The sequence below is a fragment of the Mustela putorius genome, unplaced genomic scaffold (genome assembly GCF_011764305.1).
Source record: "Mustela putorius furo isolate JIRA1106 unplaced genomic scaffold, ASM1176430v1.1 tig00003834_pilon_pilon_pilon, whole genome shotgun sequence".
In the NCBI taxonomy this organism is placed as follows: Eukaryota; Metazoa; Chordata; class Mammalia; order Carnivora; family Mustelidae; genus Mustela; species Mustela putorius.
The window spans coordinates 63,541,953-63,686,131 of NW_025421987.1; the positions used below are offsets into that span (position 1 = coordinate 63,541,953).

Sequence of the window (144,179 nt, forward strand, 5' to 3'; positions counted from 1 at the left end):
CATTGTCCTGGATCTCCTTATGACGAGTAATTTTGCAGTCAAATCCTCTACCACTGAGCTATACCCCCATGACGAGTAATTTTGGATTGTACCTTTGACATTCTACACTTGATCTTAGCCAAAAGGCCGAGAAGCGATGTACCTTTGACATTCTAAATGTATGTAAGGAGACCTGGGCTCATGCCTCAAGCCTATGGGAAATTTTGATATTTTTTTTTTTAGCGGGCAATTGACCTAATTGGGGTCAATCCACAAGTTCCAACCCACCTTCTGTGAGTTGTAGTTCTAACAACAGTTCAGTGTTCAGTGACTTTGCGGGGCTAGTCAGATCTGTACCCTGTGTGTGCCATCCAGTGACCAGTGACAGACAGACCAGCATGGCATCAGTCCACAGATCAGTTCTCACAGTCCAATAATCTGTTTAGGATCACAGAGATTCAAGTCCAGGTGAGCCCAGTAGAGAACTACTGGATGGGGTTGATGTCCTGAACTGTTCTGTCCCCATGATCTTCTTCATACATTTTCATTCCTGGGGGATTCCCTTTTCAGTCTGGGTGTTTAGTTCCACCCTGTGCTGTCTAATTCCCACAACACAGAGTATGTATACCTTCCCAAACACGCAATACGTACCCAGAATGATAAAGCCGATTTAAGTGTTATGACCTCACCCCAGTCCCACGCCTAGACCAGTAACAGTCTGCAGGGAAGGATGCCTTGAGCTGATAGCTCACACAAGTTAGAACGTGACTCGGGGGCTGAGAATGGGCTGGACCTCTGACAAAATCAAGGTGCTGTGAAGAACAGGAACATGCTGTTGGGGTGAGTGAATGAGTAGTGTTTATAAATCACTCTTTCTTCCTTTTCTTCCCTAAACCATTAAATGTTACCATCACCTTCCTAATCACTTAGGCTTTTAAAATCTCCATGTTTTCTTTCCTCTGTGCTTCCCCTCCCCACCCACAAGCCTGTGAATATCCAGACAGGTGCTCAGCCCAAAGATGCCTCTTCAACATCTTCAACAAGTACTCTCTCTTTGCTGTTTTCTGTCTAGCCATTTTTAAAGCCTCCTCTAGCTTCCTTGGCCTCCTCTCCATACTCAGCTTCCTTAGCATTGTGGTCAAGCTTCTCCCACCCCATCTGCCCTCTGCCTTTCCAGAAGTATCTGTTATGCATGGCCCTAGGGTCACCAGACACCCCTCTGCCCCACCTCCACCCCTTCTGCTACATTTGACTGAATGTCAGTCCTCAAACAGACCCTGCAGTTCCTGCCCTTTGTTCCAGCTGTGTCTTCCCAAAAGGCCCTTTTAAACCCATCACATTAGCCAAAGCTCAGTTCCCTGGAGACTCAGAGACCTTACCATGGTAGAACTGGTCTCACTTCCCCTTAGGTTTTGAGGACATTGCTACCGTAGCTTTTGATCACATTTGCCCTGAGGTCCACTGTTGTCTCCTTCACCAGGGCATGAGCTACTTATGATGCAAGACCAACTCTTACTCTCTTTGGTAGCCCCCACTGTGTCTGGCCTAGTACCCCGGATACAGTAGATACTCAAGATATGGTTGTTTCATTAGATTCAATGAAATGGGCTTGAACTTTTAGCCTCCAGTGTAACATTCTTGGAATCAATGCAATCCAGAAAAATTATTCTTCTAATGGACTTCTATGGGTATCTTGCTCAGAAAGGAATGTAATAAGAGAAATTATTCTCTCCCCAGCATAGCCTGGGCACTCACCTCTATGCTATTATAGTTCCCTATAATACTTCTCATTTTATATCAATTATCATTGTTTAATTATTTGGTAGGTATCTATCCCCCTCTAAACTTTGATATCATTCTTTGAAGGCAGAAACCGATCGTTATTCTTCTCCAGTGTGTGACTAACACCTACCACAATTTCAAGTTTGCTGAAAACACTCTCAACTACTTATTCCTTGAATGGAGTTCAATAATTAAGAGCTTCTGAGAAGAAACAGAAGTTTAAGTGTGTTATATAGCACTGTAAATTGCAGTGATAAGAAATAAACTCTGAAGTCTAGAAGTAAATGAACAAAAGAAAATGAGAAACACCATAAAATGTAGTCTGCCTTCATCAATACAATCTCAACTTACCTTCTCCCATTCTCTTTCACTCTCTTTCTTAACTTCCCAAATTCTTTCATTTTTTCTTTTCCTTCTTTGTTCATACATCAGATGGGAGTGCCAATTGTCTCCTTGTTTCCAGCCTCATCTTCTCACATGTGAATAGAGTCTTTAGCTTGTCATATGGCTGCCTAGGTAAAGCTGATATTTCTTTGTTCACCCCTTTGCAGCTTAGAGTAGTCATGTGACTAAATTCTGGGCAGTGGAATGAAAATAGAATGAGGTATGCAATTTTGGCGTTATACCATTGAGGAAAAGAAGTATGCTCTCCCTTTCCACTTATCCCCTTCCCAACACCTGAAATGCAAGTGTGATGGCTGGAGCTACAGCAGCCATGTTGACCCACAAGGTGGAAGCTCCATGTTAAGGTAGACCAAGAAGATAAAAGTAGCCTGGATCCCAAACCCCATGTTGCCACCAAACCCACCTTGGCTACTTCCACCCACATTGTTAATAAAGTGAGCTACAGAAATGCCTAATTTATTTAAGCTGCTGTTACCTTTGTCTTTAAAATAACATCAGTATTTACATCCTTAGTAATACAATGCATGACCATCTTTATGGTCATTTTTCCCAACCAAGATAAGAAGGTGGGGGGCGGGGGAGGATGAAGATACTTTTTGAAAAATCCCACACCTATAGACCAAAATTGTTGGCTAGTTACCTTGAGACAATAATACTTTCCTCTGTAACCTATCTCCGGAGAGAATAATGTGAGCTCTAGGTGCAAGATATCTCATTCTCAAAGGATAATGTATGTTACCACAAGGGAATTAATGCAAGCATAAGGTACTTTGTAAGAAGAAACCCATGTCTATCAATAGATGAATGGATAACACGTGGTACACATACACACACAAACACATACACAATGGATCTGTCAACCACAAAAAAGAATGAGATCTTACCATTCACAACAACATTGATGGATTAAAGAGGGTATTGTGCCAAGTGAAATAAGTCAAACAAACAAACAAAAAAATGCCACATGATTTCACTTACAGATTTAACCTAAAAAACAAAATAGACAAACAAAAAGCAGAAATAGACCCATAAATTCAGAGAACAAACTGATGGTTGACAGAGGGGAAGAGGATTGGGGGATAGGCAAAATGGGTAAAGGGGAGTGGGAGGTACAGCCTTCCAGTTATAGCATGAACAAGCCATGGGAATAAAAGGTATAGCATAGGAAATATAGTCAACAGTACTGTAATAATGTTGTATGGTGACAGACGATAGCTACTCTTGTGGTGAACATAGTATAACATAGAGACTTGTTAAATCACTATATTATATACGTGGAAATAATGTAATATTGTGTGTCAACTATGCTTCAATAAAAAAATACATTAAAATATTGATACCTTTTAAAAAAAAAAGACATTTTTGGGGACACCTGTGTGGCTCAATTGGTTAAGCATCTACCTTCGGCTCGGGTCATGATCCCAATCGAGCCCCTCATCAGGCTCCCTACTCAGCGGGGGGGGTTTGCTTCTCCCTCCCTTTCTGTCCCTCCCCCTTGCTTTTGTGCTCTCTCTCTTTCTCTCAAATAAATAAATAAAATATTTTTAAAAATCATAATAAAAAATAAAATTTTAAAAAGACATTTTATAAAATTTTGTAACATGTTCTATGTCTCAAAAACTTACAGATGCTTGCTATCTTGTGATATTTCTGTTAAAAAATAAAGCTGACCTTTCAGTATTTAAATGAGAAAGGAAAAGTTGTAACAATGTCTACTGAGAATCATTTTTGTTTTAAGTAAAGGGTTAGGAGTCTGTCCCCATTTGGACTTTTGCAACCAGAGGAAAAAAATCCAGCAATAGCATTACCAATTATTATTTAATGTTACCTTGAGTAGATAGCAAAAAGGAGTTCTACTGAAAAGCCTTTTGAATTATGTTTGTCTCTCAGGGTTCTGAATCTTTCATTCACTTCCCCCCAAAAAGAACGAAAGACTTACTTTAAGGCCTGGCAAAGCAAGGGAAATTATTGGCCAAGGATCCCCCTATAACACTTAGGGTGATAACACTTAGGGTGAGTACTGAGATAGTGTGCATCTCATTAATTTAGCTGTTGAGAATTTTGATTGCTTACTAATATTTATGCAACTTCTCAAACTTAATAATGATAATAACTTCATATTTTGTATTTGAAAGAAACAATAGACTCTTAGCATTCTTAGATTTAACCTCCTGGGTTTTTTTATCCATGAAAAATTTGGATGTGTACAATATGACATGATCTTACATTTTGCTGCATTTCACAGAGGAAATCTATGAATGTCAGGATCTCACCTTCAGGATTATGGCTATCCACTCTCTTCAGCAGAAAACTTGCCTGGTTTAAAGGACTTGTTCATCAGAAATCTGGGGGCTTCCCTCTATAGAGGCTAGAGTTTACAGTGCCTGAAAGACCAAGAGAAGAGACCACCTCCTTCCAAAATCCTTTTGTTAGTCCTTAATAATAGAGAAACACAAGTGTTAGTTGCTGATCCTTTTTCTCTACAAATTATTCTCTTGCTAGAAAATATTACTAGTAGATGTGCAGTTGAAAGGAAGACTATCAGTCAAGAGATCTCAGACGAGGGTGGCCCTTCTCAGTAGCTTCCTGCATCAGAAGCCCTGGCGCATTCATTGCTCTAGTCAAGAACCTAGCACAAGAAGGTGCTCAACTAATATTTGTTGAATGAATAAATAGATGCTATGGATAATTCAGGGATGCGTAAGAAATATTCCTGCCCTTAAAGAGTTTACCAGTTATACAGACACAATACATAAATAAAAAGAAACCAATTTTCTAAGAAGCTAAGAATTGATACTGCTTGTAAGTACTGCAGCTTTCCTGGAAGGTAGTTCTTTAAGGCTTAGACGAAAACAAATGAAAAGTGAGAAGAGACTTCAGAGAAGAGTAGGTAGAGAGGAAGGAAATCCAGAGAGAAAGGTAGGCATGAATATGTAAGGTAGAGCCAAACACACTGGGTAGATATAATGGCAGAAGACGGTTGGGTTTGAGGGTGAGGTTAGAAAAAGAAGCAGGGGCTCTGTGTGGAAGGGCTGACCAGCCAGTTGGGAGCTTGAACTTTCCTCTGGGTCACAGGAAGCCATTGTGGTTTGCTCCCCTAGAGGAGAGAGCCGGAAGGGGGCAGGAAGACCTCTTAGAAGGCAACTGCTCTCTGTACATATGTCCAGGCAAGAGTCTAATGTGGCAGGATCAATACAGAAAAGAATGACACCGGGAAACACAGTGCACCACCCCTTTAGGATCTGGGAGATAACCCTGCAACACTTTTCACTGGAATCACAGGAAGTGAGTCTGACTGACGGGGGGGCTACTTTGACCTAAGATGCACTAGCATAAATTCTAAAGTAGAAGAAAATTTCACCTATGAAACAGTTCTGTTAGCTTTGCCTAAAAATGTTTTTCAGAATATTCAAGTTCATTTATTTTTTAAAATACTGAAGAGAATACGGAAACAAGTAAAAATTACCCCAAATCCCACTCCAACCCACCAAGAGTACTGTTATTATTTTGGTGAATACCTTTCCACACATTCTTGTATGCACAGATACATACAAAGTATGATAGAATTTTATTAATTTGTTCCATATGTACTGTTTCAGAATCAATTTTCCTCACCTCATAATATGTTGTAAATATTTTTCCATATTGATAAACATTGACCTACATATCATAATGTCAGTCTGTCTATATCACAATATTCTGTTAATGGATATTTAGATTCTCTCTAATACCATAAACTATCCTGTGATTAACCTTATTATGCATATAATTTCCCATCTGTATAATCATCTCCAAAATACAATCTAAGAGGTTGAATTGGCAAAGTCAAATATGGGGCGCCTGCGTGGCTCAGTCATTAAGTATCTGCCTTCGATTCAGGTCATGATCCCTGAGTCTTGGGATTGAGTCCCCCCTCAGGCTCTCTGCCTGGCAGGAAGCCTGCTTCTCCCTCTCCCAATCTCCCTTGCTTATGTTTCCTCCCTCGCTGTGTCTTTCTATCAAATTAATTAATTAATTAAATCTTTTTTTTTAAGTATATATAATTTTATGTTTTGATACTTACTTCCAAACTGCCCTCCAGAAAAATATATCCCTTCATTTATTTACTCAAGAACTATTTCTGGAATATTGACTATGTACCACGCCCTTTTCTATATAGTCCCTGACCTCAGGGGCTGTACCTTCTAATATAGAATAACAGACAATAAACAAACCACTAACACGTAACATAATGTCAAGTAGGGGTAACTGATAGGAAAGCAAAATAAAATAGTAGTGGGCTGGAGAGTCACAGAGTGCGCGGAGGGGAAAGCGCGTTTTACACGAAGTGGTGAGGGAGCAAGGATAAGGAAGAGCCTTGTGATCGGTCCTGGAAGGTAACCGAGGGTAACAGTGGTACAGGGAGAAGGAACAGGAAGTGCAAAGACTCTGCCATGGGAACCTGCCCAGCAGCAGCGTGCTTCAAGGCCAGAAAGGCAGTGACGCTGGAGAGTCTTTGGAAATGTGGGTGCACACGCAGCCAGATCAGACCTGAGAGCGCACACGAGGAGCAGCGTCCGTGAGGGGCTTCCGTCCATTTGCAGAGCTGTTTGGATTCATTATGATATTGGCCAAGGGGATCTGAGGGTATTAAAAAAGGAGAAAGATGGGACAAGATCTACTTTTGTGTTTTGCCCCTTCTGGGTCTCCTATTCATTAGACACTGTTGAGTGGATGTCTGTTTTCCTCCCCACATTTTCCCGCCATACACCCGGGGGCTGGTGAGGATGGGACACAGGTAATACTACCTGGGAGATATCTGAAGCTTTCCTTAAGTTTATTTTATAAGTCTCATTATGAGGTCTTACTATACCTCCTAACTTTAAGCAAATGTGCAAGCTCCTTCTTCCAGGTTAACTAAACTGAGAAATTCTCTGCTTCCCTGATTGGAGACCTCTATCACCTTTTTTTTGTTGTTGTTTGTTTCCTTAAGATTTATTTATTTATTTGAGAGAGAAAGAGTGTGGAGAGGGAAAGTCTTATGCAGACTCCCTGCTAAGCATGAAGCCTGATGTGGGGCTCGATCTTGTGACCCTGAGATCATGACCTGACGGGAAACCAAGAGTCAAATGCTGAGCTGACTGAGCCACCCACGGGCCTGGGAACCTCTGTCATCTTAATAAAAATTCAGGCAGCAACATGGGCTCATTATAGCTGATTTATAATAATTTTCCCCAAGCCACTTAACAAAGAATCTTTAACACAGAAGGTGGCATAAATATAAATATTTACTGGATAAACAAAAGAATGTATTGACAAATATTCTTTAAAAGCACCTATACTTTGTAAAGTGCTCTTCTATTATTGTGATTAGCATCAATTTCAGAGGATACATTCTGACCCTCTTCTCCAATTCTGAACCTCTTTGATGACAGCTCCCTGAGTCCTGACTTTGGGCATCTTCTTACATCTGTGGGGAAGGTCCAAGGAATTTAAATGTGATAAAAGAGAGCACTGACAGTATTTAGGACACAGGTTTGAGTAAACCCAAAGCTTCATTCTGCCCCAACATACCTTCCTGAGCTCACAATTTCTGCTACAGTGATACTTTAGAAGTCATAGAAAAAAAATAAGACTAAATAAAACCCAAAGAAAGTTTTAAAATATTAACTTCAGGAGAAAAGGTTATTTGCTGACAATAGAAATTGCGATGTTAGTTAATTTACTGTTCTTCAAACAAAATTAATAGTAATGTTTTCTTTGGGTTATAAAAGTAATTCATATGCATTGTAGAAAAATGCTTCAATACTGAAAAGCATAAGGTACACAATAAAAATTACCTAATAATCCATTATCCAGGTACAGCCACTGCTGCAATTTTGTTAGATTTTCTTCCATTTTAAACGTAATTTTGATCCTACTATACACACATAGTCTTACATTTTTCTTTTCCCCTGACAAGTTCTGACTTTTTCCCAATAACACATTTCTTTTTTTAAGATTTATTTATTTATTTGAGAGAGAGAGAGTTGTGGGAGGAACAGAGGGAGAGAATCTAAGTGTACTCCCCACAGAGGGGGCAGCCTGACACAGCTCCATCACACAACCCATCTACCCAAAACTTGAGCTGAAATCAAGAGTCAGATCCCAACTGACTAAGCCACCAGGCGCCCTCAATAACATGTTTTTAATATTCTTAGTAAAAGATATGTAATGCTTTAACTATGCCTCTGTTATAATTTATATTATGTGCCTATTACAGACAATTATTTTCAACCTATATTATAAACTCTCACAGTGTTGCAGTGAAGACTCTTGTACATGATCATTGTCTCTTTTCAATGCCCTGAACCAGAGCCCAGAAGTGTAACTGTTTGGCCAAAATGTATGATATTTTAAAAATCTTTTGTCGGGGCGCCTGGGTGCCTCAGTGGGTCAAAGCCTCTGCCTTCGGCTCAGGTCATGATCCCAGGGTCCTGGGATCGAGCCCCACATCAGGCTCTCTGCTCAGCGGGGAGCCTGCTTCCTCCTCCCTCTCTGCCTGCTTCTCTGCCTATTTGTGATCTCTGTCTGTCAAATAAATAAATAAAATCTTTAAAAAAAAAAATCTTTTGTCAAGTATTTCAAAAGCACTTTCCAAAAAGGTCATATTAATTTACACTCCCTTCCTATACTCTCCACCCTCCCTGTTACCCCATTATATGCTAAGAGACTAACAAAGATAGGCTGGATTCAAATCCCAGCCCCACTCTCCTAGGAAATTTATTTAACCTCATGAAAGCTCAGTTTCCTCATCTGTAAAGTGGGGATAGTAATGGTATCCAGCTCATAGGATGTTATAAAGATTAAATGAAAGGATAATATTGAATCACCCACTACAGTCCCTGGCATATAACACGTAGTCAGTAAGTACTATCAACTGGTATCAGTAACCAGTAAGATCACTCCTCCCGATTCACTCCTAGTCAACGTAATATCTGGGTGCAAAATCCCCTAACACAGTCGGGAAAAGTACCAAGCTTCCCAGTTTAATAAAACTGTTTATAGCTGAAGTCATGCAATAGTTGTATCCACAAACGAAGCCTCAGTATTCTGAAAATAGCAGCCTCCGTAGTTACCACCTGGAAGCAAAGAGGATCTTCTGAAAGGTGTTTTCTGCCCTTTTTACATTATTTTCGTAATGGTATTTTTCTTATTCTTTCAAGGGAAACATATTTACTTCAGGGGCAATGGCTACAGTTTGGAAACTGTTGTTGCACAAGCAGCTGCGTAATTCACCAACAGGCCTCACGGTAGGGACCTACTACATTTTAGCAGTAGCCTCTCAAAAGAAATCAATAGTTTTTGGTTTTTAGTTTGTTGGTTTTTTTTAATCTCCCTGAGCAACTTAACTAAGAATTTCATTCCAATGAATTTGGAAAGTCTGCTGGAACTGGGTGTGGAATTCAATGAGTTTCTCGTTCGGCTGTCCCAGAATTTTTGATTGAGGAGATCCCAAGATAAATGAAACCATTTGTAGAGAGCCTTTTATCAGATGGAGGCCCTAAACCTGGGGCATGAAATCGGTTTAGCTCTACTGAAATCCAAAATAGATCACTTTCAATTGTTTTTGAGAATACATTCACATTTTTTATATAGATACTTATTGAGTGTGGGAACATTAGTCTTCTGCTCTAGAGAGGAACAAAACTGTTCTGTTTGTTGTCTGAAAGGATATTACTACCACTGGAATAAATATACAGAATGTGTTCTAGATTCTTTGAAGTCCCTTGACATCGGGTAAATTTGTGTCATTATTTAGGAGAGAAACACTGGGATATTTCATGCTGTAAAAACAACAGAGGAAATGAAATTGTAGGATATCAGTAAAGGTCCGGGCTGCTGTTTTCACCTGGGGTTTCTTTGGAAATCTTAACTAAATAAAAAGCTTTGGTCTCCTGCCAAAAGGTAGCATTGGGGAACAGAAAACTGATTCAACTCTTCCCTTTCAGAAGTACAAATATGCCCAGTGTTTTCCTGTCCCATTTTCCTTCTCACTCTGAGATCAGTGTTATCAGACCCTATAAATTTCCCATGCAGTGGGTCACCAAATAAACAGAGGTATATGATAACAAACAGTTGAGTTGAATGTCTTCCTGTCTAACTGTATTGGCTAGAAGAGATGGGTCATTCTTCCCGTGAGACGGATTCGGGGAAAATTCTAACTTCGAGTTGTCCAGAACCTGATATACCCAGATTACTTCTAACTCCTCACTGCTACAAAGAATGACTTGCTGGACATTCTCCTATATGTCCCTGTGTGAGCCTGTGTAAGAATCTCTTGGAGATAGACACCCAAGGTAGAACACTGAGTCATCAGGTGTGCACATATTTAATCTGACCGAGCCACATGACTGAACATAGCTGCATCAGTCTACCTGCATTGTATAAATCATTCTACCATCTGACATTTCCCCCCAACACTTGTCAGTATCCAATGTTCTAATTTTTGCCAATCTAATATGTATAAAGTGATCACATTGTTTTTCCACTTGTGTTTTTCTGATTATAATATATCCGAGCATCTCATTATGCTGATTAGCCTCGAGGGTTTCCTCTCTGTAAATCATCTGTTCATTAGCTTTGCCAATTTTTACTGGAGTTTCTGTCTTTTTCTTGTTGACTTGCAGGAGGTCCAGGTCTATTCTCCTATTGGACAGTGCAAAATGTCTTCTCCCCATCAGTCAGCGGTCTGTTAACTGTCCATGATTAACAGGAATTAATACTACAGAAATTCTTCATTTGGGGGCACCTGGGTGGCTCAGTCAGTTAAGTGTCTGTCTACGGCTCAGGTCATGATCCCAGGGTCCTAGGATCCAGCCCCATATAAGGCTCTCTGCTCAGTGGGGACCTGCTTCTCCCTCTCCCTCTGCCCTTCCCTCATGCTTATGCACACATGTGCTCTCTCTCTCTAGCTCTCTCAGATAACTAAAGATCTTTAAAAAAAAATTCTTAGTTTTTCGGTAACCAAATTTATCAGTATTTTCCTTATGGCCTGGGGCTTTGCTGTTTTTGAGAAGTCCTCCCCATTCTTGAGTGACAAAGATAGCCTCCTACATTTTCATCGAGCACTATAACCATTTTACTTTTTCCTATTTTTCCTATTTAGTCCTCCAAGTGGCTTTACTATCTCTGTATGCTGTTTTAGGTTGGAATCCAGTTTTATATTTCACCACATAGTGAACATTTTCTGCTAAACAATCCATGCTTTTCTCATTGACCTGGGTGCCATCTGAATCTTATACTAAATACTCATATGTACAAGTCTGTCTCTAATTTCTCTATTCCATTTCAATGGTTTATTTGGCCATCCTTTTGCTAAACACTATTCTTATTACTATTGCTTTGAATGGCATGTTTGTATCTGGACTAATACCCCTGTTTATGCCTCCTCTACAAGTTTAGCTTGGATATTCACAGACTTTTATTGTTACATATATATTTTTTAGAGTAGGTTTATTATTAAGTTTCTCAGAAAATTATTTGTAATTTGCATTGGGATTGCATTGAATATGTGAATTAATTAGAATAGACTTGAGCTCTTTATGTATTAAGATCTTCCTCCCAAGGGTATGGAATGTGTTTCCATTTAAATTAAATCACTCTATGTTCTTGATTAGATTTTTAAATTTTTTTCCAAAGACTATTCTACACTTACACTAACTCATGTAATAATCACAACCACCATTTAAACTTTTATCACCATAACTTTCCAAATTAAGAAACTGAGCCCAGAGAAATAAGGAACTTGTCCAAGAACTCATAACAAGTAAGTAAAGTAAGTGACAGAGCCTAGCTTCAAACAGTTTATAGTCCATACTCTTAACCACTTGGACTGCCTCTCAATTTACAGGGAGTAACTTTATAGTTTGGCTGTTACTGTGAATGGTATCTTCTTTGTATTGTCATTCATTCATTATTTGGTATATTATTTTTATTATATTTTCTAATTGATTGTTGCAGTTGTAGAGAAATGTAGTTCGGGTTTTTTTTTTTATTTTAATTCCAGTATAGTTAACATGCAGTGTTATATTAGCTTCGAGTGTACAATACAGTGATTCAACAATTCCATACATCACCCAGTGTTCTTTTTTTTAATTCCAGAAATGTAGTTGATTTAAAAAATTTGGTATTTGCATCCAGTGAAGTCGGTGATTTTTCTAAGTAATTCTAATTAGTTCTACATTTTTCTCTTGTTTCTGTTGCCCCCCCCCTTTTTTGGGGATATCTACTGTGTATCCCATTATAAAATAATGACCATTTTGTCTTTTCCTTTCCAATTTTTAAGTCTCTGTGTTCTTATTCTTGCCTTACAGCATTGGCCAAGACTTCCAATAAATGGTAGACTCTCTGTAGTAGTGATCACGGGCAAAGAATTTGTCTAAAAAAGCAGTGTTGTTCCAGAAGAAAGTTTTAATTTTATCTTGGTTGTACTATACACAGCATATCAGAGAACTGTTTCACAGAGCATAGGTTAGAAATTGTGTTTGGGAGGCGCCTGGGTGGCTCAGTGGGTTAAAGCCTCTGCCTTCGGCTCAGGTCATGATTCCAGGGTCCTGGGATCGAGCCCTGCATCAAGCTCTCTGCTCAGCAGGAAGCCTGCTTCCCTTCCTCTCTCTCTGCCTACCTGTGATCTCTGTTTGTCAAATAAATAAAATCTAAAAAAGAAAGAAAGAAAGAAATTGTGTTTGGTGGTCCAAAATCCATTCTAGGCAGACAGGCCCTGTACTTATCTATGCCACAGAAATTACTTTTCCATAGGGGAGAGTCCTTCCAGGGGAGGCATAGTTCAGTTGTGATGAATCTGACTTCATTCTGACTTTAAGTATATTTAATTCCGTCCTAGTGCCCTATAGCAACAACACAGCTCTGCACCTGTCACTTGCTTCACACAATCTGCTAGATGCAATTGTTTCTGACAACACATCGGTCCCTATCCCCATGGGGGAATTCACAGACAGCACCACTGCAAGGAGCCTTAGAGAGCAACCAGTGCTCTCATTTCACACACATCTAAAAGTCCCTATAGTGGGTGCCTCCTCACCCTTGAACAGATGATCCGCCCTGGGAGCCTGATGCTAACAACTGAGAGAGCTTGAATCAGACCAGGGCCTATCATAGCTTTCTTCTAATTGGCTTCTTTGCTCCATCTTCAATGGGTCCTGCTTAGTACTCATGGCGGTGTCTCAAGGTTTACAGGGACTCATCCATCCTGACTTCAGTAGGGACCTAGAGGAGAGAAAGAGGAAGCATCCACTCTTCTTTGTAGCCTCAAGGCTTTTCCCTATTCAAGATGGGCTCATCTGCACAGAAGTGGGTACTGATGGCTCCATTATGCAGTCCTGGGGCCTGAGCACTGTCAGACCCATCCGAAGCTCTGAGTAGGTGACCAAACACACCCCTCCCTTTTACACATACCCAGGGTGACTAACACTTGTGGTAGAGATGAGTGAACTGAAAAGTCCCACAGGAACCTCACCCCCAGTACATCCAAAATGGAACTTCTCACTGTCTCCTCCAAACTCGCTCCCCTCTTACACTAACCCCTGCCTAGGCCCTGGAATAACCCCCATTCCACCATCCTCAACACCTTCCTGGCCATCACACGTAAGGAGTTACCAAGTCTTGGCCCCTCAGCACCCTGAAAGTCTCTCTGGCCCACTCTGTCCTCCCCATTCTGACTGAGGCTTTGGCCATACCTCCCAGCTGCTCCCTGTGCTCTACTCCTGATGCCTGGGATCCACCTTCCATACTATTGCTGAAGGGAATCTTCCCATCATGCCTCTCTAACCATGCCTCCTGCCTAAAACCTGAGAAGGCTCCCCACCACCCTCAGAGCGGATGTTCCTTAGCATGGCATCTACTACCCTCCTAGCACAGCCCCATCGCTCTCTCTGATGTCATACCCTGATGGCAGGGGCCCCAGATCCCCACTTCCCACTACCCTCCCTGACTGTGCTTCAGACCCCTGTTCCCCCGACCTAAAACCTGCATCCCATTTACTGGGCACAGTCTACTGCCCGTAGAAGCATATTGGGGGGCCCTGCTCCGGGGAGCCTTCATTGCCTCCTCACCGCCTTGTCCTGCTGAGGTGTCCTCTCTCTGGGCTTCTCCCACGGCCCCGTGCATCCATCCCACTAAATAATACCCTTCTCTCCCTGTAGGAAACTGGACTCTCCGGAACAACAGTTTATTGCATCGCCAGTCTGGTTTCATCCCTTTTCACATTTAAAATAGGTACGCGAATAAAATACACGGAGTCAGATTTAGTGTGGGAGCGTCCCCCAAGGGACCTGTTCAGCAGTGGGTGTCAAACGCTTAGCAGGGCCCAGCCGGCACCGGCACCGGCGGACCGTCTGAATGAATACACGGCGAGCGGACGACCGACGAAGGCCCTCTCAGGGCCGGGTGGGCGGTCGCGATCAGGGCACATCCCGGACACCGGTGGACAGTGAACGGCACTACTCGGCGCTCCGTGGGAAGGGGGCGCTGCAGGGCGGCGGGGCGAGGGCCGGAGGGCGAGGGCCGGTGGGCGGGCCTCCGAGGCCGGGACCGACGGCGGCCGGCGAGGGGTCGGGCTGGCCCGGGGACCCTGCGCCCTGACTCTGCGCCAATTTCGCTTTCGCTTTGGGCGGGCTGGAGGCGGCGGGGCCGTCCCCAGAAGGCTGCGGCCGGGCACCGGCGGAGTTAATCCGAAAGCGCCGCAAACCCCGCGGGCCCAGCTCCACGTGTCACCGAGAAGCTGATGTAGAGAGAGACAGAGACAGAAAGCAAGCAGGACAGCGGAGTCCCGGGAAAGTCCTGCCGCGCCTCGGGACAATTATAAAAATGTGACCCCCCGGGGCGGCCTCCCACCACCGCCCTCACCTGCTGCGTCCTCAGTCCGCGTCCAGCGCCCGCCCGGGGTCCACGCCGCGCCCGCTCAGCATGTGCCCGCCGCGCGGTGAGTAACCCGCCCGCCGGGAGGCTCGGCGCTCGCTCGGCTGCGGAGGGGGCGGCAGCCCGGGGAGACGCGGCAGCAGCCCGGGACCGGCTCAGCGGAGACCGGAAGGCAGTCCGCAACCTCGTGCAGGGTGACAGAAGGAATGACTGCGTGCTTACCGCGCGCTCAGTAGGACATTGTCTCCTTATCTGGAAGCGGCCTTGTGGGCTATCATCGGGCCCACTTCACAGATTGGAAACTGAGGCCCCTCGCGGTAACTTTCTTTCTCAGGGTCCCTCAGTTATAGCTAGAAGAGGGCAGATCCCAGCCAGCTTCAAAGTGAGGCTGTCACCCCACTGTTTCCAAAACACTTGGCCGAGTCTGGGCTAGTCACTTCACTACCTGGCCTCAGTTTCCCTACTGGTGAAATAGAGGGTGAGCTCTGAATTCAGCCGCCTTGTCCGAGCTCGTTAGGGGGGCCTCACAGGGAGTTGCCTTCTAGCCCTACACCAGAGCACTGCCTTCCAAGAACTTGATTCATTTCTCAGGTGTCTAAGGAAGATTGGAGATGCTGGAGGGGGGGTTGGTGAGGGTAAGATGTGGATGGGTGCAGATGACCGAATGGATGGAAGGTAGCAGTAGGGCAAACCAAGCCGATGAGCTCAGCCTGCTCCTCTTCCTTTCCAGGCCTCTACCTTCTGACCCTCTTGGTCCTCCTAAACCACGTGGACGACCTCAGTTTGGCCAGGAGCCTCCCCACAGCATCCCCAAGCCCAGGAATGTTCCAGTGCCTCAGCCACTCCCAAAACCTGCTGAGAGCTGTCAGCAACACGCTTCAGAAGGTGAGTTTTTCAATATCCTTGTTCCCACTTTGCGGCCTTTCTAGGGAAGGGGTTTCTCTGAACCCCTGATCACCTGAAAAGAACTGCAGAGAAATTGGGGACGTTAATCAGGAGCCGTCAGGATGGGGAGAGGGAACTTTACAAAGGGCCCAACTATTAGCTAAAGAGTCTCAATGAAATTGTGTCTCCAGAGAAGGCAAGAGTGGTAATAAATTATAATGGCACTCATTTTGGCTATGTCTACACAGAGGAAAGTGGATATTTACAATGTTCCCTGTAGCCTGCCAACAGAGATGGAATTGTATCAGGCCCACACTCTTTCTCTGACACACTTATCAATCCAGAAAAGGGTTATTAGGTGCAGCCCCTGTGCTCCAGGGGCTACAAAGATGAATTAGATTTGCCCCGCGCATCACTCACCAGCTTCCAATGTGGTGACACAGTTCTTTGTCTGAGCAACATGTTCCCAGGGGCCTGTGACAGTGGGTGTGTCACGGGTTATCTAATACAATTTACAGCTTCATTCACTTATTTAGGTTTCATATTTTAATGCAAAAACATCCTTTTTTTTTTCCTTTTGAAAGTGCTTCTATACCTACACCTTCTGCTGGAACAGCCAAAGACTGATGTTTTAAAAGCTGTCTTTTGGCTCCCTGTTCTCTGGTAAATCTTTCCTGAATATTTTCTAGCTTGTTGTTTTATGACTCTCTTAAAATATACCCAAGGCCACAAGGCCTTCTTAAAGAATTCTTTCCCCCTTCTAGGCTTTCACAATGCCAATTGCTCCTCACAGTTCAGTCAATCTTAATTAAAAAGGCAGCTCAGCAAATGAAAACTGCAGAGAAAAGTTCTTGGACTCCTGAAGAAAGTTTCAATCTGGATAAAATTTAGGAGCTGCAATTTAAATAGATGCTTTATGTGAAAAAGCTAACCCTTCGACTCCCCAGTGCAGCTCTAAAGGTCAAAAGATTGCAGGACTCAACTTGATAGTTTTTTAAGGCGTTCCTTTGTCAAATTTGCTAGAACAAATCAGCTGGCTTCTTACAGAAGAAAGAGGCGGCAGACGCATGCTGCTCACAGCCCACAGATGTGTGGAGGTTGACCCGGACGTTTTGTCTTTGATTTTGAGTTTGATACCATTGAAAAAAATGGGCCTTTTATATAAGAATCCAAATTTCCAGCTTCTCTTGAAGAGAGAAGGGCCCATATTTCCAAATCCAACTCTTTACCCCCTGCTCAGGACGGCGGCTGCCTGGGTGCGTGTGTGTGTGTGTGTGTGTGTGTGTGTACGTGTGTGTGCGTGTGTGTGTACCTCCAGGAACAGTGTATAGCTCCAGGTTGCTGCTGTAACTAAATACCTCAAAGTTAAGGGGCTTCAAACAACACCAATTTATTATTTTATAACCCTGGAGTTTGAAATCTGAAATACGCTAGAATCCAGATGGGAGCAGAGCTGTGTCCCTTTCTGGAGACCCCAGGGGAGAATCCATTTTCTTGCCTTTTCCTGCTTCTAGAGGCAGCCCACAGTCCCTGGTAAATGGCCCCCTTCCAGCCTCAAAGCCAGCAGTGGCCTGCTTAGCTGCCCACACGCTGCATGACTCTGACGTTGACTCCTGCCGCCTACCATTTATAGCAACCCAGCAATGACATTGGACCTACCCAGATAATCCAAGATAGCTTCCCAATTTAAAGCAAGCTGATTAACAACCTTCATTTCATCAGCAACCGTAATTCCCTCTTGGCCATGTAACCTCTTCTCCAGTTCCAGAGGTTAGGAAGTGGATGGAGGGTGGGGGGATGGGGCATTATTCTGTTTACCCCAGAGATTTTACTACTTGTTTCCAAACATGCTCTGCATCTCAAGCCTTGATTATGGCTCCTGCACTTCCCTTTGCCTGAAATTTCCTCTCCTCTGCCGGTAGGCCTTCTAATCCTCTTAATGCCGATGTCTTCTCTCTGGAGAAGACTTCATACCCTTCTCAGTACTTCTTACATGCTGACATGACTCCTTGTCGTTTGGGCACTTGAACTTAGAATCTGGGAAGGAAGCGGGGGATGACAGTCCTCTTCTTCGTCCTGTTCCTTAGTACCGTGGGTCCTCCCTTCTCCATGGAGGATACTTTCCGAGACCCCCAGTGGGCCTCTGGAACCACAGACAGTACCGAATCCTATATTGTGTTTTTTCCTATACACACATATCTATGATAAAGTTTAATTTCTAAACTAGGCACAGTAAGAGATTGACAATAATAATTGATGATAAAATAGAGCAATTATAAGAATTTAAGTTAAGGGAATGTGGTTTCTACGTATTTTACTGTACCATACTCACCCTTTTTCTTGTGATGATGTGAGATGATCAAATGCCCGTGTGATGACTTGAAGCGAAGTGAGCAGCCACAGGCATTGTGATGTGCTGTTAGGCTACTGGGAAGCTTTTGACTCTGAGCTAGAAGGAAGATCACCTCCTTCCAGACCACGGTTACTGGCATGTAAAGTGAAGGAAAGTGAAGCCACAGATAAGAGTAGGGGGGACTCCTTGGACACCTTAGGCTTGATGAATGGAAAAACGATCTCAGTCTTCAATCAAATTTACTGACTTCTTAGATAAATTTCATAAATCTATTCAACGGTGCTTTCCAACGTGCTTCTAAGATGACATCCGTGTGTGTGGTTGCGTGTGTGTATGTGAACCACTTGTCTTTAGGTTACATGTTTGTTATATCCATCAAGTTGGGACCTTAACAGTTCTGCCTTTAGACATTCTGCTTGAAAAGGATATTCATAAAACCCAGGTGCTTTGACAAAAGGGAAAAAACCTGTTTTCACCGGAAGCAAGTGTCACAGCATGGTGTAGACGCTGATTAGCATAGCCTGTTGAAATGATTTATACTGTTTACATAATGGAAAAGTGGATCATTCAGAGAAATTCGTCCTAGGCAAAGGGAGAGCAGGGAGGGAGAGAGAATGTAAATAACCTGTTTCCTTTTGTCTTAGGAAGATCCCAGATTTCCTACCTGTCAAAGACGTGGATGTCAGAAGCAGCCTGCAGTGTCAGCTTCTTATAGGGCCAGGTGCCTTATTAATATTATAAACTGGGTTACTCTTTATGTTTCTTACAGGCCCAACAAACCCTAGAACTTTACTCCTGCACTTCTGAAGAGATTGATCATGAAGATATCACAAAGGATAAAACCAGCACCGTGGAGGCCTGCTTACCATTGGAATTAACCATGGTATGGATGATTTTTTTCCCCAAGCAAGTAACACAGTTAAGAGCTAGGCATCAAACCTCATCTTCTTCCAAAAATGTGCATCACCAGGAGATTTTAATAGGTTCCACTTCAGAAGCTGAATTTGAAAAAATATGTATATACATACAACAAATATGTGTTTTACAACAATGTGAATATACTTAATACTATTGAACTATAGTATGCTTAAGAGGAATTAAGATAGTAAATTCTATGTTATGTGTTTTTTACTACAATGAAAAAGATGTGTTTGAGAAAAGCCAGGAAAATGTATATGAAGAATTAATATTTTTGATGTGATTTTTTTTTTTCTCTAGAATGAGAGTTGCCTGGCTTCCAGAGAGATCTCTTTGATAACTGTAAGTCAGGAAATTAAAGGTTTCAGCCCCTATGATGAATTCATATCATTGATGTCTCATTATTTTTTCTTCTAGAATGGGAGTTGCCTGGCCTCCAGAAAGGCCTCCTTTATGACGGTAAGACACAAATATTGTCTTTCCTCAGATGCAATGCGGGGGGAAACATTTTCAGCCATCTCAGTGGCTCCTTCCCCATTTTGTCCTATCACTTAGACCCTGTGCCTTAGCAGTATCTATGAGGACTTGAAGATGTACCAGGTGGAGTTCAAGGCCATGAACGCAAAGCTTTTAATGGATCCTAAGAGGCAGATCTTTCTGGATCAAAGCATGCTGACGGCTATTGATGACTTGTTGCAGGTAAGACCTTCATACTACCAGGGAGAGCACGTTCTTCACGCTGAGATGGCTAGTCAGAGTCTGTGATGATTGGGAGAGGCCGGAAATCCCCCTCCTCTGTCCGCTGCAGAGCCTCTCGACAAAGGGCACTCGTGAGTAGGCCTCGGGGAAGACAAGCAGACTCCCGCTTGTTGAGTGTGTGGTACACACTGGGCTCCCTGCAGATGTTTTCACAGATTCTCTCTTACCATCCCTGCAACCACCATGTGGGGTGTGTTCAGAGGAGGAAAGCCAAGCTCAGAGTTAACTGCTTGTCCAAGTGGCTTGTAAGTGGCAGAGCCAGGATTGAAACCCACATCAGAGGGGTTTCACTACTCTTAGCTTCTCACTCACTCTGAACGCTTGCCTCACTCTGAACATTGAGCACTGAGGCGCCATTAGACGTATCTGCAAATACTATGGGAGAAAACAAGTGGGGCCTGATACCTAGGTGTGACCCTTTCTGAACTAAAATGTATATGACATAAAACAATGACCCATCACCTGGGATATCCACAACGTCACTCACAGATAAGAACTGGCTCTGTAATTTTCTGAATCACCCCAGCATGGATGCTAATACAAAACAGAAATAGTCACATAAGAAAGAGCAGGGTGAATACCTTGGTGGCCAACGCATGGATAAAAAGAAGTATGAGTTCTCTTTTTGTGCCGAATTATTGCTGGAAATACAGCAGTGAGTTGCCTGCAATTATCAAAGAATGTTAGCATCTAGAGAGTTATTTCATTTTCACGTCCAAGATTCAGATGATTTGAGTACTGGAATCCATTCTGCCAGGAATCAGCCAACCGTGCCCAAACCATTCAATCCCATTGGGACTCAGGATTTTCCCTTGTAAAATGGCGTGACTTCACCCACCCTACCTTTCTCTTGGGCTTTTTGCAAGGAACAAGTGGACATATTGATCCCTGTGCAAAAAGAAGATCTTGCATTATGTTATCAAATGAAAGGGTAACACTGAGTGCTCCGTGGCCAGGTTTATGTATCTGGCACAAACGAGTGCCTGTAGCAGACAGGTCCGTTACTCTGGGAGTTCCAATCAATAGCGATTCATCACCTCTCTGTTCTAAAAAGGACTTAGCTTCTTAGTATAATATATACAAATTAATTAGATATTGCAGCAGATGTCATCTGAACAGAATTGTTCCTTTTGAAAATGCAACTCCCACTGACGATTTTCTAAATAGCTTTAAGGGTCTTTTCAGAGCTCACTGAAGATACATGTGCTTGGATAATGCGTATTTCTTCTCTCAGGTTCTGCCTGGCCATCTGGCTGAGAGTAGATCTGGGTCGGGTTTAGGAGTTGTAATGAGGAAGTGGGATGCAGACTCTGAGACATGTATTGGCTTCACCCATTTTTACGGATGAATGTTTTAATTGGGAATATCATGTATGTCACCCTTAATATTTATCCTTATAGGCCCTGAATTTCAACAGTGTGACTGTGCCACAGACATCTTCCCTTGAAGAACCAGATTTTTATAAAACTAAAATCAAGCTCTGCATACTTCTTCATGCTTTCAGAATTCGTGCCGTGACCATCGATAGAATGATGAGCTATCTGAACTCTTCCTAAAAAGCTGAGGTCCCTCCAGACCTTAAAGCCATTCTTAAAATAATGTGAATCAAAAATATTTTTCACAGGATGTGGGTTAAGAACCAGAAGGGATTGCCTTGACCTGGTCCTGCCTAAGCTAGTATGATCATGCTTATGCTTGTTTACATTAGTTGCCCCCCAAAATCTGAACAATGTGACTGTTCCATCCCCAGGTTGCCCTTGATCAAGCAGACTTCACATTTTCTACAGATAAGTTGTTTTTAAGTTTTCATGAGCAAATTGCTAAAGAGGGAAACGTCCTCACTCAACATGTTCTTCTTTTCCCTTTACTAGAAGAGCAAGAATTTATAAGCTATTTCTGTACCAGAGTGTTTGTAGAAACAAACACTCAAGCATAATTTATTTTAAAATACTTATTTATATAATTTTGTGTTCATGACGGCATGTGAATTAACTTATATTTATTTATGTCATATTTATTAAAGTATTTATTATCAAATGGATTTGAGAAATACCTTATGTTCTAAAAATAAAATGATTGGATAAAATAAGTCTCATTTTTTCTAATATGATTGGAATACGTTAAGCATTAAAATACACATTGTGGGAAAACTGAAAACACCAATGTGAACAAATTTCCTTGGAAAGAATGTCACAATATTCTTACCCAAGCCCTACTTCCTCTAATCTCTTATTTTAAAAGAGACTTGGAAGACTAGATATGCTTTAATACTAAGGCCATCAAGTGAGTTATGGTATTTGAGAGTATGTTTTGTTTGACATCTACATCTAAAAGTAAAACACATAAAAGTGTTTTTTTCCCCATTAACTGCAGCACCATAACATACTGTGTGCCCTAGACAAATACATAATATCCTTCAACTGGGAAAAACATCATTTAGAGGTCTTCTAGTTAAATTATTCTAATTTTTGTGACCCTTTGGGCCCTTAGGGGGAAGCTGTTTCCCAGTTACAATGAGAAAAATTCTCCATTTGCTTCAAATGATCTAGAACTTCTGCCTAAACCACATGGATAATTGCCACTTTTTAACTTAAGAGATGTGCTCCTAACGACCCAATATTAAATTCCATCTTTTGAATTATCTAAACCATGTGAATTTTAAAAGACTCACCTGGCAAAATACCATGTAATTTAGTGCTCTGATAATCATCTTCCTCCTTCCTCTGAAAAGGCCGTAAGAAAGGAGCTATTTAGGGGGTCCTGCCCCCTACCTCATGTGACTCTTCCCCACCACAGTCCAGCTCATATCCCTGAGGACTGAGAGGGGATGTGTACAGCTACCCCAGGCCCCCTCATCTGTGTGGCAGAATGACTCATCCTGCCCACTGGATACACAGATAGAAGTCATCAGAAACTAGATCCCAACACATACTCCCCTTATCTTGAGGGATTCCTCCACAAACTTGAATGACCTGAGAGCGATTCACAGACAGGAGTTTCTTGCCTTAAGTGTTGGGTTTGGTTTTCAGTGGCTTTGATAATGGAAAGAAGAGCTCAATGGCGTGATGGGCCTGGGGCCTTAGAGTTGATGCCTTCCTTCACTAGGAATGATGAATGGCCTGCTGTCTGTGCCTAGAAACAAGGAGAGGCAAACAGATCATCTGTCTATGGACAGGGCTTGTACAGAGGAACACAGGTGTTACTTTGGTTCTAGAAATCACCATGACCTATGCTTCAGACGCATGACTGACCCGAGAAACCTCTTCTATTCTTTATTATGTGGTTAGTTCTTCTCTTTTTCCATTTAGTCCTGGGCCTACAGTCTACAAGTTGTATAACATGACCAAGTTGTTTTAACCTCTCCTTGTTTCTTCTCCTAAGAAGGGAAGACGATGCTAGAACCTTCCTCAGAGGGTCAGAGGGAGGGTTACGTAGAACAGCTCATGTCGAGCACTAGCACTGTTCCTGACATGTAGTACATGCACTATAAATGTGAGCAATTTTTAAAAATTATTAGTAGTCTTTGGGCTTGGTGACTGGGCCGAATTGGTAAAACCCTCCTTCACTACTATTTTCTTACCTGTGAAATTCAGAAAACTGTAGGTCCCCGCTCAGCATTCAGCACATCAGGGGCTCCCCAGGGGTCTGGTGCAAGCCCCTACCCTCCCAGAATAAAGGATAGCGAGCAAAGGAACATGGTAGGATTGAGATACCTTTCCCCTAAAAATATTCCCCAGTCTTAGCCTGTTAGAGATTCACTTGATTAACAAATTATTTTGGAAAGGAAATAAACAGTGAAAGAATTTCTCAGACCTGAGAATGACTTAATCAGAGAATTAAGATGAAAAATCACAGCTGACAGCTGCCCCCCAGAGGGTGCAGAGCTTTAGGATGAAGGAAACAGTTCTGGATAATGGTCTGGCCAGACATCCAAAGGCAGGGATTGGACAACTGAAGAGATGCCAAAGCACCTGAGACAACCCAATGAGGAAAGAAAACATGGGGACAGAAAGAGAAGAAAATCCAGCTTTGTCTGGGGCCAGCACGGACAGAAACTAGTGAGTCCCCTTGGCAGTATCACCCTGAACCGTTCAGGTGCTGTCCTTGTTTGAAGACCAAATACTTGGTTCTACAGCGGGATCTGGCTTCCTAGTTTAGGGCAGAGTGCTTTACAGTATTGCCACGGACTGAAGGTTTGTGACCCTTAAAATGCCTATCTTGAAGCCCTGACCCCCAAAGCGATGGTACTTAGAAGTGAGGCACTGGGAGGTATGTTAGGTCATAAGCGTGTTCTGATGGTAGATTAAATGCCCTTGTAAGAAGAGAGTGGGAGAAACCCCCCAGCTCCCTGTGGGGACACAGTGACAGGTGGCTGTCTACAAACCACCATGAGAGCCCTCACCACACACCAAATCCTTGGGTACCCTAACCTCGGACTTCCCAGCCCTCAGAACCATGGGGAATGAATGTCTTTCATTTAAGCCACCCAGTCTGTGGTATTTTGTTGTAATAGTCTCAGCTGGCTGAAATAAATAGAAATTTAAACATCTATTTAAATTTCTTTTAAAAGCCACATTTTCAAAAATTGAATTGTATCAATTTTTTGGTTGAAATGTATTTGGTGAGACTAGGTCAAAAATTTCCGTTGTATTTATGTATTTTTTAATATGATATTAAAAATAGGAATAGCTTCTTTCACCTGGCTGGCTCAGTCATAGAGCGCATGAGTCTTGATCTCAGGATCGTGAGTTCAAGCCCTGCGTTGGACATACAGCTTACTTAAAAATATATCTATATGAAGGGGCACCTGAGTGGGTCAGTCTGTTACACGTCTGATTCTTAATTCTGGCTCAGGTTATGCTATCAGGCTCATGGGTTGGAACCCCACACTGGGCTCTGTGTTCAGTGTAGAGTCTGCTTGGGATTCTGTCTTTCCCTCTGCCCCTTCCCTCACTTGCTCTCTCTAAAATAATAAATAAAATCACTTTAAAAACGTAAATGTGATTATGACATCAATTTAACATCAGAAAATATATTCATGTGAACATTTTTAGAAGCAACATTAACTAATGCTAACTTGGTGCTAACTAAATGCTAGGTGTGTTTCTAAGTGTTTACCACAAATGCATATAATCCTCTCAATAGTCCTACGAGGAGAAACCTTCCCCTTTTTATAGATGAGGAAACTCAGGTAAGAAACCATGGATGCTTGCATGACGAGGAAGTGACACACCATGATTCGACCCTGGGGCGGCGTGGCTCGGGCCTGTGCAGCCATAGCAGCCTTTCACCTTTGGTAGTAGGGGCCCAGTAAGTCAAGGGACATTTTCATCACCACCATACAAACACCATCATGGTTATCTATACGTGTCTCCTCCTCGCGACACTAGGAAAACTTCAAGTACAGGAAATGCCATGTTACCCACGTCTGTGTATTCTCAGGCCCTGGCACTGAAAGGTGGTAGAAAGCGAGAGAAGGGCAAATCTTCATGGGCTCCCATGTGTTTCTCATTTCTTTTTCTAATCTGGAAATAAAGAAAGTCTCCAGTCTTTAAAAAATCAAAGTATTCCCAATTACCAAAAAAAATTTTTTAATTGTAAAAAATGCACATGTGTGCTTACTTCAAAACAATTTTTGCGTGCTTATACTGGGAAAAATCCAAAATGCATAAGCCTGTAGATACATATATAGCCCACATGTCTACAGCTTGGCATTATGTGGTCACTGTCCTTCAGAAGCCAACCCCTCTCACTGGTGAACCAAAGTATCGTCCACTTCCCCTTGCACTGGTCTCTCTCGACAGTAGTTCCAAGAGGCCCAGGCGATCACCTCACTGGCCGGTTCCCACACTGCCCGACAGGAGTGGTTCAGAGATCCAGCCGAGCTCCCCAACAACCCCCAATAACCCCTAGTAGTTCCCTACCAGTGAAGCTCCTCTTCTGACAGCTTTACCCATGCAGGTTCCAGATGAGATTTCACAAATAGCCTTTACAGCTAAGGGAAAGTCAAAAACTCACTGAACTAGTCCAAGTTTCTCCAGCAGTTGAGTTTTTATAAGTAAACAAAACCATCTCTTAGACTTCCCAACTTGCTTGAAAATAAAGCAACACTGTAAATGCATACAGCATACCCTCTTCTAAAAATGAAACTCAAGGGGAGCCTGGGTGATACAGTCTGTTAAGTGTCTGTCTTCAGCTTGGGTCTTGGCCGCAGGGTCCTGTGATCCAGCACGGCGTCGGGCTCCCTGCTCTGCGGGAAGCCTGCTTCTCCCTCTCCTTCTCCCCCTGCTTATATTCTCTCTCTCACTGTCTCTCTCTGCTGAATAAATGTATGGAATCTTTTAAAAAAATAAATAATAAAAATTAATAAATAAAAATGAAACTCAAGCCAGAGTTTATAGCAAACAGCACGAATGGACTTCCACAGAATAACGATGGCTGACTAACTCACCAGGAATCCACATCATAAGAGAAACACACTGGATCTAAATTCCACTAGTGGGCTTCAGGGCAGAGCTGCATGTCCTCATTAAGAAACAGGAAAAACCTCAGAACTCCGTGCTCAGAATTCAATCCAGGACCGCAGCTCCAGAGCCGTTACCAGAAATACTCCAACCACAGGGTGTGGGCTAGAAAAGATAAACTCCCAGCAGTTACCCAGTTGGGATCACACCCTTCAGCAGGCCGTGTGCTGCTTTAGCCCCAAGAACTTCCAACAACGGGCAACGGGCAAGGCCAACAGCTGAAAACGACCATCCTCATGAGAACCTCTTGAAAAATCAGCAAATCAATGGCCTCTGCAGAAAATGAGAGTGAAAATGTGCTTCCACATGTCAAAGAACGGGAGGAGAATTTCCCCCTAAAGCAATTCAATAAAATTACAAAATGCGTCCCAAATGTGCAGAAAAGTCCCGTTAGGAAGATGCACAGGTGAGGAACTAATACGAACCCACCTGGTTTTAAGTAGAAACATACCTTCCAATAACGAGGGGGCAGGAGTGTCGCTGTCATTCCTGGAGTGAGGACAGTAGGGGGACAAGGGGACACGCAGGTTATTCTGCATTTCTGCAAACTCCCGGGTGAACCAGCTCACCATGGTTTATGCTGGGTCCCAGTCCAAGAACTGGAGAGCCGGTGACAAAACCAGCTAATGCCCAAACAGCCAAGATAATAGCAATCGAGAAATATGATGCTTTGTAAGTAAACAATAATACAAAGGAGACACATTAGTACTGTACAGATTTATTTTTCTTCCTTTCATCCACAGTATGAAAAAGGTTGAAAATTGTTGGGAAACCAGATACATACAAAGCACCTCTGAAATTATGCTTTTCTTCGGAAAACAACTTATAAAAAAAATCATAAACATTTAAAAATTCAAGTTCTTTAATAAAGTATTTATACTCCTGAATGTTAAAATTCCTTGTTTCCTAAAATATAGGACAATTAAAAAAAAAACTCATAAAGCGACACTGATTTAATTCCACAGGATCCCTGACAATTAAAAATATGTTCTCCCCTATAAAGTGAATCTGTTCTTCACAGGCAAAACAATAGTTTAAGTGTATTTCTCTGATTAATTCATTGAGATTTATTTTATTCTCCAGCTAATGCTTACAGTAGACTGATGGTAATTTATAGTTTCTTCAAATAAGTTAACAAAACATATCCAAAATGTTAATCAACTACATGCATGATTCTGGGAGAGTGACAATGGCTATACGGACCCCAAAAAACCATTTCACCAATTAACAAGAGCCAATGTGGCTCAGTATTCTCTGGGGCAAATCTTCTTCAAGAAGACATGACAGTTTTCCCTTGGTCCTTCTACAGCGATTTCTGAGTGGCATTTGTCCCCCCAGAAAGTAAATGATCCCAGGGTGAAAGTCAAGAAATGTAGTGCTTGGCCTTGTGATTTTGGAAGGTTGATGAAACTTCCAGGGACTCTCTGACCATCCATCCGTCTTCACCGCCTGAGATAAGATCGCCTCTGAGCGTGCACCCCAATGTGTGATGGGGACAGGATTACATTTCTTCTCATCACTCCAGGTCCAGGTAACATGATTGGTTTACCGATTTAACAGACCACTAGCCAGATAGGTTGGTAAAGTGAGCTATGGAAATCATCCCACCTAAGAAGATACATTGTACCTGGGGGGGTGGGGGTTGGTGACAGGCCTGTCACAGTGGGGGCTAAAAGAAAAGGAAATCTCTCTTCATTATTAATATCACAATGAAAAAAAGCTCAACTACATCGGCATGAGTTTAAGCACACTACCACTTAATTGCTTTCATAATTCGCAGACTCCAAAAGGAAAATTACCACATTTCTCACCTGACTGAGTAGAGTCATTTTAAGCACCTTTGTAAGGACAGATAATGGTTGGGGAAGAAGGACAGGATGGTATGAGGAGGTGCAAAAAAAGAGAGAAATAAATAAATGAATCTCGATGTTATAGAGATTTTTTCTGCCTTAAGTTGTCTAAATATTTTACATTTTCTGTGCCCCTGAATAATGTGAGCTGCAGAGTTTCTGCCTGTGTGAAAGGAGCTGCCTTCAGACTGTGCAGTTCAAGGTCTCATCAAGTCCATACCCAATTACCAATTGAAGAGGTCTTTTGCAGATAAAAGTTCCTGAGGCTTCCTTTTTCAGCTCATCTTCCAAACTTCACCTTTCCTGTAAAAAACCTAAAGCAGAGAGAATCAAACAGATTCAGGGATTCACTATTGGGCAGGAAAGGGAGCATGCTTTTATAGACAATCACTTGGAATTTCAAAAACTATCTTCTGTGATAGGTGCATTTTCCTGAGCTGAAGATAAGCCATCGCAAATTCAAGACTGTGGTTACAAGATACTAAAACGTCCTGATAAAAAATGCAAAACTCCACCAATTAACTGGATATTCTGGCCACACACAAAGGCACAAAATATTGGTAAATTTTTTTTTGGTAGTTGTTTTTTTTTTTTTGGATTGTTTGTTTTTAACTCAGAAGAGTTTTGTTGTCCTATGTAATGAGGAAATTGGGCTGATCAGCCAGTTTTACGATCTCTTTCAGCGCTAAAAAAAATTTCACAAACCCCTTTACAGTTCTAATGTATCAATAAGTCAGGTGTCTAGTGAGATCAGGAGCAGAGACAAAAAACAGAATAACAACCCATTATAAAGAGCCTGTGAGAGAGACTTTTCAAGGCTTATTACTTTGATGGAAGAGGCTGTGATTATTTGGTTATGACAACACAGAGGCTATTGTCGGCAACAGGCAGAAACATCTATATGCAAATAAGCAGATTTCCACACATGGGCCTCAGTAATTTACAAAATTTCAACATATCCAGGAATATGAATGGAAAAATTGGTACCAAAACTCAATAGTCTATCTGCTTGCGGCTGCTGCATCCAAAATCTACAGAGGAAACATGATCATGGTATCTCAAAGCATCCTGACAGATCACAGGATGATTTTACCATTCACATAAATTTGTGGAGGCATCTACACATTCTTCACAACCTTTTTGGAATAAAAAGTCCAAACAATTCCAACAAAGCCCTCTCTCTGACTTACTGATGCTGTGGAGAAGTAACACTGCATTCCTCAACTACAGTAACAATAGGTAACAAAGGTTTGAACCAGTTTGACCAACACGCCAAATCAAGCCACACACACAAAAAGAAGTGATTAAAGACAAAGGAAGGAACTGTGTCGTTTTCTGGATTAAGTCTATAAAGTTTAGCCTTAGTCTGGACTCGGCTTTTCCGCTTTTCTCTGCCACTGGAGGCTCACTGGTGCCACCCAGCGGCCTCGCCCAGCACTGCTTCTGCACCACAAGGCCTATGAGGCTGAATGTCTCCAGTACCCTAAGGAAACATCTTTATCCCACCTACCCCCCACCCCACCCCACCCACCCACCTACCAGTCCGCTGCCTTAGCCAGCCTTACTACCTGCCTGGAGCTCTCCATGCATTATCTTTTTTCACTCTCACAATAAACCTAGGACATAGAGTTTTTTGCATCCATTTGCCAGAGGGAAACAGAGAGGCTTACAGTTAGGTTAACAATTTGCTAGTCCCAAGCCAGCCAGCACTTGGAATGGGATTTGAACCATTCCTCTGATCCCGCCCACAAATCATCTTTATTTAGATCTCCACTTACGGCAGTTCACAGGCATACTCGACCTGTCTACCTTTCTCTGAACCCAAGCTCACAAATAAACAAGGAACACATTCTATGGTAGAAACTTGCTATTTGCAAAGACACAGCTTGATTCTAAGTAAACAACGAAGATAATTTTCCGCTCACCTTTCAGCACATCTTGGACTTCAACAGAAACGTTCTTCAGGCACTTGGATAAATTCTCGGCTGTGGCATTACCCTGCTCCTTTTCTTGCCACTTCTTCAGCATCCTGAAGTTACACATGGTAACATCTTCTTCCTTCTCCCGGATATCATCAATATCACTAATTTCCAACTCCAGGTTGGCAATGGCAATTTTTATCCACTCCCTCCCCAGCCTCGCAGCAAGAGTGATCAACTGTGCGTCTGTTAACAGGGTTCTGGTCTTTGCTCCATCTAAAAGCAAACAAGGAAGTCCACCGTTCCTCTCAACATGCCAATCATTTATAGCAATTAATAATGAAAATGTATTCTCCTTCTATAAAAAAGGACGCAATGATTTGTAATATTAACTGCCTTTAAAATATATTTAAGTGTCCAAAACTCCCTGTTTTCTAAACGATTATAAGGACCAAAGAGAATTATTTTGTGCAATAACATTAAACCAGGGTATAATGTTCACAATGGTAATTCAGTCACTCAGAGAAAGAGACTGTTTACAAAGCAGCACAAAGTGGGTTGGAATTAAAAAAAAAAAATCAGCCACCAAAAATCATTTATACAGTCCCAAAAGAAAAATATACAGTTACACCCCTGCCCAGCTCTGTGTCTTTATCCGAATGTAAGTGCCTCACATAGATGCTACCCGAAGGGCCAGTAAAGCAAGCAGCAAGACATCCAAATTGAAATCTCCATTATGCCATTTCCTGGCATTTGGGGGAAAAGCACACCCCACAGAAGAGTCATGAGATGGTATCTGTAACATCTGTTGATCTCTAAGAAACAGCATCATAAGCTTGGAGGGACACGTTTGCCACTGTTAAACCATAGGCCCCATGAAAATTATGAGCCTTATAACTAAGCTAGATTTTCTCTTTTCATGTGTTTCAGTTGGTTGTGCAATAGTGCAGCAAAGTTCACTGGTTGCCTACATTCAGGGAAGGATCGGTAAAGGGATTACATATACTAGAGGTGAAATGAGAAGGGAGTGAGAGGTAGCATACTTTCTGCCCTTCCTCTAGAACCACAATATTTCGGCTCATCTGCCGCTGACAATTTACTAATAGGAATGTAAACTTTGCACTGAGACCTTTTCCCACCTCACAGATCCTTAACCTTCTAGATTGAAGAATGGGGTCTAAGCCATGGCCTGCGCCCTCTAGTGGCTTTTGGAGACATGGTGCATCGCTCCTAGCTCTCCCAACTGCTGCTGCTGCAATGAAAGCTGCACCGGGAATCCAGGAAAAATGCAAGTTCTCAGGACCATCCCCAAATCTACTATTTCTGATTCTGAACCTAAACTTTAACAAGATCTCCAGGTGATTCTACGGAGACTGAGTGCTGACTATATTTAAAAAGCATCAATCACACTGACAGAGTGAGTAAAACCACCAGAATGGGGGTGACTCCGTATCTCAAAGAACATTGTGTAAGTTCCTAAACTAAAGCAAATCCTTACACCAAGTTATTTTGATACCACACTGTCAACTCCAAAAAGGCTGGAAATCCTTACTCCTTCCAGGTACCATTTAATCATTTTAATTCTATTTCTACCTACTTGCTATTGGAGATCATTTTAAATAGCCAAAAGTTAAATGCATATAACAAGAAAAACTTTTCCAATGTATCAGTTTAATATAAAATGGGTCCCAGCTATAAGATGAACACGGTCTGAGGATCTAATGGATAACATAGTGACTAGAGTTAATTCTGTATTATATACTTGTAATTTGAGGAGAGTAGATCTTGTGTATTGTCATCACCAAAAAAAAAAAAAAAAAAGTGAGGTGATAGATGTACTAATTAACTTGACTGGTAAATATTTTACAATGTATATGTATATCAAATCATCACATTGTACGCTTTAAGTATAAACAATTTTATTTGTCAATCATATCTCAATAAGACTAGGAAAAAATATTCCAATTTAGTTAGGTTTTTAAAATAATTCTAGAGTCTCACTTATTTTGATGTTTACTTAACAAAACAACAATAAACATTTCTACAGTGATACACAGTAAAAATTATCCACATGTCATCCTCACAGTCTCCTGTTCTAGAAAGTAGAAAGTATCTTGCTTTACTTTACAGAGAGTTTAACTGCTTTCAGAGATTCATACACCTTACAATAAAAAAAGGTATTTGATGAAGCAGTTAATTTAGGGAGTTACTGGAGGCCCCTATAGCCTTGAGACCTTGAGCGTCACATAATTTGAGTCTGCTTTTAAACTTAAGTTTGTAAATTCTGGCTGGACTTGAATTTTGAGCTACATACTCCATCTTCTGGCTGCTTGGAGTACTGTTGTTAAACATTTTAAATCTCTATCATATTTTCACAACTATCAAGCCTTGGTCTCTGCCATTTAATTGTAAGAAATTGAGACTTGCCTCCAATAATTGAGCTGGAGGCTCTTTACCCCAGAGAGAGCTAGTAACCATGAAGCCAAGGAACGCACACATGGCCATTCAGTGTTTCATTCATTCAGTCGGCGTTCATTATCTTCTACATAAAAGGCTCCATGCTCATTGCTACAGGAAAAGTAAAGATGGATAGTCCCGTGGCCTGTACCCTTATAGACTGTAATGGAGCTCCCCCTGGTGCCCCATTCTATTTAGACTGGATGGAGGGGAGAAGTGGGGACTCAAACTGGAAAAAGGGTGGGGCAGACCAAGCAGGACCCTTCCCCAGGCCTGAGGAGCTGGGACACAGAGAGGGTATCTGGGAGGGCAGGCACAACTGGGATGTGGCCCCAGAAGACTGACCCAACAACAGGGGCTTGAATGAGTATCAATGGGGAAAACCAGGGAAAATAATTCACAACCAGTGATGACTTTTTTACACACCTGAAGAGTCAACCTGCTTCATTCTCTTGTCATAGATGTCCTCATCAGGTAAGCTGCTAGTCATTTTTCGTCGCCTGTTACCTTTAATTTAAAAAAAAAAAGAAAAATCACCAAATTGGCTTTCCCTTGTGTTTCTTATTTTCTACCTACCTTTGACCTGGATTTTTAAAGAAATCATCATTCAGGTGGAAACAAATTGAAAATGAATTCAAAGGTTTTTTAGACGATTAAGAGAATAACAGAATACTTAGCAGACTGTAGCAATATCACATTTGCCCAGCAAAATATAAATTCTAGTGGACAGAAGGAATAAAAGAATAGGTTAAAGGGAGCCTGGGTGGCTCAGTCATTAAGCATCTGCCTTTGGCTCAGGTCATGATCCCAGGACCCTGGGATGGAGCCCTGCATCGGGCTCCCTGCTCGGCGGGAAGCCTGCTTCTCCCTCTCCCATTCTCCCTGCTTGTGTTCCCTCTCTGTGTCTCCCTCTGTCAAATAAATAAATAAAATTTTTAAAAACAAATAAGTAAATAAAAGAATAGGTTAAAACCCACTCAATGTCCAGTTAACTAGCACTTACCATTTGTGCTTCTTTTCGAAATGTTCTGATTCTGATCGTGCTGAACCCAGTCACCTGTTAAAGGATAATAAGCAGCAATGGGCAACAGGCAAAATTTGACTTAAATCAATTTATCAAAGTATATAAAGCTCTAGAGTCTTGGCAATCTCTCTGAAGTTCAAATATGAGTTTGGGATTATAACTTGCTATGTATGCCAACGAGCATATATCTTTGAGTTAAATACTGAGCACTTGTTCCAGCAGGTCCTACAAGGCAATTTCCCAAACTCAAGTCATCTGCATATAATTATTCGGATTCTTACCAAACCCACATGCCAGGTGAAAAGCTATTTATTTACATCTCTAACTACTGTAAACAGAACACTGGTATCACTTGCTATATCGATAAGGAAGTCATAAAGATAAACATTGCTTATTTCCAATTGTACTTACATGTACTCCACCTAAAACAAACTCATATATTATTGTTCTGCACTCTGGAACATTGTACTTGGGGAGTTCTGTCTGAACACATCATTGTGACTCTACACCACCTCCCCCGTGTGAGATGCAGTCGCTGCTCTCTAAGGTGACTATGCCTCACCCAGGCCTTCTGTAGGTCCCTAGAGCGATCTCAACCAACCATTAGGTTAGCCCTTCCTCCCCTACAAAACAGTGGAGCCCAGAAACACCTTACCATGCAGAGTATTATTAAATGTTTTTAAAAACCAAGCATAAGAGGTCTTATAAAGTGGTCTTTAAAATGACCAAGAGACTGGTTCTTAGCCCAGAAAACATGTTACTCAGATTGCTACATATTGAATACCTCTATTAAAGTACCATTAGCTGTGACCAAAAAGTTAACGTCTTTCAAGCTCATTTATTTGAACAAATAACGAAAACCCAAAAAACAACACAATCCACAAGACCCAGCCCCGACGAAGATTATGGGTAAATAACTTTGGCTCAGATAAAAGAGCCTGTTTCAAACTAGCTAATTTAAGAGTATAACACTGAGAATAAGAATCAATCCCATCTACCAAAAAGGCTTATGCTTAAACAAGGACTGAGAATTCCGAAAGGCTTCGATCCCGTTTCTCTGTTAGAGTATAAAGACAGGAGAGGAAATGCAGACCTAACAGGCAGCAGTCTGCACGGCAGGAAGACATACAGGTGTGCCCGGCACACAGCACCCACACCACGTCATCACTAGCAGAGACCTAATTCATCTATCCATGACCCGATGAGTACAAAAGAAACTAGCTGAAAATGGACTCAAATATTGTTCAGATGTTGAAGAGGCTTACAGAATACTTAACAGATCCTTGTTGTTATTACATTTGTATAACAAATAAAAATTCTGGAGGATGAAATGAATAGAAGAGTGGGTTAAAACTCGATATCCTGCTCATGGCACTTACTACTTATGCTGTTTTTTGAAATGATACTGGATTGCGTATGATTACCGGGAAAGAGTTAAGGTATTATAATTCAAAATGCAAACGATGCAAAAATAATTTCTACTACAGACATGTGGCACTGACAGGAGGGAACCCTGTGCCATTTGCAAAGGAAGCTACAACAGCCACAGGCAGGTTCAGAGACCTGCCCACACTCCCACAGAGAGCTGGTCAATTCTAGGGCTGGAACTAGAACCCAGAGGACCTCACTCCCAATCCACTCTTCTGCTTCCCTTTTAGCTCCAAAATGTGCTCACTAGACACATGTCTGTTGTTTTAATAACCTTCTTCAAAGAGAATTGGAGGTCAAGGTCAGACCTGCCTGAGGAGGCAGCCAAGGGCAGCTAGGGGGTGTGCCCCTCCATCTCCATTCTTCCGGAGGCAGTCCACACCAGCGGCAGCCCTCTCCAACTCCTCCCAGGGCAGGAGAGGATATTGAAGAGGTTGTCACCGGAGGACTTCCCAGCACCAAAATCTTAAACGAGGAAAAGCGTTTCCACCGCAGAGCCATAATCACACAGCAGGAGCGACAGTTCACTGATCAGAAGGACAGGGGGACACAAATGAGGCAGGAGATCAGCCACAATGCAGATGTACATCCAGGTCATGGGACAGACTTTGTCAGGATGTCCCTCATTTATATTAAAATGTATGAGATCAAAAAAAAAAAATGTATGAGATCCTCGAGTACAGATCCTTTACCTCTTTGGTTAGGTTTATTCCCATGTATCTTATGGTTCTTGGTGCTATGGTAAATGGAGTCGATTTTCTAATTTCCCTTTTTATATTTTCATTGTTGTGTATAAGAGAGCAACTGATTTCTGTGCATTGATTTTGTATCCTGCCACATTACTGAATTGCTGTATGAGTTCTAGTAGTTTAGGGGTGGAGTCTTTTGGGTTTTCCAAATAAAGTATCATGTCATCTGCAAAGAGAGAGTTTGACTTCTTCTTTGCCAATTTGAATACCTTTTATTTCTCTTTGTTGTCTGGTTGCTTTTGCTAGGTCTTCTAGTACTATGTTGAACAAGAGTGGCAAGAGTGGGCATCCTTGTCTTGTTCCTGATCTCAAAGGGAAGGCTGTCAGCTTTTCCCCATTGAGAATGATATTTGCTGTGGGTTTTTCATAGATGTATTTTATAAAGTTGAAGAATGTTCCCTCTATCCCTATACTTTGAATTGTCATAATCAAGAATGGATGTTGTATCTTGTCAAATGCTTTTTCTGCATCAATCGAGAGGACCATGTGGTTCTTTTCTCTTCTCTTACTGATTTGTTCTATCACATTGATTTGCAAATGTTGAACTGCCCTTGCATCCCAGGGATAAATCCTACCTGGTCAGGGTGTATAATCTTCTTAACGTATTGCTGGATCCTATTAGCTAGGATCTTGCTGAGAATCTTGGCATCCATACTCATCAGGAATATTGGTCTGAAATTCTCCTTTGTGGTGGGGTCTTTACTACAGAACACTCATGAAAGAAATTGAAGAAGACACAAAAATATGGAAGAGCATTCCATGCTCATGAATTGGAAGAATAAACACTGTTAAAATGTCTATACTGCCTAGAGCAATCTATACTTTCAGTGCCATCCTGATCAAAATTCTACCAGAATTTTTCAAAGAGCTGGAACAAACAATCCTAAAATTTGTACAGAACTAGAAGGGATTCCCGAATTGCTAAGGAAATGTTAAAAAAGAAAAACAAAACTGAGGGTATCACATTGCCTGATTTCAAGCTTTACTACAAAGCTGTGATCACCAAGACAACATGGTACTGGCACAAAAAAAAGACACATAGGCCAGTGGAACAGAGTAGAGAGCCCAGATATGGACCCAAAACTCTATGATCAAATAATCTTTTACAAAGCAGGAAAAAATATGCAGTGGGAAAAAGACAGTCTCTTCAATAAATGGTGCTGGGATAATTGGAGAGCTATGTATAGAAGAATGAAACCCGACCATTCTCTTACACCATACACAAAGATAAACTTGAAATGGGTAAAAGGCCTCAACATGAGGCAGAAATCTATCAAAATCCTAGAGGAGAACAAAGGCAGTAACCTCTTCAACATTGACCACAGCAACTTCTTTCAAGACATGTCTCCAAAGGCAAAGGAAACAAAAGCAAAAATGAACTTTTGGGACTTCATCAAGATCAAAAGCTTTTGCACAGCAAAGGAAACAATCAACAAAACAAAGAGACAACCTACAGAATGGGAGAAGATATTTGCAAATGACACTACAGACAAAGGGCTGATATCCAAGATCTATAAAGAACTCCTCAAACTCAACACACACAAAATAATCACGTCAAAAAAATGGGCAGAAGATATGAACAGACATTTCTCCAAAGAAGACAAACAAGTGGCTAACAGACACATGAAAAAATGTTCATCATCATTAGATATCAGGGAGATTCAAATCAAAACCACCTTGAGATATCACCTTACACCAGTTAGAATGTCCAAAATCAACAAGACAGTAAACAAGTGTTGGAGAGGATGTGGGGAAAGGGGAACCCTCTTATACTGTTGGTGGGAATGCCAGTTAATGCAGCCACTTTCGAAAACAGTGTGGAGATTCCTTAAGAAATTAAAAATAGAGCTACCTTATGACCCTGCAATTGCACTACTGGATATTTACCAAAAAGATACAGATGTAGTGAAAAGAAGGGCCACCTGTACCCCAACGTTCATAGCAGCAATGGCCACAGTCGCCAAACTGTGGAAGGAGCCAAGATGCCCTTCAACAGACAAATGGATAAAGAGGATATGGTTCATATATACAATGGAGTATTATGCCTCCACCAGAAAGGGTGAATACCCAACTTTTGTATCAATATGGACGGGACAGGAGGAGATTATGCTGAGTGAAATAAGTCAAGCAGAGACAGTCAATTATCATATGGTTTCACTTACTTGTGGAGCATAACAAATAGCATGGAGGACATTGGGAGTTGGAGAGGAGAAGTGAGTTGGGGGAAATCAGACAGGGAGACAAACCATGAGAGACTGTGGACTCTGAGAAACAAAGGGAGGGTTTTGGGGGCGGTGGTTTGAGGGAATGGGTGAGCCTGGTGGTGGGTATTAAGGAGGGCACGTATTGCATGAAGCACTGGGTGTGGTGCATAAACAATGAATCTTGGAACACTGAAAAAATAAAATTAAATTAAATTTTTAAAAAAGTCTGAAATCCAAACCTCAGAAAGGTAAGAGAGGGAAAAAAATAAAACCCAAACCCTCTATTGGCTAAACCCACCTGCTGCCTGAAGCGTCCAGACCTCACTGAACTACCCAATGACCAAGGGGTCTGGCTGTGGGTGCCTGAGAACCAGAGCCTCGCTGGACTCTTCATCTCTTAATCCGATCTTTAGATGTTATGGTAACGGAACAATCATCCTACTTGTTTTCTTACCCCCACTGCCCCCCAAACCTGAGTTTTCATTCAAGATTCAAAACACTTACATTCTCTCAGTTTTGCTTTCCACACAATTTCCTCAGAATCCATTTCGACTAGAAGTAATTTAAATTCCACTGGTTGCTCCAAATACACTTCAATGTAACTTTTTAATTTTAAAAGTGAACCATCAACAAATTCAATTTCCCTTAAAAAAAAAAAAAAAAGAGTGAATTTTTTTTTTTTTTTTTAATAAAAGCTGCATTAGTTGGCAACATAAAATGTCAAGTAAGGAATGGTAAAGGGGTCAGCGCTGACTGGAATGCTTACTTCGATTCTGATCTCATCCCATAATCACAGATCCTCTGACTCTCCTGCTTCTTCCAGCCCTTCTTTACTCAGACCTGCTTTTCTCCCTCATTGAGGCTTCCAGGACTTTGGCCCGATTTTTTTAAGGTGTAAATTTTCAGCGCTTTCTTGGGTTCAGTGTTTCATGTTCCCAAACTAATCACCCTTTCCTAAGTGTTCTTAAGCTCCCTCACTGGTTTCACTTCAATCATTCCACAACCTGGAAACGATTTAAAGACATTTACAGAACCACACTGTTTATTTTGTCCGCATTCCTCACTGAACACCACCTTGCCCCCACAAACCCTTTCATTGCTATTTTATGGATAAAGATCTCAGAGAAGCTAACGAACTTGGCCAAATCCACATCTAGGAAGTGGGAGATTTGAATTCGCACCTACACACAACCACTACACTTAACCACTACATAGACCGCCCTATGCCTTGGACCTTCTCTCTTCTCCAGACACTAGCAAGTCTACAGGGAGAAATGTACTTTAAAAAAAAAAAAAGAAAGAAAGAAAGATAGAAAAGAAAAGAAAAGAAAAGAAAAATCATTGAACTACACTGGGCATCACCTTTAAAAACCAACATTCCTACCCTGTCCCCTCCCTTTCCATTATAAACCACTAGCATTATCCTCACCATGGATCACCAAGGCCTACAAAGCCAAGAGCTTTCTCTCCCAAAGCCCTCTGCATTCCCATTTCCCATTCCCATTTGTCTGGTGCCTGGAGCCCAGCTGCACATCCCCATCATCTCACTTAGGCACATTCAGTTCCTTCTTCCAGGAAGGTTGTCTATCCTGGTGAATCCCTCTCCCCTCCAACCCAGAACAAATGTCTCCACATAGGAACTCTGCACGGAAACCCACTGCACCCATCTCTATGGTAATACATTACACATAAAAATTATTCTTTACATGACTATAGTATATCTCTCTATATCCTAGCATCTTTTGAAGGAAAAGATCACAACTTACTCATTTTTTAACTTTTAGCTCTTATCCCAGACTGACTTGTAATAGGTACTTTTGATAAATGTCAGTTAAATAAATCACTAATGGTCTAAAATCAGTAAGAACACCTTAGATTTAACAGAGTTTCACAACTCTCAGAGTACCCCAAAACCACTACCTTGCATAATCATTAGGGCAATCCTGGGAGATTAGCCCCATTAGCCCAGAGATTTGGTAAAGAGAGAGCACACAATTGGTGACAGAACTGGACTATTTAAAGCCCTCCCGCCACCACCATCTTGTGTAAGCGACACCTCTAGGGACCACCTCAGTCCCTTCCCAGACAGATGGACCATTCGGTGTGTATTATTCCCTCTCCTAGTGGCTCTCAATCTTGGCAGCAAAGTACAGTCACCCTGGGAACTTTAACAAGCCCAATGCCGAGACCACTCCCAGAGCAATTAAGTCAGCATCTCTGGGGGTAGGACCCAGGCCACAGACTTTTTTCAAAGCTCCCCTGCAAATTCTATTTTGCAACAAAGGCCAAGAATCACACCATCCTAAACAAACCCTTCGAATTTAATCCCACCCCCCAGACAAGACTGCAGCTGGCGTCTCATGATCACCTTGAGGTGGCACCTGCCAGGGCTTGATCAGCTCACAAGGGCTAGGAATCAGCCTCTCAGATCCCAGTGCAAAGATGGTGGCATTAGGGGCCAAGGGCAGAGTGGGCTCAGGGCCAGGCTCATCTGCCACCTGGGTGTGGGACCCAGGCAGCTCGCTAGCCTGCTCTGCACGTTAATGGAGGATGCTCTCTTCAGCCTCAAAGTTGTGAAACTCAAAAAACACCCGGTGGGAAGAAACCCTTTGCAGCTGGAAAGGAAAGTATGGAAGGCTGTCTGCCCAACCTGACCACTTCTACAGGGCCAGAGGCCTCTGCTAATACGATAATGCAACACGGGCCACCCCCATCAGCTCCCTCTTCTTTCATATTTTAATGTAATGGAATCAAAACACATTTTCAATTTTTCACAGATTAAGAAACAAACAAAGGGGTGTACAAAACGAATTTCCACAGAGATGTCTAGTTAGCTAAGCTGCAGCACGCAGTCAGGGCACGTAATGAAAATAAGTTTCAAAAATAACTTTGTCACTTACAGGAAACCGAAATCGCCTACAAATGTCATGGTGTATACAGTGAATAGTTGAAATCTACTGACAATTTGCTCCCATAACTATTTTTCAAATGCCTTCCAATAAGAAAAAGCCGATCACCTTGTTAGCAACTCTTTCCCATTAACCTTCAGTGCTCTGTGACTTAAGATTAAACTGAAGGTTTTTATTCCTTTGAAGCTCACACTGTTTGAAGAATTTAATTTAAAGAACTCAAGAAAACGTAAAACCTTTCTAAAGGAAAAAATATTAAATAGCCTATTTCTGCAATGGTGGCAAATTAATTCTGAAATTCAACGGCATCTTTGGAATAAGCTACAAGTTTAGAAAAACTATGGCTTTCCTGTAAATAAAAATGAAAACAAAATGAATTCTTTTAAAAACCTTCAAAATAACCTTAGCTACAAAATATACATTCCTGCTGCTACTCCAAGTGGTTATTTTTAAGATATATACCTCTGGGGTGATTTCAGCTTCTGGTTCACTGATCAGTCTGTATTTCTTCCCATTCTCCAATAACTTCTGGCAAACAGGAGGCTTGTCAATTTTCATGAATTTCTTAGAGGAGTGCTTTACTGACTTGGAAATATCCTAAAGGCAGAAATAGGTTTAGGCTGTGAAATGCATCAGTAACAACTATAAGAACCGTTAAGTGCCCAGGCAGTGCACGTGCCCCCAGCATTCTCGTCATGTCCCCCCACAAAATGACCGTGATGGAAACACCTTCAGGCACCCTAAAAAGAAACACCGCAGAGGCTAGTAAGTCACCTCAGACCCGCACTGCAAGCTTCTAGGTTTCCAAACCTCTTTCGCTCAAGCACTACAGCCAAAAGCAACCACACACACACCCTGGCTAGCACCAAAAGTTTGCTTCTGAAGGATTTCAGAAAATTAAATGAGTGCCAGCATTACACGTTTGTACTGATTATCTGTCCATTGTGTGAACAGAAAGCAACTACTCTATTGTACACAGTTCCCCTTGACCCAGAGCTTGCTTCTACCCAGCACTATGTGTTTCCAGCCTTGGCCTCACCACTGTCCCAGACGGGTTACTGATTTTATACGCATAGTTCGAATGCCTCACAAAGGCAAATGAGAGACTTTGGCCCAGGCTCCCTTGTGCAGCAGCTGTAGATGTAGCTGAACATGAAATCTGGGTTTCCTGAATGCAAAGTGCAAGGAAATCTTCCAACACAGAAAAAAAAAGTCAATCCCAGAAGGTGTAAAACTACAGCATCAACAGGAAGCCCATCCTGCCCTAACCGTGCCATGCGCCCATTGTTCCAGCGGCAGAATCAGCTCCTCACCCAGCTTCCCAGGAAGGAGAGAGAACACCCTTTTAATTAATTGAATTTACATGGGATTCTTTTGACTCCATTTGAAGACTCGTTTCCCAGCTGAAAGTATTAACTTAAATAAGATTATAGGAAGCATATTTCACCTTCTTAGGAAGAAACTAAAAACCTATTACTTAATAGAGTTCTTAAATTTTAATATATATTGCCAATTACAATCAATATAACTTGTGTTTAAAGCCATCAAAACACTATAACCTGAAAACACTGGAGATAGGCAGTATGACCTTGGAGGGGGCCAAGGGCTGGGTACCCCAAGATGGGCCACTCTGGCATGAAGATTATTTTTAAATAATAAATAATTAATAAAAAAATAACAATAATTTTAATATAATAATAATGAATTTTTAAAAAGCAATCAAGGGTGAGGGCATGAGTGAATAGGTGAAGGAGATAAGAGTACACTTATCACAATTAGCCCTGAGTAATGTACAGAATTGATGAATCCCTGTACCGCTCACCTAAAACCAAGATAACATTGTATATTAACTATATTGGAATTTTTTTAAAAATTAACTAATTCAAACAATTCTTTAAAAAAGGCAACCGAAACACAGCAGATTCAGGAAAGGCTCCTAACCTCCCTGACAACTGCCTAAAAGACTTTGGACAGGGAGCCGGCGTGGCTCAGTCAGTTTAGCGTCTGCCTTCGGCTCAAGTCAGATCCTGAGATCTAGTCCTGCATCAGGCTCCTCGCTCAGCAGGGAGCCTGCTTCTCCCAATGCCTCTCACCCCGTCTTATGCTCTCTCTCACTCTCTCGAATAAATAAGTAAAATATTTAAAAAAAAAAAAAAAGAAAAGAAGAATTCGGATAGAGGACCTGCTCCAGAAAGAGAACTGTCACTAGAGATAACAACACTAGCACATGAACTAGGTATGGAAGACAGGGAGGAACATAGCAAGGCCTGTTTAAGCAAAGTCCTCTATGTCCCATGGCTCTGAGTGGCCCAAGAGACACTTGTTTACCAAACATTTATTCTTTTTCATTTTCCTGTGAGTTGCGTTTCTTTCCGCTGAAGTCCCAGACCCCCGCCCCCTTCTGCTTGGATCGGAATGACCACCCTCCCGCAATCAGAGGACTTGGCACGCCCCAGGCACTGACCCTCTGACCTCTCTAGGTGAGCGCCAAATGAGACCCACAGAGGGCAGACGCTTCAGTTAACAAGAATGGGACCCACACACACGGCATCATGTTGGAACCCAAAGTAATCAACACTTATGATTCATTCTCGTTAAATTTACCTTGATGAACGACTCGTTATTGGTTGCTATGTACACCCGAAAAGACAAGGATGGGTTCTGGTCAATGGCTTTGTAGAGAATCACAGCCCCGTGGTGGTATACAGTCTCTTCACTTTGAATAACCGGCCCCACAGGAGAAAGAGAGCTCACACGCCATTTGACGTGGGTTGTAGAATGATCCATGGTGGATTCTAATGAGGCCCCAGAACTTTTAACATGTAAGACTTTGAACGTCATATTGGCATTGTGGTCTGTTAAAATATGAAGGTAAATCAGCACTCTGGGCAGGACACGGGTTGCACACACATACACACACATGCACAAAAATTAGACATTTAGGAAACAAGTACTTACGACCCAAGCAGAGGGAATGTGGAAACTGAATGGAGGTGAGACAGGTTGGGTCACATTTAACATCAAACAAGGGTCCACCGACAACCCAGGGTTTAACAACCAGGTCTGCAAATTTGCTCCAGGACAAAACGCAATACTTGATGTCAACTTTTCTGTTAACCTCAAATATCAGACCAGTTTCCGTGCATTGGTAAGTTCCCTCTGTGTCCAACTTCAGTCTGCATTGGACAGATAAGAACACCTTTTTAGTCCTTATGTTTGGTCGGGGAGGATTTCTTAAAACTACTTGTGTTTTTAATTCCATTCAAAAGCACTAATGAAATTCTATAGCATTCTGAAGAAGCATCACTACCAAAGAAAATAGCCCAAGGAAGTACATAAAGTGTGTGAAATTAATTATGTTGTTCTGGGTTTCCCCTACCTGGGGTCATTTTTATGTGTGAAGTTAAGTTACTGATGATGTTTAAGTCTTCTCTATTCACAACTACTTACAAAAACTGTTCCCTGGAAAGCGGCCTGGGGGTCACTTGCTCATTTTGTTTCTGGAGAAAAAGTACACACATAAAAGCAGGTAATACACAAACAATGTTACTTTCTTAAAGCAAGTTAAAGAATCATACTCTATAATGAAAATATACTTACATTTTCAACATTGCAGTGTTCACAGTGAGGTTGGATTTTTTGAAGTTCTAAATGATAGAGAAAAAGTTTTATGTATATGAATGTGGTTGGCATTTTCGGATACAAATTTTTTCATAAGTATATGTGACAGGATGAGATGACAAAGTTCAAAGGCACATGCCCCTGAGCAATAACAATATTTGGAAGAATATTTTGGAAAATGTCAGTTTATACCTGAATGCGAATGCTCTTTGGGCAATTCCTTCTCCTCCCACTCTTCCGCTGTGAACGAGATCACACATGCATTGGCAGGAGTCAGTCACGGGGTAAATCATACATGACTCAAGCACCCACCTTAGCTTCCCAACCCACAGAACTTTAAACGTGTATTTAAACACCTCCACACGTCAATCCAATGACACATGAGACACTACGTCTGTCGATCCCACTCTAGGTCTAAAGTGTGAAAACGGGCTTGAATGCGACTTGAGTTTTGGTGTGCCCCATCTCGGCACATAAAACTTTATGTGATCTTTCTCTGCAGCCATCATCCTTACACGGGGCCCACATGTTCTCCTTTCACACAAGCACGGGAGAGCAGCAGAGGAACCAGAGGTAAGCACATCGCCCTGTTCTTACTCTGAGCAGAAGCTTCCTCCACGCAAGACCCTCCTGGCTCCCCATCTGTGAAGACAAGAAAGGGCATATGAGCCATCTCCTCATCAGTTATTCCTCCCCAGGGCCAGCGTCTCCGCTGGAGAGCGGCAGCCTCCACTGAAGATTCATCCACTGCCCAAGATAATGCTCGGCTGGCATCAGCCCTCCAGCTATTAGGGTTAGACATTAGCTTGGAAGAAAAGAACTGACATCAGATTTTAGGCCTATTTAAACTGGAACAACTGTAAGGGTCTCTGATTTGGCATGCAGATTCCTTCCACACCGATAAAGGTCCTGTATGGTCTGGCTCTTCATTACTTCATCTTCTGCCTGCCTCCCCCGCACCTGCTGCCCTCCAGTCACCACCCGCCATGTCTCCACCCCAAAGCACACTCCTGACTTTGCATATACTGTCTCCTCCCACAAATACTCGTGTTGCTTGCCCCCTCACATCTTTGTGGTCTCTGCTCAAATGTGCCCTTATCTGAGAGGCTTTTCTGATACAAATGCACACTCCCCCTCCCTGAAACAGGGCCTGCCTGACATATTCATTTCCTTCAGGGCATCTCCCCACCTTGCACACTGTGGTTTAGTGTCTTCTGCTTCCTGTTTCTCTCCCCCCTAGAATGTAAGCTTCATGAGGACTGTAACCCTAGGGCCTAGTAAGTGCTCAGTCACTATTTTCTGAATGATTAGACTTCCATACTACAAAATATATTAAGAAAGGGAAAGCAGGGGTGCCTGGGTGGCTCAGTGGGTTAAAGCCTCTGTCTTCGGCTCAGGTCATGATCCCAGGGTCCTGGGATGGAGCCCCACATCCGGCTTTCAGCTCTCTGCAAGCCTGCTTCCTCCTCTCTCTCTGCCTGCCTCTCTGCCTACTTGGGATCTCTATCAAATAAATAAATAAAATCTGAAAAAAAAAAATTAAAAAAGAAAAAAAAAAGAAAGGGAAAGCAGGGGCACCTGAGTGGCTCAGTCGGTTAAGCATCTGCCTTCGGCTCAGGTCATGATCCTGGAATACTGGGACTGAGCCCCACACTGGGCTCCCTGCACAGCAGGGTGTCTACTTCTCCCTCTGCCCCTCACCCTGCTCTTGTTCTCTCTCTCTCATATTCTCTCTCTCTCTCTCACTCTCTCTCAATAAACAAATAAAATCTTTTTTTTTTTTAAAGAAAGAAAGGGAACAGCAATGAATTTTTCTATTATCTACACTGGTCACTAGTTGCATGAGCTTGACCTCTCTGGTGGCATTACTAAGTGTCCCCATGCTTCACTTTCCACATCTATCAAATGGGGATTAGAATAATACCATCCCCCCCAAAATTAAGGAAAATTAAATGACCATGCCCTAATTCAGTAAGTGTTACATAACTATTATTAACTATTATTTTGCTACGGTGATAGGTGGGACTCATTAAAAAATTTACAAATTCTAGACAACAATTCCTGTCACTTAAGGCAAGACCTAATGTGTCAAATGCTTGGTTTTATATTGTAGACATCTGAACAACCTCTGGGAGGGTCACCCCATGGGTAAGGCACTCATCAATACATATACAAGGTCCTATGCCATCCCCACGCCCAGAAGGTACAGACACCCCCCAGGACAGCGCTCCACCCCAGCACACACAAGCTGCCTGATTTGTCAGCCTATCGGGAGCTCCAGCTTTAAAAAAAAAAAAAAAATTAAGATCACATGGCAACAGAGATTAAAAGTATTCAGAGTCCTGGACTCAGAACACTATAGATCTGAAATACCGACCACCTCCTGCACCACACTACCCTCCAATCATATTTCCTCAGTCACTATCTTATAAAGGATCATAAAATTCTACTTTATTGGTTGGCTGTAAGTCTGCGTTGTATTTCATCCACAGCCCATGGTTTTCTGCCTTAGGAGCAGAGAAAGTGAAAGAGATCAGAGAATCCTAACCAGCAAACACCGAGCCTCTGACCAGGTCTTCCCAGCCAAAGCAGAGAAATTGATGTAATTCTCCCCAACTTATCAACCACAGCTTCCCTTCAAGCATCGTTGGGTGACCCCAGAGTTCATGCCTGTGAGTAGAAAGCATATGCACTTGGGAAGAGAACGGGTAGGCTGCACTGTTAGCTAGAGCACAGAGGAGCGAACAGTCCAAGGCAGCCCACCTGGTCTTTCCACCCGACCTGAGAATGCAGGCGAAGAATCACAGACATTTTAACAAAGAGAATAATCTTGGGGGAAGGCAGGACTCTTCCATGACCTGGGGCTCGCTCCAAAGACAGGCATCCTCGGCCCGCCCACAGAAGATGCCAGGACACTTGGGACTGCCAGAGAATACCAAGATGTCTAACCCAGCCAAGGGCCAGCCCCTCCTCGGTGCTCCACGTTTGCCCTGCTGACCACACTGACCGTACCAATTCTGAGCCTATCTTGAGCCTTACTGAACACTGCCTTCCACCTATGTTGCCTGCCTGGGTGAGGCCCTGGCCCTGGCCTAGCTTCTGGACCCTGAGGGTTCTGACTCTGGACTCCATGTCTCTACGGCCCTTTACCCAGTTATTACCAGGGATAACAGCAGAAACCTGATCCAATGCCAGCTTTCTAGTTTGATTCCTATTTTAATCCAATCTACGGAGGCTGGACTTTCGACTGCATTTTGGAGGATGAAATAATCCATAATGTACAGAGAATTGGGGGTGAGAGGGTTGGCATACATTTTTGCTTTATGGCTATCAGAATATGACATCTCCACGAGGGTGCTACACACTATTACACACATTATCACAGCTTCTCCTCAATGTATAACATGATTGCAAGAACTTACAGTTACCATCACAGGTTCTCCACTGAGAAATTGCAGAGAGAATCAGACTATCTAAGGACTTATGAGCGAAGAGACTTCATTTATTTTAAGTACTGCAAAGGGGCCCTCTGACTGCCCTGCTACAGCATTCAGGGGCAGATCAGAGTCTAAGAACTGGAGGGGGGAGGAGGGTCCTACAGTAAAAAGAAAACCACTTAAAATACAAGCTTAGTCACTCACAAAACTTTCGACAAAAACCATATTTTATATTTAGAATTCCCTTCAAGTGGTTTCATTCTCAAGTTGTTCACGGAGAGCTCCAACAGCACGCCAGAAACCCCCAAGCACAAATGGAGCACTTGCAGCGGCAGACAGTCAGTGGGCCACAGTCCTGAGCAGCGAGCCCCACCGAGGCAAGTTGCGGCCGCTTACCGCAGGCCCCTCAGGCAGGGGCCTCAGAGCAGCACAGCACATGTACAGTCTTGGTACCGACGCACATCACAGGCACATGCTTTTTTTTGCCCTGTGTAGTGAGTTCACATTTCCAAAACACTTAGAGAAGTTTCCTAACGTTCACCTTAATTTTGCACGGGGAGAAAGATAACGAGCAAGTGATCGGTAATGTAAAAATCCCAGAGGCTATCCTCCCCTTTCTTCCTTTCAACAACAAAAAATAAAACCGAGAGGAAGGATATACTCACTTATTTGTTCTGGTTCTGGTTCCTCATTATCTACAAAAAGCAAAGAAGTCTAAATCAAACTCTTTGGACAACCAAGAGGAAACACGGACTAATGGGAGAACAGGTAAAATGCTTGGCTCTCGCCACCAGCAACCATTTCCTGCCTTTCTTCTTCAGCTCATCCTGTCCTCCCACTTCGCTTGCCAACTGGAAAGTATTTACCACGTAGGCACTTCTTCAGGACTTCAGAAAACCATGCTAGTAATAGGTCCTCAAACCATATAAGGGATGTGTGCGTTACTTTAAAATAAAAATGAAGGCTCATAGGTTTAACCAGGATTCCGTGATTAAGGAAAAGCGTACGTTACTCACCAGATTCACTCTCAGAGCTGCTCTCAGAACTGCTGTCCTCTCCTGAACAGAAACACCAAGGGAAGTTCGCAGTGAATAAAAAGTAAGAACTATTTTTTAATTATATCTATTATAAAATAGATGCAAACTCAACTAATTTCTTCCTAACTTAATAAATTCTATTGAGTCCAAAACCAGTCTGGTTTCTCTAAGAGGGGGCTTGTTTTTCTCTGGAACTGGATAGAACATACTGAGTACGAGCTCCTGTTAACCCTCTGGCTGCGGGAATCACTTCCTCTGGTTGTTGCTCAAGCCCTTCTCAGTGGTGACTCGCCCTCCCTGCTCCCGTCTGGCTCCTGCATTTGCACATATGGACATGTCACACACACTAGGCCAGTGATACAACTGTGCAGAAGTCCTGGAGTGTGCATGCCACTGACTGAAGCACAGGACAAATGTAGTCCCTATTATCCAACTACTTCTGGAAAAAGTGGTCCCCAAGAACGCTCCCTCCTCCTTCCTCCTCACCCCCGACTCCACGTCTCAGTCCACTGCAATCACGCTTCTGTTCCCACAGCTTGCTGGAAATCCTCTCCCTGGTGTCTCTAAAGGACCACTAACCCCCAGAAAAGAACTCCTGCAGGTAGACACCCATCACTCCCTCCTGCCCACAAGACCCTCCCGAGATGTCTGTCCTGGTTCTCCTACCTCTCTCAAAGCTTTCCACCAGTGGCCTTGCCACTCTTCTCTTCTCCCACCACCCCCCTCCCCAGTTAATGCCCCAGGCCCCACATTCCCAGCCTCTCTTCCCCCTAGAGCCCTCAGCAGGCATGGCACCAACTCCCCAGTAGGATCCCGACCGCCACCTCCAGGGACACCTGGGCTTCTCCTGGCAGACCCCAGGAGCAGCCCAGGCCCAACCTGCCGGGCAGGCTCATTCCCCCACCCCCACTCCTCATTCTCTGTACCTCCCAGTTTCCAGACCCTGCCTCCCCCTCCACACAGCAAGTACACACATGAAAAGCTATTAGCATTATTCCCAAACCCTCCCTCCCTATGTTCGTACGGAACGAGTGGCAGCGGTTACAGGGAGGAAGGAAAAGATCTGAGAATAATGTCGAGAACAAGAATAATCGCAGCCCACAGCAGCTTGTTCTGAGTGTTCTATGCGCCAGGCACGTATATATGTTAACTTGTTTACATGTATTTACTCATTTTTTTATTCATTTTGTATATGTATACTTTACATATATTTATGTAAAACACTTCACAACGTATTTACACCTTTCTCCTCACGACTGTCCAATCATGAAAGCGGAGGCCAGCCCACCTGCAGGGCTAGAAGCACAGAACAGGGGTTCTCAATGCTCGCTGCACCTTGGAACCACCCGGGAAAGCTTTCTCAACACATCCATGCCCAGACTCAGCCCTTCCCTAGAGGTTCTGATTTAGCTGGTCTGGGGTGGGGCCTAAACAGCAGTATTTACCTTTAAAGTCTCCAGATGACTGCAACGTGCAGCCAGGGCTGAGAACCGCTGGCCTAGAATCAATCTATTTTAACCACTCCCCTAGTCCCCAAACTTGAACGCCAGGATGACTGCCGCTCCTTCTCCAAGCCTTTCCAGGTACCTTCCCACTGCCCGGAAGTCCCTCCACCAAGCCTCACCTCTGGAGTTCCCAGGGATCCATTCAAACCCAGCCCAAAGTCACTTCTGCGGTCCTCCTCCCCACCGGCTTAGCCACGCCTCCTCGACGACCCCTCCTGTCACACGGACCAACAGGCAAACAGTGGCCGCTTGTCTCGCAGTTGGTCTGTGAGGCCTTGAAGACGGAGGCCCTGTCTTATCCCCTTAGTTGGCCAGCACTCACCCTGACACACAACGCTCAAGGTATGAACGAACATTCACCCAGCTTCAAAGTCCCAAGCAGACCAAGACCAGCCTCCTAGTCGGTTTCCTCGCTTAGGGAAACTGCCACCTACCAGTCTGGGGCGGCGTGCCTCCTTCTTCAGTCACTCCTTGCCCTTCGTGTAAGGAGGCAGGCTTGCAAGGCAGCAGTTGGGAAATGCCTGAATGCAACAGAGTAGCCACAGTCCATAAGTAAAATAAATGATCATTCTCAAAAACGGCAAATGCTCCACAGAGTGTAAGTTTTTTAACACCTCCACACTGACTTAGGAGTACCGTACCTTTTCCTTCTGAAGGGGCATTGTGAGGGTCATCACTGCAACAAGAAAAGAAAAAGACTTTGAAAAACCGATACTAATTTTATATAAAATAATTACAAAAATCTTCAAAATGATCATTATATTGTTTCTCCAGAAATGCTGCAAATTAAAGAACTCTCTCCCTCCTCAAAGGTTTTCCTGCCCCTCTCACTCTCCACCTGTGGCCTGACCCCACGTACTGCCAGGCCAAACTCATCAGTGGGGCTTCTTGGGAGTGCACCTGACCCCTTCTGGTCCCATCACACCCCCAGGAGCCAGCACCATACCTTCCAGGCTCACGGGATTGCCAGTCATGCCCAGCCATCTGGCCTTCCTCTGTCACATCCCTAGGCACACAGTCCTAACTGCCCATCCCGCGCTGGCATCCAGCCTTCCATCTGGTTGCGTGAGTCATCCTCCCTCTCCCTGGTCATCTTGCTCTGCCTCCCTGGCCTTCTCCCTCACATATGGCACCCAAATAGTGAGGGCTCCTGTAGCAAGCATGTAACGAGAAGGCCTCTCCCTTGTCCTCTCCATGCCTGAACTCTCCATGCCCTATGCACATGGTCTCCACTCTCCCTCTCCCCAATGCCCCCTGCACTCAAAGCCACCTGGCTTCTGCTCTCCCACGCTGCCACGGACTCCTAGCCAACAGACCCAGTGGGCCTTCTGCAGTCCTCAGAGACCACGGCCTCACAAGATGAAGCAGGTGGCGGGCTTTTCCGTGGCTTCCGCGTCCCTTCTTACCTGGTCTGCTGCCACCTCCCACCTTCCCTGTGGCAGTGACCTCCCCACTCTCTGTGTGCTTCACCCCCCCACCAGCCTCCATCAGCCCCCAGGGTAGCAGCAGCTACATGATCAGGAGTCACCCCTGTGCGCCCTTGTCTTCCCACCTCACACCACCTCAGGGTGCCTCTTCACACAGGGTTTCTGATCCTAAATCTGCACCTCCTTCCCAGTCCTCTTCTTGGAGTCCCAGATGCCCAGGGTCTTTAAATTAACTATTTTAAATTAGCTATGCTGTTAAGCACTTTAAATTAACTACGCTACTACCTGTCTTCAGGGAGAACCTGCTCCTCCTGACCTGTCTCTGCAGAGAATCACATCCCGAGGGCACCTAGCTGGGACCTCGGCCCTCACCAGCTCCTGCCCCCTCTTGCTCATCAAGCAGCCAGTCCTCCTGAGCCCCCTCTAGACACCTCTCAAATCTGTCCCCTCCTCAGCATACACTCTCTCCCTCAGTTCCAGTGCGCTCCCCCCCACCCCCCCACCCCGTCTCTCACCATGGGCCCTCAAGGTAATTTTCTCATAATTACTATGCATGCCTGCAGTCTCCCTCTCCTGGCTCATCAGTGACTATCAGTGTGGTCTCCTCACACCTTTGCTTATACCCTTCTGTGGCTTCTCACTGGTTTCTAGCTAAACCTAAGCTCCTTGGGAGGGTGCACAATGACCTCCACCCTGCTCCGGTGTCTCCCCTCCATGCGCTCACCCAGAGTGAAAGATCTTCGGTGTCCCAAGCACACCCTGGATCTCTCTCTCTCTCTCTCTCACACACACACACACACACACACACATCACTCTCTGTATCACCACCCCCACCTAGGGTCACTGCCTATGGCCTTGCAAATCATGTGCCCCAACTTTGGAGGATCTGTGAACATGCACTCTGCAGGGGGTGTTGGGGCACCTCTGGGAGGTGTGTGTGCAGAGAAGTGACAGCCCAGCCCTCCCCTTAATGCCAAAACTGCTATTCATCATGGAAGAACAGCACTTCTCATGGTATAGTCTGAGGAACATGAGAGTTATTTGAGGTACGCTCTAAAAACTGCTGTTTTGGGCCCACTGAATCAGAATCTTTGAGGAATAAATGAAAAGAGAGGAAGAAAACAACAATGATGTTATTTGCACTTATACATGTTTAAAATCTTTATTTTCTCATTCCATCACCGCAAAAAAAGTCTCTGAAGGCCATTTTACTAATGCAGAGACTGGCTCAGACAGCTTAATTAACTTCCTCAGGGTCACAGAGCTAAGGACTAGAGAAAGAGCACCCGACTCTAGCCCTTTATGACTTCAAAGCCCACACACTTGCCTGGCCCAGTGCCTTCCCTCCCTGCCCACCACTCCACCCCCAAATCACAACCCTGGGAGCAAAGTGAGGACCCAGCCAGCAAGGGCGGCTGACCAACTGCTTTCCCTCTCCCTCTTCTTCTCCCATGTCAGTTGGGACGCCCAGATGTTGGTGTTGTAAGCCTCCTCAACTCAAGATTTTAGGTAAACGTCCCCAAATATTTGGTATTTCCCAAGCTCCATGGTTCTAGGAAATATACACATCCTTGTTTTCAGACTTAAATCCTTTTGTTTTTTAATCCTCAACTCTTGCTCAAAAGGTCAGGCCATGGTGGCGAAGTTGTAATTGGGAAATGCTTTAAGAAACCAAGAAAGGCTAAAATATGGTTTTTGGTTTGTTTGTTTTTTTTAAAGATTTTATTGATTGGAGCGGGTGGGTGGCTCAATGGGTTAGGTTAAGCCTCTGCCTTCGGCTCAGGTCATGATCTCAGGGTTCTGGGATCGAGCCCTGCATCAAATCAGGATCTCTGCTTGGCAGGGAACTTCCTTCCCCCTCTCTCTCTGCTGCTTCTCTACCTACTTAACGATTTCCCTCTCTCTCTCTCTGTCAAATAAATAAATAAAATCTTTAAAAAACATTTTTTAAATAAAAAATTAAAAAATAAAAGATTTTATTTATTTATTGAACACAGAGAAAGACCACAACTGGGCAGAGAAGCAAGCAGAGAGAGAAGGAGAAGCAGGTTCCTTGCTGAGCAGAGAAGCGGATGCAGGATTGGTTCCCAGCACCCTGAGATCATGACATGAGCCAAAGGCAGAGGCTTAACCCACTGAGCCACCCAGGTGCCCCTAAAATATAGTTTTTAATGAAATGTCTAAAAGAATAAGCCAGATGTGACACCTCCTTTCTCTAGACTCCTACCTCTTATAATGCAGTCACTATGTCTTTTAATTTGAATTATGAGAACATGGATTGAAAGTTCGTCATTCTTATTGCATAAATTATGCCTGGTTAAAACCCACTTCTGTGTTCTCAACAAAACTATTTTTCTCCTTACTAGCACTTTCATTTTCCCCTTTCTGCAGCGGCTTATCTGTTTTCAGACATGTATCCATCTGCTTAGATACTACAACTTTTGCTAAAACCCAGAAAGCCTCTGCATAAAGCCTTTATTTTCTCCATGAAGTAGATGAGAGTGAGTGGTGTACAAGATGAGATTAGTGAGGCCCAGAGGTAGAAGGCCAGCTCCCCCACACAGAGACACCAGGCACCAACCGAGGGACAGTGATGGGGGTGGGGCTTAGACCGGATGAGGAGGACGCAGCTCCTCTCCCCACAACAAGGCAACTCTCTCCCCCACCCCCATCCCCCACCCCGCCTCAGGAAAGCCAGACTCCAGGGGACCCACAGGGCCCCTTGCAACTGAATGAATGCTAGGTGGCCACCCTCTCTTCTATCATGGGCGCTGTCCTAAAGCAAAACCACAGCAACTATCAAAAGAGAGCAGCTAGTCCAAATGCTCTCAGTGTAATTCAGGGACTGGAGAGAAGTAGGAAAGGGGCAGGGACATCTATTCAGCACCTGAAGATCCTTAAATACTGATATGGATTTCATCACTGTTACTAGGTAGAATTTTCCTGCAGTTCCAACACCAGCATCAAATATAAATGCTGCCGGGGAGCCTGGGTGGCTCAGGGGGTTAAGCCTCTGCCTTCAGCTCAGGTCATGATTTCAGGGTCCTGGGATTGAGCCACACATCAGGCTGTCTGCTCAGCAGGGAGCCTGCTTCCTCCTCTCTCTCTGCCTGTCTCTGCCTACTGGTGATCTCTGTCAAATAAATAAATAAAATCTTAATATATATATATATATATATATATATATATATATGCGTGTCCCTGAGCTGCTACAGGACATAAAATACGAGCTTAAAAACTTCAAAGTGCTAATATTAAGTGAGAGTGTTTATTACCTGTTTGTTGGAAAATGTGGATTCTGTGAAACTAAGTGCAAATGAGTAAAACCAGTTGTTGTCAGAATTAAGTCATAGCTGCAATTAAATGAAACCTGAGAGCAACACCAAATCCTCACATAGGTTCAGGACCTTAAAACTTCCAAGAATGTTTTCAGAACCACAAGAGCACCAGTTCCTCACACGAACTCTGCCAGGAAGACGTGGCCAGGACTGCCATCCCCACGTGCAGCTCAGAGGTCTTGCTTGCGTCATGTGGCCAAACCCACCCGGGGCAGGAGCGATGCAGGAGAACCAGAACACAAGCATTCCAAGCTCTCGGAGGAAGCCCCATCTCCCCCCTTGGCAGCCAGCTTGACTCTGTGCAGCCTGGGCAGGTGACTATTGGGCATAAGAATGATTTCACTCCAATCTGGCTCTGTAAGTAATAAGTCTCCACCTAAAGATTTTTAACAATCCTTAAAGTAAAAATAAAGTCTTAATATGTATGTGTTAAATGTTTGCTGTGTGCTGGAAATTAAGCCAAGGACTCAGCCTTATGTCGACCAGCTCATTTAAACATCATGACCATCTTTTAAGTGCCTAACACTGGGCTAGTAAGTATCCCCATCACACAGAAGAAGAAATAATGCTCAGAGATCTTGGGTGACTCATTCAAGAATCATGGTCTATCTGATTGCAGAGTCCAAACTTTTATCAGTACAGTTTAACAACAAAAAGCTAAGAATTCTGCCAAGCAGAATAATGACAAAACACCAGTCTTTCTTCCTACTAAGGTTCCTACTGCCAATGAAGGTAATTCTCCACTGTAGGTAAACAGAGTTTTTAGGCATAATTACATCCATAATAAGCCCCAAATCCTCCTCTAACTTCTCACCAGAATTAAACCATCTGTAACCAAACTAATGGTAACCCCCAGGTTTTACTTCTTTTAGCCCCTATCAACCTTCTAGAAAACAGACCATAACAAGTAAAGTAAAACCCATAAGTAAATCAGTTAAAGAAAGTGAAAAAGATTTTATGTTAGCCACAAACTAGAGTTAAAATGCACAATCATGAAATAACTATACTTCCCAGGACATAGTCCCAATGCAAATAATATTCTCTATAAGACAGATCTCTTTCCCGTCAACTCAGAAGAACAAACGCCTATTTACCCTATGACAGGTGCTGCACTAGGCAGAGGGGATATAAAAGTAACACAAGACACATGAACCTTGTCCCAAGGGAGGAAGAAGACAGATCAGAAAACAAATACATCTGTATATGAGGCAGGGAGAGTAAAATAAAAATAAACATAAGTATAGTGTTAGCCCAGAGCAGGCTCTGAGGAACTGGGAAGAACTGAGCTCTTATGCTAAGATCACAGGCACATGGCTAACGACATAGCTAATTAAACCATGATGCTAAGGCCATCTTGCATTTTCAAAGAGTGCTGCTTCCCCACAAACAGGATCCTCTAGCTATTAGGCTCAGAAAAAGCTGAAAATGAAAGGAACCTACAAGATCTTCCAGTCTGATGCATCATTCTACAAGGGGAGAGGGAATCTAGGAGAGGGTAAGTGAATATATACCCACGATCACAGAGCAAGTTATAAGCAGACACAGTATCACAACTTGTCCCAGGTCTCCTGGTTTCTTCATCAATTTATTCAACTAATACGTGTGGAGCGTGTGTGCCAGATACCAGTAAACAAAGGAACAGGTCTGTGCCTTCCCCAGCCTATCAACCTGATGGTGAAGCCTGACTTCCTGTATCGGAGACAGGAAGTGCTTGAGAGAATGACAAGAGAGCTCCTCTAAGATTGAGGAATTGGGGAGGGCTCCCAGGGGAAGTGACATTTAAGCTGAACGACAAAGTACAGCAGAAATGGACAGGAGAGAAGAACTGGAAGTAGCGGGGCAGCTCCTGTCTGAGACAGGAAAGAGTGGATCAAGGCCCAGGAACAGGAGGAAAGCAAGTGTGGTCAGGGGGAGCGAAGCAGGGGATGAGGAAGGTCAGGGAGGGGGAGACCAAACTGATGGTAACCCCCAGGAGGCTAGTGGCAATTATTCAGTCTGCTGAGTAGTCTCTACATTTCCATCCTGGGAAGACTGAAAACGTGAAAGCAGAGAAGGAAGTCAATAGTGCAGGGTTCCAGAATCTGCTGTCCTCAACGTCTTCCACGGGAACTGCCTGAACGCGTACGACCCTCTGACAACCTGCAGGTTAAGACACTGTTTGTGTTGAGTCCAGAGGCCTAAGCATTTCCCCAAAGAAAACCTCAGTCCCCCAGGCCACAACAGCCAGTACCCCTGCAGAGGCAGTTGTAGTACTAGGTGACCAAAACCTCCAAGGGAGCTAGGTAACTTTTAAAGCACTCTCCAAGGAAAGTGTCTTCATTCAGGACCAAGCTCTGGAAGCCAACAGTGCCCTCCCCACAAGCCAAGACAGAAAGACTTCCATACATGCCAAGCCCTCCAGGAGCTTGAACCCTGAGGTAGATCAGAGACTCAATAAAGGGAAGAGGCAGGTGGGGGAGTGGGGGCAGGAGAGATGTGGGCACCTGGAGCCATCAGCTGTCCATCCCCTTGAGGATGCTGCCTGAACCAAGCTGGCTTCCTATCATGACCTATTTTCTTTTCTTCTTTCTTCCCAAAGATCACCACTTCCAATCAGCTCGCTCACAAAAGAAGCCATCCTATGGGTTTTCTTCTTCAATGTTCAGGTCCCTAATGAAAGCACAGTCTTAGGTTCTTCCAAAGGTCCTTAGCGCTGGCAAAGATGGAAAATGCATGGAGCTGGCTCAACGGGCCAGCTCCTTCACCCACCCCATCCCCTTTTTAAGTTACCCCAATAGGAAAAAATAATGGTGGAACTGGTAGGTCTTTGGGTAACAAAAGGCTGAAGGACTCACTGCATATTATTTGTATTAGGCAAAAACTGGAAGGAACTATCATGCTCACTAAGAGTAAGAAATGGATGAACAAAAATGTGACATTATCATATAAGGGAGTACCGTGAGCAAGCACAATGAAAAGAACTGCTTACACCCCACACTGTGGATCCATCTCAAACAAACATAATGTTGCACAAAACAAGCCAGACATGAAAATTATATGCTGCATGATGCTATTTTTAGAAAGTTTACAAACAAGCAAAATTAATCTCTTGTTCCTTTGGGAAGGAGAAACATGACTGTGAGTAATCAGAGTATGAGAGGGCCATCTAGGGTGCCATGTTTTGTGTCTTGACCTGGGCAGTGTGTTACAGAATGTTCACTTGGTGATGTTCAACTTACCATGCTTGTGTTTTCTGTCTGATTGTGTACACACACACAAAGGGTTTTTGGCATCTAGGGAAAGGAAAAGGAAAGTATCTAGAACTCCAGCTTTACACGCCAGAGTTGTGAATGGAGAAGGACCCTGGCTGGTGGGAGGGCAAGATGAAGTGGCTAACTGCACTGGGAATATGGTCTAAAAGGCAGCTAGCTGTGGGGCGGCAGGAACGCGGGGAAACAGTTTCAGGGTTTATTTCCTTCCTCCTCCTTGTACCTGTCAGTGAGAGCTTTGCAAAACGTACTCCAAAGGGAAGTGGGGCGAGGAGAGAAATGGGCTGGAACCATGCTGGCAGGGAGAAGAGAGGCAGCTGGGACATTTCCAGCAGTGAGAAGACAAGAAGGGAAGGAGGAAAAGAGAAAGAAATCCTGAGTGCCCGGAGTGAACAAAGAGAGCTCTCCTGAGCTGAAGATGTGTGGGGTGGGGGAATTCCCATGACTCAACCCTGTTTCTCTTCTCCCCTCCCTGAACAAACAACATGTGATATACACCTGCAGGAATACAGTTATTGCACTGCTCTACTGTAATTTGTTTCCAAGTCTGGGAACTGAAAAAAAAAAAAACAATGAGTGAGAGTGAAGGGTTGTGTACAGCCAAGAAGTCCACAACCCCAGCATCCAACACATGGTCTGGCATATAATTTGCACTGGAAAAAAAGTGTTCATTGAACAAATATGCGACAGAAAGAACAGGGTAGACATAAAGACTCTATGCCTCAGTATTTTAAAAAATCTGTAAGAAACAGTTTAAATGGCCAAAACTGTGAGAAGGGAATGCTGTGCAGCTACTAAAAATTATAAGCAACAGTAGCTAGCATCTGTGGGGTGTTTTCCAGTTTACAGAGACTGGCACCTCACCCTTGGCTGATACTGAATTTTATGGACTTTGTTGCCAATCTGAAACATGAAAATGACACATTACGAACAATCTCCCTGAAGAGGCCAGAAAGATCAGAGATGGGGGACTAAGGAGTTTTGGTGGAAAGAGTTGGGGTGGGTCCATATCCTCCAGCAATACCAACAGGGGCTGGTAGTTCTGGGTAGTCAGCAGAAAAATTCAGTTAGCTCTGTTTGTGTAAATAACTGTGTTAATGTCACATACTATATTTCAATTCACTTCCTCTCTTTATTGTTCTGGCAGGGGGAAAACTTGACTTCTAGAAAAGATTTAATTCAGAGCTCTTTAACAATCATTCCCAGGACTTGCTGTTGGGTAAATATCCTCTGTAAGCAGTTTTTGATACTCGAGGTGGACTCAGTTCGTGTCCTGTGGTTTTACCCGTGATCTTAACCTCAGGAAACCAAATAGTCAAACCTATCTACACACAGACTTTTCTAGGCTGCCTTCCTGACTGCAACAGTGTTTTAAAGAAAGGGCAGTGGCAGAAAAAAACAAAACCTCCCTCCTCCCTGTGAGAAACTGGGCCTGATGTTTAATGACCCGCGAAAAAGTTAAGTCGTAGACACTTTAAACTTGGGCACTCGCTCCTTGCTCTAGTTAAACTTGGGCACTCGCTCCTTGCTCTAGTTGTTCCTGTAGAAACGTGGTTCTGCAGCAGTGACTGTCCTAAAAGAAAATTTTCTGCAGTCTGAATCCTTGCTGAGCGTTTCTGCACTGCTTTGGGTGACTTCCTGCAAGCGCTTAACGGCAATAAAAGGATTACCTAAAGGATATATTTCACAAAGTGCCCATCACACACTTGCTGAAATACTACATCCGATGCTAAAAGCTCCTTTTGCAAATGATAGTAACTGGAGAACACGCCCACAATACCCTTAGAGCATCCCCAAACTAGCTCTTAATAAACATTCCCATGTAAAAAGCAGCTACTTTTAAAGGTCTGGTGACAAAGAGGCATTGGCTCCCTTTACAGTAATAGCAGAAATCCTTCAAGCAATGTTAATTGGAGCCTGCCGTGCGGGAGACGTGTTAGCGCCACATCGGGGGTGAGGGGCTGCCGCGGGTAGGGCCGCCACACTTGGGCAAGGTGGGGGCGGGGAGGGGGCGTTAAGGGAACCAATCCTACCCTCGACTTCGACTCAACAATTTAAAAGCCGACAGTGTCTGGCAAAACGCCGGGCACCCTCCTGGAGCGACCTCCCAAGTCCTCTTCCAGTACGGAGGGCGCAGGGGCTCCCGAGAGCTGAAGCCCGGGAGCTAGGGGCAGATGAGGACAGTAGAAACCGAGCCTCGAGGGCGGAGAGTCACGGCGGAGGCGGGAAGCTCGCGAGTCCACCGCGGGGAGCAAGGGGGCGCCGCAGGGCGACCTGCCCTCCACGGCCCCCACCGGCCGCCCGCAGCCGCTCCACCAGGAGGTCGAGAACTACCTCGGGCCCACCTGCCACCGCGGCGGTGCCGAGCCCAGGCGGCCAGGGAAACGCGGCCGCAGGCAACAGCAGCGCCGCCTGTAGGCCCCGCCTCTGGGTCGGGAGCGCCCGGCCTCCGGAGCTGCGCGCCGCCGCCGCCTCCCGCGCGGGCACCTGCGCGCGACCCCGCCACCGCGGGCCCTACCCAGGTGCGGCCCGCCGAGACCCCGGGCCAGGACTAGAGGGCAGGAGTGGGGCAAGGGGGGGCGCGCTGGCTCTCCACGCTCTGGGCCCGCGTGAGGCCGGCGCCGCCGCCGGAGTGTGCTTTGTTTTCGCGGCCGGAGCGGGGATGTCGGGACGGCAGTGGAGCCCTCGCCCCCGCCCGCGCCCGCGAAGGGCAAGGGGAGAGCCCGGGAGGGTCTGGGGGTTGCCGAAGGGAGCAAAGCCTTTTCTGCAACTCGGCGACGTTGGGCCCAGCCGTCGCGCGAGCCCGCTCCGCCCCTTCTCCTTCCGAACCCCCCAGCCCCGCAGATGCGCTCACCTGCTCTCCGCGACCCCCACGCCGCGGCTCATCGTCGCTCTGCAGCTGGGAGGGGGCTCCACGCGCGCCCCGGGCTCGGCGCTCAGAGCGCGCCGGGGCGGCTGCTGGAGGGGCTCGCGGAGGGAGCGCTACCCTGCACACTCGGAGGCGGCCGACGGGGGAGGGAAGAGGGCGAGCGAGAGCCACCGGGGGAGGGGACTGGCTGGGAGGGGGTGCTAGGCGCGCATCCGCAGCGGCCGCTGCAGCCTGAGGCTGCCGAGGCTCCGGTAACGGAAACGCACGCTCGCCAGCGGCCCCGCGCGCGCACACTGGCGTGCACACCGGCGTGCACACTCGCACACGTGCGCACACCGGCCCAGTCTTGGCTGCTGATCCGCACCCTCGCCCTGAGGCAACTCGGCTTGATGACCCCAACCCGCGGTTTCTGTGAAGAAGGACCAGCGCCATTCTTTCAGAAGGGTCAGAGAGCTCAAGTCATCCAGATTGGGGCTGGCTACTCCAGTATCTGGGGATTTTCAGCTGGGAACCATGAGACACCTCCCCCCCCCCCAGAGGTTCCCAAATTTGCTTCTTGGGATCTATAAACCCCCTGAAATTGTCAGGTTTTGAATCTAAAACACAAGTGCCTGGAATGAGGTGCCACAGCTATTATCCAATTAACAGCTGCCTTAACCCCCCCCCCAAAAAAACCATGAAGATGGATGGATTAAACCAGTGGTTCCCAAACTTTGCAATGTATTAAATCACCCAGAGAGTTTTTAAAATAGCAATGCCCCACGTAGCATCTCAAACCAATTAAACCAGTGAAGTGGGACCCAGGCAGCAATATTTTTAAAGTTCCCATGTGATTCCAATGCTCAGGAAAGTGTGAGAACCACTGCCTAGATGGTTGGTGGCTCTCACCTATCACTGTTCTCTTTTACCCTGTTTTTCAGCATGGTTACTTGTCTGTCTTCCATGAAGTGGTGGCTGTCACAGCACCTAGCCCAGGTCTGGCTCAGTACAGGGTGACTGGAGGAAGGAGGCAAAGGCAGAGTCCAGGATGCCAGCCTTCTCTTTGCTGTTTCTGAAATTCTCCCCAGGCTGAAATACTCCCAACCTCCTGGAAATGGCCTCATGTAATGCCTGAAGCTGGGGAAGAAAGTGGTTCATTGCAGCTTGAAGAGACATCTGTCTTTTAGGTTCCTCCAAAAGTCTCAGCCCCCTGCCTGCCTCACTATGACCCAAGGTCCTAAGCTGGCAATGTGGGCGAGCATAATAAAAGTCATAATCCCTGCTGGTGGAACACACGTGAGTCCAATACTGTAGTCGATACTTTATATTCTAAGAGCTACCCTGGCACTCTTACTGGGCCTTGGTGTTCTCCCGCTGAACATCAACAGTTTCACAGAACATCAGCATCAGACAAGGCCTCTCTGGGACCACGATGGATCAAGACAAGAACAAGACCAAGAACAACACAAGAAACAAGAACAAGACAAGACTCACCAATCATGTCTGAACATAGACAAAATGTGAACATGATCCAAGCCACAAAATACCAAACACACGGCTGTCCTAATATGAGGGACTGCTGCTTCTTGGCCACTCATGGCCTTAGCCTTACTCTAATCTGCCCTCCCTATGGCTAAGATTCATGAAGACACACATTCATAGAACGATCCCTGCTTTCTTAAGCCTACCTCCAAGTCTGTTAACAAGAGCCCAGATCCTTTAATAATATTTTCTAATATCCTTTCACTGAGACACCTTCATGGTGTCCCTCACTGCAATGAGTAATAAATCCAGCTTGCATAACTACAGGTGTATTCCAAGTGGTCTTTGGCAAGAGGGCATTAAAAATAAATTTACTTAATCATTGCAATAACAACACAAGGTAAATATTACACCCTCTTTACATACAAGCTAACTAGGGTTCTAGATCATATAATGGAACTCACACCAGGCTACCAGCTGTCAGTGAAAGACTGGTTCATGTTCACATGGGCTTGTGGGGAGCCAGAGTAGAGTATTGCCTACCCATCAAACTTTGGCTTCCAGATGAGCCTGAGCTCTCACCCCAGCTCTGCCCTCTTCTATCTATGGGAATTTGAGCAAGTTACTTAACTTTTCTCAACCTCAACTTCGTTGTCCCTCCCCGCAAAAGGGAAGATGTCTAGGAACTGGTATTTTTTTAATTAAGATATAATTGACATACAACACTGTATCAATTTCAAGTATACAACATAATGATTCCATATTTGTATATATTGTGAAATCACCATAATAAGTCTAGTAAACATCCATCACCACACAGTTACAGACTTTTTTTTTTCATGATAAGAACTTCCAGATATACTCTCTTAGCAACTTTCAAATATATAATACATTATAACTAACTATAAGGCATTGGCATATTTTGTATAAGCTCCCCAAGTGGCCCAACCCAGCCCCTGTTGGCCAACCCTGGTTTGGACTCCACTAGCCAAATCTCCCTTTCCCTCCTTCCCATTCACTTCTCAACCAATTGTAACATTGTTCCTGACCCACTGCCCACTCTTGCTGAGGTCAGCAGTTACCTTGCAGCTGCTAGATCTGAAGGATACTTTTCCATAGGCCATTGACTTGACCATTCTCCCCTTCCTAAAATTCTCCTTCTTTGACTTCCAGGAGGCCCACGTAGTGTGGTAAGCAACCGAGGCCCAGAGAACTGAAACTCTTGATCCAACAGCCTGTGAGGCACCAAAGCCTATAAACAACCATGTGAGTGAGCTTGGAAGGGGATCCTTTACCCCAGCTGAGCTTTTTCATGATTGCAGCCCCAGTGCGCCAAGTCACTTCCAGATTCCTGACCCAGGCAAACTATGACATAATAAATGTTTGTTGTTTTAAGCTGTTAAATTTGGGGGTAATTTGTTTTGCAGCGGTAAATAACTAATACAAACAGGAAACAAGATGCTTTGGTTAGTGCTGTGGAATCACATCACTTGTGCTTCAGCTTCGGTAAATTCAACCTTAGTTGGTTTGCAAAAGAGGGAGAGAGAACAGTTAACACAGTGTTGACAATTCTGCCTGCTATTCCGGTGCAATGATATGGTAAGATGAAAGAAGTGGGTCTGGTTTCATTCATCCGTCTCTGCCCCGGTCCTGGGCATCTCTCACAGAGGAGCAAGTCTGGATGCTGACTGTGCTGCTCATATTTTTAACTATCCATGTTTTGTACAAAGTGAAGAAAGTGAAGTTAATTCACTAACTTGGGTTCTATATATAATGTGGTCAAAATAACCCCTGAAATCCCCTAACTAATCAATATCTGAGCCCAAGAGTCCTCCAGGCAAAGAGCAGTACTGACCATGGGCCAGGGCCAACTGTGAGCCCTACTGTGGGCCTCCTCCTCCTCCTCCATTTGTACCTCCCACAGGTTGAGGAGCCAATGAGCCCCAAAGGATGTGCCATTCTAGAGACTTTTTCCCCCACCCAGTTTGTAGACCAGACTCAAGATGGGAGACCCCAGATTTCCTGTCCAAATGGTCCTGAACCCACTTCTAGGGCCTGCATAGACCATTTTCTCAGGTCCGACTTTCTGTGGGTAGAGCATACCCCCAGAGTGCACAGGCCAGAGTAAGAGGAGACCAAGGGCAGCTGCTTGACGGGATATGGATGGCGCTTGGGTGGTCCACGTGGGAGCTGAGTGGTCGACATGTGTGTACCGAGCCCTTCACCATGTGCACAAAGCAAGCAGTGGAAAACCAAGAGGGTGGCCCATGGACCCCGAGCCAGCTCTCCTAATGCTGCCTCACACTGGTGATGGACTCTGAGAAGTCTAACTCCACCTGGTCTTCCACATCATTTTACAGGAATATCTGTAAAGTCAGGAAAATGGAATGTATTTCATCTAACCTTTAAATATTTAGACATATTACATATGGAGATTAGTCTTTACTATAGCCCTGTGTCCTGCAAATGATCAGGGAGCCCTGGCCAAGAACTAAATTGTTTGTATTTACTTCAATTTACTCAGTTTTGGCCTCTCTTTGCCTGAGGAAGTGGAGGCCAAAGCGTCATTTGAATGGGAGAGGACAGCAAGGGATAAAGTGATTACTTTTCCAACTCCTCTCCTTTTATTTAAATATATTTGTTTATTATTTTTCCCAACACATATGGTTAAACCCATGAAGATGGTGTGTCTTCTCTCTCTGAGGCCCAAATGAGGCTTGTTCTTGGAAACTCCTGTTGATAAAGCCCATGCTTGGATTTTTTGTTTTATGGTGGTTGTTTAGTCCTTTCCTTGGGGTAAGTACTCATCTCGGTTAGGAGTGTTCATTCCAGACCATTTTTCCCTAAATCTTCCTATATATTACAGAAAATACCATTTTTATATATGTTTGTCTCAAAAATTATGTGATATGTAATTGTTTTTCAGTTTGATTTTACTCTACAGTGTATCTCAAAGGCCTATCCATCTTAAGGACAAATTTTGCTATTTATCTATTTAGCACTATTCAATTCATATAATTTTTATCTCATTTTGATACTAAAGATACTATATGAAGTTTGTATGTGAGCTGTGATTGTTTTTAGATTAAACAGTAGGTTTATTTATCTTAATTCTTAGAGAATGGAATGTTAATGGAGAGAGATTTGAAGAAAGAGGGTTTCCTGAAGCCATCTTGGAGAATTCCTTAAATCCTATAACATCAGGGGCACTTGGGTGGCTCAGTTGGTTAAGCATCCAACTCAGTCTCAGCTCAGGTATTGATCTCAGGGTCGTGGGTTCAAACCCTGAATTGCGCTCCATGCTGGGTATGGAGCTTACTTACAAAAAAAAAAAAAAAAGAAGAAAGAAAGAAAAAGAAAAGATACTGTAGGACTGAGAATCGTTTCTTGAAGTTGTGAATAGGAGATGATCGTGCATTTCCTGATTTACGTGTGGCAAAAACTACTCAGGTTTCTCTCCACATCTGTTTTCTCTCTGTCACAGACTCTTGTTTTCGGTACCAGGCCTGGAAAAGCAGATGCAGCCAAGATATCAACCCTAAGAAGTTCTTTTGCTACTGACATTTTCTAGTGGAAGTCTGTAGTTATGTATTCAAACAGCTCTTGGTTTTCTTCCTAAAGGCCATTGATCTATTTCCTGGGGTTCTGAGCCACCTTGGAGTTTTGCAATGTTTGTTTTCTAGAATGAGGCATCCAGTTTTTTGTTGAAGATGCTTTTCATGGCATCCAGGGACTTGCTGTGCACCGGTTTTTTCCAAATGACAAAACAAGCCATCCTCCAGCTCCCAGGGAGAGGGAGTGTTGCCCCCTGCTCCGCTGTCAGTCAGAGCTCACAATGGTACACCTTCCTTCCAGTGAAACACACCACTACTGACAACACGGCCCTTTGCCCAGAACTGCCAGACTGCCAGCGTTGAAGTTAAATCATTTATCTAGAAGAATCTCGTTGTAATGGACTGAATGTTTGTGTCCCCTGCCCACATAATTTAGATGTTGAAACCCTACCCTCTGATGTGGTGATACTGGATGTGGGGCCTTTAGGAGGTACTTAGGTTTACATAAGGTCAGGATGGTGGGACCCAACCCCCAAAATGAGGTAAGCATCTTTATGGAAAGAGGAAGACACCAGAACTCCCTTTCATCTTGTGAGGAAATAGCGCAAAAGTGGCCACTTGCAAACCGGGAAGAGAAGTCTCACCAAAAACCAAATCTACCAGCACCTCAGACTTGCCCAGCTTCCAGAACCGTGAGAAATAAATGCCTGTTGTTTAAGCATCCGGGCTGTGACATTTTGTTGTGGCAGCCCAAGCTGACTCGGACAGTCGTCTTTAGCCGTCTGTTGTTAACAAATGTTACTATATTTTGGGGAGGACTATTCTGTTTCTGCCTTTATCCAGCTAGACTTTATCTATTGTCTTCATTTACTTAGAGACAGAAAGTGTGTGAGAAGGAATTCAAGGGAATTAACTTCAGCTAGGAAGTTTTCATTCTTCCCTCCTACAATCCCTGACTTCCGCATTCTAATAGTGCACCTGAAGTGTAACTACTCCAAGATTGATTTCCAGATCTAGTTTCATGACACATCATCGTGTCTCCGATGATTTCTAGGACTGGTACAGAACGACAAAATATTGCTCAACACAATTTTAACTCACCTTTATTTTTTAAAAAGTAAATATCATCCGGGTTTTTTTGGGTTTTTTGGTTTTTTTAGGAGACAACAAGATAATTGTAATTCCAGAAAAATTGGAAATGTTCCTTTTAGTGTGTTTTAGTATCATTTTATGTATAAATCCTACCTCCTCATTTCTGATGACAGAATCCGTAAGTAAGGTCAGGGTGTTAGCTTGCACTGAGAACAAATTTAGTAAAGGCCTTGCCACACAAAGTGAGATCCGCAGGCCAGCGACATCAGCATCACCTGGAGACTTGTTAGAAGTGCAGAATCCCAGGCCCACCCACACCTACTGAGTCCCTATCAGCATTTTAACACAACCTCCTGGTGATCTGCAAGCACTGCACAGCTATGAGAAGCACTGACCTAAGGACACTGGGTAGTTCACAGACTCTCCAGGAAGGCCAGAGAGCCAGATTTGGGGTATTGCTGTCTGGAACACACCCCAATCATCCCACAGGCTCAGTGAGGACCGGAGCCTGGGCAGACACTACGAGGCAGCAGACTCCATTAACCACTGGAGTCCGTGTGGGTCTAGTCCCTTCTTCATCCCTCTAGCTTCCCAGACAAGGCATAAGGCAGATGCAGAAGGTTGCTAGGGCCCCCCACCTGAGAGGAGGCCAGGAAACAGAGCGGTATTTTCAGTTTAAGTAGTGACAGGAGGGGTGTGCCTCAGAAGGGGAGGGAATCTTCAAAACATAGGCAAGGGCAGCTGCTGGCTGGCCATAAAAAACTGCAGATCTCCACTCCCGACGTATTTCTTTTTTGGAGGAATGCTGGAGCCCAGCTCTACCATTACCTACCCAATCACCTTTAGCAAATTCAGGAATATCTGTTTCCTCGTCTTTCATATTATTTTAGTATGATGACTTTTTATTTACATTGAGCTTTACAGTTTGCAAAGCACTCCTATATGCATGTTCTCATTGGAGCCACAGAACAACTCGTGTAATAGAGAAGGAAGGTAGTGTTATGTCCGCTTTATAGGTCTGAAAAGAGAAGCACAAAGTGGTCGGTCTGCGAGTGCTGAGACCACGAATCTTCAAACTACTGTCACCCATAACCACAGTCACGTGAGTTAATGCCTGTGAAAGTAAATTGAAAGTGCAATGTGTTGTTCCAGTAAAAGGTGCTCCTTATCAATCCTGTATTGTTTGACAAATACACTTTCTGGTGGGACTGAGTCACCACCATGATGATTCTGTGGGTCCCAGAATCCCCTTTCTCTCCTTGGGATATGGTAAAACTACTGCCAGGAAAAGTTAATAATTAGTATCAATGCTGGTGTGAATATTAATGAGCAATAAAAAATACCACAGGAACCCAGATGGAAGAACTAAGTAAAATTCTTTCAGTGTTTACAGTCACCTGCAGAAAGGGTCTGAGAAAATGTTAAACATTTCTTCTGAACTATTTTTGAAGAACTACAATTTTAGGCCACCAATTCAATGATTTGTTCTGTGTCCTCATACTTTATAAAGTCTTCTGTAATTTCCCGTGTCCAATTCTAGAAGGTAAAAAGGCAGCTAGCCAAGGGACCAGGACAATGATTAGACCAGAATTCAGGTTTTCTGTTCTCAAAATCAGTGTTTATTTTGAGTGTCTAAATAATGGGTCTTTTCTATTTTATTTTCTAGAAAGACACAATAGTTTCCTTTTATCTCTTTTAACAGTAGGCCACACCCAATGGTGCCTTCATCATCTGTTATGAATTCCACTAACTCCAGTCCTTTGTCATTGATGTTACATCAAGTGAAAGACCTTTTAACAGGGTTTTTAACTGGGTGAGGTCTCTAGGTCAAATATTTTTGGCAAAGCCTGCCCAAGGAATCAAGTTTTCAGCTAAAGTGGTGGAGGAACGATTATTACTTTTTCTTTTCTTTTTTTTTACTATTATGAAGTCCTGGTTATGCAAGTATGTGATAATAAATGTGACTACCATCCTCTCTAAACTGAAATAGTTTTATTCACATCCATTTATTTGCCTAAAATTGAGAGCTTTTACTAAGAAAGAGAAGAAAAATGAATATTAGGACAATCAGGCTCCTTCTCCTCCTTGAACTTCTCTGTGACTATGACCTTGGACAAGTTATTTGTCCTCTCTGAGCCTCAGTTATGTTCTTTGTACAATGAGGATAGTAGGATCATAAGCATATTGTTAGGATTTAGCTAGTGCATGTAAAGTCACTAGTTTAGTGCCCAGCACAAAATAAGTGCTCCATAAATGGTAACTACTGCTAATCCTGAAAGGACTGTATGACTGAAGCACTATATTGGAGGTACAACAAACAGAACAGTATGATGGCTATAAAACTTGAATTAGAGTGTCAGCATATAACAAGGATTATTTTGCTGGGTATCATATTATCGCCGTGTGTTCTCCTATGGCTATTTCAAGGAATTCTGGGAGCTAAATGGAATATTAAAATTAGATAGTTTCAGATTCTTGGACAACTGAGGTTTCATTTCCCTAGGTAGAAATGATAACCATACTGGTGTCAGATGTGTGTTAACCTGCATTATCTACATACAATATCTAGATAGTAGCCTAGAACACTGACACTAGCCTCATTTGACAAAACTTCAGGTTGTCTCCAGATATTTGTAAGCATACAACAAATTCTTCAAAATAAACTCAACTAAAATAATTTTTTATGCATGCTGTATACACTGTGTATATTATTTCATGCAACATTTACTGAGCTCTGGTGCAAGCACCCTCGTAGGTATTGGAGAAACAGTGCCAAATGAAGGTAGAGATGGGGTCTGCCTTGCTGGAGTGGAGAACCTCTTAAGGGAGATAGACTTTAATCACATAATTGCCCAAACATTATGAATAGGAAGTACATGGTGCTCTGAAAATGTACAATAGGGGAAAAGGCTACACAGGAAGATGGGGAAGGTTTTCCTGAGGAAAGTCATGCCCTTTTTCCATCTGAGGCATGAGAAGCACAGTGGATATGTTCTCATGCAATCTGGAATCAGTCCAGGTTTTTGTGGCACCTAAAGAGTATATAATTTGGGAAGCCCTCTTTTAGAAAATGAATACAAACATATCTTACTTTGAAAACTTTATAAAAACACATTGACCATGCAAACACATTAAGGGCTCCATGTCAGTGAGCAGCTCCAGGGCTCAGCTTCATCAGCTTTTCAAGATGGGGTAAAGTAACTTGATGGCTTTTGAATGAACAAGGGAATTTTCCAGACCCTGCCCAGGGAGACAAGTACTCAGATTCCCTATTAGAGCTAGGGACCAGTGAGAATTTTTAAAGCAGTCTCTATAGTAACCTCAATTTTTAATTAAAAGACCCAAAAGGATGGGGTACCTGGGAAGCTCAGTTGGTTAACCATCTGCCTTTGGCTCAGATCATGATCTCAGGGTCCTGGGATCGAGCCTCAAGTTGGGCTCTCTGCTCAGTGGAGAGTTTGCTCCCCCCCCCTCAAAAAATAATCTTAAAGTAATCTTAAAAAAAAAAAATTCAAAAGGGTTTGCTGGGTTACTCTAGGGCCCGGACTATAACTTTGATTTTTTTGAAAGCAGTATTCATGGGCAAAGAGATCCCTCCATCTTTCATACCCATGATGTGCAACTCAAAGCAAAACTCAACTAGTGTGACCAACCATCTCAATTGGCTTGAAACTCTCCCAGTTTTAGCACTAACAGTGCCTCATCCTGACAAAACCCCTCAGGCAAAAGGGGACATATGGTCACCCTCATCCAGCAGAGGGCAGCTTGTGAGTCCTTACCACTGGGATGTCTCTTCTGGTGAAAGTGGATGTAACAAGCATTATTACTGTTCACCCACTTTCCCTTCCCTTTTACTTCCCAACAGGAAGGAGGTATACATTTCTCTGCTCTTTTGAAGTTGGGTGATGTCATGTGACTCGCTCTGTCCAATGAAACATGAGTGGAAAAGATGTTTGTGACTTCTGGGTAGAAACATTTAAGAACTAGTATGTGTATTTCTCCATATTTTCTTCCTCATACCACGACACTGGCAATGTCTTAGATGGTGGAGACTGTCCACCTGAGTCCCCGAGTAAAGATGACATGGAGCAAAGCCCCCCAACCAACCCTCAAAGTCATGCAGTGTATGGAATAAACTATTATTCTTTTAAGCCACTGCAATTTGGATAGCTTTTGTTACTGCAGCATAACCCAGTCCATCCTGACTGATACAGAAAGTAAAGCCAAGATCCTACTTAGAGTCTATAGAAGTGGTATGGTTTCAATGACTTTCTTGTAAAAAATCTCCTATATTATTTCTACAATAAAACTGTTGTACATATCCTGATAGGATGCTGAAAGGGGAGAAAATCAGCATCACTTTTCCAAACTCTCTGGCAGGAGAAAGGCTATAGACTAATCTGAAGATCTAGTGAGAAAAACTCCCTGGGCTTGGGATTACTCGAACAGGTGCCACCCTCTTGACCTCACAGGATTAGACAGGTTCATGATGCCCAGCCCTTCAGAGAAAATGAGGCTCTGCCACAAGTCTACACTACAGATTACAAAATTTAACATGTACTCTCATAGTAACAGGATTAAATTAGATTATATATACATATACATACATATATACATATATATGTTTAAGCAAGTTTATGGAGGTATCATTTATATACTATAAAATAATTGTAAATGTACATTCCATGATTTGTCGTAAACTCGGCCAGGTTGTGCAACCATCACGTTTTCACCCATTAGAACATTTCCATCACCCCAAAAAGATCCATCTTGCCCAATCACAGTTAACACCCATTACCACACCCAACTCCAGACAACCACTGATCTACTTTCTATCTTTCCAGATTTGTCTTTTCTGGACTTTTTTTTTTTTTTTAAGATTTTATTTATTTATTTGAGAGAGTGAGCGAGAGCGAGCACAAGCAGGGGAAGCTACAGAGGGTGAGGGAGCAGAATCCCCTCTGAGCAGCCAGATGTGGGACTCAATTCCAGGACCCTGGGATCATGACCTGAGCTGAATGCAGATGCCTAAACAACTGAGTCACCCAGGCGTCCCTGGACATTTTATATAAATAGAATCATACATTATGTAGTTTTTTGTGTCTTCTTTCAGTTGACATCATGTTTGTAAGGGTCATTCACATTGTAGAATGCAAACACAAACATCAGTATCAGTATATATATTTTTACATAGCCATGTATTTTTTTGAAGAGGCAGGGTATGGTGAAGAAATCACAGGCTTCAGAGACTATTAAACTTGTGTTGAATTCTAACCCATGGAAGCTCTCAAACTGTCAGTTCAATTAATTAACTGATCCCCAGTCCCCTAAAAGAATAACAAAGTCTGTACTTGAATACAAGCATCACTTTCATTCCCCAACATCTTCTTTCTCAAGGTTTATATGGAAAGGTGTATATACATTGGAAACACTATCTCCCCATGCAGGGATGTGGAGAAGGGGCAAAATCCCAGAAACCTCACTGGCCATTTCCTCCTCACTCTACACAACATTTCCTCAGCCCCGTAGACAGAGCACCTGGCATGGTCTCTCCCCTTCTTCAGGCCAGGTTTCCAGGGGTGCTGAGGAGTCCTGAGTAAATTGCCCAGAGACAAGCAGCAGGACGACAGGAAGGCAGGAGAAGCAGCAGACAGGATAACTCAGAAACCCAACAAAGCAACAGCAAACAACGCTGCGGATACAGCCCAAAGAGCCTTCAAGAAAAAAATTCTGGACGTACGGAATTAGGTACAGATACCAAAACATCTGTATGTAAAGCTTTTAATTTCCTCACTATAGATTTTATATGCCCCGGCTGCTCCCACAGTGCATCAAGTATTTATTCCACTCGAAGGTAACACAAATGTAATTGAGAAGACATCATGATATTCCTGAAAGCATTTAAGCCCTGAGCTGAGGGAAACTGCCACTTTCGAAATGCCCTCGTCCAGTGGTTCCCAGCCCTGGCTGCACACTAGAACCCCTAGGGGAACTCTCAGAAACACGCAGTGCCCCGGGTCACACCCCAACTGTGTTCGTTCCCCGGGACCGGCGAACAAATTACCGCAGGCATGGTAGCTTATGCAACAGAAGTTTGTTCTCTCACAGTTCTAGAGGCTGGTGGTTTGAAATCAAGGTATGAGCACGGCTGTGCTTCCTCTGAACGCTCTAGGGGAGAATTCTTCATCTCTTCCAGCTTCTGCGGCCTCGAGATGTTCCCGGGCTCGTGTCCGCACGGCTGCGATCTCCACCCCATCCTCCCGCAGCCTCCTTTTCTCCCTCTGTCTCTTCCCTGGTGTCTCTCTAAGGGCACTTGTCAATGGATTTAGGGCCAACTGGGATAATCCAGGATGATTTCCTCTTACTTTAAGATGGCTTAATTACATCTGCAAAGACCTTTTCCCAAATGAGTTGACATTCACAGGTTCTGGGGGTAAACACACCTTTTTGGGAGTGACCATTCCACCCACAAACAGCTGCTAGAGAATATATGTTCGTGTGCTCCCAAAATTCCTATGTTCCCCTGAAGCCTCGCCCCCAGAGTGATGGTATTTGGAAGTGGGGTCTTTGGGAGGTGATTAGGTCAGGAAGGTGGAGCCCTCTTAAATGGGATGAGTGCCCTTACTAAAAGAGGGTCCCGGAGAACTACTTCACCCTTCCTACCATGTGAGGACACAGCAAAAACACAGCCGTCTATAAATCCAGAAGCAGGTTCTCACCACACTGAATCTGCTGGTGCCTGGATCTTGGACTCCCCGGCCTCTAGAATGATAAGAAATAAATTTCTATTCTTTATAAGCCACCCTGTCTACAGCAGTCTGTTCAGCAGCCTGAGTAAACTAAGACAGAAATCAACCAACTAAATCAGACCTTTAAGGGTGGAACTGGGTATTAGTAATTTTCTTTTCCTTCCTTTTCTTTTTTTTTGAGAGAGAGATTGAGAGCTTGAGGGGAGGGGAGGGGGGACGGGGCGGAGCAGGGAGAAGCAGACTTCCCGCGGAGCAGGGAGCTCGGCATGGGGATCCATCCCAGCACCCCGGGATCATGACCCAAGCCAAAGGCAGACATTCAACTGACTGAGTCACCCAGGTGCTCCTGGGTATTAGTATTTATTTAAGTTTCCCAAAGTAATGCCAACTTGCAGCCAAGTTTAAGAATTACTGATCTATTTGAACTGCCCCTTCCTGCCCAGCAGAGGCCTTGGGGTGGAAACAGCAAAGGCACAAAGAGAGCCCAGACAATGGTCCTGTTGCCCAATGTGTATCTGAAGCTGAGCAAGATTGAGTGGACTGCCCGTCACAAAAAGAGGAGGAGGGAATGTGGGAAAGAGGGAATCCCTGTGGAATCATGGAAGAAATGCCTGATGGAACAGGAGAAGCTTCTAGCTTCTAAGGTTTACAATCTATTCACAGGAAGGAGTTTTGCTAAAGGTTAAGGGCAAGGCCTTGGTGTCGGATAAGCCTGGTTTCAAATACTGGCTCTGTCATCCTTTGCTGTATGACCTTGGGCATGTTAGTTGTCTCTCCTCACATTAGCTGTCTCATCTCTCAGGATGGAAGGGAGACAGCAGCCATACGGCCCTCAGTTACTGGGTATAAGCGTTACCAACGGAATTCAGAAGTGATAGACCAAATTCCCAAAGGGCAGGCTTTACTGGGTACAGAAAAAAAAATAGAAAAGGATGGGAAAGAAGTTTAATACACAATCCCTTGGCTGTTTTAATCTATAATAATTGGTGAAAGTAAAGGGGAGCATTTTAACAAATCCTGGCGCCAGGCCATTTGGCTCATCAGAGCTACGGCTGCTAGCCTCATGCATGGCCACTACCAAAGGGATAAATTTCGCTCGAACAATAGATAACACCTCTACAATCTCTGGACACCAAGAAAGCAGTCCGAACGGTAGAGGGCAGGGGGTGTAGAGGGAATGCAAAACCAAGACTACTGAACCAGAGGACATGGTGTGAAGAAGCTGATGAAATCGATCTACAAGATAAGTTAGTACCTTGGTGGTCCTGATCCTGAAACGCTGACTGGAACTGCCCAGATGAGACAGCTCAGAGGCTGCATATGCAATCCACGCTGGCTTGGCTTAATGACGATCAAGATGTCCAACCACTTCACATACCCCAGCCAGGTCATAGCAAATGCCATGACTAAGGGAGCCCCTTGTGCATAGATACCCCATACAGACATACCATTGCAAAGACAAGCAACAGTCCAAGAAACCATGTCAGAATTGTTTTCTCAGCTTACCTGTAGTCTAAGAAAATTAGGCCCATTCACTAAAGAACTGGGGAAAAGGAGGATAGTCTAGGAAGAGCCCCAGCAGGATAGTCTTTAAATGGTTATTAGGAAATGGAACGAAGAGGGAGGACACTGATGAGGCTGAAACACTGATCTTCATGCTGCACTATGGGAGACTGAGTGCACAGACAGCAGCTCCTGCTGGTGCTCTGACACTGAAGGGCTCTAAACAAATCCACTCTATTTACCCTAGTTTGGAGGAAATTTAAGAGCTGGAAGGCCAAGCCAACATGAAAAACATGACATTGTATCACTGGTGCCAACGGTTAGGCAAGTTAATCAGGATGAAGGTTGATAAAAGTACCAGGGTGTCTTGGCCTGATCCCTGGCTTGGGGACCCAATGCCATGTGCACATGTGTGGTCAAAATGGCCAGGGGCTGGACACAACTTTTTCTGGGACTCCCTAAGTGCAGGATCCCAATGTGAAATTTCAAAACCTATTGGTGAGGTCCTAACGGGGGCCACAGTTATCTTGGGAGCATACGACGATGCAACAGTCCAAAGTTTGGGTAAAAATTGGGTTGTCTGAACAGACTGTGTGAGATAGTTTTGTCTCCTTTACCTGGATGCATGATGGGGATGGATATTACGTCTGACTGGGGAACACTTCCTATATATTATATTATAAAAGTGAAGGCAATGAAATTACCCTTTGGCTATTATTAATTGGACATAATCTATAGATTTGCTGGTGCCCACACAGGTTGTAAATATGACCCAACTATTGGATGCCTCATAGACTAAAGAGATTTCCACTTTATTTAATGACATCTCTGTAGGTTTGCCCTGTGTGGCCCATGAGAAAGAGAAATGACTCAAAGAGACAAATAGCAGATTATCAAGGCCTGAATAAAGTACTATCACCTACGGCATCAGCAGTCCCTGGTATGGTTTCAACACTGCAAAAAATATAAGCCAAAGATACCAGTACTTGGTGCTAGATCTTGCAAATGCTTTTTTTCTTGATCATGGTCTCAGAAATGAGCCAACCACAGTTTGCCTTCATAGAAGGATCCCAGGTTACAATGACTACATTGCCACAGGGTCATTCGAGTCACCAGTTTACTGCCATACTTTGGTTTGATAATATACTACACTGATGATATCATGACAGTGTCAGACACTGAGGAACGAGTAACTACTTAAATGAAATGGTGACACACATAACTAACACAGGCTGGTTGACAAATCCAGCAAAGATCTCAGAGCCCATCCAAACAGTACAATTATTAGGAGTAGCATGAGCGAGAGCCACCTTTGACATTCAACAGAAAACTCAAAGGTAACAGTCGACATTGCCTAGCCCTGGAACTGAGTAAGGAGCCCAGTGCCTGTGGCGGTGCATGGGTGTGGAGGGCACAGATTCCGCACGTGGGAGCACCACTCGCTCCCCTCATAAAACTACCTGAAAGGAGTCCTTGTGTGAGTGGGAGACTTCAAAGTAGCAAAGAGTGATAGTCCGATCAATATTGGGCTCTCATAATTCACACTCAGAGATGATGTTGAAAGTATCTGCAAACTTACACTTAACACGGACGAGAGCTTATGGCCATAGCCCATGAATACTGCCCGGCAGTGATTGCTGGGATTTGGGGACAGAAAATTTCCAGATGCAGCAGTATGGTACATGTCATATGAGAGACAGTTATTGGCTTGTTATTTATGGGCATTAATTGAAACTGAGTCTATAACTGAAGGACCCAAAATAATCTTGAAACCTGAAATATGCATAATATCTTGGATGATGTCACAGAAACATTCCAATAAGGAAACCAGTACAGTGAAGAGTTTCATAATAAAATGAAAATGGTCTCCTCGGGAACATGCTCCTGGAGGAACAAAGGGAGGTTCTCATTATATCCAGGAGTGGGTGGCTTCGTTTCTACAGGGCCAACTTTTGGAGCCTCCAGATGCTACTGACTCATTGGTGGTGTCATACAAATGACTCTTGACTGACCAACAAAAAGCTATGTGGTTTATGGACGGCAGTTTACAGTACAAGCAGCATCCTATTTGGAAGGCTGCAGATGACAAGCTGGTGAAAAACTATAACTGAAGAAGGTGAGAGCCAATCAGCACAACTGGCTGGATTACGTCTATTCTCCTTGCGTTGATGGAGGAACTGAACAACAGTGAGAACCCAGAAGTTAGAGTGTGTCTGTCTGGCTCATGGGCAGTGGCCCATGGCTTGGCCATAAAGTCATGCAGATGGACAATGAAAAAATCGGATTACTAAGGGGATGTCCATATGAGACAAAGACCTATGGGAATTTAAGGGGTGCGTTACATAGGACATGTCAATGCCCTATTCGAAGAATTTCTTTCCCAGATTGGAAGGTGATTGGAATCAGCAAGTGGTTATCTCGGTGCATTCGCCTGTTCAACTGGGTCCAAGGGGGTAGCTGCAGCAACACAGAGATGGGCTGATCATCAACCTATTCCTCTTGCACCCCCAGAGGCACAAAATGCCAGCCAGAACTGTCCCGTCTGCCAGCTCGGAAGACAGAAGCTATAGGCAGCTGTGTGGCACATTCCCAGAGAGAAGACTCTTGGGCACAGCTGGCAAGCGGACTATATTGGGCCATTGCCAGAAGAGCTAGAAGCCTATAAATTGGTCCTGATGGAACAGACACTTAATTTGGACTGGGCTTTGCATACCCAGTGGTAATGCAAATGCTCAAAACACTATCAAAGGACCAGAGCAGAGGATACTGTACAATTTGGACTGCTGGGTTACATTTCTTCAGAGCAAGAATGCACTTTGCAGCCCATAGTGCCCAAGAGTGGGCAAAGAGATCTCACACAAATGGACTTAGCATGTTGCTTGTCATTCTTGGAATAGTGGTTTGATAGAGAGTTGGCAGGGACAATTGAACATTTATTACCTAAAACTGGGGGCATAAAGGCATGAAAGGCCTGTGTGCTCACACTCGGCATGTGGGGAGCCAAGGAGGGCTCCCCACTCATTAGACTCCTCTGCTTCTCTGGAGGATTGGGGGGACAGGGGATGGGGAGAGTGTTAGTATGACTATATGATTATTCCCACGTCACCCCAACTTTCTTTCTGACTGGTAGTGATCATTCTGGGTCCAGGACTGCAACTGTGGGTACCAAAAGCAGAAGGAAGAAGAGATGCTCCTGACCAAGGAACTCTAACTATACCTTTAAATCTGTGTGCCAGAATTCCTAAGGACCTCTGAGCTGCCTTCCCTCCATCCTGCAAAAATTCAGGTTGAGCAGGAATGCAGCTGTGTTGCTCAGTGCTCTACAAATCCTACTCGTAGAGGAGTGGATTGAGGGGGAAACACTTTAGACCAGCAACAGTGGCTGAATCTCACATCCCTTCAAATGGTAGAAAAGTTTGGGTAAAAACAAATGACACATGGAGAGGAGAAATAGTAGCTGGGGGTAAAGGAATAAATAAATGGGTTTATGCAACAGGAGAAATCCGATTGTTGCGCTGGTGCCTTTAGTGAGGATCGAAGCTATAGACGAACCTTGTCTCCTAGCACAGTTCTGTCAGGTGCCTGAAAGGGTAAAGCCATATGTTTGCCAAAACCATCTCTGCTTTTGGAGTCTGACAAGGACAAGTAGAAATCTGCAGACCTGAGTAGCATTGGGTGCTATTTTAGTCACCTACTATAATGGGTGACATTTTAGTCACTTACTATAATGAACTGAACCAATTATTAAGAAGCAAACAGAACTCTAGTTATGTTCCCGTGTCTTTTGGCTCTTATTTTCCTTACATCTACTACCAATAATATCATTAAGTTAGCAATGTCCAGAAAATACTCCTACTGGGCCATTGAATTGTGTATGTACTGCTTCTGGCCAACTGATTACTGTGTAAACCTTGAAGATCAAATGCCTATGAAGGTCTCCAGTCATAAGGATTCAAAAATAGCAGGAGTATACCCAGGATGCCACAGTGTCCTGAGCCCACATACACACTACCCTTGTTTTGGTGGATGGCAAGGTATTAAGCAGAACAGGAAAAGACGATGACTTTCTGGGGGAATAAAGCAGTGGGCATCACATAGTAGAGCCGAGTTCCGCTGGGAATGGCCTCACCCCACTGAAGAAGGCTATGGTAGGCCCAATGGCATATTCAGACTATAGCACATCCACATAGGACTACCACCCATCTCTCCCCGGGGGGAGCATTCCTGAGTACAAAACATGTATCCACTCTGCACTCAGGCCATTAGTACACAATGCATGGTAGACTCAACCACATTGACCCCCAAGACAGAAAAGGGCCTTACGGGAAATAGGTACCAGTTTAGGCATCAAAGGACAAGCTGAATTTGCTCTTACTGAGGAGCCATACTCAGAGGATGACAATAGAGTTTTCTTATTACTGGCATGAAATGTAGCCAGTAATACACAATAAAGACCTATTGTGCAGCACACAGGGACAAAAGTCATCCAAGTCAGGGATAATTAAAGACAATTTTATTGGATGCCCAAGGCAACTTCAGAATAAAAATCCCACTTTTTATTGGGCTAGCTGTCAAAGAAATGTACCCTGTAAATGTATAAAACCAGTTTCCAACTCAACTCACGTATTGTTTTTAGAGTCTGTGTCGAGAACATTCTTATAAATCCTTAAACAGATTTCCATGCAGTTCGATTTTCTAAGGGTCACGTTTTATGTCAGAAACACTGAAGTTCCAAGTAAATCAGAGACGATTCTTTGCATAAGCTGCGTGGTCTCCCGTATTTCAACTCCAGCTCCCACAGCTCTCTTTCATGGGCCACAGAGTCCAAAGGGCTCATTTTAAGCTACGTAGAGACGTCTGTTCCTGGGCCTCTGTTTTAGAAGGATCCAACCAGCCTCACTGGCCTCATTCCCTGCAACTGCTGCTCACACCACAGTTTTACTGGGTTGGGAGGAGGATAGGAAGAATGCCAAACCATGAAGCAAATGGTAAACAATGAAATATTGATGGCATCAAAAAGAACCTGAGGGAATCACAGAGGCTCACATTACTTGGAAGCCTTGTGGGTTTGATAAAATTGCTTAGCCATGTGTCTAAGCATAAAAAAGCACAAATACGTTGCACAAACTCTAACTATGGGGGTGATCAAGTCTTTCAAACAATAAAGAAAAAATTAAATTCTGGACTTTAAGATATTTATTGTCGCCTTCATCTCTCAGACTTACAGGCAGATCAATTGAAGAAATATTTAGATTTGAAAATAAATGCCAAAAAAATCCAAACTCAGAGCGGTACACTGGAAGACAAAGCCTTCAATCCAATGATATGCTATCATTTTTTAGACACACATCAGCTTCTAATAAAAGAAAGAAAAAAGATAGATTTGAAATTTTTGGAAAACGTGCTTTGAAAGAACTTTAAAATACATTCTCGGGGGATATTAAGTAGCTGCGTTGAGAATAAAACATTGTACCGTTTAGCTTCTGGTAGAGGATGAAAAAAATCTCTTTAGAAAATTCCAAGCCAAATAAATAATTTGGGGTAATTGCTTGATCATCTGGAAATACCAACCAAAACAACTCTTCCATGACTTTGGTCTGACCTCAGAGAGATGCAAACATACATGGGAAAGCCCACTAACTTTTCCATTGTTTATGTGTCCATGCTTAACATGGACAGAAAAAGCCATGAGCAAAAATGAAAGTAGTTTGATTTATTGCAGTGGATAGAAGGTTTATGGGTGATTTTTTTTTCTTTTCCTCTGATTTATGTTAATGTTACTATGCTTACCATGATTTCATAATCACATTTTCACAATGTTTCCTGCATGATGCTTTGTCTACAGCCAAAAAGATCCAGTGTTACACAAAAACACTGTGGGGCAAGTAGGTTCTTGACCAGATTTGTGAGGATTCTCCTTAGAGCCCAAGCTGAGGGATTTTAGGAAAAAACAAAGACTCCCAGCCAAACCAAATACCCGATGACCTTATAAATAAGTGATAAAAGAGCTCACGAACCACTGGATTTCAAATGTAGCTGCACATCAGGACCAGCTATAGAATTTTAAAAATACAGCTGCTCAGGTTCCTCGGCATTGTGACTCAGTAGCTCTGGGGAAGCGGCCAGACAGCTGTATTTTCTCAGATCTCCATAGACTATAGTTAGGAATGAGAACAGACAAGTTCCTGCAGGCAACAGGGAGAAGTTACTTTTCATTTATATCCAAATGTATGTTTTGACTATTTTTTATTTTATTTTATTTTTTTTATTTTTTTAGTAGATATGTTTACAATAATAAATAGTATAAAAACAGTTTAATTTGGGGGCGCCTGGGTGGCTCAGTCAGTTAAGCATCTGCCTTCAGCTCAGGTCATGATCCCAGGGTCCTGGGATGGAGCCCCACATCAGGCTCCCTCCTCAGCAGAGTCTGTTTCTCCCTTTCTCTCTCCTTCTGCCTCTCCCCTTCCTCGTGCTCGCTCCCTCTCTCTCAAATAAATAAATAAAATCTTTTTAAAAAACAGTTTAGGGGCGCTTGGGTGGCTCAGTGGGTTAAAGCCTCTGCCTTCAGCTCAGGTCACGATTCCAGAGTCCTGGGATTGAGCCCCACATCAGGTTCTCTGTTCTGCAGGGAGCCTGCTTGCCCACCCCCCCCCACCCCTCTGGCTGTTTCTCTGCCTGCTTGTGATCTCTGTCTGTCGAATAAATAAATAAATAATCTTTTTAAAATAAATAAATAAATAAGTTTGATTTGCAATCATATATACATATGATTCACAATCACATAGACATTGAAATTTGTTCTTGCTACAGGTCCCATAAATATCTCCATTCTCTGCTTCCCCCAACAGCTGATAGATGCTTTCTAGTTCTATCCCTTTGACATGTAAATGTAACGCCCCTTGCAAATTGCTCCTCAAACAAGGCTGAGCATTAGAATCATCTCGGAAACTTTTCAAACTTAAAGACTTCCAGGTCCCATCCCAGGGAGATCTTATTCATAACATACGGGGTGGAGAGTGCCCAGGTAGCTCAGTCCTTAGGTGTCTGCCTTTGGCTCAGGTTGTGATCCCAGGGTCCTGGAATCGAGCCCCTCATTCGGCTCCCTACTCTGCAGAAAGTCTGCTTCTCCCTACTCTGCAGAAAGCCTGCTTCTCCCTCTCCCACTCCCCCTGCTTGTGTTCCCTCCCTCCCTGTGTCTCAGTCAAATAAATAAATAAAATCTTCAAAAAAAGAAGAAGAAAAAAAAAGAGTATAGAGTTTAAAAAGTATATATATATATATATATATATATATATATATATATATATACAAAGTGGCATCAAAAAGCTGCATTTTTAAAAGGCTCCCCGGGGAGCTCTGTCATGTTTAGAATCTGCCACCTTGGGTTGGGAGTGGGAGGCAAATTAAATAGTTCCCTATCAATCACTGTTAACTTTTTTTTTTAAGGTCTTATTTATTTATTTGACAGAGAGATCATAAGTAAGCAGAGATGCAGGTAGACAGAGAGGGGGAAGCAGGCTCCCCACTGAGCAGAGAGACCTATGCGGGGTTCAATCCCAGGACATGAAGACCACGACCTGAGCCAAAGGCAGAGGTTTTAACCCACTGAGCCACCTAAGCACCCCTCAGTTACTGATAGCTTAAGAGTATGAGGATGCAAGATAGATTGGGCCATAGTAGGTCAGAGGAATGAAGAAAAGGGGTTGTAAGAGAGGGCACTACATTTAGGAGGTGCTGAAAAAAAGGACATCCACAGACCAATTCTCCCACCTCACAGTTTGGCTAGGTTTTAGCCAAAACCTTTCACTGAATATATTTTGACTGCATCTTTTAACTTTTCAGACTTCCAGGTTATAAAACAGAGTAAATTCAGTTGTCTTTCAATTGTTTTCTTTGGGACTATTTTCAAGTAAATAATATATGCAAAAGTTATGACATTAAAAAGAGAAGCAGAACATACCAAACCACTAAAGGCCAGGCGCAGGCTTGAGGTCAGTTCCAGCCATGCCTACCGAGGGCCTAGTGGCTATCCTGTGAAGGTCCATTGCTCACTAAAAATCCAGCAAGCCCCTGGTTTTTACTCCTCCTTTTGAGTGCACTGGGACAAATCATTCAATCAGAACCTCAGGCTTTTTCTGGCAAATCAACAAGAATGTTTCTTGAAAAATTTGAGGACAGGTTCCCCCTCCCCCCGAAAATTGCTACAAAGTTGAAAATCTGTTAAATATAACAGAATCAGTTCTAGACATGATTATAGTAGAGTAAGATACGGGGAGTTTAGAATAAAAATAAATTTTAAAAAGTCCAGGGTAGGTTTACAAAAATCCCAGAGAACTTGTACAAATTGAACATGAAAGGTATTTAATGATTTAAAGAACTAGTTAATCTATTCACAATGGTAATATGATATCAACATGTCACAAGACAGTATCAAAGCTTAGAAGAATTTCTTTAAGCCAACATTTAAAGACATATTTACTTGTTCAGACACGTAACTTTCATCTGTATTGATACATTCAAACAAGATTCATGAAAGGATATTTTAGAAGGTTAACACTTAAATGACATTTACTTTTGCTTTTGAAATGGAGATGCCTCCCTCGCCTTTAAGCTATTTGGTTCCCAGTAACATCTTTTCTTTCAAATGCACTCACTTGGTTTAATTTTTCTAAGTGCCTTTCTCCACTGGCTTTCAAATAAATTATTTACCCCTCTGAAATGTTTTAAACATAACCCAGCCAAAGCTGATGTAAGTGAACCCAAAGGAATTGACAACACAAAATGAAAGGTTTTTTTTTCTTAAATGGGGCTACAGAAAAACAAGGAAAAATTGATAGAAGAATAACCTTAATTCTCCATTTAACCTTAATTCTCCACTCAGGAAGGGAAATGAATGCAAGACAAACTGGGTATGATAACATTTCCTTAGTTTTTTCCTTTTCTACCGGGACTCAAAATGTAGCATATTCAGTGCCTGTTAAAATGGGTAAGTTGCTAACTTACAAAATTAACTGTCCTAATTGTTAAGATATTTTGTCAAAAAAGGAAATACTGCAACAGCGCACAGTATTTAGTGTAACTGAGTTAGCATATAGGATTTAATTAAAGAAACTTTAAAAAAGCATACATTCCACAAGGTTTTATTTTGTGGCAGGTGACCAAGGACACAGAAAATGAACTGTGACTTCTTTCAGGTTCACACAGCAAAAGTGAAGGTTTTCGGACTTTGACTTTTACCTTAAAATAAATGCAGAAATGGGGAAAGCTTTGGCCAGAAAGGGGACTGATTATGTACTGGGTGTGTTCCCACCTTGATTTGGAAAAATGCTGCTGGAGGATGAACGATAAACCTTTTAAGTCTCTCTCACCACAGCTGGACACAAAGGAGCAAGAAAGATGTAGAAAACACAGCAGAGGCTGAGAATGCGCGGGACAGAGCTTCTCTGTGGAAGCAAGTGTGGGCGAAGCAAAGAGCTGGGATCTGTTCCCACAAGAATGTTTATATCTTCATTAAACCAGGGACCCCAGCCAAAGAAATACCTCCAGGGACTAGGAATCAGGATTCTTTTAAATGCTTTCGTTTGTAATGAACTACTAAAGAAACAAAGTTGATACAGGAAGAGAGAACCCACCTTATTGTCCGGTCCTCCGACCGCAGATCCCTAATTTCAGAGTGCGAGGTGACCTTGGAATCCACAGATTCCAACTCTTGCACCTTACTTCATCACTGAGAAAACGGGGGCCTGCAGGGAGTTTTTTCTAATCTTCTCACCTCCCCTTGATGCCCTGAGTGGTCACTTGCTCAGTCCCCTCGGCTCGTGCCTGCTCCAGCACTGGTCTGATAGCTTAAGTTCCTCTTAGAACTCTTCGATTCTGGGCAGCAGAGTCCTTAGATGAACGAAACCACCAAAAGACCACTTAATCTCTTTCACAGACACTGGCGCGCACACACACCCCCCCCCCCCACACACACACACACGGGCTCATGTGTGGGGGCACACATCCACACGGGCGCAAAAACTCGCTCACAAAGGACAAAAGCAAAAACAAGTCCCTCACCTAAAAAGCAGAACAACAAACAGGAACTACAGGGAACATCAACACAATGGAGTTATTGTAAACGCTCGAGCCTGGAGACCGCTGCGGCACAGAAATGTGAGAATGAAGTACTACCCAGGTGGAAAAGGCAGTTAAAAAATTCACTTTATGTACAGTGGAGAAGCCTGATGTACATCCACAGTGATAAATCCTGTCGATAAGGCGTACTGTTGATATGAGATGAAAATGGCACTCTGCCTCTGTGGCCTTTTCCCAAAAGGTGGAACCCCAGTCTAATCATGAGAAAAAGATGAGACAAATCCCAAGTATCTACGAAGTACTTGACCCGTACTCCTCAGAACTGTCAAGGCCATCAAAAACTCAAGTCGGAGACACTGACCCAGACAACAGGGGTCTGAGGAGTCCTGGCAAATTGCAATGTGGTTTCCTGGTTGGGATCATGGGACAGGAGGGAGACATTAGATAAACACTAAAGAAATCTGAATGAAGTATGGACTTTGGTTAATAATAATGTATAAATATTGATTTGCTATTTGTAACAAATGTACCACACTAATATAAGACATTCGTAATAGGGGAACCTAGGTGCGGAGTGTATGAGAACACACTACATTATCTTTGTGATGTTTTTGTAAATCTAAAACTGTTCTGAAACAAAACATTTATTTTTTAAAAATTCTATTTATATAGTACATCTATCGGCACTTCTGAAGTCAGAAAGATCTGCTTACCGTCCGGTTTCCCCTTATTAACCTTATCACCCGGGATGACTCCCGCCTTCATTTTCTCTCCTTGTCTCTAATTTAGATTGTAGAAACTGAAGGGGATCCAGAGACTTCATCCTGAAAAAGGGCCACTTTGGCCTAAGGATTATTTTTATTGGTTTAAGCTAAAGGCAACTGAGAAGCAGCAGACATTGGAAGAGCCCTCCTCATCTCTACCTAAAAGCAGGGCATAAATTCGCCTTCACAGAAGTGACATAAATTTCCATTTGTAAAGCTGTTCCTCTCTCCCCATACCAGGAAGAGAAACAGCTTAATCATTGCAGAGGGCGCCTGGAGTTGGATTTAGCATAGTAAATTATACTAAACCACCCTTGTCTACCACCTAGTTCCTCATCAACTTCCTGCACTTGACCGTCCTTCAGAGCCCCAACATCATTTTCCTTTATCTAATCACTTCTCCACAATTTATCATTGTTTGTTAAAATAACATATAAGCCCCCAAATCTAACCACTTCTTTGGGTTTTCGCATCCTTCCTGTGAAGCCCCCATGCAGATAACCATATTAATAGAATCTGTCTGCCTTTTCTCCTGTTAATCTGTCCTTTGTCAGTTTAAATCACAGACCCTCATTCCAGAACCTAAGGGGATAGAGGAACAGTTTTTGCTCCCCCACTAAATTGAGATCAATGAACTATATGTGGGATTGTAGCTAAGAGCATTTGGAAGCTTCCAATTATTTCCTATTTGTATGACTGATAAGTACCTTCTTTAGAATTCTATTTCCTTAACTTTTTATAAAAAATTGATTTAGATTCAATTTAATTAACATATACTGTATTATTAGTTTCAGAGGTAGAATTCACTTTCTTCATCTTTAATGTAGAGATGATCACAGTACCTTTATCTCAAAGAGATGTTGTAAGCAACAGATGAGATGATGCCGATGGGAAAGGCCCAGTGCAGTTCAGGATAGTGAACTGTTATTATGCCTAGTCAGTCCCTGCTGAATACTTGACCCTCAGTCAGACCTCATTCCTTTTTCTTGGCTCTCCTGGTAGAGGCACAGCAGGGGCAATATCTGGTCCCCAGCTTTGTTAGTTTAAAAAACACATTTTATCCATCCAATTAGGTGTGATCAGGTTCAGGGAAACTAAGTCATCTTAACCAAACTTTCAAGAGGTTAGCTCACAAACCAGCAGGCTGATGTATTAAGTTTCCTGAGAAATACAATGGTCAGAGAGACTGTGTCTGACTGTGAGACTGGTTTCTCCCAGCTGGAACATCCTCTGAGCCTCATCTCAGGTTCAAAAGCCTGCTCAAGGGGCGTCTGGGTGGCTCAGTCATTAAGCGGCTGCCATCGGCTCGGGTCATGACCCCAGTGTTCTGGGATCAAGCCCCGCATTGGGCTCCCTGCTCGGTGGGAAGCCTGCTTCTCCTTCTCCCTCTCCCCCCACTTGTGTTCCCTCTCTCACTGTCAGATAGATAGATAGATAGATAGATAGATAGATAGATAAAATCTTAAAAGAAAAAAAAAGCCTGCTCAAGAAGGCCTGGGATGGGGTCCAAAGATGATTATGGTCTCAGTGAAATGTATAGCCAGCTCCTGGGTATTTATGTTGCTAGTCCACTGTTATCAGCTGAATTGTGTCCCCTCAAAACTCATGTGTTAAGTCCTAACCCTCAGTACCTCAGAGTGTGAATACATTCAGAGGCGAGGCCTATAAAGAGGTAAGTAAGGTAAAAGGAAGTCGTTAGGGTGGGCTGCCTCCAATATGACTTGTATTCTTATAAGAGGAGGGGATTGGTATATAAACAAGCACAGAGGGAAGACCACATGAGGACACAGGGAGGAGGAGGCCGTCCGCCAGCTAAGGAAGAAGAACCAGCCCCACTGACGCCTTGACCTTGGACTTCTAGGTTCCAGAACTAGGAAAAAACTGATTTCTGTTGTGTAAGCCACCCATGCTGTGGTATTTCATGATGGCAGCCCTCACAAACTAGTACCCACCCATGACAGAGAAACACCCAGATGGCCTGGCACAAATTCTACCTCTTATCCAATTCTCTTTTCAGCTCTCCCCCTCAAACTGTAAGTACAGCACATACTGAGACATTTAAGTTCATCTGTACAAATCACCTTATGTATAGACTTACTTGTACAAATATTTATTTGTATAAATAAACTTACTTATGGAAATATATACAAGCAGAAAATCAGAATCCCTTTTGAAATTAAGAAAATACTCCAGTATGGAGCTTGCCAAAGTAGATTTGTCTCCAAAATGTGATTCCAGGGGTGCCTGGGTGGTTCAGTCAGTGAAGTGTCTGCCTTTGGTCATGATCCTGGAGTCCAGGGACGGAGCCCCGCATGGGGAGCCTGCTTCTCCATCTTCCTGTCCCCTTCCCCCTTGTGTTCTCTCTTTCTCAAATAAATGAATAAAATCTTTAAAAAATGATTCCATAGTAAAACACACTTGGAAAATACTACATACTATAGCTTCTCCTCGAAGTTCACAATGTACATCAATACATTAAAGGTTCTGAGAAACTCTACAAAAATGAATGTGTTTCAACATCACAATCCAGTACTTGAAGAAATTATTTGGTCATGAAACTCTTGTAGGTTTCTATTTACAATTCACTTTAAAAAACGTTGCACTAGTCCAATGCTTCCTACTTACCCATCATCATTTAAATGTGTTATTTCCACAGAAGTCAGTTAATGTCATTCTTCTTATACCCCCAGTTTGTTTTTCAGAGGACTACATTTCTTGGCTATCTTCCCAGATTTCTCAAACTTTGCTTACACAGTACAGAAAAATAAAATTCTCCTTGCAAAGCAAGGTAAAGAGGAAACAGAAATCATTTGAGCTAGTGTCATTATCCTGTTACATCAGTTAGCTCTTCAAGTTTTGACGACCTGGAGAATACAAGAATACAAGACCAGACCAGAAGCTCCCACGTAAGGCACCCAGCTGGCTTGGATGGTGGAGCATCCTTGCTCTCAGGGTGGTTAAGTTTGAGCCCCCTATTGGGTGCAGAGATTACTTAAAAATAAAATGTGAAAAAAGAAAAGAAAAGAACCTCCACTTGATGAAATTTACTCTGTACAGAGTTATCTTTTCTGGAGCTTTCTGAGAATCCCTAATTGCAGCTGATACTTGTAAGAACCAGAGAAATAGTATAACCAGCTGGGAACCTGTTATTTGTGTGATGCCAAAGGGGGCTTTCTGGAAATTAAAACTTATCCCGTCCCTGCACATCGTCAATCTTGAGTTTTATCTTGATCATAAGAGAAAAGGTAACTCGGTGAGTTAAAGGCCTTTGTTATTTATAACTGATATTTGTCCTGCTCCTTGGCCAGCTGACCAATAAAATAACTATTTCTTTTCTGGTCTGTTCTTCACCTTCATCTCTCTTAAGACTCCGATTGCCATTTCGGATTTTGTACATGGGGAAGACAGCAGCTTCTGAAAAAACAGACGACCAGCTTGGGAATGAAAAACGAAAAATCTATTTTCTGAAACGAGTGAGCTAGGATTAACTTACAAACCTGCCGAATTCCTTGGTGGAATTACAAATAGAATTAGAGAAGGCCCCCAGAGTGTTAGAACTCGAGAGAAAATGATGGCTATCCACACAACATTCACCCTCCCTCCCCATTTCTCAATAGAAGAGGGGACTTGGGACCAGACTGCAAGGGAGGGTGTGGCATACCCAGGAAGAGAAGACCCAGTCATGCAGAGCTGGCTTCCACTTGAGTGAGGCTACTTACCAGCTGGGGAACCCTACGCCATCAGTCAGCCCCTCTGGAGAACCTGCAGTCCCTGCTGCTGTGCCCTCTTTTGTGGGCGGTCGCAAGGAGTAGAGTAAGAGCAGGGAAGTTTGTAACCGGGCGACTTCTACATGAGAGGTTGCAAACTGTCATCTTCCTGGTATGTTTCCTGATATTTATGATAGCTTCAACTCTTAAATTAGGAGATGTTACTTGACAATCTTGCCATTTGTGGCAACGTGGATAGACCTAGAGGGTATAACGGTAAGTGAAGTAAGTCGGACAGAAGGAGACAAATACCATATGATTTCCCTCATGTGTGGAATCCGAAACACAAAACAAGTCAAACAGAAACAGACTCATAAATACAAAGCACAAAACGGGTGGTTTGACACAGGAGAGGGAGCTGGGAAGATGGGTGAATAGGTGAAGAGGGGACGGAGGTACAAACTTGCAGTTATAAAATCAGTCAGTCACTGGGATGGAAAGTGCAGCAGAGGGAACACAGTCAATAATATTCTAATCACTTTGTGTGATACGTGGTAACACTCACCCGTGCTCAGCATTTCCTGGTGTGTATAAATGTCAAATCACTATGTTGTATACTTGAAACTAATGTAAGATTGTATGTCAACTGCACTTCAATTAAAAACAAATTGGTTTCCCATCAGATTTCTAGATACTTTGTATAAATAAATGTATTTGTAGAAATGTAAACAAGTAGATAATCAGAATCCCTTGTTGAAATTAAGAAAACGACGTCTTTCAACATTGGGCCCCGCATTTCCCATGAGCATTCCCCCCTTTTGATGGGGTACACACTCTCCAGGTTACAGCAGGGCCTGGCCCTCCCCATTTGTTAATGAGATTTGGGTGATACAGAGAGACTTTGAATTTCTTAACCTCTGTAAAAGAGTGAGTTGCAATATTGGGAGTCAGGATATCTACATTCCAACTTCCTCCTAAACATAATGTATCATTTTTCTTATAATTTTATTTATTTATTTGATAGAGAATGAGATCACAAGTAGGCAGAGAGGCAGGCGGAGGGGTAGGGGGAAGCAGGCTCCCTGCTGAGCATAGTGCCCGATGCAGGGCTCAATCCCAGGACCCTGAGACCTGGGCTGAAGGCAGAGGCTTAACCCACTGAGCCACCCAGGCACCCCATAATGTATCATTTCTTTACACAAAGGCTGGACCTTTGATTTATCTATAAATCCATAATCACTGACAACACTGAACTTTACCTGATCCCTGTTCTTCTGGAAAATGGGGAGGATTAATCCTCCCAACCCTTTGTTTCCTGAAATCCTCCATCCTTCTGTGTTACTAGAAAGGGCTCTTGTGAAAAACTACCTTTCCCTTAGGTAAGACACGCAAATACCCCATTGCTTACCTATGTGAAAGTCAGACATAGACACTTCAAATTCCTATTGTCTTGTTAGAAAGCAAAATTCAACTGAGTAAATTTAAAGATCTGTTTGGCTTTACTCACTGACTCATGAATTGGGTAGCATCCCATCTAACAAACAGAAAATTGCTCCAAGGAGTTGTGCAAATTGGGAGATTTTTATAGACAGAAGGGGTCAGGTCAAGGATGTTAATAGCAAAGAATGGATTCTTTCAGCCAAGGTCACCTTCCTTTGGGGGATGGCAGGGGTCTATCAGGCAGATTTCCTTCCTAGTGCTGACCAGGAAATTCCAGACTGTCTGGTTAAGATTATATTCCTGGAAAAGGCTGAAACTGCAGTTAGGCTAGGTATGAGGTCTCCGTTTGGTGATACAGTCCTGTATCAATGACTCCATTTTGGGCCTGTCGCTCAATCGTCTCAAAAATGACTGGATGAACTGACCCCTTCTTAATGGGGGAAGAAGACTTACCTCTGCCTTCAAGGTCCTTCTAGCTGGACTAAGAATCAAATTGACATGAGGCAGATTAACAGAAGAAAATCCTGTATGTATGGGGAATCCACACAGACATGGAAATTCCAAAGACACTCAGGCAAAAGGAGTGTATATATCATTCTGAACTAAGGAGAAGGGGACAGGGGTCTGGGACTTCAAAAGAAAGAAATGCAATTCACAGGAAAATGAAAGAGAGTAAATGTTTGGTAAACAAGTGTCTACTGGGTCACGCAGAAACCTCAAGACATAGAGGACTTTGCTCAAGCAGGCCTTGCTCTGTTCCTGTCTCCCATACCTAGCTCATGTCCTACTATAGTTATCTACGGTGACAGTTCTCTATCTGGAGCAAGTTCTCTATCTAAATGCAAAGCAATTGTGGGGAAGCAAAGTTTCTTCCTCAGTCTTTTGAGCCTTGATTGTGTTCAGTACAGCATAATCTGTGTGCCAAAGTGGGCTGTGTTAAGGCAGCTTGCCATTGCTCCCCTCCAATCCTCCCCAAAAAACCCAACTAGACACAGAAATATATTTTTTTGATTGGCTGACTGACTGGGGCTTCCCCTGAGATAGAGGCAACTCTAACTATAAGATCACCCCACCTATAATTTGCCTACTCCTCCCTATGAGTGTCTTAGGGGAAACCACTCTGCAGAGACACTGATCTTAACATCTAAAAGGCTCTTTATATAGCAACAGTCTGACTAAGATCAATTTCCTTACCCTTCTTGTTCAGATTTGCCTTTCACACCCTGGCTCCTAATATTGTATACGATTTTTGCACAGAGCATGAATCCTCTTAAGCATCTCGCACTGAGCCACAGTGTTGGACAGTGGGTGAGTGTTCTCCTAGCTTAGGGGCTATTGGAGAGAGGGAAGTCTGAAGAGACAGGGAGGGAGAGCAGAACAAACCTGGAGATACTCTTCTGAAGAATGGAAGGTGTGTCTTTTTGATGGGCAGAAAATTCTCTAAAAGTCATTTCCATTCACTCAAGACAATTACGTAAACTAAGACTTAACCATCTCCATTTCATCTTACCCCTCCTACCCACCACCCCAAAATATCTTTGGTTTCCTCTCTGCGGTGTGTCCTTCATGCCACCTCCAGTTATCTCATCAAAACCCAGCCCTGATGACTGCACTGATCTGTTCGAAAGACTGTGGCTGTCCTCCACTGCCTTTGGGGTCAAGACCAAAATCTGCAGTGTGATACAGAAGATGTTTCCCAACTTGATCCTATCCAGTCTTTCCAGTAGTGATGTAGGAAAGACGTTATTATGGTTTGAAGCCAATGGCCAAGGAAGAATTCTTGAGACATTTTTAGTGCAAAAAGGTGATTTTATTAAAACAGAAAGGGCTGCATGGGGGGGGGGGTCATAAGGAGTGGCCCATTATATACTTTCAAGTTTGGGTGGGGATTAGGGACAGCATAAGTATTTAAATTATTTTGTAAGCAAGGTTTCCAGGACCTAGAGGGGGCTAGCTATTGTTGGGAAAAGATCATTTATCATCAGCTAATTAAACTTTAGTCATGAGACCCTTCAAAAGTATATCGGTGCCATACGCTTGGGGGATGATTGCCAAAACAGATATTGGGGGGGGGGGGTAGAGATAAAGGAAATCTCCAAAGGAATTTTTATACATTAAAGTAGAATTACAGGACCCTGGTGGGTTGGTGGGTGGGGTGTCAGACTAGGATTGCCTTTTGCCTTTAGCAAAGTATTATCATTGAAGCAGTTGAGTCCCTAGAGGAATGTCACCCTGCCTGTTTCAAGGACTTGTCAATGGGCTACATTTAGTAATTTTTCTGCCTTTGTTTCCCACATCAGAAGCTTCCCTCCCTCAATACAGCAATACAAATGAAGGGCCCAACTTACCGCGAGCGTTCCAGGAGAGGCCTGATTTCCACATCCCATATTAGGACTCTGGCAGGCCTCCAAGAGTGCAGGGGCCAGTGGCCCTGAGAACCTGAGAAAAACAGGAAAAGAACAATGTGGGAGCTCCTGTTAATCCGGGAACCTGGCATTAAGGCTGTCACCCTGTGGCGGGTACAAGGAATCTGTGGGCTATTCAGCGGAAGAGAAGCTGTAAAGGTTGTAGAAAGAGGATCCTGCTTCCTGGGAAACCCGGCAGAGACCAAAGGACAGCCTCAGTTCTCTGATTCTAATCTCTCCCTCTCTCTGAGCTTTTTTACAACCTTTTCAGTTGTAAATAGTTGATAGTAATGCAAAATGCTCTCATGAGCATGCAAATGTTATCCTGTAAAACGTCCAGTTGATTTCCCTAGCCCCTGTGGAAAAACCAGTTTGCTTCCAATCACATATTAATTTCAGTATTTCTAATCTATAAATGCATCTGTTCTTGAGAGTTATAATGCCTGCCTAGTTTCTTCATTGATTAGTGAGTAAAATTAAACCTTTAACATAAACATACAATTGATCCTTGAACATCATGGGGGTTAGAGGCACTGACACCCACAGTCAAAAACCCACATATAGGGTTGCCTGGGTGGCTCAGTTGGTTAAGCCTCTGCCTTCTGCTCAGATCATGGTCCCTGGGTGCTGGGATCCAGTCCCACATCAGGCTCCTTGCTTGGCAGGGAGCCTGCTTCTCTCTCAGCTTCTGCCTGCCACTCTGCCTTGCTTGTGCTTTCTGACAAATAAATAAAATCTTCCCAAAAAAAAAATCCACTTGTAACTTTTGACTCCCCCCAAATCTTACTGTTGACCAGATGCCCTATGACAAGTTGATTAACACACATTTTGTTTGTTATGTGTATGATCTACATCATTCCTATAATAAAGAAAATATTAATAAAATCATAAATACATGTATAGTACAGTATTCTACTGTATTTACTGGAAAAAAATCCATGTATAAGTGGACCCACCCAGTTCGAACCAATGTTGTCCAAGAGCAAACTCTGTGTGTATAATGATTTTAATTATCTTTTAGTAGAGGGCTAGATGCTGTCTGGTCCTACCCCAGATTCTTCCAAATCTATCCTGAGACAAGTTGTCTCAGTATCCTGAGGGAGTCGCAGGAGATAGAGAGTTGATGCTGGTCAGGGAGCAGAAGGTATCACCAATATCCCTATGCCAGGACTAAAAAAAGGGTTGTGAAACATCATGGAAGAACCACCTTCTTCACCTCCAGAACAGCTCCGGCAGCTCAGCCTACACCAGCACCAACAGGGGGAGGACCTTGCGCTCAAGTCAGTTAGTAGCTGGGGGGAAGGGGGACAACCGTGGTCAGCTCCTGGGCCACAGCAGCGGTGGTTAAGGAGAGCTGTGTCTAGAGACACTGACAGACTTCAAACCCAGCCATGGACTGGAGCCTGGAGGCCTGAGTGATGAAGTCCCAGAACCTAAGTCAGGTTCGGTGGGGTGAGGAGGTTCGGAGCCGACGACTAAAGAAAGAATTCTTAAGACGTCATTGGTGCAAAATGGTGGTTTATTAAAGCACGGGGACAGGACCCGTGGGCAGGAAGAGCTGCTGCCCTGGGTTGTGAAGGTGGGCATGTTATATACCCCACGGTTGGGGGGAGGTGGTGAAGGAATGGGAGGTTTCAACAGAGTTCTCACATGCTAGGGAGGGCCTACAAGGTGCCGGGGGGGGGGGGGGGGGGGGAGGGAGAGTCTTTGCCCTTATGGCCTGATCAATGTCTGCTTTAGGTCAGGCATTAACATCAAGATAATTGGGAGATTCTTGGTGGGGCATTATGATCCGGCTATCATTTACATTCCCTTCTACCCCAGTCTCCTCCAATTTATGGTGGGAGGGGGACATTAGGGCTTCAGGAACCAAGAGTTATTTGCCTCTGGAAATTTGTGCTATTGATAAGGTAACCTCCCTGTTTAGGTCTCTAGGACATCTTGTAGGACAAGGGATATTCCTGTTCTGCAGGATTGCGATCCCTGCAAGTTAACTATTTATCGTTTTATGGAAGTCAGGGGTGCCTGAGGAATGCTACACATATGGAGGGGAGTGGGTGAAGAGGGGGGTGTAAGGCGCCAGCTTTTGCTTTGTCCTCAGCCAGCCTCCTGCTCCCTCATCATTCCCCCCTGAACAATTTTGACCCTTAAATCTTTAAGGTGGTTGAAGGTGGAAGGTCTCATCTTCTGTAACTTCTTCGTGCTGAATAGGGGCGTAGAGCTGTCCCTACCTGCTCGGGTCAATATTGATCAGGGTAGGAACGTATAGGGGAGTTACGAAAGGTGGAGGCAGCTGAATCCAGCGCTGACAGTGAAGAGGCGTCCTCGCGCGCGACAAGGATCGTCTGCTGTGGTGTAGTCATTGTAGCAATGGAGTCTCGGCACCAAGTAGAGAAACATGGAACAAAGCAACATATTAAGATTAATAAGGCGATAAGAATAAGAAGCCCGAAAAGGAAATTTTGCCATAGCCCTCCTCCAAGCCAGGAACTTAACCAATCACTAAAAGAGAAAGAAGGATCTTGTAGGGCCTTAATCTGGGTGTTCATATCTTTTATTAGTCCTGTGACATTTTTGCAATAGTCTGGGATGTACATGCAACATTCTGTTTTGATGATTGCACATGTGCCACCCTGGGCTGCTGTCAGGACTTCTAAGGCCATCCTATTTTGTAGGACTGCCTTGCGTATTTGTGAGACTTTGGTATTAAGGAGGGAGATGCTATTTAGTGAATCATTGAGTGCCTTTGTAGTATATTTATTAAGGGCTTCTACATGCCACATGACATCCTCTAGTCCCGCAGATGGAACAAAAATGGATGCTAAGTGATCATACCATTTAAAAACAGATTGTGTCCATCTTTGTTTCAAGTTGGGGAGATTAGCTGGAGTTGTAATGGTTTTAGTAATGCGCCCATGGATCCAGGCAAATCCTAAAGTACAGCGACCTATCCACCCTGGAGGAAGCCAGGGCCACAGGTTGGTTCCACATATCCAGTGGGTTTCCGTTTGGAGCTGGCCATCTAATGCCAGGTCACCTTACCCAATCAGTAGCAAAACATTCAGTAGCCTGGGGTACTATTATTTGGGAACACATTTCTAATGATAGCCATCCTCGATACTGTGTGTTATTTGTCCAAGTATCCTACGTATGATTCTTTTGTTCCCAGCATAAAACTGCCTTTTAACTGAGCTGTCCAATCGTGGGTGTGAACCACAAATATGTATCTCAGATTTGATATATGCCATCCTTAGTATAGCGATAAGGAGGGTTTTGGAACTTAGGCCCATATTGGATTGGGGAGTTATGGCTTGATAGCAATCCCCTTTCCTTCCAAATAGCTCCATGGGCATGTAGTACCAGGAAAGTATATTTGGAGTCAGTATAAATGTTAATTCTTAGGCTTTGGCAATTGCAAAGTGCTAGTGAGCACTATGGCATACCTAGCTTATCTTTATTTTTTTTCCTATGAAAACTACTGTCATCAGAAAACCAACTGTCATTCATATTTTTAACAGGGGCATCTTAAATCTGGCCAGATAGAGTAAGCAAGATCAATAACCTTTTTGCTCTATAGAGAAAGAAGTACAGTGGTCAGGTTCAGGCATACAGGTAACTAGGTTTAAAGTTTGACAAGTTTTATTTCTGGCATATCTGTTAATGTAGCCCAGTATTTAATAAGTTGGCCTCCATCATCCATTGGTGGCCTTTGCCTTCTAAGACAAATCTGGACCTGATGTGACATCATTACAGTCAAGGACTGTCCCATAGTGAGCTTTGAGGCTCTTTTATAGGAGGGCTGTTCCATGCTTAGCTAAAGCATCTGTTTGCAATTGCACCTCAACAGAGGTGGCCTCTAGGATAAATATGACTAAGGGATGAAACCAATAAGAAGACCTTTGAGTGGTCCAGCCTTAATAATATCCTGATTACAGAGGATCACTGGCAAGTGAGAAAACTTGTCAAGAGATAAGGGGAGTCCCCCATGGATCATCCAATCCACTCATAAAGAAAGTGGGGTCATCCATTATCTCCACAAGTCCATAGTTAATCCTATGGAGTGTGGTATGGTGGTTTTTAGGCAATTTCATTATCCCAGCCACACATAAGGTGTTAGTTAAGTTATACAATTGTAGGGGAATCAATCCCATTTTCCAGTTGTTTAATCATGTGCTGTGGGGTCTGCTAATATCCCCACAAAATAATAAGATCGACTAAAGAAGCTATTGTGCAACTTCTCTGAAGTTTACCTCAAATTGTTTAACTTAGGTAAACAAGCATTTAAAGACAATCAAATCTAGAATTTAATATCCATGAAGGTGTGTTACTGAAACATAATTTTTCTCTCTAAAGTAACCCTCATTTCCAGTGATAGCCAAATCAGGACTAATTCACTTGAGAAACAAGTCCAGTTTTAAAAAACTTGGCCTAATTGTTTACATAAGCTCAGCAAGAACAGTGAGTGTGATCAATAGATCTTTTAGAATCTGCTTTGCTGGAACTTCTTATAAGGAATCTCTAGGTTGAACTTTTAGTAGCCTCTCCGGGCCAGAAGCCAAGCCCTGTACTTGCCATGAGGCATGCCTGCAATACCTTTGGGCGAATTCCTCTTCCCGAGACTGCACCTACCAAGGAGTGACATTCTTTACTCACCTGGTGGGGCTGCTGGGAACTCTGTAAGCAAGGTATCAGGCCAACAGTCCCAACGGGCTTTATGGCTCCAGGTTTCATAAAGTCAACCTTAGTTCCTTTAAACTGTCTGGTCATATCTGAGTCTTTTCAAATATGACATCCCAGTCAAAGCCTTGGTAAAACAACCAGTTTCCAATTCTTTCCTGTTACAAGAACAGATTCTTATTGGACTTATGCAAATGACTGATTGCCATGGAAGAAAGAATACTTACTAAGACCTTTTGGTTTCAGAGGGTTCAGATAGAGAGAAAAGGTGAATGCTTTGAGCACTGTTACAAATGAGCACTTATACATCTCTATAAGTTACAGATAACTTAAGAAAAAGTATCCCTAGTCTGGAAGAGCAAACATTAGAGAGAACCAGCAATGTTTAAAGTAAGACAAAACATTAAGAGACACAACACTATAATCTTTTAGTTCATTTAGTCCCATGTTACTAATTCTGGTGAATGCAGCTTTAGTCAGTTCTGGAAATTCTTACCCATTTCAGTTTTAGGATTTTCAAGCATATCAAATATCTGTATTTGTCCTGAAAGTCCTTTATAGGAATCTCCTTGAAGATAAAACTCATTTTACAAGAGAATTAAAACAATTATAAATGACAAAAACTCAGAATGGATATGGTTAGAGCTAAAGAGACACGGGAGTTTACAATTTAGCTGCAAGGAAATCAGGTTATTTCTGTGATACATAACATTTCCATAATTACAGTATCAAGCGGTGATCTCTCAAAACATTAAAACTTTAGGAAGTGCGTAGAATCTCTAAAATAGTTATAGTATTTTCCCAAATGTAATCCAAGGTTTATCATTGGTTCAGTAGTACTTCATGAGCAACTTCACATACCAAGGAAAAGCCTGAGTTAAAGAGATTTACAATTTAAATCCTGTCAACATTTGCTAAAATTTTAGAAAGTTTTAAAGCACATGCCTAAATATAATTAGGGATGTTAAACACCTGATAAAACAAAACATAGAAACTGGTTTTTCTGGGCAGACAAAGAGAAAACCATTTACATTTTCTTAACAGCAGATCAATTGATCTAAGAAAACATTGTCCTTTTGAACAGAGACAATTTCAGTCTTGTACCAATGTACCTTTAAAACCCATTCATTTCAATCTTAATCCATTCTTGACCATAGCTAAAATTCCTTTTCTGAAGATTTCCCTTCACAAACCTTCTACAACTTTCCTTTGCATTCAGGTTTTGTCCCAAGCCATTTCCTTCTAAACAACCATCTCATTTAGGACAAAATTACCTTCCTTTACCTTCAACAAAATGTATTCCCATTCCTTAAATCTTTCTTACATATCTCCTACTTTCCTACATACAGAGTTTCCCTTTATTTCCATCAGTCTTAGTTACACTAAGCAGAACTTTGTATTCTTAGAAACACCTTTAGTTATTAACCAATTGTGAACTGTTACAACAGAATTCTTCAGGTGGCAATTTATGAATCAGTTAAGTGGAAAACAAGCTTACCAGCAGATTTAAATACTCTTAGTTTCTTTGCAGTAAGAAGTCAAAAGCACAAACCTACATTCAGTAATTAACGACTTAGCATTTTATCCTGTTTGGTTAAGACCTAGATGTCCACAATTTAATTCCATTTGTCATCCAAGCAAAACTTTAAAACTTTCAGGTTACCAAAGACTTTTAAAGCTACTTCAGCAATTACCCATTAGAACTTTGAGACAGACAATTAACCATCAATTTAGTTATTTCTTTGCTAACAAATTTTAATAAATAACATGAGCTTATTTGACCTTCAGTAAACTTCAAAGTTTTACATTTACTGCTGTAACTTAAAAGACAGGTCTTATCTTAATTAAACCAACAGACTTAACTTAGTTCCAACACTGATTTATGTTCCACCTGGACCCACTCCACTTTGAATGTTTACCTGAGACATGCGTGGGAAGATCTGGAGTGGGGAGTGTTAGGTCCAGGGGTGCTCTTCTTGCTCCTTTACAGTGGAGAGAGAAGGAGCCGTGGTGCATGATCTAGAGGCCAGTCATGCAGGTTGCACACACGTTGGTACAGAAACACGTAAGGGGAAACAGAAGAAACAAAGTGCTGCCAGGAGGCAGAGAAAAGATTCCCGGTTTTAGAGCTCATAAGCCCCAACAGAGGAGCAGACGCCATGCTTTCCCACCAGCAAGGGGGAAGGGGTTAGGCAGTCCAAGTCAGGCCAGAAAACACAGGGAAACTTCCCCGAAACAAAGAGAGTTTCGGCAGCTGCTTGGGAATATTCCTTATGGTCTCTGTCTCGAGTTAGACCAACCCCAGTTGGCTCCAGTTATAGCCATTAACACGGGAAGTGAGTGAGGGAGAAGCCCGCACATCTGTTAGGAGAAACAGAGAGAAATAAAGACAGAGTCCCCTTTGCTAGGGATGGCCCAGCAACCTGGGTTTACTAGAAGAAGGCTTACTTACGTAGTTACCATCCAATATGTCAGGAGAAAGTTTACTAGATGACTCATTTGGGCAAACACATTCCGCAAAAGCCCCTTAGTCTGGGGTCCTGGTGTAGAGCAATGAAGGCCTAGGTATGAGTGGTGCAGGCACCCTAGGTCCATTTGCCCTGTTTCCTGCAGAGATCTAACTGATAGATCCCACTGAGGCCATGCAGTGTTACAGGAGCTCAGTCCTTTCCTAAGTTTTGCAATCCAAATTATTTCCAGTGGGTTAAAAGGCACCCCAAGGTAAAGTCCTTGGGAACTGAAGAAGCCTACTGAGGCCATGCTTCCAGAAAAGTAATGAAGGTCCATTACCAAATCCCCTGACTCCTGGGTGGCGTCCCACACAGGGTATGTCAGAGGTTTTAGGTGTCAAAAGCGACCAGAGGCGTCCCTCAAGATATCGCTATTGATCACCGTCATGCCTTAAAAGGCCCTGAAGGGGTGCCGGCGTCCCTCCACTTCCCCATCGCATCCTAGGCTACCAATGGGTGCCTGGTGAATGGACTAAAATGCTTGTGCCATGCTATCATATGTCCTGAAGACTGCATACTGTTTTGCCATATTAACCCATGGAAGTACTAGAAAAGTTTGGCAAGGGGAAATTACTCAATTTCATAGCTTTAGGCGGTTTGCAGAAGACACTGACGAGAAACAGTAAAGATTGAAATCCATCATGGTCTATGCGACATTCCAACACATGTGGTCCTTACAGCCAACTTCCCTAGGAAACGGTCCCCGGTTGCGTTTTAATTCAATCGGGTACTGGTTTCGGCCGGCTCCCAGTGGAGGTCTCGCGGCCAGAAGTGGCTAGACCGGGCATGCGGAGGGGATCACATTAGATCAATCAGGAGGAAACCTCACACGGGAGTCTTAAGATTGGCAGCCGTCCTGGTGACTTAGTTGGCTGTCCCGTGCCCAAGAGAGACAACTTTCTATAAGAACAGGAATAAAGAGAGGCCATCAAGTTTCTGGGTCTTATTGCCATTCCGGCCAGGGTACTAACTTACAGCCAAAAGGCAGACGTTCTCCTCCCCATAGAGTAGCCATGGGCTAGAGGATTACAGCCTGAGCAATTGACATGCAAGTGTTCCAATAAGACCATACTCCTTGAAAAAGCCCTGGAATGAGAGTACAGGAAAAGGAGAGAAGGTACTCACCACCAATTTTGCACCGAAGCTCAGAGTCCAAATGTAAAGACTCACAAATCTCCTGGCTGGCTCGCCAAAAATGATGAAGTCCCAGAACCTAAGTCAGGTTCGGTGGGGTGAGGAGGTTCGGAGCCGACGACTAAAGAAAGAATTCTTAAGACGTCATTGGTGCAAAATGGTGGTTTATTAAAGCACGGGGACAGGACCCGTGGGCAGGAAGAGCTGCTGCCCTGGGTTGTGAAGGTGGGCATGTTATATACCCCACGGTTGGGGGGAGGTGGTGAAGGAATGGGAGGTTTCAACAGAGTTCTCACATGCTAGGGAGGGCCTACAAGGGTGCCGGGGGGGGGGGGGGGGGGGGAGTGGGAGTGGAGAGTCTTTGCCCTTATGGCCTGATCAATGTCTGCTTTAGGTCAGGCATTAACATCAAGATAATTGGGAGATTCTTGGTGGGGCATTATGATCCGGCTATCATTTACATTCCCTTCTACCCCAGTCTCCTCCAATTTATGGTGGGAGGGGGACATTAGGGCTTCAGGAACCAAGAGTTATTTGCCTCTGGAAATTTGTGCTATTGATAAGGTAACCTCCCTGTTTAGGTCTCTAGGACATCTTGTAGGACAAGGGATATTCCTGTTCTGCAGGATTGCGATCCCTGCAAGTTAACTATTTATCGTTTTATGGAAGTCAGGGGTGCCTGAGGAATGCTACACATATGGAGGGGAGTGGGTGAAGAGGGGGTGCAAGGCGCCAGCTTTTGCTTTGTCCTCAGCCAGCCTCCTGCTCCCTCATCATGAGGAAAGGATGAGCTTGGGAGTCCAGTGTGGGCCTCAAACCTACAGGGTTTTCTTGTCATTGTTAAATGTTCCCCCACATTCTCCGAACATCCTCTTTAAGGGAGACATGAGACTGGGGAGGAAAGAAAATATTAGGTTACTCTGGTACCTGATTCTGTATTCGAGGAGTTCTTTGATCCTATGTGGGAAACAAAGGCAGAAGAAAAATTATTACATTTCTTTACTTCCTACAACCCATTGACAAGTCCTTGAAACAGGCAGAGAGACTTTCCTCTAGGGACTCAACTGCCTCAATGTTAATGCTCTGCTAAGGGCAAAAGGCAATCTTAGCCCAATCCCCAGGATCCTTAAGTCTAACATATAAAAATTCCTTTAGAAATTTCTTTTATCTCTAACCCCCCTCCCCCTCTAAGATACATGTTGGCAATCATTCCCCCAAGCATATGACCCACCAATACACATTTGAAGGTTCTCATGACTTAAGTTTTATTAGATGGTAACAAATGACTTTTTCCCAACCATAGCTAACCCCCTCTAGGTCCAGGAAACCTTGCTTCCAAAATTCCTTAGGGACTTATGCTATCCCTAATCCCTTTCCAACTTGAAAGTGTGTAATGGGCCACCCTTCCTGCCTATGGGTCCTGTTCCTGTGCTTTAGTAAGTCCACCTTTTTGCACCAAAGATGTCTCAAGAATTCTTTCTTGGCAGTCGACTTCATATCCCAACATCTTTCCTACATCAACCTTAGTACTCATTATTAAAGGATCTGGGATGCCAGGTTATGTAGGAAAGCAAACATGATATAGAAAATAAGCTCTTGAGGTGCCCATCTACTGAAATCACCCCTTATTCAAGCATCCCTCCCCAAGCACACTAGTCTCCATAGCAGTGATCAAAGACCGTGGTCAGTCTCTCATCGGCTGTCAGGGGCTGTCAACACATCTGTCATTTTCATATGTCATCGTGACTATGAGGACTCCAGAAATGCAAGTCTTCTGAAAGATGAGGGTGGGTGAAACAGTCGGACACTGGAGAAGTGTTTAAAGCATGTGTAGAGCCATGACAGGGAGGAAGAAACAGTTAATAAGAGGGGGAAAAAGCCCTGACCAGATTTGGCAGACATCATAGGTGACTCATTCAACATCTCCCACCTCCTTCTTTTCCTGTCTCTACTTTAGAAACTGGAAAAGTTGAAATAACCTCTCTCCCCGTCCTTCCTGCAGCCAGCAAGTATCAGTCAGACTGCCCAAGTTCAAACCTGGATTCACCTCTTCCTGATTACCTGATCCTGAGCAAATCATTTAGCTCTCTTTTCCCCAGTTCACTCCTCTATAAAACATACCTGCCTTGTGGAGTTGTTCTGAGGATAAATGAGTTAATATATGTGAAGCCCTAAGAATAGTTCCTGGTGAAAAAAACAAAAATGGTAACTCCGGGGTAACTGGCTTTTGGTAGAGGATGCAACTCTTGATCTTGGGGTCATGAGTTCAAGCCCCATGTGGGCCATAGAGCCTACTTACCCCCCTAAAAGTAACACTAGCTCAAAAAGATATCTGCACTCCCATGTTTGCTCCGATACTATTTACAATAGCCAAGATATGGAAGCAACCTAAGTGTCCACTGATAGATGGATAGAAAAGATGTGATATATATACATATATATGCATGTGTTGATATACAGACTGGAATAGTACTCAGCCATAAAAAAAGAAATCTTGCCATTCTCAACAAAAGTGTATGGACCTTGATGGTATTATATTAAGGGAAGCAAGTTAGACAGAGAAAGACAAATACTGTAGGATCTTATTTTTCTCCATTTAAAAAAATTAACATATAATACACTGTTTTAGGGGCCTAGGTCTGATTCATCAGTCTTACACAATTCACAGCACTCATAACACATACCCTCCCCAATGTCCACCCCCAGTAACCCCATCCCCCAACCTCCTCCACTCCATCAACCCTCAGTTGGTTTTCTGAGATTATGAGTCTTTTATGGTTTGTCTCCCTCTCTTCCCCTATGACCCTCTTATTTGTTTCTCAAATTCCATAGAATGAAATCAGAATAATACCCTCTAGTTCCACCAGCATCACTGCAAATGGCAATATTTCAATTTTTGAAGGCTGCATAATATTCCGCTGTATATATACACCACCTCACATCAAACAGAATGGCAAAATGAACAAGTCAGGATATGACAGATGGTGAGGATGCAGAGAAAGGGGAACCCTCCTACACTGTTGGTGGGAATGCAAGCTGATGCAGCCGCTCTGCAAAACAGTATGGGAGTTCCTCAAAAAGTTGAAACTAGGGGTGCCTGGGTGGCTCAGTGGGTTACAGCCTCTGCCTTTGGCTCGGGTCATGATCCCAGGGTCCTGGGATCGAGCCCCACGTTGCGCTCTCTCCTCAGCGGGGAGCCTGCTTCCCCCCCTTCTCTCTGCCTGCTTCTCTGCCTACTTGTGATCTCTGTCAAATAAATAAATAAAATCTTCATTTAAAGAAAAAAAGAAAAGAAATCTGTGTGGTGGGTGATAACCAGATTTACTGTGATCATTTCTCAATATATACACATATTGAATCATTATGTTGTACACCTGAAACTAATTTATCAATTATACCTTAATTAAACAATGGGTTGCCTGGGTGACTCAGTTGTTTAAGCATCTGCCTTCACCTCAGGTCTTGGGATCAGTGCCCCGCATCAGACTCCTTGCTCAGCCCGGAGCCTCCTTTTCCCTCTGTTTCCCGCTCCCCTGCTTATGCTGAAAAACAGCATTCAGTGAATGACCAGCAGTCTAACTGATCTAAAAGTAGGGGCTCAAGTATATACCCCCCTTGGTGTGGAGGTGAGGAGACACTATTAACAGTCCCAAGGACTGCCTATTTTGGAGGTGAGGTTTGCTGAAGCAAACTCTGGATGCTGGGCTGGTAACACACTAGAGGATCCCCAGCTCCCCTGAATCACCATCCTCCAAGGCCAATTGTCATAGGCCACATGCTCACCAGCAGCCCAGGGAGTATATAACCACACCTGGACTGTTGAATTCCAGACTCATCACCACTGAGCCCTTGAAGGCTACTCTAGGGCCAAATAAGTTCGGAAAAGTTTTCTTCCTATCCTGGTATTTTTTCATTTTCCTATGCTTATAATTTTCTCAGCCCTGTTATCTATTCACACAAAATGGTGATGAACATCCTCTCCCATCTGCAGTGTTCATCTGGAACGATATGGAATGCATAGTCTTGCCAACACTTGGTTGGCTATACATCAACATTTAGCAGAACAATTCTTCCCCCCTTCAACCACATTTGTCAAGTTCCTACTGTTTTCTTGGCTCCAACTTTTCTCCCTTAGTAATAATTCTTGGTAAGCCCCTCAATTTCCTCCATCTTGCTGACTGTATTTCCTTAATAGTCCCTCAGCTTTCCTGCCCTCTACCCAACTCTTCAGGGATTCAGGCTGACTTTTGCTCATCAAAGGGCAATCTGGCCTAATGCACATGTTCCATTTCTTGGCTACTCTCGATCCCCTGGTTGAGTTTTCCTCTGGAGCACAGTGATGAGTAATTGCACCCAAATCTCTAGAAAAAGCAGTGCCAAGAACAGGAGGCCCTCTGAGCATGAAATTACAATTTCAAGCTGAGGAAATGTTTCTCTAATCATTTCCTGCCTTTCTCAATTACTTCTATCCCATCTATAATCATCCTCCCTATAAAGATAAAAATAAAATCTGTTTATAGAATTTCTGAACTTTAAACAGATTCATTGCAACACAGCTTGTCAAGTTTCCATTTGGTACAAATTCCCAATTTGGAGAGACTAGATAAGCAATCCATCTCCATCGGATGGGGTTTTGGAGTGGGGTGGAATCCAGAGCCATTGACCAAGAAAGAATTCTTGAGATGTCTTAGGTGCAGAATGGCGGGATGGTTTATTGAAGCACAGGAACAGGCCCCAGGACAGAAAGAGCTGCTGCACAGGGGTTGTGAGGGACGGCTGCTTATATACTATGGGGCTGGTGGAGTAAGGACAAGGGAGGTTTCAAAACAACTTCCATATGCTAAAGACAACCTACAAGACACCAGAAACCTTGCCATTGTCAAGTTAAGGTTGTTTTTCTCCTCTAGCAAGACAGTAAGGAGAAGAGAGTTGGGAGATTCATGAAAAATGTCACACATGTCCCGCGGGGCTGGTGGGGGGGGGGGTTACGGTTGCAGGGTGTCATCTTATGCTTTGTCTTCCCCAGCCTTCTGCTCCCTCATCATTTCTCCCCTGAACAATTTTGACCCTTATATCTTTGAAGTTATTGAAGGTGGAAGGTCTCATCTTCTGTAACTTCTTCCTGCTGAATAGGGGCATAGAGATGTCCCTAGCTATGTGTCCACACCGGACAGCTGGGGAACGTATAGGCGAGTCACAAAATGGGGAGGCAGCTGAATCCAATATGGTCATATATGAATCTCCCTGAGTAGAAAGGATCATCTATTAGCTGGAAATAATCGCAGTGAAGGAGTCTTGGCACTAGGCAGGGAGACACCAGAAATGACAAACAAGGTTAATCTAGTAAAGAAAGAGAAGTCTGAGGAAAAGACCTTCGATAGTTGACCTTTATTTCTTCCAGTCCAGAAGTTTAAAACAATCACTAAAGGAATCATTTAAGGCACCAATTTGAGTATTCATGTCAGTTAGAAACCCCCAAGAATTTTTTAATAATCTGGACTATATATACTGCCTGTTTTTATGCTAGCCCTAGTCTGGTTTGCCATTCTATTTTGTAAAGCTGCTATACACATTTGTATTACCACAGCACTTCATAGAAAAGGGCTACTTTGAGAGTCATTTAGGGCTTTGACCATTTAAGGATTAAGAGCTTCCATGTGCCAAACATCCTCCAGTCTTGAAGAGGGAATAAGATGGATGTTAGGTGGTCATACCAATGTAACACAAACCATGTCCACCGTTGTTTAAATCTGGAAGGTTGGCTGGGTTGGTGATGGTTTTAATAATGCATCTGTACATCCAGGCAAAACCCAGAATTCAGTGACCTATCTATCCTGGGGGAAGCTGCAGACACAAGTTAGGGCTGCATAGCCATTGGGTCCTGTTGAGAGAGAGAGTAGAATTCTAGAAGGGCCTCTTTTAACTGCAGTCAGTATTTCAAGGCCTACTCGGTTTTAGAGGGCCATTCTTTGAACATGCAATAATTTTAGGCCCATATTTGACTAGGAGTTAGGGCTTGATAATAATTCCCTTTTCTTCAAATTTTTCCACAGGCATATAGGACTAGAAAAGGCCATGCTTGGAGTAATATAAATATTTTTAAGGCTTTGGCAATTGCAAAGCACAGGTGGGTGCTATTAATTCTGTTTTGGGGGCAGCCGTGTTTACTGACAGGGCTTTGGCCTCAAAAGTCTGAATTAGACTGATTATACTACACCCAGTTTTTGTTTTTGTTTTTGTTTTAAAAAACACCTTTTCCATGAAACTATTGCCATTGGTAAACCAGCTGCAATTTTAATAAGGGCATCTTTTAAATCTGGTCAGCTAGAATAAACGAGAGCAATAACCTCTGAACACTTACATTCTGTAAAAATACAAAGTTCAGGTCCAGGTGTAAGGGTAGCTGTGCTAAAATCTGACAGGTTTTAAGTGTTAGTTCAGGCATATCTATAAGCATTGCCTGTTGTCTAACAGTCAGCAACCCATCATCTATTGGTGGCCTTTAGTATCTAAGACATTCTGGACCTGATGTGAAGCCATTACAGACAGGGACTGTCCCACAGTGAGCTTTGAGACTCCTTTTACCAGGAGGGCTATTGTATGCTTAGCTAAAGCTTTTGTTTGCAATTGTAGATTCATGAGGTGGCTTCTAGAATAAATAAAACCTATAATACCTATGAGGGATGAAACTATCAAGAAGCCCTCTTTGTCTGAGGTCTAGTCTATTATCTTGAGAGGAATCGCTGGCAAATGGGGGAAGACTTGTCAAGAGATAAGGGCATCCCCAAGTCATCATCTAGTCCAATCACAAGTGGGGTCTATCCATTACCTCTACAAGCCCATGGTTAACCCTATGGAATGGGGTATGCTCTGGCTTTTAGGGAAGCATTTTGTCACCCCAGCCACACAGAATTGGTCAAGGTGCTAGTTGAATTATACAGTTGTTGGGGAATCAATCACATAATCATGTGCTCATGGGGTCCTGATACTAGTCCTACAGAATAAAAAGCACAAAGATTGTCTATGGGCTATTGTGGAAATTTCTCTGAAGTTCACTTCACCTCAAGTTGCCTAACTTAGGTAAACAAACATTTAAGGACAATCAGATCTAGAATTTAACATTTGCCATGGTGGGTTATTGTGTTATGTCCGTAATCAAAGGAGCAAGACTGATACAAAGCGAAGGCCAAGCATTGAGCATCAAACCGACCATTAGGGGTCGCCTCCTACAGAGAGGGTGACCCCTCCCTGCCTTACTGACTAACTTTTAAAGGGCAAAACCCATGTGGTTGAGCCTGGCCACACACAGGTGGCCAATGAGATTGTAATACACAGAGAAAACTGCACAGTCATGCTAGGTCACACACAAGTGACCAACTGAGTCACAATTTACCTTATAGTTGATATTTGAACTAGCCTATCGCCTTGGTCAGAATTGGCACCCAAAAGGCGGCGCTCACACTCCTTGGTAGCTAGGGAGACAGTATGTGTGCCCCACTGATTGGATGTCTCCACCTGGCCTGACCCGCCCTTGTATTTGGGCTTTGTTACCTGGGACTGGTTTCCCCGGACTTGCTTTTAAGTAAGTCCCCTGTGGTGGGGGTGGGGAGTGCAGGGTCTGTTTAAGTTTTACTGCATAAACAACAAAATCACTGTTTAACCGGATGGAATTGCTCTGGCTAAATAGGCCCTTACAATTGAAACATAATTTTTCTCTCTAAAATAACCCTCATTTCCAGAGCTAGCCAAATCAGGACTAAAGTCTGCAAAACAAGTCCAATTTTAAAAAACTTGGCATAATTATTTACATAAGCTCAGCAAGAATAATGACTGATCTCTCAGGATCTGCTTTGCTGGAACTTTTGTAAGGAAGCTCTAGGTTGAACTTTTAGTAGCCTCTCCAGGCCACAAGCCAAGCCAAGCACTTATCATCAGACATGCCTGCAATACCTGTAGATGTGGGCATTCTTCTTTACTGAGGTTCTCAAAGTATCCTAAGTTTCCTGCACCTGCCAGGAAGTGACATTATTTACTCACCTGGCGAGGCTGCTGGGAGCTCTACAAGCAAGGCATCAGGCCAACAGTTCCAAGGGGCTTTATGGCTCCAGGTTTCATAAAGCCAACCTCAATTCCTTAAAGCTGTTTGGTCATATCTGAGTCTATGCATGTCTCTCTTAAATAACGACATTCCAGTCAAAGCCTTGGTAAAATAGTAATGTTTTCAATGTTGTCCTGTTAAAAGGAGAACAGATTCTTATTCAATTTATGCAAATGACTATGATTGTGATAGAAGAATACTTACTGAGACCTTTTGAATTTGAGGGTTCAAGTAGAGAGAAAAGTTGAAGCTTTAATTTGCTTTATTATTATTTCTGTATATCACTGATGTGGTAAGAGTTTTCCTCAATCTGGAAGAGTAAACAGAAGAGAACTAGCAATGTTTCAAACAAGAATCACAACCCTATAATCTTTTATTTCATTTAGTCCCATGTTACTAATTCTTATTTAGTTTGAATACAGCTTTAGTTAGTTCTGTAAATTGTTCTGTAAAACATTTCAGTTTTGATACTTGTTTTTTGTCCTAAAAGTCATTTATAGGAACCTCCTCGAAGATGTTTGTAAGACAGTAAGAACAATTATAAATGACGAAAAAAACCCTCAGAAACGGACATTATTAAAGAGCTGATGAGATGAGAGTTTACAAGGAAATTAGGTTTATTTCTTTGACACATAACACTTATATTAAACTTTAGGAATTGCATATAACCTTCAGAATAGTTCCAGCATTTACCCAACCAACCAAAGGCTTATCATTTGTTTAACAGTACTTCCCGGAGTGACTCTGCATACAAGATAAAAGGCCTAATGAGTTAAAGAGATTCATTTACAATTTAAATCTTGGAAGTTTGTTAAAACCTTAGAAAAGTTATAGCACAGGACTGAATAGTATTACAGATCATTACAAAAATTTTTATTTAACCAAGGTTGACAGTGAGAGGTTTGAAAGGCAAATATGTAAGGTTGGTTCTATAGTTCTTAGCAAGACTTAGCTCCTTTTCTTTTTTTTTCTTTTTTTTTTTTTAAGATTTTATTTATTTATTTGACAGAGAGAGATCACAAGTAGGCAGAGAGGCAGGCAGAGAGAGAGAGGAGGAAGCAGGCTCCCTGCTGAGCAGAGAGCCTGCTGCGGGACTCGATCCCAGGACCCTGAGATCATGACCTGAGCTGAAGGCAGCGGCTTAACCCACTGAGCCACCCAGGCGCCCTTAGCTCCTTTTCTATTGAGAAGTTTTAAACAAGTAGTGGAAGACATGATAGAAGATAAAATATATAGAAACCGATTTTCTGGGCAGACAAAAAGAGGGGGAAAACCCTGTGTTTACCATTTTCTTATCCAGAGCAGATGAACAATTCAAGAAAACTTGTCTTTTGAGCAGAGAATTTCAGTCTTGAACCGGTATCCTTTAAAGTCCATTCATTTCAAATTTAGTCCATCCTGACTACCCCTAAAATCCCTTGCCAATGATTTCCCAGTCTTAATTACATTTAGAATTTTGTATTCTTTAGAGACCTTGGTCTCCAGTGAAAACTAAGTATACCAGAATTCTTTAGATGGCCAAGTTACGAACTGGTCAAGCACAAAGCTTGTTTACCAAGAGACACAAATATTCCTACTTTCTTGCAGTAAGATGTCAGAAGCAAAAACCAACGCCCAAACCATCAATGACTTTAGCACTGTATCCTGTCTGGAAAAGACCTACATGTCCAATAAGCTTAATTCCATTTATCATCCAAGCAAAACTTTGAAGTTTCAGGTTACCAAAGACTTTGAAAGCTATTTTAAGGATTAGCCATGAAAACTTTGAGACAATGAAACATATCAGTCATCTTTTTGCTAACAAATTACAACAGAGATAACATGAGTTTGACCTTCAGTAAACCTCGGTAGAATAAAAGTTTCACGTTCAGGGTTGATTAACTTTAAAGACACATCTCTTAATTAAATCAACAAAGTTAACTTGGTTTAAATACTGAAACTGTGGTCCACCTGGACCCTCCCCATCATCAGTTTCCACCTGAGACACTGGTGGGGCAATCTGGAGTGGAGGGTTGTTAATTAGTTCATGGGGTGCTCTTCTTTACTCCTTGACAGTGAGGGTAGGAGGATCCAAAGGTGCAGGAGGCTTGAGGATGGTCCAGAAGCCAGTTTTGCAGGCCACACCCAAGGTGGTGTGGAGCCAGGAGAAGGGGGAGGGGGAGACAGAAGAGGCAAAGTGCTGCCGGAAGGCAGAGAAAAGAATTCCCGGTTCTAGAACTCATCAGCTCCAACAGAGGAGCAGACACCATGTTTTCCCACCAATTAGAGGGAATGTCCATGTTGGGCCAGAAAAGACAGGAAATTTCCCCGAAACAAAGGAGTTTCAGCAGCTGCTTGGGAATATTCCATAAAGTTCCCGTCCCAAGGCAGACTAACCACAGTTGGCTCCAAGTGCAGCCATTAACCCGGGAAATGAGTGAGGGAGAAGCTCCCACATCTAGTAGAAGAGGAGAGCGTCAGGATCCCCATTGCTAGGCATGGCCAGTGTATCCTCCACCAACCTGGGTTTACTAGGAGGAAACTTAGATAATAGTCCTCCAATTCGTCCAGAGAGATTTTACTAGCCAGATGTACTCGGGCAAACACATTCTGCAAGAGGCCCTTAGGTTGGGGTCCTGGTGTAGAGCAATGAAGGCCTAGGTATGAGCAATGAAGGTCCCCTAGGTCCACTTGCTCTGTTTCCTGCAGAGGAGATCCTGCTGACAGTTCCCACTGAGGCCATGCAGTGTTACAGGAGCTCAGGCCTTTCCTACGTTTTGCAATCCAAATCGTTTCCAGTGGGTTAAAAGGCACCCAAGGTAGAGGCCTTGCAGAACCAAAGAAGCCTACTGAGGCCATGGTCCCAGGAAAGTAAAAAAGGTCCATAACCAAAACCTACCCCCACCCTCACCCCAACTCCTTGGTGGTATCCCACGCAGGATATGTGTGTCAAAAGCAACCAAAAGTGTCCCTCAAACAGGACATCGCTACTGATCACAATCCTGCCTTCCGTGAAGGCATTCCTGCTGTAAAAGGCCCGTAGGAGGGATGCTGGCCTCCTACCCATCGCATCCTAGGCTGCCGATGGGTGCCTGGTGAACAGACCGAAACACCCATGCCGTGCTATCTTATGTCCTGAAGGTTTCATACAGCCCTGGCATTTTAACCCATGTAAAATACTAGAAAAGTTTTACAAGGGGGAAATTACCAAATTTAGTAGCTTTAATAGAGGGCATTAACTGAAAACAGTAAAGATAGAAATCCATTACGGTCTAAGTGACATTCTAACACATGTCAGTGAGGACTGCCAACTTCCCTAGGAAATGGTTCCTGGTTGGGAGCTGGTTTTGGCCTCTAAGAGAAAGTATCCCAGCCAAAAGTAGCTAGACCAGGGAAGTGGAGGGGGATCATATTAGATCAACTGGGATGAAACCTCACATGGAGTTTTAAGATTGGCAGCCGTCCTGGTGACTTAGGTGGCTGTCCCGTGCTCAAGACAGACAGCTTTGTGTGTAAGGACAGGAATAAAGAGAGGGCTTCATGTTCCTGGATCTCATTGCCATTCCAACCAGGGTACTAACTTCCAGCCAAAAAGTGGGCTTTCTCCACCCCGTGGAGTAGCCATGGGCTAGTCTTGCAGCCTGAGATGTTGGCATGAAAATGCTCCGGTAAGATCCTTGAAGAGTCCCTGGAACAACAGTAAAGGAAGAGAGAAAGTACTTACCAATTTTGCACTGAAGCTCAGAGCCCAGATATAAAGACTCAAAGCCCCACATTCAGGTGCCATCTGATGGGATTTTGGAATACAGATGAGGTTCAGTGGGGTATTGTCCAGGGCCAACGACCAATGAAGAATTCTTGAGACATCTTTGGGGCAAAACGGTAGGGTGGTTTACTAAAGCACAAGGACAGAAGCCATGGACAGAAAGAGCAGGTGCACTGACGTTGTGAGGGGTGGCTGATTATATACCATGGGGTTGGCAGAGTAAAGAAAAAGGAGGTTTCAAAAGACTTTCATATGCTAAAGAAGACCTACAAGATATCAGAGGCCTTGCCATTGTCAAGTTAAGGTTGTTTTTCTCCTCTAGCAAGGCATTAATGCCAAGATAGTTGGGAGATTCCAGGAAGAATGTCACACGGGGAGTGGGGGGGTAGGTTGTGGGGTGTCAGTTTATGCTGTGTCTTCCCCAGCCTTCTGCTCCCTCATCACATCTGTGAAATTCATAAAGCTGAACATTAGTTCATTAGGAGGCAGGCTATTTCAAAGTAGACATATGAAAAGGACCAGGAGGAGTGGTATCCAGCAAAATACAGAGATTGACATAGCGAAATAGAATTAGGAATGCTCTAACGTTGAGTCTCTAAAAGCAGCATAAACAGGAATGGCATGCTGGTGATTTAGAGAAGGGATTTCTCAGTTGTCATTTTGTGTGGCCAGTGATAGTTCAAATTACTGTTCAAGGCACATTTTTTTAAAAAAAGATATTTGTTTATTTATAAATAAATAAGTAGACAGAGAGGCAGGCAGAGAGAGAGGAGGAAGCAGACTCCCTGCTGAGCAGAGAGCCGATGCCAGGGCTGGATCCCAGGACCCTGGGGTCATGACCTGAGCCAAAGGCAGAGGCTTAACCCACTGAGCCACCCAGGCGACCCCAAAGCACATTTTTAAACTTAAAATAGTATAGACAAGCAAACATTTCACAAAAGAAGAACACCAAAGGCTGAAGTACATGAAAAAATGTTCAATATCATTAATCATTAGGGCGATGCAAATAAAAACCACACAGAGATACATTAGAATGGCTAAAATTAAAAAGACTGACAATCTAAAGTGTTGACAGAAATGTAGAACACTTACATTTTTGGGACTCTAGTTTTCATCTAGTTGAGATGAAAAGTGGCACAGCTATTTTGGAATACAGTTTGACAGTTTCTTAAGAAACATACGCTTACTTTATAATCCAGCCCCTCAACTCCTAGATATTTATGAAGAGAAATGAAATCCAATGTCCACACAAAGATTTATACATGAATGTTCTTAGAAGTCTTATTGATAATAGCTAGTAATTTTAAAGAACCCAAATGTCCACCAGCAGGTGAATGGATAAACAAAATGTAGTCTAACCAAGCAAGGGACCAGCGACAAAGGGACCGGCGACAAAGGGACGAGCTACTGATACATGTAACAAGGAGAAATACCAAAATCATCATGTGGGATGAAAGAAGCCAGACACAAAAGAGTATATGCTATATCGTTCCCTACATATAAAATTCTAAACAATGCATGCCTGTCTCTAGTGACAGTAAAGTGGTGGTAGTTGCCCGGACCCCGGAAGGAAGGGGCACAGGGAAACCTTTGGAGGTAAAGAAATATTCTTTTATCTGAATTGTGGCAATAGTCTTACAGGCCCGTCAAATCTGTCAAAACTCACCGGACTGGTCACTGTTTATCTTTTCAACTGAACTAGACCTGACACATAATTCTACCTTGGTTACAGGTATACAACTCTGTTCCAAACCATTGACTGTATTCCCTATGCTGTACATTTCATGCTCACGACTTACACATTCCAGAACTGAAAGACTGTACCTCCCACTCCCCTTCACGCATGTTGTCTATACCCCCACATTCCTCCCATCTGGCAACCATCAGTTTGTTCTTTGTATTACAGACCTTTTTTTTTTTTTTGGTTTGTTTATTCACTTGTTTTCCTTTTCAGATTTTTGCATGTAAGTGGTATGGTCTTTGTCTTTCTGTGTCCAACGTATTTCACGTGGCAGAATCCCCTTTAGCTCCACTGAACTGTGCATTTTAATAGGTGCAGTTTCTTGTATGTTAATTATATGTCAATAAAGTTAATTTTTAAAATATTATGGAGTAGCAATTACTATTGCAAAAAAGCAGAAAACCTTTTTCTTCTTGGAGGATGTCTCGTAAGCAAGTCTTAAACCATATAAGCTTTAACTACTATTAATAGGAACAAATGAAGGGTGTCCACACTGAGTTGGTTTACTTCCTGGGATGAGGCACTCTCAGACCAGGCTTTATTCATAAGCGAAAAAGACAATCCCTTTCAGATTTAAAATGTTCCTCTACCTGAGTACCTAGGGCAGGACACGCTCTTGGAAGGGATTTGGGCAGAGACCTGAAGTTTCTCCAATACCTTTTGAATATGGTGGAAAGGTCCTTGTCCCTGCGGGAACTGAGCTTCTAGGTTCAGGAGTCATATCCATGAAACTGGGAAGGTGTGGAGATGTGCATCCCCCACACTCTCTCACCGTTCCCTCTCCCCAAGATAACCGAATAAACAAACTCATATCTGTAACTGCAATTGGGCACATATTACAGCTCAACACTTCACATGCATGATCTCATTTCATTTACTGTAACCGCGTAAGGCAGATACTGCTGAGACGCCTGTTACACAGAAGAGAAAACTGGGGCTCCAGGAATTTATGTGATGAACCTAAGCTACATTACTAGTCATTGGCAGAGCTGGGACTATAAACCAGACATTCTGACTCCAGAGCCATCTTTAACCACCCCACTCCCTAACATGGAAATCCACAGAGTCAACCATCGCTCAGTTAAAGCGACCCTCGCGTTTTGCTCACTCCAAGTAAGGCACCACCTGGGCTTCAGCATTCCCACTGGAAACCCAACCCCAGGGCCCTGGACCTCGCTGGGGCTTCGGCCCCTGGACAGGCAGGGGAACTGTGTAGCGCAACGCACGTTTCCACAGAGGCTGTGCGTGCACGAGGCATGGCCCACACCTTCCTGAATAAAGCCAGACCCACGACTGGACTGATTATCCCAGTGACAGCCCAGAAGAAAGCATTTCAGGTTTAAAGTTTCCCTCTTCGGGAGCATGGCTCTCTTTCTTTGTGAGCGTAGCCATTTTGCCATGAACATCTGTTGAAGGGACATTGTCTGGATACTCTGAAAGAGTCCAGCTCCAGGCCAAATTCTACGCGTGACTTTTCAGGCCCGACACAGGCAACTATGAAAGCTCACCCCCCCCCCCCCCCCCCCCCCCCCCCGGCAGGCCACATAGGGGGTAGCCCCCCTGCCAGCCAGTCTCGCTCTTCCGCACACTGAGTTCCCAGTTCCTTATCAAAGACCTGGAGAACTGTAGAGATCCTTTTCTCCACTTGGACTCAGTACTCCCTAAATTTCCACTCCTAACTCTTCCTCCTTACACCAGGCCCTTGGGGCCACAGAACTGCCCTGACCTTCTGTCTGAGTCTCCCTCATCTCCCTCAGCAGTCAGACGAGCCTTCCAACACTCCACCTGTGCCCTGAGCCACCTGTCCCTCGGCTGATGGGATGTTCCAGGGGGAAAATGGATTACGAGGGAGCTGGGGCTTTCTGTGGTTTATACTCTTGCTTATACCATTGTAGGCAGTGACAAAGCCTTGACTATTTATTTTCATTTTATTTTAATGGGCTACTCCCACACCTGGCTGCTCAGCTTTCTCAAGCTCAGCTAAACGGTTGTAACTCCCATCCCTAAAGACCCTGCCTGTGAGAGACACTTTGGCCTGTGTCCTACCTTTCTTCTTCTTTTTTTTTTTTTAAGATTTTTAAAATTTTTATTTATTTGACACAGAGATAGAGAGAGAGATCACAAATAGGTAGAGAAGCAGGCAGAGAGAGCGGGGGTGGGGGAGTGGGGGGGAGCAGGCCCCCTGCTGAGCAGAGAGCCTGAAGTAGGGCTTGATCCCAGGACCCCAGGATCATGACCTGAGCCGAAGGCAGAGGCTTTAACCCACTGAGCCACCCAGGTGCCCCCCTACCTTTTTCTGATCAGTCTTCCCACCTACACCCAGTTCTTCTATCCTTTCCTCTCTATAATAAGGCTTTGTATGCATCTTCCTTTTTTTTTTTTTTAAGACTTTATTTATTTATTCATGAAAGACAGAGAGAGAAAGGCTGAGGCAGAGGGAGAAGTGGACCCTCCACGGAGCAGAAGCCCCATGCAGGATTCGATCCCAGGATGCTGGGATCATGACCTGAGCCAAAGGCAGACACTTAACCAATGGAGCCACCCAGGCGCCCTTGCATCTTTCTTTTTAATTCCTGCCTCTCCAGGCCACACCTGTGGCTGACTCAATGTCCAGATACTATCTGCTTGGCTTTCAGAACTGACATTCACGTGAATAACTCTCCGTGGGTGGTGACAGGCATCCCTCCACCTCCCCTTGGAGGAGTCCTGTTGGCAGCGACCTCCCAAGGGTCTGAGGCTCAGACTGCAGCCTCAGACTGCAAGTAGTGAGGTCAGCCACCGAAGCAGGGAATGATGACTAGAGGTATGTCCTACAGGGGCCCCTTCCTGATCTATGGTGTACCCTAGGACTTTGGGGAGAGTGAGGCTCTGTGAGTTTCTGGTCTGAATTGGCAGTATGTGAGACCACTTCCCACTTCGTAGAGGCAGTTGTAAGCGACTTGAGTCTCTGAATGTCCCTGCAGAGGCAATGTCCACTTCCTTGGCAAGACGAAGCTCCTCAGAGTCAGGAACGTGGTTAGTTCACCTCTGCCTCCCCGACACTAGGTGTACACCAATAAGTGGGTGTTTACGACATGAAACAAGCCATGAACATATGTTACTTCTGGAATGTTGTCATATAACAACTTCATTGTGCTTATCACCATTGCTCTAAGTTTATCTAGTGGCATTAGTTCTCCCCTTACCCTTGTATAAAAAGTCAGGCAGGTCCTATGACTTCTCTGTCTGCTTCTTAACTTATAAACCCAGTCTGAATCCAGTATTTACTATGTCTATTCCCAAATTAAAATCCAAAACTCCAACTGTGGCTTAGAGTTGAGCTGTTCCCCTTGGGTATATGGTGCCCAGGGCCAGCTGCAGACAGGAAGACTCAGTTTGGGGAAGAGGCTGTTTTCTCTCTTGTTCCTACCCTGCCGATTTCTGCCTCTAGTACTTCACCTGCTGTGGTTTCTGATGCCTCACAGGACTGGGTCACAGAAAAGCTCTGAATTGACTTGTTTTGTCATCTGTGGGCTGCAAGCTTTCTGAGTCTGACAGATTTTTAAAGTAGATGCTCTTTCTCATAGATATTTTGTGGGTTCTTTGGAGAGCTCTGCTCACCCTCCACAGAAAACATGGATTATCCAATTGGCAGCTATGTTGCCCTCGGTGAGTTCCATTTTATTCCACTGGTACCTGACCTAGAATTCCAGCCCCCAGGAATCCAGCTGGAACTCTACCTCTTATCAGCTCTGTTTGCCCTGGTATGGATCTCTGGGGGAGAACCTAAGATAAGCCTAAGCCAGCTCTCTCTTGAGTTATGACCTACATTTGCTGCACAGGAAACATGTGCTCTTAACCTGACAAAGTGCAAGTAATATCTGGTCCCAACCTAACGCCCCTCCTGTGCTCACCATCCAGAGCTGTTGGCCACTGAGGCTGACTTCCCAGGCCAGAGTTGAGCCCGGATCACTGTGACCCAACTGTCTAGACCCCCATCTGGCTCTCCTGCGACTCCTTACATAGGGTTTGAGAGGAGGACATTCCTTGACCATTGGCTAGGATCAGACTCCCAGTGAACCCATAATATTTTTTGCAAAAGTCCTCTTCCCCATATCTCTCTTGTCCTTACTCCCTTCAGCCCTTTATATGTCCTTGATGTGGGTGAAGAGTTCAAGAGTCTGCCATACTTTTCTGCTCAGTCCTTTGGAAGCCTGCCCTCTGGAATGCGGTATCTATGTTACCTCTGGTGCCTCAGCAGTTACACGTTCATCTGAAGGAAATGAAGCATAAATGCTATTAAGCTTCACATAAAAATTAATTTGCCTGCTCAGCGAAGAGAAAAGTGGTTGAAGAGCTGTCATGGCTCAATGCCCCCAGATGACTCACTTGTGTGCCATGGCCGATTTAGGGGTGCAGAAGGGGACCCATGAACATGAGGTCAAGCTTTTTGTAGATGGAAAATCAGAAGAGTTTCCTCCTAGGCGTGTGTTGAGTGGCCATGGCCCAACGAGAATGGCTGGAAGGAAGTAATGAGCCCCACCACCCCGCAGCCTCCCATGGCCGCGGCCACTGAGAACTTGGGGTCTGCTTACGGTGTTTTCCAACAGCCCCTGTGGGAATGGTAGTAATTAATACCTGTATTGAATGGAGCTGAAAAGTCCAAAATAAACTCCCCTCAGGAGGTCAGGGGGTTGAGGGGAGCCATAGGCAGCTGGGGCTGGCTTTAAGATTGGTAATTGATAACAGAATGGATAATTCTGAAGACTGCTGGGCAATGCAAGCCCTTACTGCAGTTGAGGTTCAGAACATGCTACCCCAAGAAATAACACTTTGGCATATTAAATATTTTAAGCTGTAGGAGTTTGAGAAAGTGGCAGAAGCAGGAAGGACACTCCGACACCCCACGCCCCCAACACCTTCCACCTTCCCTCTTCTCTGAAACACGCCATAAAACCCTCACATGAGAGGTGGGAGAAAAGGAGCATCCTTATCTCCAAAGACAAAGGGACACTGAGAAAAATCCTGACAAACATGCCTTGCTAAGTTTCCTCAAGTTCGTTACAATAACTGTATACTCCTAACCTATTATATTTCTATATGACTGTTTGCTCTTCATCAAACCTAGCATAAAAATACTCTGATCTAACTATTTCTTTGAATCTTCATTTACTTATGAAGACTCTTGTATCCCATAAAACTTATATTAAATAAATGTGTATGCTTTTCTCCTGTTCATCTGCTTGTGTCCATTTAATTTTCAGACCCAGCCAGGGACCCCCAGAGGGTTGGGGAAAACTTTTTCCTCCTTTACACTGCTTAGGATTTCTTTCTCTCTAGAACTACATGTAGTGTAGGATCCTGAAAAATAAAACCTCTAGGAAGATCAATTGCCTGGCTTTTCCTAGGATCCTTGCCCACCCTCTAGGCTCAGGAAGAGTGTGAGGCCATGAAGAAGGAAACCAGGAGGCTCTCTTTATACCTGAAGCCCAGGACCTAAGGAGCCTCTTCCTGCCTCCTTCCCATCAGAGACACCATTCCCAAACTCCCCATGCAATAACCATCTCCCTTGGTCCTTTGCCAAGAAGACTCCAAAGGGTTGACCAAAAAAGCCTTACTAGAGGGTGCCTCGGTGGGTTAAAGCCTCTGCCTTCAGCTCAGGTCATGATCCCGGGGTCCTGGGATAGAGCCCTGCATCAGGCTCTCTGCTCAGCGGGGAGCCTGCTTCCTCCTCTCTCTCTCTGCCTGCCTCTCTGCCTACTTGTGATGTCTGTCTATCAAATAAATAAACAAAATCTTAAAAAAAAAAAAAAGCCTCACTAGCTTTCACAATATCATCATTTTCCCAAAATTTCTACCCACCCACCAAACCCTCTTTTCCTCCAGAAATTTTCTGGGGAGGAGAGAGGAAGGAAGGGTACAACTGCCAGTCCTCTGAGCCCAAAGGGGTTATTCTTTTTCTTCCCATCTTAACATATAGCCTGGTTCCCAAGCTCTTATTTGTGAAGGTGGAGATAAAGGGTAACAAAGACTTCAGAGAAACAAAACTCAGACAGCCAGGAACTAATGGAAGTGAAGGTTTGGGCTGGGAAAACTCTGAAGACGTGGAAGTTCAAGGCAGGAATGGGCCATGGGCATAGGCTTCAGGAGGTTGCGGAGAAGTACTTCGGAATGGGACCAGAACTTGTTATTCAACCCTCAGGTTAAAAGATCTGGCTTCCCACACAGATGAGAGCCAGGACAATGGGTGAAACATTTCAGACTGATGTATTATACTGCCTGGTTGAATTCTATGACTCTACCGAGTTGCTGAATATGACACCCAGAGATTCTGCACCCCGAGTATGTTGATTTGGATGACTCAGCCAGAAGCAAAGCAAAGAATAGGACTGTGAGATCACATGAGATCCCAGCAAGCAGTGTGGAGTAGAAACTCTTTGATTTGTTTGGTTGAAAGGGGAACCAGGAGGACTTTACATGGGAAACAGCCTTTGATAATTGTGTGTCCATCTCAGGCCTTTTTGTGACAGATGTTTGAAAAAAAAAAAAAAGAAAAAGACATAGGGATACCTGGGTGGCTCAGTCCGTTGGGCGTCTACTTTCAGCTAGGGTCATGATCCCAGGGGTCCCTGGATCGAGTCCGGCGTTGGACTCCCTATTCAGCCAGGAAGCCTGCTTCTCCGCCTGCTTGTGCTTGATCCTAGCTCTCTGACAAATACATAAACAAAATCTTAAAAAAAGAAAAAAAAAAAGACATGCATTTAGCTTTCATGGGAGAATGGAGAAACTATATCGACTTTTTTCTGTTACTAAGACATACATTTTATGAGGTGCCTGGGTGGTTCAGTGGGTTAAGCCTCTGCCTTCTGCTCTGGTCATGATCCCAGGGTCCTGGCATCGAGCCCTGCATTGGGCTCTCTGCTCAGCAGGGAGCCTGCTTCCCCCTGCCTCTGCTTGCCTCTCTACCTACTGTGATCTCTCTGTTAAATAAATAAATAAAATCTTAAAAAAAAAAAAAAGACATACATATTATACAAAAAGAGAAGATTAAATGACATGGAGTGGCAAGTGATAAATGAAATCCCTACAGGTTTGATTTCAGATTCAAATTCAAGTTTACCCATGTTTAAACTAAGATAATATACTCCCAATGAAAATCTTAACTTTTCAGCTTCGTTGTTATTTATGATCTGCTTTTTACTTTTTTTTTTTTTTTTGCTAAAATTTCCACATGTTTGAAATCTAACAATCATCCCTTGGACTGTTTATTATTCTTAGCGTGTTCTTCATAAATGTAAGACACTTGTTAGGAAGGAAAAAGGAAGCTCTGAAATTAGACTTTCTGTTCAGAGGGTTTCTAATTCACAATAAGATAATTGTAAGGGCCTAACAACTAATTTATTTCATAATGTACATTTTTTTAAAAGATTTATTTATTTATTTACTTTGACACAGACACTCACTGAGAGAGGGAACACAAGCAGGGGGAGTGGGAGAAGAGGAAGCAGGCTCCCTGCTGAGCAGGGAGCCCAATGAGGGGTCTGATCCCAGGACTTGGGAATCATGACCCAAGCCGAAGGCAGACATTTTAACGACTGAGCTATTTAGGCGCCCCCATAATGTAAATATTTTTAAATGTAACTCTGTGTCTGTGTGGGTGGGTGGGTGCCCTCATCTGTCACAGAAGACTTGGCACTCCTTGGGGTTTCAATGGCAGATTTTGAGCACGTTGAGCTGTGTGTTAGATAGTCTCATCAGGCCAGCTCTGGTAGGAAATTGAGCTCCTTTCATTCCAATGAAAAATGAATCCAATGCCTTTTAATGGGATCTATATTCAATTAGTCAACAAATAGAAGAAAGAGACTACCAGTGAACACATTCCAGACAACAGAATTAAGCTAATTTATTTCAACCTGATACTATTGTTTCCCTCCTAGAACGCAGGATAAAGTAAAGAAAATTCTCAAGTTTCCTTTAATCTTCACAGTTCTTTCCAATTTTGTCGGTGCCTGAAAACATAGATGCCCCTTGTATGATTGTGTTACCAAATGTGATTCTTCTTTCTTTATTTGGAAGAGACCTTAATGTAAGTAACCCATTATTTATCATTAGCCTTCAGCCACAACAGTATGCCTTTCTGCATCTGCACAGAGCTCTCTCATCAAAAGGCCAAATTATTGTTCAAGGTGACCATGACTGAAATAGGTATTTTTTCATCTAATAATGGAGGCTTTGCAGTTTAAATGAATGTGTGCAAAACATTCAAGGTCAAATAAATAATAAAATGTAGCTGAAGGACCATAAAAGCCCCCATTTAAAAACAAAACAACCTTATCCTACCCCTGTGTAAGTAAGCCCTCTGGCAAAAAATAAAAACGGGGACTTCTGCCCATGGTCCCTCTCTGCAGGTGGCCTTTTCTTGAAGTTCTAGAAGTTGGAGCTTTAGCATGGACGCAGGGAGGTCAGCTTTTGAAAATCACATCAAATAATGGCAAGTGAAGACACTGCCCACCAAAATATGGTTGTGACTAAATACATCTGAAAATGCGGGTTTGTTCAAATGCTTGTCCTTTCCAGGTTTACCCCATCAAGTGTCATGATCTCGCTCTTTTTGTTTTACTGAAACAAAAATGGCAACATCAGTAGAGGTGCTTAGGCCTCCGGAGAGCAATGGCAAAGCTTGATTTTTCTCCAAGCCTTCCTCCCAGGGGAGTGCATCAACCAACAAGCGTTTGTTGTTGGTTTGAGGGGTTAGTTGTGGGTTTGTCGTTCACTCAGCCACACGTGGCCATTTTCCCTGGCTATTTACAGGGGTCCCAGGGCTTGTCCTAGGCCCTGGTGGGTCAGATACTCAGCCTTGGGAGGGTCCCAGATTTGTCCGAAGGCAGACCCATGACCACAGGAGGCTGATGTACAAAGTCATGAGTTCATTTGCTAATTTCCACTGAGCAATAGACCTGTCAGGTGGGCCAGAGGTACAGGCCATCTTGAGTAGTCCCTTCCTCTCCAGAGGCCAGGAAGGCTAGGTTTGCTGGTAGTTCTCTGGCAGCATGGCCTCAGAGTAGGGCAGGAGGTCCATGAGTCAAGGGCTTGGTCCCAGCAAATATGGACGGCCCATTAGACCACTTCAACATAGTCATACCTGTACCACAGTCTGGCTGGGCGCTCCTTTTCCAGAATAGTGTTCGAATAGGTACCAATAACATTTGTTTCAGGGATTATCCTTTCTCTAATTTCGTAACTTACCTACTGCCTCTTACTGATGCTTCTTTCTTTAGATAATTTAGTGCACTTGATCAAGTTTTCAGCAGTAGGGCTACCTGGGAGCCATTCTGTATCTTTAAGGTGACTTGTACACCTCTGCTCTGAGCCCCTTTGGGCTCAGAGGATAATTTATTTTCCTCTCTGTGGGGAGGGACACTCAGGTCATTTAAAACCTATATGTAACACCAAAGGAAAGCAGAAAAATCTCCCGGGAGGTTATGTATTATCAAGGAAGTGTGTTATCCTAGGGAGGGAGTGTTCAAGGTTAGGTAGTCATTGACCTGGTGGAGAGGACAAGGAAGTCATGCCAGATGATGTGGGCAGTAGTGGGGGCCAGGGGATGGACAGGAGCCCAGGCTATGTGGAGATACTATTTGAGCAAAGATAAGGAGGTAGGCGGGTCCACCTTGTCTGATAGTCTGTGGGGGTGGGGGGCTTATCTTTTTCTCAAGTGTATCTCTAGCTCTTAGTAGCATCTGACACAGAGTAGTTCCTCAGCGAATGCAGTGGCAGGGCAGAGAGCAAAGAAACCAATTTCTTTGGAGTGAAAAGATTCCTCCTGAAGCGGATTTCGTGTTGGGGAGTCCCAAATCAATGGAAAGAACACTGGAGCTAGAATCAGAAGATCTGAGATGTGTGATCCAATATGGGACTTGGAACAAGGCAGTTAACCTCTTGGGGCTCAGTCTCCTCTGTACAAGAAGGATGGTAATACTGTATCCACTTCCCAGGATTGCAACGGAGAGTGGGAAAGTACAGTGGCGAGCTGGGAAAGCTACTTTAGAAAGCACAGTGCTCCCAGAACGTGGTGGCAGTGATAAGAAAGAACCAGCTCCTTTGGCTGTGCGGAGGAGGGGGAACCACTCTGGAAGAGGGTTGCGGGCCAACCTCTGTTGAATTCCCCATCCATTATGCAAGATCACGGACAGCCTGCTGATGAGGCATGGGGCTGGAGAGGGAAGTGGGGTTTCTCACCCAAGGTCGGCAGATTTGCCAAAATTAAGAGAGCAAGCAGAACTGAGAGCCAAATGAAAAGCTGGGTCCAATTGGGGGGGGGGGGGAGATTCCAAACAAGACAACAAGGGAGAGGCATCAAAGGCAGAAGCATGAAGCTAGGAATCTGAGAACCGTAAAGAGGAGATAAAAGCTGGCCCTAAGTATAAGCACAGGCCCAGAAAAGAGGGACTGCCTCTGGTTTCCTATTTTTAAAAAATTTTTACAGCTTTATTGAGATACAATTCTTATACCACATAATTCAACCATTCAAAAGGTACAATTCCATGGCTTTTAATGTATTTGCACGGTTAGGCACCCAGCACCACAATCGATTTTGGAACACTTCATTAGCCCGAGAAGAGAACCCACACCCTTGGCCGTAACTCTCCAGTCTCCTCACCCTGCCACCATCCCTGGGCAGCCTACTTTCTGTCTCTATAGATTCGCCTCTTCTGATATTTTATATGAAGGGCATCATACACGATGTGGTCCTTTGTTACTGTCCTCTTTCACTTAGCATGTCTTCAAAGATTTCAACCAATCTTGTAGCCGATAGAAGTACTTCATTTCTTTTTACTGCCAAATAATATTCCATTTTATGGATGTGCCACATTTTCACAATCCAGGCATCAGTGATGGGCAGAATTCTTTACCTAGACTAATTATCACTAAGGGGGAGGGCATCATGAAGACTGTTAGGCTTTGCAAATGCCAGTATTTTCAACCCTGTTAGGATACGCCTGAAAAGCTTATGCTGAAGAAAAAGACTGACCTCGTTACTGACTGGATTCATATCCAAGTATGAAAAAAACAGTCCATGCCATTCATGTAAAAATATCAATGTCTCCGCATCCTCGGAGGGGCAGCCTTCCATAGTGCAAATGATCGTTTGGGAAGTGCTGGGAGAACTTGGGTGTGTAATGCTGTTCTCATTGAGAGCCATGAGAAAATTAAATGTCCCATTAAATCCACTTAGAAGAAAACTGTGAACTACTAGAAAGTCCTTGCAATAAGACACTCTTTCCCTCCCTTACATGCCATTAGCAGAGCGAGTGACTCGAGCTGTTTTCTCGGGTGTGAGAGTCGCTTTGAGCCCCTGCCTTGTGGCCAGAGGACCTGATGACCAGCTGCTGAAGCCAGGGCTGCCCTGGGACAGAAGGTCTGGGGCTTCCACTGCACAAAAGTCCCAGTCTCATCTTGGCATCACACCTCCAACCTTTCCCTCATTAGCCACATGAGCTTCCGGCCCTCCAGGCTTTAGCTGCAGTTTATTATGCTAGGCGAGCCTGGAATTAAACATGACAAGGTTGGATCCCCTTTTGCCAGGAACCTCCCTCAGTGAGATGAAGGAGATCATGCATGGATTGAGCTTGCTTTCGAGGAAGACCACAGGCAGCAGCTCTGGCTCTGCCTTCCCCACATGTGACAGGAAGCTGGAAGGAAACAAGCAAACGGATGATCTTCTCCTCCAGCTGATAATGCTCACCTTTGATTAAAAATGATAATCATACTTGTTTATTTCTGGCCATCCGCTGGAGATCCCTTCTAGCCCCAGAAGATTTTTCTCTACCAAGAGATGAAGAAAACAGGACCTCTAGACAGATTTTCTTTCTTTCTTTCTTTCTTCTAAATATTTTATTTATTTATTTATTTGACAGAGATAACAAGCAGGCAGAGAGGCAGGCAGAGAGAGAGAGCGAGGAGGAAGCAAGCTCCCCACTGGAAAGAGAGTCCGAGGCGGGGCTCAATCCCAGGACTCCAGGACCATGACTTGAGCGAAAGGCAGGGGCTTTAACCCACTGAGCCACTCAGGTGCCCCAAACAGATTTTCTTGTCTGAACTGTGTGCTTGTCGTTTATGGTCTTCTGGGTTTAGTAGCACATTCCATGAACATTTGAAGGAAATGAAAGCAAAGCAAAAAGTATGATGAAGAAAAGAACAGTAACTCATATTTAATCCACTCAGATTTAATCACTGCATCTGCTCTCTTTTCTCATTGTGGAAGTCTCTATATATTTGGACTTACTGGATTTGTGCCACATGGTTTCTCTCTTCTCTGTGTCATTTTTGTCTCTGTTCAACTGTGAGGAAATGTCTCCTTGGTCTTCTTGCCTTAATTTAGTACCAGCTGTGTCCACTGGCCTCCATGCCTTTCCAGATGTGGCTGCTGTGTCTTAAATTCTCTTCCTGTACCCCTCGTTCCCTTTTGCTGTGTCCACCTGCTCCTGCATCTTGGGTGTGGAATATGCCCTTAAACTCCCTGAGGACACAAATTAGAAATGCTTTAAGGTTTCCTACTACTGGACTTGACATAATACTTCCGGAAGGGAACATTTTTACTTTGACTTGTCAGGGTGGCCCCCTTGTCATTAAAAAAAAAAACAAAAACAAAAAAACTTTTACTGGGTCTGGTGGTTTTTCTCCATAGAGAGCAGCTGTCTCTATGTGTCCAGTATTGGGAGAGGAGATAGATTCTAGCAGCAACCATGTGGGTCCCTTGTTAAAATCCCACAGACGGAGGAAGGAAACCGACTGCAGATTTTCTGTAGTTCTGCTTTTTCAGATTAGAGGTCTGCTTGCACATGGGAAGTAGGCGGGGCCTGACAGCTGCAGCCCGATTTGCCGCGATGTTCCCCAGGCGCACAAGTTCCTACTCTGGGTTTGCTGTGCAGCCAAAGATTGGGGTTGGGGTGCATCTTAGCCTTCCTCAGCCACCACCGCCTTCATCAGAACCAGCTCCATACTTGGAGATGCCGTCTGCTCCCGCTGGGAGCCAGGTGTGAGTGCCAGGGTCGGCCTCTGGCCTCTCTCTGTGGGACTCTGGCCCTGGTGGGGTTGAGATTCACACTTTACCCAGGTCCCCTTGTCTTGTCTCCCACTTCCTCTGGACGGGGCACCCCCCCTTCCTCAGCTCCTCCTCTTTCATGATAGGGGTTTTTAGAGAGGACCTGCTTCGGTTCCCTTCCACTCCCTGTGGCACCTATGACATCACTATTTGCCTGCCCAGCATCTGGCCCTTTGCCTACAGAGCCCTGATTTTGTTCATCTAGACATTATGTGCAACACAGTGTGGGCCACGAGTGACTTGCCTGAGCCAGAGGTTCTCCAGGAAGGTGGTTAACCACACCAGAGGGGACTTTGGAAATGTGTCTGGTGGGGGAAAGACGGTGGAAGGGGCTGTAAATGTCACAGTGACTGAGGGACCCCACTGTCTGGTGTGACACAAAGATGGCACATCCTTCTAATGCCCCCTGGAAATTCATGCAGGTGGGAAAACTATAGTTTGTGCCTCCCGATCAAACTCCATTTAACAAGGAAAGACAAATACATGTTTCATAGCTTTCATCAACACTGAAATTTTCCAGAAGTACAGCAATTGCATAAATTGAGGAAAGATTGTGCTAGCTGTGTTATGTTCGTGATGTTTTGAAATTTACCAGGAGCTAGTCCCTATTACAGACAATGACATCACCGCTGGGCATCACTGCTTCTCTGTGAGTTGACAGGGCAACACCCCAACTTTGCAGCTGTCACATGGAATTATGTGACCAAGGGGGCTTGAGTTCCTGCTAACAGAATCGAATATTATTAAATAAAGGGAGATGCATGACACACAGAAATCTGAGTTAAATGCATTCTTACAAGTTTTCAAAATAATTCCATGTTACTTTTTTTTTTTTTTGGTTTAGCACAATGATAACACATCTATGGTGTGAGAATAATGACATTTTTTCATTTGGGGTCTGCCTGTTGTGTTTCAGCTTTATGTTGATCCTCTTGCCAGGATAGTACCAAAAGCCTTCTCCAGAACCTCTTTGATTATGATTTTTTTTTCTAGAACATCTTCTAGTTTCATTGCTTATTGAAGCACAAGGGCTCCAAGGGTTTGTTTTGCTTTGTTTTGTGTTGTTTTGGGGCCCTCAAGGCTAAGTGTTTATGCATTAAGTCTTCAAGACAGGAGACGGGTTTTCTGTGGTACTTCCCCAGTTCCCTGTCCCATGTCATAACAATCATTTTTGACACTGCTCTTAGCAATAAGGCTTGGCTCACTTGAGAGAACATCATAGTTTTCATGGTCTCCACTTCCATAGCCTGTAATTTGCCTGGACAATTAAGGTTTTTCTCCCTTTCTATTATTCTATGTAAGCAAGTCTGGTTTTTTCCTACTTATACTTACTCTGGTTTTTATTCTAATGCACACTTGAACCTCTGCTCTTTCATATTCCTGTACTTCTTGTAAGGAATATTTTCTGATCTTTTTTTCTTTTTTCTTCTCAACTATTCCTTAAAAATAGGTGCAAACGCATGACTGTGACATTATGCCTTCTAACGGAGTCCTACAGAGGCAATTATACATTGAAATGCACACATTTTCTTAAAATAAATTATTTTCCTATTATCTAAATTACTTTCCTCTTAATTCTCATTTTTATGTTACAGTTAGGGCAGTTTTCTAAAATCATGGCTCTAGACCAGTTATATGATCTCTTCATTGCCTCTCTGGATAAAGGAATATTACAAAACATTTGTTTACTGAAAGGAGGGAGTAAAAGGGGACATTTTTGTGATAGGGTTGAGTCTAGGGCAAGGGCAAAAGTCCTCTTCCCCACTGTCCCAGTCTCGCTGGAGCCGTGTCGGCGGGGTGGGGCGGATGTGACCCAGTTCTAGTGGGTCCAAGCAGATGTCCGCTGCATAGCAGGGTCGGAAAAGCCTTGTTTTCTCTTGATAAAGGGAGACACAGAGGCTTGCCTGCCTCTTCTCCCTTTTTGTTACGTAGAATGCTGACACGTGGCTGGAACTGTAGCTTGGGATGGCGGATTGGAGCAGAAAGCCAACCTACTAAGGATGGCAGATTGGAAAGAGGAAGCATCCGAGTGCCCACATGCCCATCTTTGACTTACTGAAACTTCTGCTTCTGGATATCTAGTGACGTGGGGAAAACTATTATTTAAGACATTATAAATTAGGTTTCCTGCGACCTGCTTCACTAACTAGTAACTGTTTTCTGCCTGCCCCAAAGCCTAAGCTTGCTGTTCTCACATGTAGCTGCTGCCCCAATGATTCTGCAGCATCCTAAATCCGTAGTGATTTGGGAATCACTATTTAGAAAATTCTGTGAATGACTGTTCCAGTAGGCACCCCAAAATTTAGGGAAACTGCCCATATTTTCTCCAGGATGTGCCATTTTGAATGCTTATTCAATCTTTGGAACAAACCATAGGAGAAAACTTGATCCCTAGATGACGGCTCTTTGATGCCTTCTTAGGGAGGTGGCTGGGTGGTACTTGCATGGCCTGGAACCGAGATTCCTGGACCCCAGTGTTCTGTGAAACAGCATGTTGGCAGAGTTCTGTTGTTAGCTAACGCCAATGGCATAGATGAAATGAAAGTAAATCTGTTAACTCTGCTACTGTAACCACTTTGAGCTAATTATTTAAGTGCATGGTTTTGCCTAGTCAATATTAGTCAATTACATTACATTGACTATCCATAACTTTTGTTCAAGGAGCACTTCATATACGGACACCTCTAATCAGTCAATATTAGTCAATTACATTACATTGACTATCCATAACTTTTGTTCAAGGAGCACTTCATATACGGACATCTCTAATCAGACCACAGAGCACTTAAATACTTAATCTGGTTAAACGGAAGTGAAAACTGTAATGCGTGACATTCTCCCTAGTAGGAGAAATCTTCAGCCATTATGTCTGCGCAAGACCAGGCTTTAGAAACAATGAGAAACTACCAGCAATCACTTGGAGTATTTTGAGGAGTATAGAAAAGGCGCCCAAACTACATTTATTCTCCAAAACAAAAAATAAATAAAAATTAAAAACCTTGGGACGCCTGGGTGGCTCAGTTGGTTGAGCAGCTGCCTTCGGCTCGGGTCATGATCCCAGCATCCTGGGATCGAGTCCCACATGGGGCTCCTTGCTTGGCAGGGAGCCTGCTTCTCCTTCTCCCTCTGCCTCTGCCTGCCACTCTGTCTGCCTGTGCTTGCTCTCGCTTCTCTCTCTATGACAAATAAATAAATAAAATCTTTAAAAAAAAAAAAATTAAAAACCTTGAAATTATTCTTGTACCAAAATATAAAACGTTGGAAATTATAGTACACTTGATTTGTTCTCTAACCAACCAGCAGACAATGTAACAGAGACTTTAAGAGACAATTTGCCATAGGGCATAGAAGTTATTTTGTCCAGAAATGGGTCACGTGCCATAACTTTATGGAAAAGTTTTAGTTGGCGCTCATCAACTGCTCTTTCATTCTGTGCCTAGTTCGCTCCAGGCCATGTGCTGGGTGTCAGCAACATGGATAGCAGGAGAGACACCGTCCCTGAAGTGGAGGTCCAGAGGCTGGGGCAGGTGAGCAAAAGAGAAGATGTAAAGGTTGACTAGGTTAAAAAAAAAATGTTGACCAGGTCAAGATGAGCTTTGTTGCAGACATATCAGGGGTTTGGACTTTGTTCCAAAAGCATAGTGAAATCAGTAGATGTTTTACACAACATTCTCCGCATCACTTTTGCATTGTAAAACTATCTCTCTGGCTGCCGAGTAGAGACCAGATGGAGAGCAAGCAAGACTGGAAGCCAGGAATGCCAATGACAGGTGCACAGGTGGGGCAGCAAACAATGAGAAGGCCTGGGGAGATATTTAAGCGAATTTGAAAGGACTTGGTGAATTACTAGACACTGGGTTGGGATGATTAGGATTCAGTGGGTCTGAGTTGGTGCCCAGGAAATGAAATATCTTTAAGGAACACAAGCCAAGAGTTTTAGAACAGAGCCTTTCCCTGAAGAACTGAAGACCTAAAAGCCAGTGAATGATGGTGACTTGGTCACTCAGCCTGGCTCCTCTCTTGGCAAGCACTTCATGCTTATTTCTACATGGGTGATCTGTCTTTCTTTCCCCTTCCAGCAAACCTCCAGGCAAAGCAGAGGTGATAGATCCCTCACGCAGGGCACAAGATGGAGCAGTCTTTGAAGGAAAATTTCCACAACCTCTGTGCTAGTGCTAGTAGAAGAAGAGGTCAGCGACATCTGTTGAAGGTCTGCCCTTATGTCCGACTCTGGTTAGATGCTCTATTTTATCTCATTTAATACAGTAGCATCATTACCCCCATCCTGAGGACAAAAAAAAGCTGAGATTCCGAGAGTGTGAGTGAGCTGTCTAAAATCACGTGGTTAGGAGTTCATGGGGTGTCAGTTCAGGTCTGTCTAGTTCCAAAGGACATGGATGGCTTCATGCCATCGCCTGGTGCTTCTGCTGAGCCACAGCCATGGTGGAGTGTGAATAATGGGGTTACTCCCATTTTCACCACGTAAAACTACAAGATGGCGTGTGGCTGAGCCCAGTTCAACCAAAGTCCCATCATAAGTCCACAACTCGTGATTCCTCCCTGGTTATGGGGCCCATCAATTATCACATCTCCTGAAATTTAATACTTTAGTCAATCCTTGCCTAGCATTGTAGATCTGACCTTCCACCCACTTAAAGAAAGTGTGGAGATCTTTTCCACTGTCAGATACAAATGAGATCCAGCTGCCTCTGACTTCAACCCCAGGCCAGATGTTTTAAATGTTAAGTTTCCTGACCAATGTATCTTTTCGTTAACCAAAAATTTTTAACCGCAGGCTGCAACCCATTAGTGATTCTGAAATCAATTTAGTGGATCACAGCAACCTTTTAAAATATTGGAACAGAATAGACTAGACTAGAACAGAACAGAAAATATCAGAATGTACCTCACTGAGGAAAGGGTGTTATCCTGTGAAACTTACATGTCCAGCTGTGTTTGTATGTGATGATAAAAAGTGTATTTCTTACTCTGAGTTGTGGTTTAGGAAAAAAAATAGAAAAGAAAACCGCTGCTTTGGAGGACTCTCATCCTTTCTTTATGGTTCCTGAAAGAGCAGCTCTCTCTGCCCATGGGAGAAAGTTAACTCACAAACAAAGGAATGGGAAGGAAAAGACAAGTGGAAGGCGGAGTCTTACTGCTGGCAGGAAAATAACAGCTCGCAATAAATGGAGATGTTCTTGTCAACAAGTCATCCAAGGCCAGTGTCCTCAGACACTCTACAGTAAATTATTTTGTTGTATCAACTTCACTGTTTCCCACATCTCAAGATCGCTTTGGGATACTGCTTTGTGGATACTCAACAGTTTGGCTTTCTGGATGCTGCAGCATGAAACAAAGAAGGGCATGTGTTTCTTTTTTTTAACTTTTCATTAATGAAAACGTTTTAAAGATTTACCAAGATAGCCAGGATAGTATAATGAAACCCCACATACCATCACCCGGCTTCGGTAATGACCGGGTTCTGGCCAATCTTGTTTCATCTAGACCTTACCCACTTTCCAGATGTCCTATCATTTTATCCATAAATATTTCAGTGTGTATTCAAAGAGGTGATTTTTGAACACTAGGTCTACTAGGGTCCTCACACACGCAGTTGAAGAGAACTACATTCCTTGAGATGTGAGGCTTTGGCCAAAACACAAGAAAAGGCAGTCAGGCCCTGTAAAAAGTAGGTCAGATGGCTTATGTTCCCTCTGACCAAAGACCCCAGAAAGGAAAACTGCTCACATATCCCAAAAAAATCTCCAAGAAAAAAAGGAGGAGGGGACAGAATGGCTTTATGAAAAGTAGGACATAAATTAAGAGCTTGTGATCACCACAGATGACTTCCAGAGACTTGTCCGATGCTATCATTTTGCAGATAAAATAACTGAGGCCAGAGAAAGTGACTTGGACCTAAGGGCCGAAGGACATCCCTCTTGATCTTTAGTCCACAGAACTGAAACAGTACATGAACACGTTTCTCAATCAAAGTTATAGTCGGGAAAGTTATTATGGGGCCTGCTAGTCAAGAAGGAGGACCAGCTGCAACCATGGGATATCTACTGAATTGATATCTAGATCTTCGTCTTTCTTGAGTCAAATCCCTGGACCATTAACAATTCCATCTTTTTAAAAACCTCAGCATTCCACAACCTTCCTCCACTTACCGGCTTCTGCAAACAACCAATTCCTTCCTTTTCCATGACTCTGCCTTGACTCAAGGTCTAGTCCAAACTCCTCAGCCAGGCCTTTTATGGCCTCCTGTCCCATAACCTCCATCCCACTCATCTCCACAGAGCCTCTCTGGTTGCCCCTGTGATCCCTGAACGCCCCAGGCTGGTTCCCCTTTCAGGCCCCGCAAGGGGGTTCTCTCTTGTATAGAACTTTCCTTCCTCCTCTTGCTCCACAATTTATCCATCCTTCTTGGCCTTCTTCAACTCTCTAAGCTTTGGGAGGCCTGGTATTTCCAGATACACATGCCTCTATCTCTTCCTTTATCTGAATGCCTGCAGTATTTCAAATTTGTTTCATTCACACTGGTGCTTTTTTAATACTGCCTTTTAACTATCTTACCTTGGTTCACCTAATGATCTCATCTCATTCTCTACTTTCCTTAAGGTTAGTAACAGTATTCTGGGGCCCCTGGGTGGCTCAGTCAGTTAAGCGTCTGCCTTCCAGTCAGGTCATGATCCCGGGGTTATGGATTCAAGCCCCGCATGGCATCAGGCTCCCTGCTCGGCTGGGAGTTTGCTTCTCCCTCTCCTTCTGCCCCTCCCCCCACTCATGCTCTCTCTCGCTCCCTAAAAAATGAAAAATAAAATTTGAAAAAAATAACTGAATATTCTCCTTTTATGGACTATCTCCCATAGGGGCAATTTGGGGCACCTGGGGATATTAGTTGATTAGAAGGCTGACTCTTGATTCTGGCTCAGGTCATGATCTCAGGGTCCGGTCCTGGGATCCAGTCCCACATGGGGCTCTGTGCTCAGTGGGGAATCAGCTTGGGGATTTTTTCTCTTCCTCTCTCTTGGCCCCTCCCTCAGCTCATGTTCTCTCTCTCTCCCTTAAATAAATCTTTTTTAAAATGCTTAACTATTAAACAACATATAAAAATAAATAAATAGGGCAGCTTGTCAGTCAGGGCAGCAGGGTACTATAGAATGAACTTTGGAATCAGAATTCCCTGGGTTAGAACCCCAGTCCCGCTGCTCCGTAGCCATGGGACCGTGGCCAAGTTCCTTGGCTGTCCTGAACCTCATTCTCTTCTTGTAACATTCTCTTCTTTGTAACATATACAAAGATACAAAATTGACTACCTACTTACCCAGATGATATTTAGAATTTCCAGGCATACCTTAGTAGAAGTTACTGAGGGCACAGAAGCACAGACTTAATTCTATCATTACTGTCTCAAGAGCAGCTCCAGGGTGAAACTATGCTGTAAGCCAAGCCCATGGCAGCTGAAGTCAAACCCTGCTAATACTGGAAGGGTATGACAGATAGGACCCCCCGTGACTGTTACAGTTGGGAAATGCGGAGTGCCTTCAGGAGACCTATTAGGATAATAATTAACAGGGGCTACAACCACAAAACCAACCTGAGCTCTCAGCGGTTTGACCTATTAAATGTTCATTGCTGTTGCTGCTGTTGCTGCTGCTGCTGCTCCAGTCAAGTTGGAGGGGAGTCAGAGGCTGTCCTCCATCTTATAGCTGTGAACTTGAAGATGTGACACCAGACCACTGCAGCCGCAGAGAGGAATTCAGATGGGAAGTGGCCCATTTCCTCTCCTGTGAACCACAAGGAAGGAGGCATCTGCACATCAGGCTGGCATCCCCTACCCCGGCATATGGTGCAAGCTCTCAGTCAGCCCACGGCTCAGGTCCCAGTTCCCCCTGGAGTGGGGTGGTATTGTTTGTATCAGCCATCATGTGAAATGAAATTCAGATTTTGCTGCTGGGCCCAAACGATCATCCTTGGGGAGAATTCTGCCCACTGCCACTGCAGGCTAGGCACCCTTGGGGTGGAGGTCACCTAGGAAGGTGAGCAGAGAGGTGGCCCTACAGAACACAGTGGCTGTCCAAGGACCCAGCCTCCCTCTGCTTGTTCTCTGGGCTTCTATAAATGTCCTCGGAGCTGCCTGTTTGCCCAGCACTCCCCCACACCCCTGCCCTTCTCCCTTCTTTCTGTTTGTTCAGACTTTGCCCCACCACCTGTTAGAGGCAAAATAGTAGAGGCAGAAGTGGTTGGCTGGCCAGTCCAGGGGCTATCTGGACGCAGAGTCCTCAACTTTCTCATGAGACCCGTAACTCTCGGATGGTGGAGATCATTTTAATTTTTGTGCACACAGTAGTTGCCCAATACACGTTTACAAGTAGGACAATAGGTACCCCTATAGTGGGATTAGGAGACTGAGCACTGAAATCAGCCACACCTTCATTCAAATTCTGGCACTGCCATTTCCCGGGTCTCAGATCTTTGCAACATTATTTAATACCTCTGAGTTCTAGTTCATGGTACTTGGATAGGTCCATGTCTACAACACTTGTTGTTAAATATGTTTACATTAAATATCACCCCTAGTTATTGAAGATAAAATCACACTGTATGTATAGGCGCCCAGTATGGATGAAGTCCTCTAAACCTGACAGTGACTGTTACTAGTTTCTCAAGGGCAGAACACATACCTGATTTATCTTTGATTCCTAGTATTGTCTTGTACTTATTAGGGGCTTTATAAATCTTAAGTAGTTGAATTCGTTCTCCCAAAATTTATTTATCAGGTGCTTCTTCCATGCCAAGAGAACTGGGAATACAAAGTGACAGGCCCAGTCCCTGCATTTGTTGAGTTACGATCTAACAGGCAGAGAATGATAGTAAATAAAAGACCCAGTAACATTCTATGTAATGGTAAATGTGCCAAAGAAAAACACAGTGGATCAGAGCTAGTGAGACAGGAGAGCACTGTTTTAGACCCTGTGCTCCCCGAAGCCTCCGTAAGGAGGTACCAGAGAGCAGATACCAGGAGAACAAAGGAGCCATGGAGAAATACTGTGTCACTGACAAAAATGCTATGATCACATTCACTTCAAGATCATCACGGTGGTAGGTTTTGAGGCTATATTAGAGTGACATTAACATTTCTCGTTTTTTAAGCAGCCCTTAATTGAAAGATCTCCATCCCGGTTCTCGTGCTGTCTCCCCTCTTAGCTCTAAATACCGAACAAAGCCATCTCCTTTCTCCTGCTTCTTTTCTCCAGGCACTTCATTCAAATTTTATAGTCCCTCCTTCCCTCTTCTGTTCCAAAACCACTTTGATCCTTTTGTCCTTTTCCTCTCTAAGTGTTCCGTGGCCCTTTTCTGCAGAAGATGCACATTTTCAGCAAAGCTCTCATCTCCATGCCCTTTGAGACTATCACAGAACAGCAAAAAGTGCTGAGCACATTAGGGAGGCGAGAGTGGCAGACAGGAGGAAGGTCAGAGAGAGCTGAGCCGACAGAACGGCCCGGGCAGGAGTCCCGGGGCCGCCGCAGTGGCTCATGGGCCAGCGTGGCTTTCACCAGGGCTCAAAAACCAAGAGGCTGTTGCCTGCACAACAGGAGCCTGTGTTAGAGCATGAAGCTGGCATTCCCTCATACCATCCCAGGCTGACCCCTCTGGGTTCAGTGGGGCCATGGTGAACACGGGCTGCAGGGGCCAGAGCGGGAAAGCACACCCGTGTGATAGGCTTGTGAGCTTTTCTTGATGGTGACAACCCAAAGTAGGGCCCACGGTGTGTGGGGGTGTGGGGACGGTTGCTGCGGTGGCCTTTGCGGCCACTCTCTGTGACCTTCATGCCACATCTTGCACCATTTCTTATCGCACTCTACTTTAAGCTGATTTACTTCTCCCTCCTTCCCTCCGGGGAAATCTTTATGTCAAGGTGTGGGGGGGGGCGGGGGAAAGGAAGCTAGTAATGGGCCCCAAGCTAAGTACAATGAAAACTAAACAATGCTATCAAACAATGTTAGTCTTAGATACTGCAGCCTTCCAAATACATTTCATGAAGCTGTCTCTGCAAAAATGAAAGCAAAAAGGCAGGAAGGTAGGTTAGCAAGTGTTAGATGTTAAAGTCATACTAGCAATTATGCTTTGACATTTCAGAAGGATCAGAGGAGAACTGAAAAGGATAAAGGGTCCTCAGTACCAATTCAGTGTTGAAATTCTGTGTCCATCGAATGCCTTAATATAGAAGGGAATTAACTCGTGAGCTTGGGTTACCCCGCCTGTTCCTGCTGCCGTGTATGCTGTGAGTTCTCACAGACTTTGGCTGGGACAGGGCTCTGGCCACACCAAGTAGGCTTCCCAAGCCAACAGCCTGTTACAAGCCCCCACTGGAAGGGCCCCAATGACCATGCAATAGTTATAGTTTTTGAGCTCTTATTATGTGCGAAGATCTTAACACAGATTTAATTCTCTAAGACATGTATTGTTCTTTGCATTTTAGTGCAGAAGCTGGGGTTGGGTGCCCAGGTGGCACAGCTGGTTAAGTGTCTGACTCAGTTCCAGCTCTGGTTGTGATCTGAGGGTCTTGAGATCAAGTCCCGCATCAGACTGCGCTCAGTGTGAAGTCCTTAAGAGACCATGTGGCTGTGAGCCAAGGAACCAGCTAAAGGGTAGACTGGAGGCATGGACATAGGCGTTCAAGTGAGTGGCTGCAGCCATCCCCTAGCCTGGTGAGCCATCCTAGGGGACATGGAGACACTGTCTCAGACATTCTGTCTCCAGCAGATGGAGACTTAAGACTCTCTCTTAAGACTCTCTCTTCCTCTGCCCCCTGCTCACTCCCTCTCTCTAATATAAAGAAATCTTTTTACTAAAAAAGGAATGAAGAAACAAAGAATCCCGAGGCCATCTTCTTCCAAAGTTCTTGTCCTATCCACCATACTCCACTGCCTCCCTAGTTGTGAGATGTAAGCTCTCTGAGTTCCTTGTAAGACCATTGACTTTGCTTGGTGGAGGGTTTTCAAACCCTGTTTAAACCTTTGCTTCAGTTGTCTACTGCTGTGTAACAAACCACTAGTGAATACAGAAGAAAAGAGTGTTTTATTTTGAACACAGTTCTGATGTCCGCAATAAGACAAGCAGCATTGACTGGTCTCTGCTCCACGTGACATCTGCTGGAGACAGAAAGTCTAAGACAGTGTCTCCATGTCCCCTAGGATGGCTCACCAGGCTAGGGGATGGCTGCAGCTACTCACTTGGACGCCTATGTCCATACCTCCAGTCTACCCTTTGGCTGGTTCCTTGGCTCACGGTCACATGGTCTCTTCAGCAGGGTAGGGCTTCTTCGAGGGCAGTGGAGGCCCCAAGAGCCCACTTGTCAAAGAAGAAGTGGAAGCTGCCAGTCATCTTAAAGTCTGGTGCAGCATCACTTCTGCCACATTCTTAGGGCAAAGCAGTCACGAGAGCAGCCTTGATTAAGAGCAGGGTAAGTAAAGTCCACCTCTTGATGGGGAAGTGAAAGAACTTCTGGCCATCTTTTATCTGCCACAACTTTGAAACCGGTGAGAGGCTAAATCATACACAGAATCTGAAAGTGCAAAACTGAAGGAGGGAGGGAGACATTCTGGTTTGAACTGGGGACGTAAGGGGAGGGTGCAGAGCCTTGTCCACCCTGCTGCTCTCTTGGACTTTAGATGAAACCAAGGCATCTAGGGGAGAGACCTTGGAAAGATTGACCTGGATGACATCAGAAGTAGCAGGACCCTTGAGGACCCTGCCTCCTCCCGCCTCTCTGACCTTACCTAGATTCATCATCTCAGCCTACCCCACTTTCACTCTCTGAGCTCTGCCCTTCTTCCTGTTTGTCAAACCCAGGCCTACCATGGGAGTAGCAGGAGACTGTCCCACCACCTGGAATTCTCAGCCCTCAGGCTTTTACATAAGGAGCCCCAGCCTGCCGTTCAGATCAGGGAGACCTTCCTTAGCAAAGGCCTCCCTCCCCAAACTCCAAGCACTTTCTATTGCCTTGACATTTCTTATTTCCTTTGTAACACTTAATATCTAGAATGTATCTCATTGCAATGTTCCCCAAGGGCAGAGGCCTCGCCTCTCTTGTTCACTGCTGTCATTCCTGGCACCCAGCGGAGCTTGCCACTTACCAGGCCCTTGATGAATGCTCATTGAACAACAGCATGAATAGCTGAATGGATGAATGCGTAACACTCAGTGAAAGGCTATTTAGCCCTATCTTCTCCTCCTGATGTGTTCCCAGGGCATTCCAGAAGAGGATGGATCCTCTGGGATTGTGTAACTAATGGTTCCTACACAGGAAATAATACTATTAATATAACTAATAAAAATGGCCTTGACAGGGGCTCAGTCACTACCCTTTCCTGTAGCCGGGGTCTCTGAGTCCTCTTCAAGTGTGCCTTTCCAGATCAAGTCCCAACGTCAGGCCAGGGCTGTAGACAGCTCTGACTGATCAAATTCACACAGGTCCTGAGCAAAAACGTTTGCCTGTAGCTTTGTGTGCATCCCCACCAATCACTTCTCTGGGCTACGGCCTTTGTGTTGAACCGGGCCCCCGGGGCGAACCGTGCTCAGTGATGGGTGAGGATCAGACTTCATCCTCCTCCCCGACTACAAGTGCCCAGCCAAGCATCCCACCTGCGCCCTGCTTATTTCAAGCTCACTGTGCCCCGCAGTGATATGTGTGTCCAAGCATCCCCTGTGGCCAGTCTCTCAGAGAACCCAGCTGGGTGAAGCCAGGCCTTAAAGGGACCTTGTCAGATTCCAACTCAGAGCTGTGACATGAGGCATTTGTCCCAGAGACCCGACTAAGAAACAGGAGAAAGGCGGCTTCATTCCTACACAGTGCATGCCTTTGGGCAGAACTATTTTCAGCAAAGGGCATCTTCAGCTCCTAACCAGAGGGATGTATGAGTTACCAAACACGAAACTCAGTCCTATGGCTCCAAAGGAGGCCTCTGTTTAGGATATGATTCTTATAACAAACAACTTTTGTGCTATGGCAGTGTTTCAGCAGTTCGTTCTTGAATGGTTCTGAAAAATTCACTCGGGACTGCCACTTGCACATAAAGCTTTTCCTGTTCCCACCCTAGGGAAGATTTTTTTTTTTTCCTTACAGATTTCAAAAGATACTAGGATCGGTATGAAGGAATTCCCAAAAAGAAGAAATAGCTCTTGCTTTTAACTTATTCATGAATGTAACCTTTGTTTCCCTGGGCTGTGGGGGAAAATCTCAGACATGGGTTCTAATCACAACAGGAATTAATTTCCCGTCCCTACCCCATTTGTTGCTGGAATCTAACTCTTCCTGATTCTATAAATGTCACCCTGGGGCTGCCGCCAGCCCCTGCCACGTCGCCCACGGGTTCCAGATGACACACGCCATCCTTAGCGGCTGCCAATAGCGCTCCCACACAGGAGAAAGACAGGGGAAAAACTGGTCCCCCAAGTGTACGTGTCTTTCAGCCAAACTCTGGCCTTTTGGTCTTGTTTATTCCCCTTTGTAATTCCTTGGTTTGGGGGGGGAGCTTAATTAAGAGACTCCTTCACTGGTCCTAAAACATCTAGAAACAGGGTCATATCTTTGATTGACTTTTGCCTCCATGGACTTCCCTACTCTCTTCAGTGGCCCAAGGACCCCAGATCCAGAGATAGCCATTCTTTTGTCTTTATTTCAATCCTGTCTATAAACCCCAAGGACCACTTACTCATTTATCCCAAGGAATCCTCTTGCAACCAAGAATATTTGGTGGTCTGCTTTGTGGTCCCACAAAAGCCTGGAGTTTTGCCCACCATTACCTCTCTAACCAGAGAATTAGTAACTTAAATTGGGTCCCACTGAAAACAACTCTTGCAAACATGGCAAAAGAAAATTTTTCTCTCTTCAGACACACTGCCCATGGATCCGAAAATTTTTCTAGATAATAAACATGCTATATTGAAAGGACTAATGGAACCCAACAGACATACCATGAAGGATCCATGGCATTAGGGTTCTGTAATTTCACAGAACCTTCAGCTCCTTCCTCAGACTCAGTAATTCTAGCTGGGTACTTTAAAAAAATATCCCCAAGGTCATCATGACACAGTTCCAAATGGATTAGGAAGCATTTCTCCCAAAGACAGTAGGTCTTGGTTTATTGTATGCTACCTTGTTATTAGTCTATGCAGCTCTCCTTTAAGACAATGGTTCTAAAAATGAGCCAAGGATCTTTTGGCTTTGAGCATTAATCTCCACAGTATGTACTTTAGGGGCATGAATTAATAATTAAGTTGTGATCAATTTACTTGTGATAGCCCTTCTTGGTGTCTCATCAGGAACACCACCACCCATCAGAAGATCCTATTTGTATCTACAAATAGGAGATGGGGGGGTGGATGGGGGGAGAAAAGGGAAAGGAACAGTCCATGGAATCAAGCTGTGTAGAGAGATCTGTGGCCCTGAGTGGCTCCGTCAAATGCTCAGGCTCACTGGGAGAATGCTTTAGAGTCATTTCTGGGGTTGGGTCCTGGATGATTCACCATGGGCAAGACATTTTACCTGGCCTTATTTAAAACTTTGGAAATAGAGATCACCATTTGGAAAATACCACGATAATAATCATAGTAGTCCAGAACCATCAACGGATCCTAAAATCGTGGGCATTTTAATGAGCACCAGCATATTTACTTATTCCTACATTATACTAACTAATTACAAAGGAAAAACAATAACCTTAGAGTGCAGAAACCCACCAGAACCACCTGAGCCATGTGATGAAGGTTTACATGATCAGCAATGACCCATGTGCATCACACACCCTCTGAGATGATATGCTGAGAAGGGTATTCTTGGCAAAAGTGTAAAGCCTAAAGACGAGTAAGAGGAAACAACTGTGCAAACCCAGTTGGGAGACCATTG

General features: G+C 43.8%; 2 protein-coding genes across 3 annotated transcripts; one reads left to right on the forward strand and one right to left on the reverse strand.

The window, feature by feature from the left end:
* The first annotated feature begins 14,610 nt into the window (after window positions 1-14,610).
* Window positions 14,611-22,059, forward strand: IL12A (interleukin 12A). The gene is made up of 7 exons (XM_004755653.3): window positions 14,611-15,127; window positions 15,794-15,948; window positions 19,071-19,184; window positions 19,520-19,561; window positions 19,637-19,678; window positions 19,775-19,918; window positions 21,379-22,059. Exons 1-7 carry the CDS (start codon window positions 15,112-15,114, stop codon window positions 21,532-21,534), a joined length of 669 nt encoding a protein of 222 aa, XP_004755710.1. The 5' UTR covers window positions 14,611-15,111; the 3' UTR covers window positions 21,535-22,059.
* A 5,145-nt stretch (window positions 22,060-27,204) lies between these two features.
* Window positions 27,205-61,686, reverse strand: LOC101689916 (NACHT, LRR and PYD domains-containing protein 1b allele 2). 2 transcript variants are annotated; one of them, XM_045088567.1, is made up of 17 exons: window positions 61,510-61,686; window positions 51,284-51,318; window positions 51,077-51,163; window positions 49,117-49,158; window positions 48,766-48,795; window positions 45,261-45,305; window positions 44,856-44,903; window positions 44,643-44,689; window positions 44,493-44,542; window positions 44,001-44,218; window positions 43,647-43,897; window positions 41,505-41,639; window positions 38,638-38,776; window positions 33,732-33,785; window positions 33,155-33,235; window positions 30,278-30,547; window positions 27,205-28,666 (listed from the first exon to the last, which is right to left on the reverse strand). In XM_045088567.1, the coding sequence occupies exons 1-17, from the start codon at window positions 61,539-61,541 to the stop codon at window positions 28,647-28,649; spliced, it is 1,584 nt and encodes a 527-aa protein (XP_044944502.1). In that variant the 5' UTR covers window positions 61,542-61,686; the 3' UTR covers window positions 27,205-28,646. The 2 variants fall into 2 exon arrangements, with proteins under 2 accessions (XP_044944502.1, XP_044944503.1); XM_045088568.1 differs by lacking the exons at window positions 27,205-28,666; window positions 30,278-30,547 and adding an exon at window positions 32,174-32,839.
* Window positions 61,687-144,179: the final 82,493 nt, after the last annotated feature.

Bases quoted from the DNA above. Each gene is read 5' to 3' on its own strand.
- IL12A (XM_004755653.3), top strand. The intron at 15,949-19,070 runs GTGAGTTTTTCA...TGTTTCTTACAG, and splicing joins TCAGCAACACGCTTCAGAAG to GCCCAACAAACCCTAGAACT. The intron at 19,679-19,774 runs GTAAGACACAAA...CCTATCACTTAG, and splicing joins GAAAGGCCTCCTTTATGACG to ACCCTGTGCCTTAGCAGTAT.
- LOC101689916 (XM_045088567.1), bottom strand. From the start codon at position 61,541: ATGAGCCGCGGCGTGGGGGTCGCGGAGAGCAG. The intron at 51,164-51,283 runs GTACGGTACTCC...TGTTGCATTCAG, and splicing joins TGCCCCTTCAGAAGGAAAAG to GCATTTCCCAACTGCTGCCT. The intron at 44,543-44,642 runs GTAAGTATATTT...CTTTTTCTCCAG, and splicing joins AACACTGCAATGTTGAAAAT to AAACAAAATGAGCAAGTGAC.